The 144,179-nt window shown below is 49.9% G+C and overlaps 2 protein-coding genes across 2 annotated transcripts; one reads left to right on the forward strand and one right to left on the reverse strand.

Moving 5' to 3' along the window:
- The first annotated feature begins 411 nt into the window (after positions 1-411).
- LOC122372280 (peroxidase-like) lies at positions 412-28,024 on the forward strand. The gene is made up of 16 exons (XM_043349270.1): positions 412-460; positions 11,440-11,526; positions 11,970-12,155; positions 12,600-12,773; positions 13,282-13,502; positions 14,052-14,234; positions 20,266-20,439; positions 20,720-20,944; positions 21,221-21,348; positions 21,987-22,097; positions 23,262-23,388; positions 23,915-24,042; positions 25,823-26,025; positions 26,310-26,479; positions 26,696-26,804; positions 27,117-28,024. The coding sequence occupies exons 1-16, from the start codon at positions 453-455 to the stop codon at positions 27,217-27,219; spliced, it is 2,337 nt and encodes a 778-aa protein (XP_043205205.1). The 5' UTR covers positions 412-452; the 3' UTR covers positions 27,220-28,024.
- Positions 28,025-28,858: 834 nt separating this feature from the next.
- On the reverse strand, positions 28,859-65,201 carry LOC122372281 (cytokinesis protein sepA-like). Its single transcript, XM_043349271.1, has 5 exons — positions 65,039-65,201; positions 60,536-60,688; positions 59,800-60,227; positions 59,416-59,449; positions 28,859-29,531 (listed from the first exon to the last, which is right to left on the reverse strand). The coding sequence occupies exons 1-5, from the start codon at positions 65,088-65,090 to the stop codon at positions 29,437-29,439; spliced, it is 762 nt and encodes a 253-aa protein (XP_043205206.1). The 5' UTR covers positions 65,091-65,201; the 3' UTR covers positions 28,859-29,436.
- Positions 65,202-144,179: the final 78,978 nt, after the last annotated feature.

The following is a 144,179-nucleotide window of genomic DNA, read 5'->3' on the forward strand; positions in this document are numbered from 1 at the left end:
CTCTCTCTCTCTCTCTCCCTCTCTCCTCTCCTTCTCTCCTCTCACCTCGCTCTCTCTCCTCTCTCTCCTCTCTCTCTCTCTCTCTCTCTCTCTCTCTCTCGCTCTCTCTCTCTCTCTCTCCCCTCTTTCACACGTTTCAAGTAAGCCTCATCACTGAACAGTTGCAGCACAAACACCTTCCCTTCTCGCTATCTTCAAGCCTATAACATAAGCACGGTGACAATAAATAACAATAAGATGCCGCCGCCGGCGGGGCTGGCTGCTGAGGGCTTCTGCGGGCGGCGGGCCGTGTACCGCTGTGGGCGGGGGCGGGGGCGGCCGACTGCGGGCGGGGGCGGGGGCGGACCAAGAGGCAGAGAGGCGGGTCTGCCGTGTCGCTCGCCGTCAGACCACCTCCATTCGTCGTGTGACGTGCACGGCTCCTGGTCGACGGACTCTCTACCTGTGGAGCCATGACCAGGTGGGTCACCGGCGCGGGGGGCAGTGTGGGGCTGTGGGGTGCTGAGGGCTGCGAACACAGCAGAGCATCAGCCGCACGTGATGACTATAAAGGGTGGTTGAGTTGAGTCCCAGCCACCACTGGAACGGCGGAAGGTCGGCCATCCACAATATACATGGATGCAGGATGTGATATAGTATTCTAAAAACAACCTTTCCGTCGATCCTCAGGATAATCAAATCCTTCTCTTCCATGTCTCCACTCCCTGTTCCGGGCTGGACGAGCAACTTTATTCCTTGGTATTAGCTCCCTAAAGGAGCAAGCCCACAACCTTTCAAGGGTAGCTTTCAGGGGGCTGGGCGGCATGTCCTCGTGATTGGCTCAGCCCCGATGGATCACCAGAGCGACCGCTCAGACCAATTTCACTCCGTAGTTCCTATTATCCTTTCGGCTGTGAAATGGTCTCGTTAGACCGAAAGAGCCTGACCCAACAAAACAAACAAAATGCTCGAAAACATAGGGCAATGGCTCAAGTGCTTTACAGTTTACATCATGCTGGATGCCTCAGCAAAGTCGAGCACTGTCGGTTTCGAGAAATAAAAAAGTTCAAAAGTTCAAAACATCCTTGGGTACAAATATCCTTGTATACAGTCGCGATGGAGCATAATGAGTCAGAGTGGGGTGCCACGCTGGAGAGAGCAGCTCCGTTCATTTTGCTGTCAACTAGGTGTGATTTAAGATCACAAACATAAAACAACGGTTAATTAAAGACGCCTTATCTTGTTAACCGCGACCTGTTGAGGGAGGGGGGGCAAAGTCCTTCTGTGTTTTTTTCACAGATAAATAAAAACAAAACACCGCGATTGTTAGTTTTCCATTTCTATCTCCTCTGCGGTCATGCTTCAATGTCATGCACCTCCTGATGAAATTGGGTCCTATGTAGGTCATCTCAGGTCATGAGTTATAGAGGTCAAAATCAGGTCATATTCGTCCATTTTTGGTCGAAAAAGTTTAAAAGCAGATAGCAGGTGCCAAGCGATCTGCCGCATAATATATCATTTCAGTCATGAATGTGATGTCCAGATGCAAACATATGCTATTTGCCAGGACGTATTTTCATATGTTTTCCTCACATGAAGGGATTTGAAAATGTAAGGATAATAGACGCTGGTATCCGACGAATCTCCGTTCCGGTCAGACTCAGCCTTGAGAAAACATTATGCGTCAAATAATATTTTAGTTTGGTCCATGAACTCCTGAGCGTAGGAGTAAAAATGATAAACACACTGGTACCTACGGGTTACTGATAGTTTTGTTGCTAGCTTTACATGATTTAACTATGTAAAACCATGGTAAAGTCAGAGAGCCCATCCAGATTCCAGACCGCCCTCCATATTGCAGTGCAGGGACACTCAGGAACTTCATTGAGCTCTTTGTCAGCAGAAACATGTGCTGAAAGTACTACCATGGATGAGATAACACCTATTATCTCATCCATGGTACTACCTACCTTTTCTTTACAAACAAAACAGGTTCCAAAATGTAGCTTGAATAGATAACCACAAAAACTGTTGATATATTGCACCAGGCTGTCTGTTTTTTTCTTTACCTCTGCTCTTAAGAAGTGAGATCCCACGCACTATGGTGAGTGTGATTCTCGCTAGCTTCTGGGACGGAATAGAACAACGCTACGTCACCACCTGTTGCCCTGTGTAAAAACAAGACGTGCCCTCCAATGTGACGGAGCAGCCGAGCAGGCGGCATTGACACGACAGTTGACCCGGTTAGCTTGAAGCACTCCGCATCACGCTTAGTCAAAGAGCGGGTTGACCCGCGTGGGATCCTGTTCAAGTAATGCAACCCTTGGTGGCTAACTCGTCCTGGCCCCCTGACCCACTGACCGGACCTGGGACAACTCTACTTATCGCTACCCCAAAGAAACTGGACTCAAATGTCGATGAGGCGACTTGTCTAAAAACATGTATGTCCGGTGCACAGTGGGCCAGGCGCTTCAAAAAAGCGGAATTAAATCATTGAGCACAGCTGCGGTGCCAAAAACGATTCGTTACAGGGTAAAATATCATGCTAAAGCCGAATCCGATATCCATTTTCAAATTTGATTGGTTACGCTAGGTCACTGACCTATGACGTCATTATTTAATTTCTGCGCTGCACATATGCCTGGGACAGGCGGGCACTATGCCGCATTGGCCGCGCGTTTGCAGTCTTTTCGTGGTTTCAAGCGTTCAAACATGTGATATGATGTTGGTCCCATGCATTAGGGTGGGTGTAAAGGTTACCTGAAGGTCAGGTCAGGTCATTGACCTTCGATGACCTCGGTTCACTTTTTCGAGTTTTACATGTTTCTGGGCTAGTTTTGGAGCTGAATTAGAATTTAGGAACCATTTGAACATTTACGAAGTAGTTTTGGTGCCTTCGTAACATGTTACGAAGCTGTCAGAGGCGGGTTGACACCTACTACGAATACCCGGCAGGACCCATACTGGTTGACCTGACCTGAGCTGACCCGACCTGGCCTAAATGCATGAAGACATCATCTGTGATCAAAACTAACATGATATTCGTGATCAGCATCCCGAAAACCCCCTTAGCAGCCACACTATACGACGTTCTAACAGGTCCCGACTTTCGGCCATTGACCTGACCTCAGAGGTCACCATTTGACCTATGACCTTAAAACCGGGTACCGTTAGCTTTGTCTCGTGACGACCTACACGATGTTTTTTTTTCCGCGAGGCTCTAGCTCAATTAGGGGCCAAACGCGAGGAGGGTCGCATCCCCCTGTGCCGTCGAGGGATGCAAAACGGCCTATGCCGGCGAGGGTTAAACCCTTATTTGTCCATTTCGCGCAAAAATGCGCAAAATATTTGCATTGGGCAGCAAGCTATACACCTTGAGGAAAGTCAGGCAGCAAATATCTTCGTGTTGTTCGGTGACGTTTTCTTAATATCCTTATATAAATGCATTGCGTCGCTGCACTACCACGGTTCCGAACAGGCACTGTAAACCCCACCGCTACTAGTAAGCATGAAATAGTTCCCGGGAACTTGAGTACGAGAAACATGCGCAGAAATACCGGCTGTTTTTTTAAAGCTATTTTGTACGGAATAACTTTAATGATTTTACGCTGAGAGCTTTTGAATCGGGGGAACGGAATATGGTACACAGCAGTCATTTCCATCTCCAGTCGGTAAGTCCTACTTTGCGACGTTATAGCATTATCTGCCTTGACATTGGGGAAAGGAAACTTGCTTATTCGGAAACTTTGGACATTTTACAATACTCTATCCCATAATTACAGGAATTTCACCGAAGTTGATTTTCGACTTAATTCCGCTTTTTTGATGCGCCTGGCCCACTGTGCGGTGTAATGAACACTTGCTTTTGATGGTGCATTTTCATATGGGGATAAACGTATTTACTACATAGGTGGAAGTGCAACAAAACAGTTTAGACCTATGCAACACTATTGTCTGTTTAGTGTGACCCCTTCTATTCATCGTATGAAATTGCATAAATTCTATGAAAGCGCCTATTGTTATTATGTCCCATGTGTCTTGCTTAGACATGCAACTTCTGATTTTCCAAAGTGGAGTAGCATCTATTTCCGTCACTAAAGTGTTTCTTACCATTTCCCGCCAGACGTCACCCCTGACCCCCAAAAAAGTTCCCACTGCGAGGGCAGGAGGCTGCAGGAGGCTGCATTGCTTGCTTCGGTTTGACGATGTCGAACGTCACCTGGCAGGTTTTTGTTACTTATTGATCGGGGATTTGAAATTGTCATCATTTTCATCAGTGTTTTGGCTAAAATTAGCTTATGGGAAGCTTCTGTATTAGTGTTTACGGAACGTGCAATGTCACCCAAACCTCACGGCTACAGAAAGTGTTGAATTTTGCTGCACGTGTTATATCGGGGCGACGGAAGTTTGACCATGTGAGTGACGTGTTGCGTGACTTAGAGTGGCTATCGGCGCACAACATGTATACGTACCATGTGCTGACGCTCTTAAAACGCACGCTGGTTACGGCTCAGCCCGAGTTGCTCTCGGAGAATCTTGTGCGAAGAAGGCATGTACACCAAAGAGCTACGAGGCAGGACGACATGTTACATGTTCCCATGATAAAGTCTGAGTCCGGGAGGAGACGATTCCTTTTCGCTGCAGCAACGGCTTTTAATCGACTGCCTCCAAGCATGCGTGATCTGGACATGAGAGCTTTTAAAAGAGAACTTCGTCGGCATTTGCTGCAGCAACAAAGGAACGATCGTTAGCGGCGCCTAGTGACGACACTTATGTGATAGTGTGGTTGTGAGATTGGTGGGGGAACGAGGGCGTATGTATGTATGTATGTATGAATGTTATGTATGTGTGTCATCCCGACAACCACTATTTTATTCTTTGACTCTGGCACTAGAATAGCCACACAAGTGTGGAGTGAGCCAATGACGTGAAATAAATAAACTTCTAGGATAGGCAAGCTATGATGATAAGCTACCGATGATGATAAAGCCAGGATATCAAGGATGACGACATTTACGTCAAGTGTTTATTATTAGAATTCACAGCAAATATATGTAAAAACTAGCCACCATTTCTAAGGCGGAACTAGGCTATTGCATGGCTCACAAGGCCACGGCCTAGTTGTGTAACCTATTCATGTGTTTCAGAATGTGTTAGCATAACAAATTATTGATTGCAGCGTACCAATCAGTTTATACCACTCTTATCGTAATGCGGAAATACTCATCACGGAAACATTCATAACTAAAGATAATTCGTATGTCCGGCCACCAACTCCTCCGTCTTATCTTCACTTACCACCTAAATTCCGCCCAGCCCATCCATCCATTCCACGATCCATCCATCCCACGACCCATCCATCCATTCCACGATCCATCCATCCATTCCACGATCCATCCATCCCACGATCCATCCATCCATTCCACGATCCATCCATCCCACGATCCATCCATCCATTCTACGATCCATCCATCCATTCCACGATTCATCCATCAATTCCGCGATCAATCCATCCATTCCAAGATCCATCCATTCCAAGATCCATCCATCCATTCCACGATCTATCCACGATCCATCCATATGACTTATCATTGACATCCGTATATTCCACGATCCATACACAGAGCAGCAATTATTGATTTTATTTTAGTGCGGTGCAATATGAAACTGTTCATGTGTGACTATGACAACTTTATCTAACACTTTTGAAGTTCATCTTGTGTTAGCCATGATTTCGAGACCAGCTGTCCATTAGCGAGTCGTAAGTTTCCGTCGGCAATCCTCGGCGTGTGTCTCTACACCGATAAGGGGGAGGGGCAGCGCTCAAAATACGATCTGCACTCTGCAGTCGCTGGTCAACCCCGACCTCTGAGGTCGCTTTGGTCTGAGGTCAGTCGAAACCCACCGCTGCGGTCAGCGGTCAGCCGAAATCAGCCACTGCGGCCTCAGCAGCCAGCCGAAATCAGCCACTGTGGCCTCAACAGACAGCCGAAATCAGCCACTGCGACCTCAACAGACAGCCGAAATCAGCCACTGTGGCGCGGACGGCAGAGACCCCCCCCCCCTTCATGAGGGTGTGGCCCGGGTCCGTGTATCCAAACCGGGTCACCAGACCCCCTAGGTCACGGCCCCCCCCCCCCCCTCACGGGTCACGGCGGTCTGGTCGTGACTGGCGCCACCCCCGGAACACCGGCCTCCAGCACGGCGGCTCGGACCGTGAATTGTCGGCTGGCACATAGCACACACGATAAAGTGGTTAGGATACACAGCTGGAATAGCGTATATAGCGTATATGTGCGGCAGTACAGGAAGGGTGCAAGCAAATCTTTGAGAGCGTATCTCAACTCCCCAGTACCTACGCTGCAGTGACAATGCAAAGTACGCGTGTCATTCAGCGTACTCTAGCGAAATAGCATGCCATTTTATTTTGGCAAGAACGGGAGCGGAGCTGATCACTAATATTATGAGCCACTTCACCAACAGCGCACGATTTTCTTATTAATGTCACATCGCAGTTAGGTGTAGCGCAGTAACAATAACATAACAATAAAAGTAATATAACAAAGTGTAGCAGATAATAAAAGGGCTGAATGTTTACCGGTTGAAAGGCTGCTGCCATGGCCGACCAGGCATTGATCTGGGCCAAGGCCGTTAGACGTGGCGATAATCGATAAAGCAGCACGTATGTCGGCCTTAGACGATATATACCGCCGTGGCAATGTGTAGCAGCGTGTTTTCAGAGTTGACGGGGCAACAGGTTTACGAGAAATCCTATTTTAGCGTAATGAAGCGTCTTCGAAGCCTTTGATTCTAAGTTAATTGTTGGTTGCTTTTCTTTTTATGCGATAAAAACGATAACGTTTCGTCAACTTTGAACGTTGCGGGAGGGGCAAAATTTCTTATCCCACGATCCTCCAGTAAAAGATTAGAGAGGTAGCTGGCATGGATAATATTTACCTTCTGTGTATCGGAATGCAGCCGTTTAGCTCATAGCTCGGACTGCAGCCGCGACGTGTTGTCACAACAGAGCGGGAAAACAGCGTCAGCGCGCAGAGGCTGAGTCAGATCAGATACCAGAGCCAACGCGAACTCCGGGCACACTAACGAGTAAACGAATGGCCATTCAGGTTCACAAACAAAACCGTCGCACGACTTTAGCTGCAGGTAGTGAAGCTAGGCCGAGACCTTTGAGGAGGCTAATTGGCCCCGTTCAGATCCGCTACGAATGCGGTTTCGGTCTACCGACCCCAGTCGAAATCAGCAAGGACGATCTTATACACAGTAGTTTCCTAAAAGGCTCAAAGCCTTTCTTCCTGACGAGATTTTAACGGGCATACTGGATACTCTAAAGTCTAAGGCATACTGGAAGATGCAAAACGTATTGTTTATCGATTCATGCCTATACTTTTCTACATGTGCTTACGCTTCAGAAGCATTTTAAGTAAATAATTACATGATATGCTTGTGCTATATAATATGCGGTGCTATAAGAGAAATGCCGCGTTTCTTGAGCCATCCATAGCCATTGGGCTTTACTGTCGGGTTTTAGACATGCTTTGTTTTCCGGGGTGTGGAACGTACCGCGTCACTCTTTGCTGTGTGACAAATCGCGCGGCTATTCTTGGACATTGACACATACCACGTTTCTCTCGAACCGTGTGACGGAGCGTAATGCTCTCAATTACACTTGCAATGCTTTGACCGCGGAACGACATAGCGCCCTACCGCATGCCGAATGTTCAGTCACCGAGGCCGCGACCTTGGTCACACAACACAGATAAATGGGTCGTGACACTCTACATTGTTACGTGCCGAAACAATGTCGGACCTCCAGTGCTGCTTCTCCTCCCACTTCTCTGCCTGCCATACTGCATATCCGACGTCGTTGGTGCAACCATCTTCCAACGTCTTCACAGAAGATAGGACCGCTGATTGCTGGACTTATTGTTTGGCTTATTGTTTGTAAGGCGTAAAAGAAAAGGCTTGGCGCCAATGTTTTCGCCGCCAGCCCTGTATCCACAGCCGTTCCTTTCAGAATTGACCTCACCATCGCCATATCACTGAACTGCGCTTCACACCAGCTAAGTGAGACGTATACTAGCGCGACAAACCTGTTCTCTCGCTACTGACCATCCCGTCCCCACCCATTCAGTGCGCAGACTGACTAGCACCCCTGAGAACCCTGGCATGCCATCCCCACTGGCGGTATCCGCCCGGCGTGCCCGGCGTGCCGGTCACCTGCAGTGGATGGCCAATAAGCGACACATTGTGAAAGCGCGTTGTCAACAGGCGCGGGGAAGAAAGTGAGAAACAAAACCTGGCCCGGCATGCCGGCAAAGGCAGTTGGTCGTACTGTGTGATCCGGATCCCAGTTTTTGCCCTGATGTCAATCCATAAGCATCTCTACTTGATAGGCGTATATACAGTCTCGGCTTAATGGGCATGCTGTTGGATAGATTACAGCTCTGGTTTTTGCTCAAACTAATTAGAATATGTGTGTGGAGTGCAGTTTCTCAATATCATTCGGCCATATCTTCACAGCAATCAAAACAATCCATAGAGTTGACTTTCAGCATTGAAACAGCCAGAATAGATAAAGCATTTTATGACACTTAATCGCGCAAATAAGACATTGGATGCGTTGGAAGCAATAAAAGCCCAGATGTGTGCCTGCTTCCATCATTGTGCTCCGTCAATTACCCTTTTGGTTTATATACGCAGCCACAAGTCATCCATAAGGCACACATACGGATCGGATAACATTAGATTGGAATGCTGAAACATGCACTGAAACATATGACACGTCATGGTACCGGTCAAGCCAAGTTTGAACAACACCCGAACTTCATCGAGGGAGCCAATGTTCTTACATATACTCGCATACCGCACACACCTGTAGCATACCGGTTGTCTAGCCGACTTTAAAAAATAGTTACGTCTCCCCGATCAGTGTTACATGAGCGTTTGCTTTGCTACAAATCCGGTATGTGTTGACAATTGTTCCCTTTCCAGACGCCAGCGTTTTTAGTTTTGTGATGTTGTCGGCTAGCATGTACATTGAACTGTTCGATACTGTATCCAGCATGTCAACACATAACAGTAGCTCTACAAAGTTTTATCGAACACCATAAAGACGTAAGCTTACGACACTAAATAGCAAATCCATTTTTTAGCAGCCCAGAAAAAATGTTGTCGCCTAGGCTCGAATTTTCGTTGCTGGCGATATCGATATCCGGAACCTTGGAACCCCAATTCACTTCTACCTCGCCCGGCCTCACCGACCCCGCAGCGGCCCTCACTGGGTGTGGTCGTTTCCCGTTCCACCCCTCCACCCCCTCTCCTTCCCTCCTTCCCCCTCTCATGGCATGACCTGCAACTGCTAACCGGAGGTCAACCGGAGCCTGCTAATCGCCGACAGTGGACCGGAACAGGGAGTCGATTCTGGAAACAGGGCTGGCCTCTCCGGCAGTACGAGATTTAACGGTTCTGTTCTCCCCTGGTCAGTGGTCAGCACCGGGCCCCTCCTCTTTCTCTGCTGCCTACGAGTATGACATATGACACCAGATACTCCCCTCCCCCCCCCCCCCGTTTGCAGTGCAGTGCAGTGGTGCACGTAGTGCGCACATTGCTGCAGGAAAGTCCAGGATTAGCCATTGTTTCGAATCGGTCGTGAGTTCGGTCTAGATCGGTGTTTACTATGATATAGGCTGGAGCGTAACATTGTGGTAGGTTCTTAGCAAACATAAGACTCGTGTCACGATACGCCGAACGTGAGAGCAATGTTTACAAATAACCTGCACTAGCTTATGGAGAGAATGCACATTGCACAAGCTGAATCCGAATATGTTATGCTTATCCACTGCCGTCTGCGTCTCGGCTAAACCCTTATCCAGAAGACAGGTCCAATGTTGCGCTAGCTACGCAATGTTATTTTGGGACCTTATCGTATCAATTTCGCTATATTGGCGTTGGACTGGGCCCTGAAACGCTTGAGATAGGTAGGTACAGCTCTCGCGAGATTAAGCGGTAGGTTTTGCACTTTTACATTTCCGGTTATATCTCAGAAACTAATCGATCTACGATGAAGCCATTTTACACGGTCATGGCCGGCTTGTTACCCAACAAGTCGATCGCATCTTCAACACTTAAAAGCTTAAGACGACGAAGATGTAGCCTGAAGTACACTAAATTTTCTAGGTGCAAAACCTACCGCTAAAACCCGCGAGACCTGTATGTACGTTATGAGACACACCCTAGTCTACAGTTTATTTAGGTATCATCAACCACTAACGGCTGCAACATCTTTTGACTTTGGGAGCATTTTCCTCATCCCACCTAAGTTGATTCGCTATCGGGCTGTCGCCACGTGTGCACGACTTTATAAATTTGTCGTCTGATCTCAACTATCATAAGATATCTTTTAAAAGAAACTAATTGTAGGTACTTGTTCGAAGATGTTCTTCCACTGAAAAAGTGCTACATTTCTCGGTATCATAACGTCTTTGTTGAAGTGGTTTGGCGTGAATAAATAAAAGAATAAGGTAGGGGGCAGTGAAGTAAAATACTCTATGCCGATTTTTCCGCATCTACATATGGCTTCAGTCTTCAATAATGTTCCAAACATTCAGAACAAAAATGGATGGAATCAATGAAATTAGTGAGAACTAAAAACGAAAAGATTTTCTTTGAGATCATGCAAGTAAATTGTTGAGATTTTGGCAAACTGTTTTTCCCCGTTTCATATAAAGGTAAAGTCGGCTATCATTCCAACTACTGATTTTCACAAGGTGTATTTCGTGTATTTCTCTTTCATGACGATGTGTCGCTTTTTACCGTGCGACTGATGTTTTATACGTTGATGGTACAGTCGGGTACAGGCGTTGATGGTACAGTCGGGTATAGCCTGAACGATAGTGACTCTATCCATCGGTGCCTCAGCGCTCGGGCAGAAGCCACCTGGCGCCCGTATAGACTGTGCCGCTTCACTTCAGTGTCAAGCGGCACAGCCTATCTACGCCTTACGACACCGGGCCGAGTCGCAGGATGAGTTTCACCATCGGTTTCAGGATGTAATTTTTCATTGCGAGAAGAATTGGTATGATTAGGATGCGCCTCGCTCTGTGAGGAATGGGGGAGAGGCTCGAGTCTTCCCGGCCAAAAAGCCGGAGGGGATCAGCCCGCTCGAGCCCCCTGGCTCCCGCGCCTGGTAGAGAGTTCCTATCCATCAAACTGCAAACTGTAACAGACTGTACCTCCTCCATTTCTGAAATCATCCACATGCCTCTACCTAGTATATTGTATTGTATTGTATTTACATCTGAGAGCGATCCACATACAAAGTGCGTGGCGATTACTGCTCATCTGATGTGCATCTGATCATCTCCTCTGATATCTCTGATGTCTCTGATATCTCTGATATCTCTGACGTGTCTGATATCTCTGATGTCTCTGCTGCGCCAGATTACTGATCCTGCTGATTGGCCTGCTGGCTGGCTCGGTCCGCGCCAGTATCGATGGCTTCAGCGGCTTCAGTTCCATCAGCTCAAGGTAAGCAGGCCCGGAAAGGTCACAACATGCAAACGGAACATTAACCACACCGGTAATGGCCTGGGCGGGGCTGGACACAGCTGATCAGTGAAATGAATCGAAGCTGGGTATAGGTAACACTTTTAGGTACACGATGACTTTCCTTTAGTGCTTTCCAACTGATGCGTTCTTGTACGTTTCAGCTGCAATTAACCACTTGTTTCCACTTTTAGCTTGATTTTGTTAACAAATAGTAATGAAAGCTGCCGCCATAAGGTATTTAGGTTCCGTTCGCAGCTAGTTATCATTACCTTCGCTGTTCATATCATTATCAGCCTACTCGCCTACTCGTACAATTCGAGTTAGCCAATAATGAACACTTTTGTTCGTGTGGTAAGCATACACTTAAAGTGTGTCTTTTTTCCAGCTGTAACTTACTTACCCGCTGTTCTCCCCGCCCCCAGTGTCATCCACCCGAGCGGCCCGGGCGGCGCGGTGCTGCCGGCAACCGGTCCAACCCTGGTGCCTCCCGGGCACAGTACTGTGCCCCCACCCGGTGGCACCGGTGCCCACTGTGCCCTGGCGGTAACGGCAGCCGGCGGTCAGTCGTCTCTGGTGGACCACACTCGTAACGTTCTGCTGGGTCAGAGGTAGGTGCAGAGGACGGGGAAGCAGATCAAGATCCCCGGTGTGAGAGAGGGGGTGCAGAAAGACGAAACCGGTGGATACTGGATGGATACAGACACAGTCGTTCTTCCCAACTACCGTCCTCTCGCCATCCCTTTGAGGCCCAGGTTATGCGGTCGTCCACTTCACAGCCAGAATGATTAAAAAATTAAAAGTCGAATAGAATCTTTAAACTGAAAAACTTGTGTTTCATGATGAGATTACTGAGTGTGTTTCGTACGCGTAAGATTAATCACTCAGTCGTATTGCTTTCGGCAATCATTCGAGATGTTTACGAATAAAGTCAAAATATTCAACAATTTTTTAAATTCTGGTGACGGCTTTCGCTCATCCTTCACTTTGCAAACGGTCAATAAAGAATATTTCTAACCCTCCATACTCCTCAATATGAGCCCCCCCCCCCTCAGCGGTCCGAGCCACATCGGCGGTGGCACGTGCATCACCTACGAGGCGGTGAGCGCTGCGTTCGAGCAGGCTGCGGCGCGCTACCAGCTCCAACCCCAGGCCGACTACAGTGACGTGGAACAGCTCGGTCTCCTCGGCGAGGCGCTGACAGAGGTGGCCGCCTCGCTCGCCCACACGTGAGTGTGAAAAAAAAAAAACGGGGACTGAGTTCAGAGTTGACCCGGGAGGGTACCCACGAGAGGTCCAGATTGTTTTTCATGGTGTCCGCACTGAAAACAATTTAACCCAAGGCCGGCGAGTAAACCGGTGTTTCACGGGTACCCCTATCCGCAACCATTTTTAACCACCCTCCCAGGAGTAGTGCTAGGTCCCATTGCGGTGTAGTCGTACATCCTCTGAGCGGATATAACCGTTGTCAGCGAACAAGTCCGCTGAGAGGAGGGATGACTACACTGCAATGGGATCGTACTGTACTCCTCGGAGGGTGGTTAAAAATGGTTGCGGATAGGGGTACCCGCGAAACACCGGTCTACTCGCCGGCCTTGGGTTAAATTGTTTTCAGTGCGACTTCCCATTGTTAGTTGTTATCAGTCCTTTTGGTGTCATTCTTGTTCAGCTGACCTACTAACTATCGATGACTACCTCAACAGTAGCTCCCCGCTGACCGATGCCCCTCCTCCCCAGATATAACCTGCCCCGGGAAGCTATTCTGCACGGCCTACCTTTGATCGACACCTACCAGACGAGTATCGCCGCCTTCTGCCCGTCCCACCTGAGCGCCGGTCTCCAGTGTGAGGTATCCCGGTACCGGACTATTGACGGCACGTGTAACAACCTGGACAACCCCACGTGGGGAGCGGCGCGCACTACCTTCCGACGCCTGCTGGCGCCGCACTATATCGACGGTACGGTGCATGGAGGGGGCAGATGGGGAGAGGGAGGGAAGAGAGGGTGAGGAAAGGGGAAAGGATGGTAGAGAGGAGGGAAAAGATGCATGGAGATACAAAAAGGGAGGAAATGAGAAAAGGGAGAGAGAATGAAGGAGTAAGAGAAGAGAGCGAGAAGAGAGATAGATGAGAGAAAGACAGCGAGAGAGAGAGAGAGAGAGAGAGAGAGAGAGAGAGAGAGAGAGAGAGAGAGAGAGAGAGAGAGAGAGAGAGAGAGAGAGAGAGAGAGAGAGAGAGAGATAGGAAGGCAGAGGAAGGCAGCTGCAGCACAATAGTGCCTACATTCGTTTTTTTATTTTAGAGGAGAGCTTAACTGTTAGTTTCCAATTGAGTATCACATAGTTTTTTGATTTGCTAGTGATCTCTTCCTCCTTTCATCTCTCCTTCCCTCTCTCATTTCTCCGTTAGAGTCTGCTCTCTTATCAACAATCAAATATCTTCCTCCATACCCTTCCCCACAGTTTCTCACCAATCTCTCACCATGCCTCCCCCCCCCCCCCTTGTCAGGTGTTTCGGCTCCGAAGGACGTTTTGGCCGGTCTGCCGCTACCCAGCCCTCGCCGAGTCTCCGGTACGCTGCACAACGACCAGGGTCGCCACGACCACGCCGTCACCGTGATGCTGGTCGCCTGGGGTCAGATGATCGACCACGACATGACCTTCACCGCCGAGGTCAAACCCAAGGAGATAGGTCAGTGACGTGGTGGGACTGGATATGTTGTAGATACAGGTGGGTATCTGTTTCTGCGACCTAGCTCCATTTCTCGTGATCAGATGTGCATAATAATCGACAGAATGAAACCAAATTTGCATTTTCGAAGTTTAGCAGTGATTCAACATCTTCCAAACTCCAATAGATTTGTTTTATTTATATAACTCAATGGTGTTATTATTACGCCTGATTTAGCCATGCAACTGTTAAAAAGTCCCGCAATCATGGAGATTGAGAATCGGATTATATCGTAAAAACGATTGAAAGTCTAATCAATATGCGTTCCTTTTCAAACTATAGAAGACATCCGTCATTACAAGCATTAGCATCACTCCCACGTAGGTAGCTAATTAACCTCTTTCAGCTAAGGTGCTAAGCCCACAAAAGAACACAAATAAGTTCTACGCTCAAAACAAAGGTTCAATTGCAGGAGGGCATGCATGCGCGGACATGCGTGTGTAGTGTGTACCCTGCGCTGCCACGAGCGGACAATGCCCGTTCAGTGACCCGCCCGTGCCACGTGCAGTTAACACAGAGAGGAAAACCCCTCACTTTCCTCTCTCCCTCTCCAAACAGCGGTTTGTCTAACCAGCAACAACCTGGGTACGTGATAAACATGGATATCTGACATTTCTTCCGGATATAATGCTCTTAATCTTGTCACGAATCGGACTAGTTAATTTTTCTCCAGTTGTATTGCTTGTGTGAGCTTTGTGAAGTGCTCGGAGGCAAGGAAAATGACCGTTGGTGGAGGAGGTATCTGGTGTATGAGGTGGTTGCGGATATGACAATTTGTGTAAACAGAGGTGAAACGGTGGTTTGGATCACTGGTAATTGAGCGCGCACAAATTTCCCAGAAATATTGGGACTTATAAGACGTGGCATAACCAATCCCATCGTTGCCGTCATTTAACGCCTACGGCTATTTTGGTCAACATACAGCGTGTATCTCCGCTGTTACAGATAAGGGTCAACGCTGCTCCGAGCTTGTCAATCCCTTTTGCTCACCTCCACCCACCCCCTCCAAAAAAGAAAAGAAAATGATGACGAATTCACCACATATGGTTGACTGGCTTAGTGGGTGACGGAATGATTTGGAATAAAAAACATCGTTAAATGAAAATAGGCATAGGCCCACTATTACCTTGTGATAGTGTTTTATAACTATATGCTCTTCAACTTACCTAGCCTTTCTGCCTTGTTTTTCCAATACATTTACATGAATTATTATCGATTTTGCGGCATTCTTTACCTAAGCGGTCCCATACCATGTCTGTCTTATTTGCATCACAGACATGTAACGCAATTTTTACCTTTCGGGAAAACGGGTGTCTCGTTAATAAAATCAGCGACGCAAGATTCATCACAACGTAAAAAAACTAGCGACTGTATCAACCGTATACATAGCAACAGATTAACATGCTAATCCCTGTAAGACTTCCCGGTAAAGTTGATTTAGTTTCACCATTATCTCATTAAATGTTGCGATTTTGCCGCATGTTTGCGCCCGTAATATGTGGTTTGATAGCATGACGTCATTACGCAAGTCTGCGTATGAATGCAGCATGGACGGATGTTGGTAGAGTGAGCGGCAGCTTAATTAAGCAGAGATTCGAGAATCGACAATTCATTGGACTTCGCCAATCCTTCAATACCTAAGCGCTCTGTCATTAGCATCAAGGGGCTATTTCATCCACGTACATATATGTAGTAGGGTAGGGTGGGGTAATTTGAACATGTGGGGCAATTTGAACATAGCGTGAATAACACAAAATTACGGAAAATCCATAAGTGGCATGCCAATAAGACCAATGAGGGAAATTATCGTAACTAAATGGGCTATCATATGAACGGTGTTTAAAGTTTCAGGAAATGAAGATCTTGACGCACAGTGTAAAAAATCGATTTCGCAAGGAAACACGCCCAACAACACGTCGTTGCAACTTCCTTGCAGCGCAAAATCTTGCATTGCTAGCGCCCAATACGCAACGGCTTTTGTTGTACAATGACCTAATCAGTGCCTTCAATCCCATAAATTTGATTTTGAACCATGTTTTTAAAAATGGCAAAATAGCTTTTAGCGTGGGGATGCGTGGGGTAATCTGAACATAGTGTGAGAATTTCAATGAAGACAGGGATAACTCCGAAAAAACAACACACCCAGTTTTTTTTTGCCAATATTTTCGACCCAAAGCAGTAGCAGATAAGTGCTGCCAGTTTTAGAAAATTTCCGTCTAATATCCGTCTAGTGTCCGGCATTTTCGTTGATTTTCCGTCCAAAAATGTTTAAGTCAACTATTTGTCCAAATATGTCCGAATATTACGCAGCTATCAACACTCAAAACCCGTCATTTAAATTGCTTATCATGTAATTTTACCAGCCGAAAAGTGAGTTCATTATATTGAGAGCTTAACAAGCTTTCCATTCGCCAAGCAATGCTACGCACGATTACTTGATAAAAATGCTTAAGTGTAGCAGGCCATCGTCCAATGTTGTCCAGACTACTATACCTTTGTGCAATCAATTCCGATTGGACATTATAAAGAATCGAAACTCCGAATGTCCAGGTTCCGATTGGCACCACTATAACAGATGAAATAAGGTTTGGGATAGTTTTTATCGAACGGAGATGATAGACGTTCTGTAAATGGAAGAGAGGCGAATTCTGTCAACTGACCGGTGTGCAGCGTGCAGATGTTGATACTCTACAAGTGTTATTTTTGTTGTTGTGTTGATTTTTCAAATGAAGGTGCGTTTATAATTGTTCTGCCTATTCGTTTATGGGTCAAACAGCATCGGTGCTGGCGAGGCTATCGTTTTTATGGCAGGTACAGGCAGTATGTTCAAATTACCCCACGGTGGGGCAATTTGAACACACCGTGACTTGGTGGAGAAGTGATGCTATGCTATTCAAGGTATGCTCGGCTCGTCCAAAAATGAGGCTTGCATGGTGAAAGCAAGTGACACATGCGCTACTGAAACAGTTTTTCTTCATCCAGGGTTGAGCTGGAATTTGATACAACGGAGAAAACGTAAAAATATGTTCAAATTACCCCACACTACCCTATGTACATCAGCCCTTTAACCCTATTCCTGGCGGGGGGGGGGGCCTCAGGACCCCCCCCCTGAGGTTTTTTGGTTATATCTCCCAAACGCTTTGAGCTAGGAAGCTTAAATTTTCTGACTTTTCCTAAAAGGCTTTTACGCAACATTTCTGAAAATTTTGAGTTGATCTGACCTCAGGTCAGGTCACCAGAGGCGGTTTGGTGACCCTACCTCAGAAAAGTTTGCAATAACGCCAGAGCTAGAGTTTTTGACCGATCAATTTCTTCTCTTCAGGCTTTAGTTAGGGTACCAGTATGTGCAATTTGTATATCTCAGAATTTTCATATCTGTGACCTGAGGTCACGCCAGACTCGTGACCTTTACATTGCAAGCCTATGGGAAAATATTGAAACGCCTCCTGCTTCGTGTAAACGAGTCAAAACCACCCAGTTCTTTCAGTATTATGGAAGATTATCTCATCAGTGATGATCCTGGTGCCGCTAATTGACAGGGGCACCGGCAAAGGTCATCTGAGGTCATGTGACGCCATAAATCGTTTTTCTGTCAATAAATCACGCCATGATGGTGCTAAAGACTTGTAAGTTGTAAGTGGTACCAAACTGCTCGCCTGGTCAAGGCGCGTCGTTTGGTATGCAGCATGACCATACCCCACAACCTCATCGATGAATGACCTGACCTTGACCTCAGGTCAAATTTCAAATTGACCTGTGAAGGTCATCACATACTTATTTCGCATCGCCTTGGCGAGAGCAACAAAAATGTATGGGTTTTATGTCTCTATGTTTCTTAGTTTAAAAGTTATATAGGTAACTAATTCCAAAACATTTTATCGTTGATGACCTCTGGTGACCTCAATATTGACCTGACCTGAAAATGTTTTAAGTAAAAGTTGTAGATCTTTAAACGACCTATCAAACGCCGTTCGCCGTTTGTCGCTGCGATGTGTAGTTTTTGAGATCTGAAGGGGGGGGCCGAATCGCCCCCCCCCCCCCGCCAGTTTCTTGTCCCGGCGGAGCCCGCCAGGAATAGGGTTAAATATTTTTTTAGAGTTTAGAGGCTATGAGCTTACATACATCGCTTACCCTTCGCTGCTCGGTTCTGCCTTTCAGCGTCATTATTACAGCGTTGCGGGTCTAATGAGGGACCTTCGCCACTCCGTGACTGACTGAATAGCCGTTACGGGCGGCGGCCGGGTGTGGTCGACGGCGCGGAGAGACACTCACGACTGTCAGGGGGGCTGACAGAGCTCCCTCGGGGCCCCTGTGACCGTGATCGGGGCTACACCCGTCCTTGGACAGGCTTACATACATACATATCCGCTGCTGATCGCCTGCTGATGTGCCGGCTTTTTGTTCTTAACCCTCGCCCGCACATGCCATTTTCCCATCCTAGAACGCACATGGGGGGGGGGGTGCCACCCCCGCGCCATTTCGTTCCTGTTGGAGATAGAGCTTAGCAGTAAACACCAAAAAGATTCTTTGGGAAGAGACGAATCCAATGATACCCAGATTTACCTTCTCAGGTCAGTCATTGACCTTCCAGGTCAGGTCAAACTAAAAAATGTTGCTGTTTTGGGTCACCGTTGGATATCAAGTGCGCTGCTTATCAAATACCGATGACGATGCTGTTTTCTGGTGCCAAGCCAGCTAGAACCTCTTTGTCACACTATCCGACCAGAATTTTGCTGCTGAGGTCATTTCAGGTCAAGTTAGGTCAAGGTCAATTATATGTGTTTGTATGTCTGTGTGTGTCTGTGTGTATACTGATGTGTGCACCGATTGTTTTTGGGGGTCCATATCACATGAAATCATGATCTGAGAAGCTTTTACCAAAAATGCAGTCAAAAAACTTCACAAAAAGTAAATTCAGCTTGCCTAAAACGCAATTATCTTAGATGACCTAGGTTGACCTTGACCCTGACCTTGACCCCTGTACATCGTCGAACAACATGTTCCATGATAGGTGGGAGGTAAGACTGGCAAAAAAGGCCGAAATCAGGGTGTCAAAAGCTCACAAGGCCCATGGCAAACGCAAGATGTTGAGAATTGGCCATTTGGGCCATGACATGACCTGAAAAACAAAGTCATATCTCCGAAACCAACAATCACAGAAACTTGAAATTTTCAGTGGACATCAAGAAAGGATAGACGAGCAGCTATACGAAAAATCAGCCTTCTAGCTCTAAAAATGCTGAGTGCAGAGCAGAAAGACTGCCTGGGGGGTGGCAACCCCCCCCCCCCCATGTGCGGGCGAGGGTTAAGTAACTGAAGACGGAACGCTTTCCGACTTACCTGAATTGTTAACAGGCTATTATTCTATATCACAAAACATGCTTGCAAATGGTTATTTCTTGATACGAATATCATTCTGCACAAAGTATATGTCAGTTTTTGTGCAGCACTAAAAAGGTGCTGTTACTCGTAGGTGTCTGACAGCACTAAAACACAAGGTCCGACGCCATTGACCTGTATCTGTCTGATGGTATTATCTCAGAGTTGCCAGGAGTCTATGACCCTAGCAAGGCCGGAGCTAGATGCTTCCACGCCCGCCCACTGCTTTCCTCATTAGCCGCTATCGCTACCGATTTGAACGGTTCACTTCCTTTTTTATAGCAATACCCCTGTCTCTAAATTACCTATAGAGTATGGATGGTCGGACTGGCTGCTGCAATTTGGCTGGAGTTACCCAGATTGCTATGTAGTATATTTCTTTTAAGCCGATTTCTTCGGCTAACAATTCAATAACGCTTTTCATATGAGGAATAAATCAGCTGACCGCTATATGCAAACGTTTGCAAACTGTTTGAAACGAACTGACGTGTGATGTATCATTGTAATGATAAATACAGTGTGCCGCCATCATGAAAAACATAACCAGTGTGATGTAACACATTGTAACGTAACACCCCGTGACGTAACACCGCCGTGACGGCCGCCTTTTCAGGCCGTAACGGTCGACCCAAGATGCCCGACTGCTGTAACGACCCGCGTCACGCCGACAATCCGCTCTGCTACCCCATTGTCATCCCGGCGGAGGACGAGTTCTACGGCCTCTACGGACAGCGCTGTATGAACCTGATCCGCTCGCTGGCCGGCGTGCATAACCACTGCAAACTAGGTGAGAAAGGCTCCGATGCTATGCAATGTATGTAGGTGATTACTTAGTTGTGATCTAATGGATGGTCTCAAAGTACTATAAAAAAAACATCTGCAAAACTGTTTGCGCAAGAAATGTCACCTTGCTTGACATCCAGTCTTGACTTGCTCAAATGTATGGGTGACGTGTACCTCTCCTTTTGAAGACACCCGTGACCCGACTGCCCGACTTACCACGTGATCTGTGCGCCTCCCCAGGACCCCGTGACCTGACTAACCACGTGACCTGTGCGCCTCCGCAGGCCCCCGTGACCCCATCAACACGGTCACCTCCTACCTGGACGCCTCGTTCGTGTACGGCTCAGACGAGGAAACTGCCCGCCGCATGCGAACCTACCAGGGCGGTCTGCTGAAGACGCTGCCCGTGTTCCGCGAGCTCGGCCTCAAGGACCTGCTGCCGCCCAACCTGCACGCGCCCGACGAGGGCTGCATTCGGCCCTCCAATGACATCTTCTGCTTCGACGCAGGTACAGGGTGCTAGGTCTGGTACTGATATGCTGGTTTTGGCAATGATGAGGATGACATGACATTAGTGCTATTCTACGAGTAAAGGTCAAACATGTTTCAGTGTAAATCAGTAGGTAGTGTAGTTTTTTTTTCTAAATGCAAACTCTTGCCATTTAGCAGCATTGTTTATGTCCAAAGCACGACGGCAGCTGTGTTTGCCCGAATATCAAAGTATGCCAGCTCGTATGCTGGATAAGTATCGCTTAATATTCACCTAACGACATCTTTGCCCCCAGGCGATAACCGAGTAAACGAACAGCTGGTACTGGCCACAATCCAGACGTACTTCGTCAGGGACCACAACCGGATCGCTACCGAGCTGTCGATCATCAACCCGCACTGGGACGACCAGACCCTTTACCAGGTGGGAGAGAGGGGCACAGTGTAATGTTAAACCGTACTGGACGACCAGACCCTTTACCAGGTGGGATGGGACACAGGGTGTTGAACCGTACTGGGACGACCAGACCCTTTACCAGGTGGGATAGAGGGACACAGTGTAGTGTTAAACCGTACTGGACGACCAGACCCTTTACCAGGTGGGAGAGAGGGGCACAGTGTAGTGTTAAACAGAACTGGGACGACCAGACCCTTAACCAGGTGGGATAGAGGGGGCACAGTGTGTTGAACCACACTGGGATGACCAGACCCTGTACCAGGTGGGAGAGAGGGGGCACAGTGTAGTGTTAAACCGTACTGGGACGACCAGACCCTTTACCAGGTGGGATAGAGGGGGTGTTAAACCGTTTTGGGAAGCCTGTATCAGGTCAGAGTGCTGTTATTTGGGGTAGATGATACTGGGTTGTCATTCGATGCTTACACGCTACATCAGATTTGGACCAGGGGGCACAGAGGTCCTTCAGACCTGTGCATTATCCCTCTTTAGCTTAACTGGCCTGGAGCCTGGAACTGCGGCAAGGACCTTTTTCCGATGCGTGGGCCAGGAAAGTGATTTCGGCGTTTTCAGTTCTAATTGCTGACGAAGCGCTGATTTGTTTTCAGGAGACCAAAATGATCATGGCGGCTCTGTGCCAGCACATCACATACAACGAGTTTCTGCCGATGGTGCTGGGCAGGGAGGTCATGGAACGCGAGAGCCTCATCCTAGGAAAGGTAATGGAAATGGGTGAGGGGCCGAATATGACATTTGTGCTCCTATACCTATTCTTTCCATGATACCTGCAATACGGGAAAACTTGTCACAAATAATCAATGATCTAGTAGGGTAGCCTGGGGCATTGGGCAAGACGCCCCAGATAATTTATTTTGCTACATAACTTTTGTCCCACATAACCTGGAAGGCCAAATTTGTGCTCAATGCGTTCTTTGGACATTTTACTTTAAATTCCACCCCTCAAATTCATTCACTTATGGATCGGACTCCCAGCTAGGAAGTGGTTTGTGATTTGTGAAGCAACTGCAAATAGGGCGTTTTGCCCCAACCCCAGGGCAAAACGCCCCACGACCTGGGGCAAGAAGCCACATACTCTAGAGGCATGGCACTGAAGTTAGCACCTTCCATCCTATCAGGTGTTCAGCTACGACACTATTGTATGAGCAGGTTTTTCACCTGCCTCATAAGGCCAAATAATAAATTATTGCAATGCAAATGTTAACAAAATACTTCCTTTGCCATCCAGTTGCTGAGAAAAGTAAAAATAAATGCACAGAAACATACCGTTCGCCAGCTACCGAACATTAGGAAGTGGGTAGTCCGAACAACACATGAGGTAAAACGCCCCATGGGGCTTTTTGCCCCGCGACCTACTGGGGCGTTTTACCCCATCACGTAGTTCGGTCAGAGAGCAACGCCTTGCACTCCAGGAAGACATAATTTAACACGAACCAACCCGGCATTATAAGCGTTAGACAATAGTTGTTCAAAATACATAAAAGTCGTTAACCTGATGTGGACGATAAAAGAACGCCATGATGCATAATCTGACAACAAAACATAAAAATCACTCTAAAAACACATTTTTGGCTATATTTCCCTAAAGAGTCATCACAATTTATTTCCAGTCTGCTCATATAATGATTGTGTAGTGCACGTTTTATAGAAGAGAAGATGTTTCCCCAGAACCTTGCCAGTTCCGAGAAACATCGGTGAGGCGTTTTACCTCGGCGGGGCGACTTGCCCCGGTCTACCCTAAATTTATCTTGGGAACAATATTTCATGGTGACGTGAGTCAGCATTTGCAAGCCACTACCACTATCCACTCCTCTTCCAGTACAACCCTCGTAATGTTACCTTTCCACCCCTCCTCCCCACCACAGGGCTACAAGTACGACCCCACGCTGGAGGGCAGCACGGCTCTATCGTTTGCCACGGCTACATTCCGGTTCGGCCATTCGCTGCTGCCGGCCGTGGTCGAGCGCTGGTCGGTGAGCAGAAAATACATCGGTGAGTCGTGACCGTGACCTCGTGGGACAGTCACGGAAAGTCGGCGCATACCACGGAGGGGGACAACACCCGTGCAGACTGCACAGGACTGGCGTGACATGAGGGAGCGGCGGGGGAGGGGGGCTGCTGGTGATCGGTATTTACTGTTTACCCTCACGGTGCTTATCAACCGCTACTGTTTCAGTAGGTAATTTTATTTTTTATTTATGTTAAAAGTTGTCATCATTGTCTTTCTGTCGTCTCCACATGAACGATGTGTTCCAAAATAAATGCTGAGCTCCCGGCCGTTTGACTTAAAATCTTACACGAAAATTAATAAACCCGTAAAATCTTTCGCTAAGGACAGGCCGACTTTCAAAACGTTGCTCATGTTTTCGCTACAATTTTCGTGCTTCCTTCCGACAGACGCATGTAACTCACAAATCCACCCTTCCCCCTCCGACACTCATCTAACCCCCTAACCCCCACCCCTCCACATCCGATACCCATCTAACCCCCTGACCCCCACCCTCTCCCCCTCCGATAGGCTCCCGTCGACTGAGCGAGCTGCTGCGCCAGCCTTACGACATGTACCGGGGCGGCTTCATCGACCAGTACGTCATGGGGCTCATCAACCAGGTCGCCCAGGCCATGGACAACCTGGTCACACAGGAGGTAAGAACAGCCCACAATATTCGAGGGAGGAAGTGAAGGCAAGAGAACATTCACATTCGTATTGCGATTCATTCCTTCCATGATATGTACTAGGGTTGACTATTAAGTAATGGAAGTGCCCTAAGCAATTAAACGTTATTGCACGTGCACATATTTTTTGGGTGTCATTTCATGCGCCGATGTTTTTTCTATTCAATGGTGAAGACCACATGTCCTTAGCTACTTCTTGCTCCAAGCTATCGTCGTTTTCCCAAGAGACCACCCGAACCTGCGGCGCACCATGAAAAAGGAGTCTGGCAATGGCCAAATTCGCGCGCCAAGCGCCACCGCGAGGTCATCAGAGCTTATTGGCTTATTGTTATGGCTACACAATGGACAATTGCTATATTTTCATCAAAAAATACACATAGGCACGATAAACGACAGCATACACTACTCCACATTATCGCCTTCAAGCATCACACACCGTTCCAGCCTCGTCTTGACCCACTCCTGGAACGCCGCCAGAAGACTGATCGGTGCTTTCTTTCTCAAACCGATGAAACCACCTACATATCGTCTGTGGGGAGGCTGCGTCGCTCCATACACTTACAAAAGAAATTTTCTGATCTTGGTAGGCCGTTTCCCTACGACAAACTGAGCACTAATGACCTTACACTCGGCGCTGGCGCGCGGTTTTGGCCATTGCCAGGTGGTGCGCCACAGGTTCGGGTGGTCTCTTGGGAAAACGACGATAGCTTATAGCAAAAAGTAGCTAAGGACATGTGGTCTTCACCATTGGATAGAAAAAACATCGGCGCATGAAATGACACCCAAAAAATGTGTGCACGTGCAAAAATGTTTAATTGCTTAAGGCACTTCCATTACTTAATAGTCAACCCTAGTACATACATTGTACATAGTTACTTGCAGTAGATATTTTCGCAAAAAAGTAGATGTTTCCGCAACTTATGCTTATAGCAAATGCATAAAAGCAAAATTGGGCACATGTTTGCATAATACTGAAAAAAGCATCTATATTTTTGTCATTTTTATTTTTTGGTGGCTTGCATGATGTCATAGCATATGGCACTCTGCACCGTTTCGTCACCTTCTGCTGGGTCGCCAGTGTCACAGTGTATAAGCTATTGTATGACTGTGCATTGTGCTGCATTGAATCAAGAGAGAGCGACGTGTGTCCCGCCCGGTCACAGTAAAAACTGCCCCCCCCCCCCCCCCCCCGGCCCTGTTTATGACGAGCGTCCATCGCGGACGTTGGTATCAGTGTGGTGGACGGCCAAAAACTAACCGGTTGCGTCCGCAGGCCGGCAAAAACCAAACTTTGCCAGCTGTCGCTTCTGTCGCTTTGCGTAAAACAATAGTATCTGGCCTGATAACTATGTCAGTGATAACAAAAGATGTTCGCTTTTCTTTACCTGCCACGATCTTGTCTTTTAATGACTTGAACGGTAACATGCTGATAATTTTTCGTTATCTGGGGGCGGAGTTATTTGCTTTCTAAACTTTCGTTCTGGCATTTTATATGAGGGAAAACTGATGTGAATGAGGTTCAATAAAGTTTGACGGTTATATGATAGATACATTTTCTTTTTACATATAAGTGATATATAAGCTGTAAGTCAAGAACATGATTTTGCATGCCCTTCGATAATATGTGCTCGCTTTCTTATTACAAGCTGGCTCGGGAATCTCAAACATAGCGGCCATGACCCGCTGACACCGACCCCCCCCCCCCTCCCCCGAAGACGGGACTGTGACCTTGTGACCCCGATACCCTCAGGTGACCAACCACCTGTTCCAAATGCCCGAGAACCGGTTCGGCATGGACCTGGCCGCTATCAACATGCAGCGGGGTCGCGAGCACGGCATCCCCGGCTACAACGACTACCGCGAGTACTGCGGACTGCCGCGCATCACAGACTTCAGTCAGCTGCACGACCTCATGGTCAATGACACGGCTCTGGGCTACCGGGCCATCTACAGGTCAGCGCCGTGAGGCATTCTGGGTAGTTTGTAGCCGCATGTCGCTAGCTGCCGCCTGCCATGTTTGGTGTGATTGAAAAGTTTGAAGATGTATTCTCTATTTCAGTAAGTGTTGATCATGCCACACAGCCTCATATCAAATCGCCATAACAAATGACTTCGGCTGTCAGTGGGAAATGTTCCTGTTAGTTATATAGAGCTGTCCCTGTTGATTTACGCAATTTAACATAAACAAGACACACCCTGTTCTCCTTTTTCGCTGACCGCACCTGCACCTCCGGCAGCCACCCGGACCACATCGACCTATGGTCGGGGGCGATCTCTGAGCGGCCGCTGGCCGGCTCCATGGTCGGTCCCACGCTGGGCTGTTTGATCGGCGAGCAGTTCAGGACACTGCGCTACGGCGACCGGTTCTGGTACGAAAACCATGGCTTCCCCAGCGCCTTCACGCCAGGTGAGGGACAGATGTGATCACTTGTCACTTTGTTGTGATAGAGGTGATGGCTTGTGAGTCGGAGTAAACCCGACTCATTGCGGAATGAGGAAGCTGATGACATGTTTTATCATGTTAAACTCGGCATTTTGTATTTGTATTTATACTTTATTTGTTAACGAAATAGGTCTCATAGCTCGGGTTTGGTATTCGACTGACATAAGAACTTTTTCGCAGAACAAATTGGGGAGATCAAGAAGATGAAGCTGAGCAGCATCATTTGTGACAATTCGGACCACATCGACCACATTCAGCCTTATGTGATGGTCCTGTCTGATCCAGAAATGTGAGTTGACCTCGTAATCAAAACTGTAACGAACATTTGAGAAAAGTTCTTTTCAAGCATAATTACTTAGAAATAAAATTATTCGAAACTGACGATATTACGTCACTTTGCATACCTATGTCATAGATATCCGTTTCTTGAAGCATACTTGTTTGTAATAGCTGCACCAAAAAGTTCGACTGTGTTTATTATTATCAATCCCCTGCGCCATGCAGTTTAATCCCACGGGCTAGTGCGTTACCCGATGCCTGTGAGCGCAACCTCCCTCCCTCCGCCTCTGATCTCTCCCTCTCTCCCCTCTATCTCCGGCAGTAACCCGCTGGTGCCGTGCGCCACTCTGCCCCGGCTTGACCTCAGTCTGTGGAGGGATCTGGGCGCCGCCGGACACGGCGAGTTGCTGCGCAAGAAGAAATAGGATGTCTGAGAGTGTCAATAGATGGCTGTCTCCCTCTCCCTTTCCCCGCTTCTGCTACTGCTGCTGCTGCTGCTGCTGCTGATGCTTCTGTCGCCCCTGCCGACGCGTAGTGTTGTCTTTCTGTGATAAGTCGCTCCGTTGCAGTTTCCGATATGTTTCTAAAGGCGTTGCAGTCTCCACGATACTTTTCTTCATGTCCCGGCATAGTGCCTATTTGACAATGAATTTCGCAGGATTGCGAATCAAATTTTGTTTTTCCGTTGCACTTCAAACGGATCGCCTGTGAATATTGTTCTACTTTTCATCGCATTCTTTGTGAAATGTTTTCTAATGTTAGGTAAGTAATGGTATGTTCTTTACACAGATATTTGCGTGTGTGATCATACCGCCATGGTTTGATATCGGTACCTATACCAGACATTTCATGCTATTTATCTCATGTTCTGAGCGATGCTGTCGCTATCTTTGAGGCACACATGTGTTATTTTCTTTCCTTGCACAATCTGACACGTATGAAAGGGGAGAGGGATCAGACTGGATGATGTGGGCAGGGAGCGTGGGATTATGAGAAAGTCTGGAAATGCGCTGAAAGTCATCGAGGTATGAAGGAACGGTGTCTAGTGACGAGAGATTGATAATGCTCAACCATACAATGAAGTGGGTGACACCAAGGCTGGTACACATCTGTGAATATTAACTTGAGATGCCAACTGACGTGAGATAATTATGACATAATGTATTGCCGCTTGGAATGAGATTGGAACTGGAAGTGACAGTGTGACGGCTAAATACAGTATTCATCGAACGTTTTTGTTCAGAGTGACCGAAATCCTTACAGCATTGTGAAGATATATTGGACAAAGACGACTTCTTATGTAGAGTGGATTATGGTCTATGGTTGTTATCGAATTGTTTGCCTTAAAGGAAATAGTTCACTTTCACGAAATTATTTTTTTTGCAACGGATTTATGATTTTTTATGTTCAAAATAATCAGCAAAGAAAATAAAACCTTTTTTATAACAAAATATTATTTTCTATATTTTGATATAGGAAGAACTTTTCAGTTTCTGTAAGGCACACGCGATCCAGTATGAAAAGAGCATGGGTCCCGAAAATTCTTCAGAAACAGAGAAATTATCGCAGCCACCGGCATTTGGGCGATCTGCTCGATCTGATAATGTTCCCCTGAATGTCCTAATTGATCAGTACGAGAATTTCTTTAGAGTTCTCGTGGATAATTTCTCTAGTTTCTGAAGAATTTTCGGGACCCATGCTCTTTTCATACTGGATGGAAATATATGCAAGGCACACATCCTCAACGCAAGACACCTTTTTCGGGACGAGAAATAGAATATCTTTGCCTAGGGTGATCGTTGGGCTGTAAAAGCTCCTGATTTATGCTCGTCTCAGCCCAAGCTACGGAACTGCTATTCCAGTTCAAAACCCATGTTAAAAAGTGAACTATTTCCTTTAAAGGCCATGCTGCTTCCAGGTAACGCTTGCATGGTGTGTTCTGTAATATGCATTACTTTTTTACAGAACGGCCATGTCGCATGACACAATCCATGATTGACACGTAACTATTCGAGTTGTTGGGAGTTGGGACTTCCTTTCTTATTTCATAAAGGAACACAATTCTTATAAAAACAGGTTTATTAGCCAACAATCTCGTTCGTAGCTATTTCACACTGGCGTTGATTACTGAAATGTCCGGCGAAATGACTGCAACTTATTCACAGAAACTGTAAATAAGGAACCCGGGCAAAAAAGCAACACTTCTTGACGGTAAAATATAAATCATATTGTGCTCAAAATTAACCATTGTTCAGACGTTGCATGCACTATTTGGAATAAATTCAGTGTCTTTATGGAGCATCATGTCTTGTGCCGTCCAATCGTAGCATCGAACGGATCTCGAATCACACACGAATAGCTGCCGGAAATGTTCCGATCACAAGCGTAACAGTCTGCTCAAGAAGAAGCCAAGCCCAACATCTTGTAACAGTACAACAGTTTTCAGATCTCTGGGCACAGGTATCAGCTTCAGTCAGCCCTACCTCTGAGATTGACCGAGGCTCTACCTCACGAGAGCAGTTTTTTAAGCCACAGCTACCCTGCACCAGTCGTCACCCTCTGATGTAGACTTACATCGCTTATAGGCTGGACAAACGACTGGGTATCAGGCGCCGATCCTTCACAGCGCACTTTGGACATTTCTAGTCGCTTTCGTCGGCAGTGATGGCTATGGTGGGTCGAACGGCGGTGGGCGCCGGCTCGGCGGGCCCGCTGTGGACCGCAACAGTCACCGGCTCTGGAACAGGAAGAGACACTGTCAGAGAGTCTGGGATAATACACACACCACCACAGACGCCGGCTCGGCGGGACCGCTGTGGACGGCTACCGTCACCGGCTCTGGAACAGAACAGAGACACTGTCAGAGAGTCTGGGATAGATCATAACTCAGAGACACTGTCAGAGGCTCTGGAACAAGCCATAGGCCCCGCAGTCACCGGCTCTGAAATATATTATAGACAAACCCAACATTAACAGTCGTCAAGCTCAGGATAGATATACAGCGTCCTGGGTACATTTACAGCAGAAAAGCACCCAGAACCGCCCACTGACCTGCGAAACGTTCCGCCACCTGACGACATCCACGTGCCGTTAGTGGCTTCCGAGGCCGACGTTTTGAAGGCGATCAACTCCTTTCCGCCGAGCTCCAGTGCAGGTTTGGATGGGATTCGCCCCGCCCACCTGCGCTCCCTCCTCACTAAACACACCGCCGAGGCTGGAGCTCGCCTACTCACAGCTCTGACAGCGCTCACGAACTTGGCGCTCAGCGGCCGTCTTCCGGAATGCGCAACACCAGCTTTCTTTGGCGCGTCGCTGATTGCTCTTCGAAAGAAGGACGGCGGCCTGCGTCCCATCGCTGTCGGCAGTGTGTATCGCCGAATCGCAGGCAAGGTCGCCGCCACGGCCGTCTCGGCGGCCATCGGAGCTCAGCTGCGACCAGTACAGCTTGGTGTGGCCACGAGGAACGGCTGCGAGGCGGCAGTACACGCCACCAGAGCATACATCGACGAATGCGAAGCGTCCGAAAACAGCAGAGTTATCGTGAAGCTGGACATCTCCAATGCCTTCAACACCGTGCGCAGAGATGCGATGCTGGAAGCTGTGAAAACTCGTGCGCCAGAGATATACCCGTTTGTATGGCAGGGCTACAACAACGCCGCGCCACTTTTCATCGGCGACAGTAAAATCCTTTCTCAGACAGGAGTCCAGCAAGGCGATCCGTTGAGCTCCCTGCTGTTCTCTCTGACAGTGGATTCTGCCACCAGGGCTCCAGACACAGAAATAAACACCTGGTACCTGGATGATGGAACGCTGGCTGGCCCACCATCTGACGTCATCTCCAGTATCAAACAAGTGAAGGCAGAAATGAGCGAAGTGGGGCTCGCCATAAACGCAGGCAAGTGTGAAGTCACCTTCCTGGGAGGCTTCACCGACGATACCAAGCTCAGCGCCCTGCACATGCTGCAAAGTGTTCTTCCCGACATCCGGGAAGTCCCCGTGGATGAGTTAGAGCTGCTTGGTGCGCCTGTACATGACGCTCAAACAAGACGTGCGCTTCTACAAGGCCAGCTCCTGGTAGAGAAGCTTATCAAGCGCCTTCAGGCTCTGGACGAGGCACATCAGGCGTTCTTCCTACTGAAGAACTACGTGTCCCTTCCTCGCCTGTTGTACCTTCTTCGAAGCTCTCCAGCCTACCGCCACCCCGCCCTGCTCAACAGGATTGACGAAGCAGTTCGCCGTGGCATGGAAGTGATCACAAACGTCCAACTGCGTGACATTTCATGGCGACAAGCGACATTGCCAATCAGCCTCGGTGGGCTAGGCGTAAGGAGAGTAACAGACGTTGCCCTTCCTGCTCACCTCGCATCTCAAGTAGCATCCGCTGACACGATCGCATCCATTAACCCGCGCCCTGGTGGGGTCTGTTTATAACGCGACCTGGTGGGGGGGGGGCTATTTTTTGCCCCCCCCCCCCCCTCGTATCTCCGAAACTACTGGACGGATCCGCAAAATTCAAACGGCGTTCGAAAGGCCTGTCAAATTTGTCGAGGGAAACCAAATTTCATTGACCTCGGGGTCACCGATGACGTCACAGGTCAGGTCAAAGATGAAATGTTTCACCGTTCACGGGTCTTCTAGGGAATGCGCTATAACACCGAGGAAAACGCATTTTGTCGAGAATCAGCGATAGGGCGTCAGTTGCCTAGTAGATATGTTGCTATTAGAGGTCACTGACAATACCAGGTCAGGTCACAGGTCAGGTCACCAAGGGTCACAGGTCAGGTCACATGAGCCCAACTTTACTAAGGTTGTGTGATGCATGTTTTATGGCCAATTTTTCATTTCCAACTCAATGGTGTTGGTTATAAGACTATCAGGTACGGCTTAGGTCACTTTCTGGTGAAGGTCAGGTCAAGGTCAGGTCAAGGTCAGGCCAAAAAAGGTCAAATTTTAAAGTTGATAGTTTTGCATAAAATGGGTATTGATTCGATGCAGCTTGTCACGGGGAGTCTAATGGTGGTCTTTGTTTTGCGCTACGGGGTCTAGAATTGCTAAAAAATTGAGTTTGAAAATTTGACGTCATCAATTTTGAACAGTTTTTTCGCTATAACTTCGCCAAAAAAGAGGTATCAATCTCAAATTTGGTATGTGGATGGAAGGCGGTAAGGACTATCACATATATTCCGGTTTTTGCGAAATTCAAAAAACTTTTTGGATTTTTTGATCATTATATCCCAAAAAATTATTTTTTGATTTTTGGGGGTCAAAATCCAAACATTTCAAAAATCCGAGATAGCAGTTTTGTAGCCCTGTCAATTCTACAGCTTTCATGTCCTTATCATTTTTCTGTATTTGCAAAGCTATAGGCCTGACAGCTCTTCCCGCGAAACCCTTTTTTGGGTCGAAAACGGCAGAACATGACGTCACTCTGACGTCATTTCCGGCCAACCTATCATAGCCTTTGGAAAAATTTTTGGTCACCATGTGTAAAATTGATGTCCGGGAGGGTACTGAAAGTTTGGTGACGATCGGCGCAGCGGTTCTGGAGATATATCGAAAAGTCTGGAGGGGGGGCAAAAAATAGCCCCCCCCCCACCAGGTCGCGGGTTAACGGCTCCGCCGCTAATCGCGTCAGTGAGCTAACGAGGTGCTTGATCTCAGAGTGGGAGCGTCGCACAGGCTTGCCTCCACCGGAAGCGCACAGGCGGCGCTACCAAAGAGAATGGGATCGAGCTGAGACAGCAAGAATCAGTGAACGGCTGCTGGAAGACAGCAAAACCGATGTTGACCGAGCCCGACTCCGAGCTGCCGCACAACCACACTCTGGTGCCTGGCTGAACGCCTTCCCAGCCGCCAGCGTGGGCACGCTGCTCGACCCTGACACCCTGCGGACGGCCGTCGCCCTGCGGGTGGGAGCAGATATATGTGCTCCTCACCGCTGCCGCTGTGGAGCCGACATTGACGAGCGAGGCCTGCACTGCCTGTGCTGCCAGATGAGTGCTGGCCGGTTCCCACGCCATGCGGAACTCAACAGCGTCATCAAGCGTGGACTATCAACCGCTGGAATGACGTCTGTTCTCGAGCCGGCCGGCTTAGACCGCGGAGACGGACGTCGCCCTGACGGCATGACGACCTTCCCCTATGCAGAAGGGAAGTGCCTCGTCTGGGACGCTACCTGCGTCGACACGTTCAGCGCTTCGTCAGTCAAGGCATCCGCGGCCCGTGCGAGCTCAGCTGCAACCGTCGCCGAGAGGCGTAAGCGCCATCGCTATGCCGACATAAGTCGACGCTATCTGTTCCGCCCTGTCGCCGTAGAGACATCCGGAGCGCTCGGCCCGGACAGTTACTCCTTCTTGAAGGAGCTCGGCCGCCGTATTGTGAAGACCACAGGAGACCGACGGGACTTTGAACGCCTCATGCAGCGCGTGTCTGTGGCGGTGGTGCGCGGCAACGCCACAGCCGTTCGACTTGCGAGCGTCAATGTAAGGCCGAGTCACAGAGCCAACATTGAGCCAAAATCACTTCCATGGCCACCCACAAACTCAACTGGCACCGAAGCAAAGCTCCCACCGGAGCTACCAACCACCACGTCTCCTACGACCAGACCAGCAGAACAGGAGATACTGGATCCATTGAACATGGGACTTCCCAACAATGGTATAAGCATGTGCCAGCACGTGGGCAAGAGCGTCAGTCTGGCTGACATTAAGCGGCAGCTGAAGTCGAACCGGCGGATCGGCGCCTGCGACAAGAAGGTGCCGACCCCGTGCACGGCACCCGCGGATGGGGAGGAGCGGTCGGTGCCGTCGGGCGCGCAGCTGCCGCACGGCGTCTGGCTGTGCATGCAGTGCGGCCACCAGGGTTGCGCGAGGCACGCCACGCAGCACTTTAACACGCCGCGCTCCGACTCGCACACGCTGGCCGTCAATGCCGCCGCCGACTGGGGCGTCTGGTGTTTCACATGTAACGAGAAAGTGTCACTGAAGAGTAATAAGAAACTTCACGCAGCTGTGCAGTTTGTCAAGAAAAAGCAGGGAACTCTACGTCCCGGGGCCACGCCATCCAAGGAGGACACTCCGCCTCCCAAGTCTTCCAAGGGCGCCTCCGCTAAGGAGAAACAGGCTCAAGCGGACTGTGATAACGAGTCACTTCCGAAGGTCAAGGGTCTGATCAACCTGGGCAACTCGTGTTACCTGAACTCGGTGCTGCAGTGTCTGAGCCAGTGCTACTACCTGATGCACTACCTAGACATCAGCAGCCGCCCAGGACGAAAGGTCACAGTCAGCGCTGACGGCGAGACCATGGAGCTGGTGCTGCCGGAGGGCGGGCCCATCACCGCCTCGCTGTGCGACTTTCTCAAGAAGATGCACATCACGGGCACCGGCTCCACCGTCTCCCCCAGTCATCTGCTCAGAAAGATCGCCCTGAAGGTGCCCCAGTTTGTGGGCTGCGACCAGCAGGACGCACACGAGCTGCTGCGAGCGCTCATGGAGCAGGCGCGGCTTGAGGATCTCCGGCGGCACCAGAAGCAGATCCTGCTCGGTCTGGGGCTGCCGGCCAAGGCCGACCCCAAGGAAGTACCCGACGACATGAAGGCGCGTGCCAAGGCGCTGGGCCACCAGGTATCGCATACGACCATCGACTCCATCTTCAGCGGCCAGCTGGTCAGCCTGGTGGTGTGTCAGGCCTGCATGGCCTGCACACACCGCATGGAGCCCTTCCTCGACCTCTCGCTGCCCGCCGCCGAAGATATCATCTTCAGCCTGCTGTCGGAGCTCGACCCGCCGCCGGCCTCGGTCAGTGGGGATTCGACGGAAGACGAGCTGAACGAACCGCCGGCCTCAGTCAGTCCGGACCCGCCGGCTGACGAGCCGCCCGCCTCGGTCAGCCCCGACCCGCCGGCTGGCGAGCCGCCTGCCTCGGTCAGCCCCGACCCGCCGGCCGACCTGGCCGCGGAGGAGCTCTCGGAGCGGCTCAGCGCGCTGATTGTGGACAGCGCCGGCGCCGCGGCCGCTGCGGACTCGTGTGGGGACGAGCCGTGCCCGCTGACGGTGAACGGCCGGCCGTCGTCACCGGTGGAGGCGGACGCGGCGCCGGCCGGGCTGGTGCCACTGGTCGGGGAGAGTGCTGACAAAGCCCCGAACGGTGCGCCGGGGACGGCGGGAGCGGACCAGGTGGGGGAGAAGCAGAGCTCTGTGCCGGCGGAGAACTGCGGAGAGGCTGTGGAGGCGCGTGAGAACAGTCTGGGCGCTCCGAACGGTCACTGCGGAAGGGCAGCCGAGGAGGCCCCGCGGGAGGGCCAGTCGCCGTCACCCGGTGAGGTGCCGGGCGGTGTGCCGACGGAGGCAGTGGCGAACGGCCAGAGCTCAACGGCAGGGGTGGCGGACGGCGGCGAACTCCAGTCTGCGCCGAACGGCGGGACCTGCGCGCCAACCGAGTCTGCCCCGGCCGAAGGGACGGGGACCCCCTCACCGGCGGCCGATCCCTCGGACGGCCCGCCGCCGCCGCTGAGCCGCTGTGAGTGGCTCAGTCGAGCGCTGACCACCCTGGCGCCGATGGTGTGTCGTTTCGGGAACTAGCGAATGAAGTTTAGTACCGCCGTTCACCGGTGGATGGCGCTAGCTGGTAGTTTCGGCGAAAACTCCGTCTGAGATGTTTGAACGCTTCCCTTAATCCCTTGTTCAAACATGGACCCCGTCAGCCCCGGCAGAGGTATTTGTCCAGTGTACCCACACCGCACCTGAGGACGGGTCAGCTGAGGGAGGGGAGCCTCACTATTGTGGCCCGAGGAATGCCGCGCCGGTCGGGGGACGGGGTCGGGAGGAGGGAGGGGGGGGGGGGTAGCGCCGTTCTTGCGGTGACGGGCTGGCTAGTCGCCTGGCTACGCTCAGTCGGCGAGGCGCTGCGTATGACCCGGGAGCAGCTGAGTTACTTGGTTACTTGCAATATTTTATTTGGTAATAAGTGATAGGAAACATTTATTAGCTCTCCGCATCCGGACCGCATCCGGACCGCATCCGGACCGGATGCGGCCAGCGTGCGGCGACATTCCGGACGGACTCCGGACGGAATTCCGTCGCAGTGGACGGCGGCCTTTGGAATATTGCTGGTGCAGAATTTTAGCATAGGATTAGGGACGATGCTTTTTTTTGCCAAATTTTGTGTAGGCAGGTACATATGTAGGGAATTGATAGAAGTTTATTGTGACAGTTTCGAAAAAAATCAGTACAAATTTCTTTGAGATATCGAGGTTTTAGTGACGTCATGATTTGAGTTTTCGACAAAAAACGACACATGTTGTTAAAAAAAAAAACATAGGTAAAAAATCACAGAATAGACACAAACAGACATGCCGTAAACGTCATTGGACTGCCAATACCTACCATGAACAATCAAATTGCCATCTTCGATTTTTGATTACCTATCGTTCTACGGTTTCCAAAATCTTGAACGGAATCTTGGCAATTTCTTGTGACTACTTCATGACCATGATGCATGCATTTCATAACCCGCACCCCGCTGGGGGTCCTTTAGGTACACGCCCTGCTGGTGGGCGGGGGTGTTTGAACACCCCCTTTTAACTCGGCTCCTGGGCCATGTAGCGATACGGGGAAAGCGACGTTCGAAAAAGCGTAAGGAATGATGCCGAAATTACTTAGGTCACTTTTTCGGGCAGGTCAAAGGTCAGGTCACCAGAAGTGTTTTGGACCCATGCTACTTAAAGCCCAATGTCATGTGTTTGACCTGACCTTGACCCGACCTGTGACCTTGAAATTCAACTTTCAGGTACTCATCGGAAGTGTCTCGTCGCGTTCTTTCGTTTGCCTCCTCGTCCGTTTTGCTGCGTCTATTGGTTCTTGAGTTATCGGCTGGGTAGCTCTATTGGTTCCCGAGTTGTGCGCCGCTTTTTGAAGAAAAAATGTTGACATAGGCAAAATTTGACCTTTGGCGGCCTGACCTTTCACCTGGCTTAAAAAACGATTAACTATTTTCTTCATTATTTTTTAACGCTGTTTTGAATGCCACTTACCACGTGTCACCACGTGGCCCAGGAGCCGAGTTAAACGTGTGAAAACGCCCCTCCCCCTCAGCACGACACGGAAAACTATGACCATCAGCACAGTGCGGGTTAACTTGACAGTTGAGCTTATCAGTTATCCGCCCCCTTCTAGCCAAACGCTCATCCACTGTTTTAGCCTGCGTCAGGGAACTGAGGACGCCGAGACCCCGGACCTGGTGGCTGCCCTGGCCCCCATGAGGCAGATTGATGCCGAGTTGCATGCTATCGAGGACATCAACGATGTACCCGGTCAATTTTATTTCGCCACCGACCTGAATATTATATGGATGGTGTTGGTCTGGCAGGGGGTTTGAGTGACTTTCTCTGTAGCCATACTGTACTGGTCGCCCGAGAGCTACAGTGGCGTCACAGAGGGCAATATTTTTATTATTACCCCTTCCCACACAGTACTCATTTTATTACATGGCCGGTGATGGCCCACTCCAACACGCTGATAAATATATCGTTAAATATGTCGACGCTCAGAAGAAAAATGACAAAAAAATTCAGACGCGCGGATTGCTATTGGCAGTTGTCATGGACTAACAAAAATATTTAATCCCTCAGAATGAATACTATATTGATGAGAAACCGTCAAGTGCCCCAAGGTACGGTTCCGTTTTTGGTGAATAGCTTAGAAAAAACGGCCGCAGAGCCGCGATTTTAGCAGCATCGTGTTCGCCTCGCTCAGGCGCGTCGTCTGGTATACTTTTTGTTTGGGTGAGGTCAACTTAAGGTGTTGACCTCAGGTCACGGTCAGGTCAGCGCCCCCAGGTCACGGCATTGGTCGAAGTAGGTTATATCGCATATCATTCGATTTGGCAGGTCTTCCTGAGTCCATTGGTTGCTTTCCCGACTCGCTAGCTCAAATTGCTCGGGAGTTATTGACGAAAAACTAATATGACCCTAATGACGTCACACAAGGTCAAAATTGCAAAACTGACGCATGTTTCCTTGCAAGGAGTGCATCAAAGCACGATTCTGTGTACTTGAGATAGTTGGAGATCGTTCCCGGCGCCAGAATAGCAGTTTTCATTTTTCCCCATTGACATAATGGTGAGGTCACGAAAACGGCCTGACCTCATATGACCTTTAGGAAATTCCGAGACATACAAGTTATGAGACTCGTAATGGATATTAGATCATGCAAGTTTCATTTCCCTGCGTGAAAGCTACTCTGGGCTCCGGCAGTGAGGGCGTTGCGAAGTTGCGACATCTGACGACCGTGCAGAAGTTTCCTTATGACGTCATAGTTCAGTGACCTGACCTGAAAATGCGGTTGGTGTCAAAAGATCCGGCTTGAATCAAAGGTCAGGTATGCCAAGTTAAAGCTCTTTATCGCCAGTGTGTTTGGAGTTATCGCGAAAAACCTTATGGGGGGTCCCCCTCGGCCGGCGAGGTTTAAACGTATAGGTACTATGGTAGGAAAGAATGGGGATATTTTGCCGTTTTTTTTTAATGATGTAACTTAAAATTGAAGATATATTTCGGCATTTCCTCAACGCTGGCAGGTGTCGCATTCATTTTGTTTTACTGGACAGTAAACTTGAAATGATAGGGTAACTTTTATATTGAAGTTGTGGCGTATAGGTATTACAAATGTCTACAAAGCGGCTAAATTGCCCCACCAGCAGGGTTATTTGGCCAGGGTGTGGGGCATTTTGGCCGGTGTTACTTTGAGGTCGGGATTTCTTGTTATAGGCGAGTCAGCTTCAGATTAAGCAATGACGTGTGTCCTATGACGCAGTTGACGCATTTTGGAAGTTGACTCAGCGGTCATAGTTTCCAAAAAAATCAGTCATAAATAGTCCAAGGGGTTGACCTCAGGTCACGTTACCTTAGGTCGCTTGACCTCAAGGTCACGTGTCTTCAAGGTCATCATGTATATCGTTCGATGCGCCTTGACGAGCTGAACACAATAATACCATTTGCGCGGCTGTATCTTTTTCTGTACGGAGTTATTAGCAAAACAAAACGTTTAATAACATTTGATGACGTCACATGCCCTTACAGTTGCCCAATAGGAAATAAGGCATGAATGGTCCATGTAGTTAAAGTTGGTCATGAATTATGTCATTTATGGTATAATTGACCATGACAACTCGGCTGTCCCAGCATAGTGACCTTGGGCGCACCGGCCAAGTTGGCCCGCTAGTCCCGGCCAAATAACCCCACATTGCCATTCTGAAAATTGTTGTCTAAGTAAAGTAGTCATGGCTGTACGGAACTAGATAATATTGCTCTTGGAACCGCTGATCACCCCCAGGAATGGCGCTATAACGTCGGAATTCGTTTACAGCCCAAATACTACATGAAATAGGGGAAGTTGGGGGAACGCCGAAGACTTTTTTTCTGACGCCCGTAGCACGCAAGGTAGACAACATAAGCTATTCTTGTTGGCGTCATTCGAGAGGCCAGTCTTTTGCCTTTCAAACATACCAGGCGCATTTGATGAATTCGCATACCCTTAACCCGCGCGGGGCTGGGGGGGTAAATTTTAACCCCCTCGCGAATTTTTGCGATATCTCAAAAACGGCGGCGCGCAGCGCCGCCAAAATTTCAGTACCTTTTCTTACATCAATTTGACACGTTCCCTGAAAATTTGAGCGAAATCCGTCGGAAAATTTTTGAGAAATTGACGTTTTAGTAACGTCATGTTCGCCATTTTCGCCTCAAAAACGGCAAAAGTTCAAACGCTGCTAACATCTTCATTTTTAAAGGAATCAAGACGTAACAAAAAAGGTTATACGTAATTTTACTTTGTCTATCAAATGGCTATCTCGGTTTTTTGAAAATTTTGGATTTTGGCCTAAATTTTTAAAAAAAACTGACTTTTTTGGGAAAATCATTATAAAATCCAAAATTTTAAGTCTATCGAAAAAACCGGAATATATGTCAGAGAAGTGGTCTATGTGCACCTACATACCATATTTTAGAAGAATCGGTTCAAAAATGTGGGAGTTATTCAAAATTTTATGACGTCACGACACACAAATTTTTTGAAAAATGACTTTTTTGGAAGTTCTAGACCTCGTACGGAAACAAAAATAGCACCATTCGATTCGCCGTGAAAAACTGCATCAGATAGACACCTTTTTAGGCCTTAACAACCAATTTCAAAATTTGACCTCACTTGACCTGACCTTGACCTGACCTCGACCTGAAATTCATCCAGAGGTGGTCCATATCACTTATTGAGTGTGCCTATTGAATTCTATGAGTAAAATGACCCATAAAACATGTGTCGCACATGCCGTTTTCTATATTTTGTTTTTTGGTGACCTGACCTGACCTGACCTGACCTGACCTTGACCTTGACCTCTGAATGATATTGTATGCAACGAATATTGTCTTGGTAGCCTATGAACACGTTTTGGGCGATCAGTCTCAGTCCATGACTCCATTCTTCGGCCACTACGGTGCAAGGCCGATACTGTAGAAACTTGCAATTTGTACCCTTGACCTGACCTTGACCTTGACCTCAAACTTTAAATCAAGTACATGTTTTTAATAGTTCGTGATGAGAGCTTTCGATTGGCGTTTGAATTTTCCAAATCGGACCATTAGTTCGGGAGATAACAGGGGGGGGGGGTAAAATTTACCCCCCCCCCAGCCCCGCGCGTTCGGCTGGAGACCCCAGCCCCGCGCGGGTTAAGCGCACAAACTAAAAATATCAAAGAAGTGACTTTTTCGGCGTTGCCCCGGACTGCGGGAAAGCCGAAAATGGGAGAAATGATCTACGGGGAATGCCGACATTGATGTTTTGCCAGTTTATCTCAAACTTTATCCAGAATTCATCAAAGCTGACACGCGTTTTAAGAGCTTGAGGACGCGGTGCACACTGGAAGTTATACCTAATTGTGTGATATAATAAGAAAATGCCGGGTAAGTTATTCCTTATAGGTAACAGGCCGTTGTGTCGGTTGAAAGTGTAATTTGTGTGACTAAAAATACGCGTTGCTATTCTACAGCAGTAAAGTCCACGTAGCGTGCTTTTAACACGTGCGTAATCGCACGTTTTCGGCATTACCCCAGCCAGCCATACTTTCATTTGCAGGCCCATAACTTTTCAACGTGCTGTATTAATTTCAAATAAGCAGCACACTTATGCAAAGACATGCTAAAGATTACTTGACCGAATTGGCCAGACAAACGGTAGCATAATGAGTAAGAAATGCAGCTTCAAAGGCGCATGTAGTACAAGGGAAACGTACCTTGAAAACGCTCTTGGCGCCCTCACAGTCGAAGTATTCCCAATGACGACTCGTAACAAACATGCGATAATGGTAGTCACTTAAGCTTCAGAGCATCACTGACAGGTGGCATCCATGTCTTACGGTTTTCGAAATATCTCGAATATCGGCTTTGCCCCAACTCCGGCATTGCCCCAACTTCCCCTACAACTTTTTAAACGGAAGTAAAGCTTCGTAGAAGAATAACCTTATGCTCACTATCTTTAAACAAACCAAAAAATTAGCCTAAAATCAATGAATATATTTCGGAAACGTTCCTTCTTCAGTTCAAAAAGTTAACTATCATAGTTAACTTTTTGAACTGAAGAAGGAAGTAAAGCTTACCATTTTCTAAAGAAATTCACGCTTTATAATATGTATTATCCTTCGCCCGAGTGGCGGGGGTGGAGGGAGGCAGGCGCGGATACAAGGGGGGGGCCATGGGGGCCATGGCCCCCCCCCCCTTGGCCGATTTTTTTTTCAAAAATAAAATAAAAAGTTAAAAAGTTAAAAAGCTGAAAAGGGGGCCTCCTGAAAATAAAGTGGCCGAAATCCGATGAGTTTTTTTTTTTAACCTACCCACTTAATTATTTCTTAGAAGACTAGCTGAGAAGACTTCTTTGTTAGAAGATTGGTAAAGCTTTTCATAACTTGGAGGTCTCTTATACTCACAGAGATGACCACTTTTACAGGGCCTGCTAACCTGCACAGAGGGCCTCCAAGCCTGCACAGATGTTGAGATGTTGCCTGAACAGCTAGATAAGCTCAATAGACGCAGTTTTTTTTTTGGGGGGGGCCCAACAAGTGGGAAGATGGGGCCTCCAACAGGTGGGATTATGGGGGGGGGGCCTCCTGGTTTCTAATGGCCCCTCCCTTGGAGATTTTCTGGATCCGCCCCTGGAAGGAGGGGGCGTTTTGGCCACACCTGCCAGTTTTTTGCGCGTGCAACGAAACTTTGTATAGCTTATCATACATCAATTTCGCATGGTGTGTGAAAATTTTGATCCCAGGTCACGTAAGGTCAGGTCACCAGGTTAACTTAAGTAACCATACCTCTAAAAAACTTTATGGTTCTGTCATTCCTACAGTGTACATCCCAGAAGTTTGAAACTCGTTTCAAACTTTCAAACTTTTGCATGAGGAAATCAGTATATATCTCGGAAGTTTCATATCGGTGACCAACTAAATTTTACGACCTCTCCATTATAAGTCAATGGGGGAAAGTTAAAATGCTCTTTGTTTGGCCGTAAACAACCTCAAACACCGTGACATAGGTAAGCATGACACACTGAACCGGAAAATTGTACCTGTGACCACTTCAATTATGCCCGTGAGGTCATCCCAGATCATGAAACGTTACTAACAGCTTTTTGACAATAACTTTAGAAAGAAACATGCTAGAGCGCTGAAAACACCATAAATGTGTTCAGTTCAGCAAAAGAAGTCGAATGACATGCAGCATGACCTTTTCAGTGATTTGACCTGAGGTCAAATTTTCAAGTTGACCTTTTCAGGTCAAGATATAGTTCATTCGACGCATCCCGACGAGAAAAACGCGATGCCGGTAAAATCAACGTCATGCAAGCTTGGAGTTAAAAGTTATGACACAGAAACTTTTCCGAAAAACGTCCTATTTTGATAGTTTTTGCTCTCTGGAGGCAAAACCGTTGACCTTAGGTCAAATCCGAAACATTTTTTTCAGAAAGGCTTTTGAAAGAGCTATCGAATGCGTTCTTTCCGCAATGCTGTAGCCCTATTGGTTCCCGACTTATGCGCCGATTTGTGAGAAGTTGTCAAAATCGGGTACAACAATCGTGAAAATTTTTATCTTTGGTGACCTCTAGTGACCTCAGCGATAACCTGATCAAAAATGACCTATATGATTCTGAAAGATCTTTCAGCGAGCTATCTATAGCTTTTACTGTGTCTTTCTAGCTTGCTTTCTTTCTGAGGTAATCTGATGTGGCCAAACAAGCCCCCCACCATGGCGAAGTTGCCCACCCGGGCGCGGGTTAATTGTGAACAAAGCTACGAGGGGAAAATTTTGACATTTGTCCTCGAGTTAGTTCTACCCATGACGAATGAATAGGGACTAGAGTTAATTCATTCACTTTTATCAGACGTCGTACAGGTGGGGGCGGTCAATTTACACCATCGGCCAAATTACCCCATTTTCCCCTACTCAGTATTTTATTTTATGTTACGCTGTTTTTTTTCTTCATTTAACTGATTTTAAGCCTGACTTCGCCTGCAAGTGGAGATAGCTCTGTTAGCGATTATGCAAATAAATAAGTAAACAAGTAAATAAATGAATAAAAAAATAAAACAGATTGTAGTTATCAATGTAGATTGGTGCAAAAGCATAAATTCGGGACCTGTTAGAAATTCATAAAGTGAAGCTGTTATGGAGTTTTTGGGGTGCCGATCACGTATTTTATGTCAGTTTTGATCACAGATTATGAGTTCATGCATTTAGGCTAGCTCGGGTCAGTTCAGGTCAGGTCAACCAGTAGGCGTCCTGCCGGCTATCCATAGTAGGTGTCAACTACCACTGACGGCTTCGTAACATGTTACGAAGGCACTAAAACTACTAAGTAAATGATCAAACGGATGCTAGGAACATGTAAAACTCAAAAAAGTGAATCAAGGTCCTCAAAGGTCAATGACCTTGACCTGACCCTTACGTGACCTTGGCACCCACCGTAATGCATGGGACGAACAACATTTGACATGCTGGACGTTTACAACACAAAAAAAAAGACTGGAAACGCGTTGATAATATGATCTGAAATACGCTGAATCGCGATTTCGGTCAAACATGGTCTCGAGAAAAAGGTCAGGGGTCAAAGGTCATTGGGGTCAAGGTCATAAAAGAAAAAGAGTTAGGTATGTGTAAAATCTATCAACTCTGGGGTAGGTACTGAAAGTTTCGTCGCGATCGTCCGCTTTTTGAGTGAGATTATTCGCGAAAAACCGAAGGGGCGGGTCCTGTCCAACTACCCCTACACATGCGTGACATGCGAGGGTTAAAACACTAAAATAAAGTCATGATATGAAGTATGAACATATTTGCTGTAAAAGAGATTTTTTGTAGATTTAGTCCATATATTATATAAGTCCACTAGCCAGAAAGCCCGTCGTGAAAACGGATATTTTTCGGCATACTGGCTTCCGCTTCGGAGTCATACCTATAGATATGACTTTGAACCATTCAGTTAGCGATGTCGAATCTACTCCGGAGTCGGAGTTGGTAAGATTTTGGTGACTCTGGGTCCAACTCCGATTCTACTGTCCTGGCTCAGACCCATTTTAATCTTGCTCCACCCCATCATTCAGATCGCAAATTCTAAGATCGATGGAGATCCTATATCGATAAAAACACGCATCGATCTAATGCGAAAAGGCTCCAGACCGGTCACACGTGGAAGAAATTATACCATGGAGCAGAATGTTTTTCCCTTGCGGCGTTTCAAGCTAACAGTCCGGTTACCTGTGTTCGCGCAAGTACCTATCTCTAGGGGACGGATTGTTGACGACACGTGCGAAACGTCAGAAATTAGTGAAAAGCCTGTGTGAATACCACCGTTACTTATTTTCCTTCTCAGTAGCAGTAACCTTGGCAGTAACAGCGGGAGGTCTTGGAGAGGGTCAAAGCGTCCAACCCTTCCGACGCCCGAGCCTTCGCTATCGCTTCCAGGAACACGCGCGCGGCCGCGTATTGTGCGCCCGTCAAACCCAAGCCCGCCCTTTGACAGCGGGCGGATCATCAGCGGTCCGCCCGCGTCCCTTCCTGTGACGTCACTACGGTCCTGGAACGCAAGCGAAGCGTAGCCCAGCGCCAGCGGTGCATTGTTGTCATTGTTGTGGGTACATAGGCATTAAAAACAATCAGTTCTGCTAGCATCATGTCTCTCTCGTCCAATGGTGTAGAATGGTGTGTAATTTGACCTCCAAAGATGAACATTTTTTAAGGTCGAGCTCATGACCTGACCGGTAAAACTCATGTTGCATCCCAATCGATTGCCTATTGTAAAACTGGACGCATTGCAGCTGTTTTAACTGCTCTTCCATGTCTCAATAACATGTCAATTGTCCAAAAGTGCTTTTTCGTAAGGCATAACTTACTGCTTAACTCTCGCCGGCACAGGGGGGGGGGGGTATGCAACCATCCCCGGAGGTTTTTTTTTCGCGAATAAACAACTCGCGTAAAAAGCGGCCGATCGTGACGAAACTTTCAGTCCCTCGCATTGATCAATTTTACACCTACCCTGAACATTTCATGAGATGGACCCAAATGACCTTTGACCTGTGACCTACTTTCCGAGACCATGTTTGGCTGGAATCGCGATTCGGCGTATGTCGGCTCGCATTAGCCGCGCGTTTGCAAGCTTTTCGTGGTTTCAAACGTTCAAACATGTGATTTGATGTTGCTCCCATGCATTAGAGTGGGTGTCAAGGTCACCTGAAGGTCAGGTCAGGTCATTGACCTTTGGTGACCTCGGTTCACTTTTTCGAGTTTTACATGTTTCTAGGCTAGTTTTTGGAGCTGAATTCGAATTTAGCAACCATTTGAACATTTACGAAGTAGTGTTGGTGCCTTCGTAACATGTTACAAAGCTCTCAGAGGCGGTTGACACGTATTACGAATACCCGTCACGACCTCTACTGGTTGACCTGACCTGACCTGACCGGACCTGGTCTAAATGCCCAATGATATCATCTGTGATTTTTTTTTTATAAATTTAGTCCGAACCTTTTGATAGGAAGGATTCACAAGGACAGAACCACCGCTAAGCGAAGCTTGTTGCGGTGACACTGCCCTCTACCCTCCGATCGCGCAATTCCAATTCTATGGCAGAATTTAGAATCCAAAGTTTAACGTGCGCACATAGCCGCGCACGGCCGGTCCCCTCACTGACTTCGCCTGGCCACGGCCTGCCACCAACCGCAACCAACCTGTCAGGAGGCTCATAAATGTCAAGCGCCCGTCGCGCTTCGAACCCGGACTGTTATAACCGGGAACGCGTGCTCTCACCACGCGGAGTCCAACGCTCTACCAACTGAGCTACGGGACCGGCTACTAGAAAGTTTTAGGTCTTTCAAAAGTGCTACTTCAACAAAACAGCTTTCGCGTGACACGTGCCACCATAGGTGGAGCTTTTCCGGGGAAGTTGGTGGGGCGAAAAGGCATCAAACCTTCACTGTCCGACTGTCAAGTTGAATAAAATGAACACTGAATCAATTCCAGATTCCTGTCGTGGCAAAGTAACATTTTGCATAACACAGACATTCCAAAGCTCCTCAATGATTGATTTGAAAAGCAACAAAGTCCTGCAAATCAGCTTAAAATGGTGGGGCAAAACACTTATTGGTGGAGCAAAATGGCAAGTTGGTGGGACCGCCGCCCCACCAACTGTACAGGAAGCTCCTCCCCTGCGTGCCACGACGATCACCGGGAGACCCGGGAGGTATGGGCCCCCTGGAGGTATGGGCCATCGCAGTTTTGAAGAAGTGTTGCGTATTTTTACACATTTGGCCGCGTAAAAGGGTAGCAGCCATTCCGTTATACAACCCACGCGATTTCTAAAATTTGCCTCAGTCTTCTTTGGCAATGAGCGGTGATAAAGCGTTTTTGCCCTCTTCGAGTAAAATACGGTACATACAGAAAATTCGTGATAAATTTGAACCAGGCTCGTTTTATGATGTCAGAACATCGGTAATATAAAGTTTAAAGCATGCAAATTAAGACTGGATAGACAATTTGAAGCTTTCTTGCAAGATTAGGGGAAGTTGGGGCAATGCCGGAGTTGGGGCAAAGCCGAAATTCGAGATATTTCGAAAACCGTAAGACATGGATGCCACCTGTCAGTGATGCTCTGAAGCTTAAGTGACTACAATTATCGCATGTTTGTTACGAGTCGTCATTCGGAATACTTCGGCTGTGAGGGCGCCAAGAGCGTTTTCAAGGTACGCGTTCCTTGTACTACATGCGCCTTTGAAGCTGCATTTCTTACTCATTATGCTACCGTTTGTCTGGCCAATTCGCTCAAGTAATCTTCAGCATGTCTTTGCATAAGTGTGCTGCCTATTTGAAATTTATACGGCACGTTGAAAAGTTATGGGCCTGCAAATGAAAGTATGGCTGGCTGGGGTAATGCCGAAAACGTGCAATTACGCACGTTAAAGCACGCTACGTGGACTTTACTGCTGTAGAATTGCAACGCGAATTTTTAGTCACTCAAATTACACTTTCAACCGACACAACGGCCTGTTACCTATAAGGAATTATTTACCTGGCATTTTCTTATTATATCACACAATTATAACTTCCAGTGTGCACCAAGCGTCCTCAAGCTCTTAAAACGCGTGTCAGCTTTGATAAATTCTGGATAAAGTTTGAGATGAAGTGGCAAAACATCAATGTCGGCATTCCCGTAGATCATTTCTCCCATTTTCGGCTTTCCCCGCAGTCCGGGGCAACGCCGAAAAAGTCACTTCTTTGATATTTTTAGTTTGTGCGCTTAACGGTATGCGAATTCATCAAATGCGCCTGGTATGTTTGAAAGGCAAAAGACTGGCCTCTCGAATGACGCCAACAAGAATAGCTTATGTTGTCTACCTTGCGTGCTACGGGCGTCAGAAAAAAAGTATTCGGCGTTCCCCCAACTTCCCCTATGAGCCCAGATGCTACGCACATTCTGACGTCCTAACCGGGAGGTTCGGGCCAACCACCCCCGTTGATCCTAAATCAATAAAATTTTAATGTCCTCTTCAATAAGTTTTATTTTTGTCGCGCAAGGTCGAACATTTAACTACAAATTTCATTCGAACAAAAAATATTAGTTATCTTATTTAATGGAGAATCATTGCGTTTACCGAAATGCATATCAGTGCCCACGTGACCCCCATGAAGTAAGCTGTTGGCCGCTTATGCGGTTCATTGGCTCTAAGAGAGATCAAGGTAGATACCAGCTACGAGTATTGTTCTCAGTATCGAGAAAAGAATATGAAAAAGGGCACCGGCCCATACCTCCCGGGCCATGGCCCATATCTCCCGGTGTATTTTGATGGATCGAAAAAGCGCATGATTTAAAATTCGTGATAGTTTTGAACCAGGCTCGTTTTATGATGTCAGACTATCGGTAATATAAAGTTTAAAGCATGCAAATTAAGACTGGATAGACAATTTGAAGCTTTCTTGCAAGATTATGAGCCCAGGTGCTATGCACATTCTGGCTTCCTAACCGGGAGGTTCGGGCCACCCACCCTCGTTGATCCTAAATCAATAAAATGATGCTTTCATTTAAAGGAAGGGTGCCACCTTCCGAAATTTTTGTTCTATGAATCTATTTTACTTATTTGAATTTTTAGACGTGGTTAGCGCGTCCACAATATACAAAAAACCGAAACATTGCATTTAATACATTGGCCAAAAAAAAGATCGTTGTTTATATCACCACTACAACTCAAGGTCGTTTGATGTGGCAGCTAGGACGGCTGGCATATCCTGTTGTCATGGCAACATATCATTCTGCCATTTGCATTGATGGCGCAACTGAGACAAAAAGATGAACAAATAAAAAGGAAGAAGATAACATGATTTGAACTAAGTTGTAGGTAACCAAGTAGGTAACTGTTGGCCATATTTGCCAACAGTTAAAGAACATCAAATAAGTCGAGTAAAGGTTTTTCCTTTACAATGCTTAAGAGATCTATGGAACCCTTCACCCTTCATGCAACTTACTAGAAAAACTTCCCAATTAAAATTTTAAAACTTAAGTGTATACCATAAAGAAAAAATATACCCTTTCAAAATGATAAAACATGCTTCAAAAGTATAACTTTTATACATACCTTTGCTGATTTCATGTTTTATAAAATACCCTTAACACGACGAGGTAATAGTGCTGAAGATTTTTGCCTGCCCGAATGCTGGCAGCAAAACTCGCAAATGATAACTTCACGTGCGGATTCAATGCTGACCGTCTCGAGCATAGGTAAGTGAAGCCGGTTTTTAGGTTCATGTGAGGCTAATCTTGTAAAAACTGCGTTGTGTCCAAAAGGTGGCACCCTTCCTTTAATGTCCTCTTCAATAAGTTTTATTTTTTCGCGCAAGGTCGAAAATTTAACTACAAATTTCATTCGAAAAAAAATATTATTTATCTTATTTAATGGAGAATCATTGAGTTTACCGAAATACATATCAGTGCCCACGTGACCCCCATGAAGTAAGCTGTTGGCCGCTTATGCGGTTCATTGGCTCTAACCCTCGCCCGCACATGCCATTTTCCCATCCTAGAACGCACATGGGGGGGGGGGTGGTTGCCACCCCCCGCGCCATTTCGTTCCTGTTGGAGATAGAGCTTAGCAGTAAAGACCAAAAAGATTCTTTGGGAAGAGACAAATCCAATGATACCCAGTTTTACCTTCTCAGGTCAGTCATTGACCTTCCAGGTCAGGTCAAACTAAAAAATGTTGCTGTTTTGGGTCACCGTTGGATATCAAGTGCGCTGCTTATCAAATACCGATAACGATGCTGTTTTCTGGTGCCAAGCCAGCTAGAACCTCTTTGTCACACTATCCGACCAGAATTTTGCTGCTGAGGTCATTTCAGGTCAAGTTAGGTCAAGGTCAATTATATGTGTTTGTATGTCTGTGTGTGTCTGTGTGTATACTGATGTGTGCACCGATTGTTTTTGGGTCCATATCACATGAAATCATGATCTGAGAAGCTTTTACCAAAAATGCAGTCAAAAAACTTCACAAAAAGTAAATTCAGCTTGCCTAAAACGCAATTATCTTAGATGACCTAGGTTGACCTTGACCCTGACCTTGACCCCTGTACATCGTCGAACAACATGTTCCATGATAGGTGGGAGGTAATACTGGCAAAAAAGGCCGAAATCAGGGTGTCAAAAGCTCACAAGGCCCATGGCAAACGCAAGATGTTGAGAATTGGCCATTTGGGTCATGACATGACCTGAAAAACAAGGTCATATCTCCGAAACCAAAAATCACAGAAACTTGAAATTTTCAGTGGACATCAAGAAAGGATAGACGAGCAGCTATACGAAAAATCAGCCTTCTAGCTCTACAAATGTTGAGTGCAGAGCAGAAAGACTGCCTGGGGGGGTGGCAACCACCCCCCCCCCCCCATGTGCGGGCGAGGGCTAAGAGAGATCAAGGTAGATACCAGCTACGAGTATTGTTCTCAGTTCGAGAAAAGAATATGAAAAAGGGCACCGGCCCATAGCTCCCGGGCCATGGCCCATATCTCCCGGTGCATTTTGATGGATCGAAAAAGCGCATGATTTAATGAAAGTTATCTCGAGACAAAATAGTTGATCCCAGATGCCTAATATCAGGCACACTTTGCAGGCGAAAGGTAATTTCTCGTACACAGAGTGAAAAACCGGGTCTAGCCACTTCCCACTGGAAGAAAATTGCCTTTTCACAAAACCGGCCCATACCTCCCGGGTCTCCCCTATGTAGATGTATTAACCCTCGCCGGCACAGGGGGGGGGGGGGGGTTGATGCACCACTAAGGTTTTTCGCGAGTAACTCGCGTAAAAGCGGTCGATCGCCACGAAACTTTCAGTACCCTCGCATTGATTAATTTTACACCTACCCTGAAAATTTCATGACCCTGACCCAAATGACCTTTGACCTGAGACCTCTTTTCCGAGACCATGTTTGGCCGGAATCGCGATTCGGCGTATGTCGGCTCGCATTAGCCGCGCCTTTGCAAGCTTTTCGTGGTTTCAAACGTTCAAACATGTGATTTGATGTTGCTCCCATGCATTAGGGTGGGTGTCAAAGTCACCTGAAGGTCAGGTCAGGTCATTGACCTTTGGTGACCTCGGTTCACTTTTTCGAGTTTTACATGTTTCTAGGCTAGTTTTTGGAGCTGAATTCGAATTTAGCAACCCTTTGAACATTTACAAAGTAGTTTTGGTGCCTTCGTAACATGTTACGAAGCTGTCAGAGGCGGATGACAGGTACTACGAATACCCGTCACGACCCCTACCGGTTGACCTGACATGATCTGACCCGACCATGGTCTAAACGCTTAACGACATCAGATCTGTATTCAAAACTAACACAATATTCGTGATCAGCACCCCGGAAGAGCGCTTAGCAGCCACACTTAAAGGGACCCTCCCACCTTAACATTAGATTTGAGTTGAGATAGCCAAAATGGGGTCCCTGACTCACAATTACCGGTTTCGGCACTCACAACATCGAGAAATGCCTTAAATCGGAAATATTGAATTTCAAAATTGCAGCATTTTGATTCAGAGGGGCTAATGCTTAGGAATACCCCTCTGAATGTGTGACGTCAGCACAAATATCTAACGATTTTTAAATGTTTGACTAAAACGTTTTGTAGCACGCGGTGGTATATGCTATTTGCGCGCAACATCTGCCGCAAACGCCGCACTTCTAAAATAAAGTCGCTAGAAACAGCGGAGATCCCAAAAAAGTAAACAAAAGTAAAAGTCTAATATCTTGAAAACCGGTGAATATTTTTCGGTGAAATTTGGTAGATATTCGTTTTCGCTCTTTCTGAACCGAGCGACATCACTTTCATGCCAATTCATAAACTTTTTTGAAGGTGGGAGGGTCGCTTTAACGACTTTCTAACAGGTGCCGATATTTCCGATTTTTGGGTCATTGACCTGACCTGGAAGGTCAACCGCTGACCCAGGACCTCAAAATTGGGTATCATTGGCTTTCTCTCGTGACGGGCAACACGCTCGTTTTTTTCGCGAAGCTCTAGCTCCATCAGGGGCCAAACGCGAGGGGGGTCGTACCAACCCCCCCCCCCCCCTTGTGCCGTCGAAGGACTCAAAATGGCCTGTGCCGGCGAGGGTTAAGAGCAATTAATTACAGGCTAGAGGAAATAGGCTTTCCACAAAAAGGGCGGCAGGTCGATCAGCCCAACCACTGCAACGGTTACTGAGGCATGACATATATGCCTCTTAAAAGCGTTACAGGCTGGGCCGGGCCGTTATAATATGTAAATGCTGATATCCTTCCGTTATCTTAAAAAGATTTCGCTTGGCTTGCGCGGTCCGTTCGCTCGTAATAATATTTTTCCTTCGTTTTAACCCTCGCCCGTATTCGTGTTTGCCAGCGTCTAACGTATAGGGGAGGGGGGTCCGTTGAACCCTCCTTACCGTTTGGCCTCTGATGGAGCTAGGGCTTCGCAGAAAAACGAGCGTGTTGCCCGCGGCGAGAGTAAGCCGATGATACCCAATTTTATGTTCTTATTTATGTCATTGGTTGGCCTTCCAGGTCAGGTCAATGACCAAAAAATCGGGAAAATCGGGACTTGCTGAAAGTTCGTAAAGTGAGGTTGAAAAAGGAATTTTGCGGGGTGCTGAACACGTAGTTCATGTTAGTTTTGATCACATACCTATGATGTCTTAATGTATTTAGGCCAGGTCGGGTCAGGTCAGGTCAGGTCAACCAGTAGGAGACCTGCCAGCCATCCATAGCAGGTGTTGACCACCATTGACAGCTGACAGCATGTTACGAGGTCACCAAAACTACTTCATAAATCTTCAAATGGGAATTCGAAATCAGCTCCAGAAACTACCCTAGAAACATGTAAAACTCGAAAAAGTGAAGCAAGGTCATCAAAGGTCAATGACCTTGACCTGACCTTCACGTGACCTTGAAACCCACACCACAAAAAGATTGGAAATGGGGTTGGGAACTCGATTTTTTAAGAATGTATAGAAATGATCAAACTATTTTCGCAGAATTTATGGTGCATACAATTTCCTCATAAAGTCATTATGCTGAGAGAAATGGGGAAGACAGATAGAAAACATATTTTTTAACGTTCTTGAAAAAGACGCTCTTGATGCTGTTACGTCACATGTCACCTTCTGCGGTTGACAAATAACGGCGCATCTGGCGCACCACCGGTTACATGTTATTTCTATAGGTGAAAGAGGCTGTTTGTTTCACTCTGCCATTCGCGCTGTTTTTAGCTTTAAATTATGCTAAATCATTCACGGATGCAGGTTCAGTGTCAAAAATTGATGCTCTGCCGTGTACTGTTCCCATTTAACATTGAGCGCGTGGTAAACATTTTGTGTACCTCGAATTTTCAAATGCAAAACATGGTGAATCGGAAGATGCTGAAGAGCGAAAGCTCTTTCTAATACGTATTTGGCATAATTTACAATTAAACTGTTAACCTTTCTCTTATCTTATTAATAATTTCTTTGTTCTTTTTCATAAAAATAACTGAAGGCGTTGAGTGCCGAGGTAATTTCTATCTACCGTGCCCTAACTTACCAGCAACAGCACTTCAACTACGGTGGCAAGGGAGACTGTGAAAGAAGCGTAAGATGGATTTTAAACAATTCTTTTGTGATATACTGAAGGGCAAAGTGCAGGGAAAAGCGTACAAGTCCTGTTTTATGCCAGGCTGTTGCAGTAGCACTCATGAAACTCCGAAAAAGATCTTCGTTCATGTCCCGAGCAACATTACCCTGAGGAGATGATCGTCTGCAATAGCAAGAAGAGCTGATGCAAGTACTTTGAAATCCACTATCAAGTCGGTGATATTGTTGTAATGATCACTGTGAGGTGAGATATTTTGTGCAAGGGCTGAGTGTAATGCCCAGGAGATGACCTCCATTCGCCCCCTTACCGGTCAGGGTTATAAAATTTGAGTGGATGGCGGTCCGTTTGGGGTTCAGATGTCAATTATATTTTGTTACTGTCAAATAATACATGTTATGCTGGCAGCGAATGTGTGTAACGTTGGTTTTCGAAACCGAAGTTAGAACTGTAACGGCAGAGTGTCTCATCGTAAGTATTGTAACAGTATTGTAAGCATTGCCTATAAGTATTGTGAGCATTGATTACGGAGCGAGCGAAGCGAGCGGAGTCTTTCCTTAGATTAACGGAAATTTCTGAGTATGAGCGGCCGGCCGGCCGGCCGGCCGGCCGTGCGGACGCTTTTGCGAGGCTTATATCTCAGCAACCACTTGACCGATTTACACGCGGTAATTTTTGTAGGGTAGCTTCATTCCTTCTACCAAGTATTGGACTATTCCCGATGCATGTGGGTGACCCCTTATGCACGTGCCACGTGCAAAACGAAGAGGTGTCAGTTTTGTAATTGTTGCAATATCTCGGTAACTACTTGGCCGATTGCGCTGAAAGTTGGCATGTAGGTAGGCACCCACTAGGCACTGCATATCCATGTGCCAGAGTTGGGGTGCTGCTGCACGTGCGCACGTGCAGGGGTCGTTTCCAGATCTCGAGAACGGCTGGACCGATGACGCTCAAATTTGGTACACGGTTGGGGACCAGTTAGTAGGGTGCCGTGCACAAGTCAGTTGGGACCCATTTTGCACGTGCGCACGTGCAGGGTGCCGCTCCCAGATCTCGAGAACGGCTGGGCCGATTGTGCTCAAATTTGGCACATCGCTAAAAACCGGTCAGTAGGGTGCCGTGCACAAGTCAGTTGGAGGTACCCCCCTCGAAATTTCGCGCGTGCAAGACTCACCCCCTCGCTCGCTCCGTTAGTCGCCCCAAAAGGCGCTATACTGGTGTATGGTAGATATCACCTCACATGATCCCGCCCTCAGATAACCCTCTCCGGTGCCCCTGTCAGTAAATGGCACCTGGATCATTACAGATAAGATAATTTGTCATAATTCTTAAAGAATTGGGTAGTTTTGACTGGCTTACTCGTAACTCGAGGCAGGTCGCATTTCAATATTTTTCCATAGGCTTGCAATGTAAAGGTCACGACTCTGACCTAACCTCAGGTCACAGATGAAAAATTCTGAGATATACAAACGACACATACTGCAGGTACTGTTTTGAAGACTTGATAAGAGGAAATAACTTCGTGAAAAACTCAAGCTCTGACGTGATTGCAAACTTTTCTGAGGTGAGGTCAACAAACCCGCTCTGGTTACCTGACCTGACCTGACCCGGCATTTTTTTTTTTTTTTGCTGAGATGTGCGCAATGAGCATTTAGGAAAAGTCACCAAATATGAGCTGAATGCCTCGCGGCGTTTGACAATTTTACAAGAAAATCCTGAAAGGCCTCCCCGTCCGAAATAGGGTTAATGTGTGTATGAAGAGTTGCAGATGCCAAACATACCCAGATCTAAGACTGCAGTTCCCAGCGCCGCTGCAACGTTTTTAAAACAAACATACATAGGACATACAAACATGTTTATTTGCATCTGTTTTGGATAAAAGCAACTCATGGCGCCATCACCCGCGATAACTGTTAGGATTTGAGATATATTTTTATTTAGGCCATTGGTTTGGCTGTAATGTTTATTAATATTAGTTGGGCGGAGTTTGGTAGTTTTTTATTTAACTTGTGGTATGTTGTGCTGATTGCGGGCTGTTCAAACCTTTCAAATGTAAGGACCTTATTGAACTCAACCCTACCCCTACACTACTCTACATACGACTGGACGCTTTCCAAGCCCACAAGCATCACGACGCCGAGATGGAATGTAGCCGGGAAATCACCCTCGCCATCTGCTCTAGAGCTAATCGGTGTGGGGCGGCGTGTGGGGCGCCGCTTAGCCTATGGAGGTGCACTTTTAGTAGATGGGGGACGGGGGTGCACCTGCACCCCTTTCATATGAAAAGTTACTTCCCTGATTACAGCTCCCCGTATTGCACCTAATCAGGGAACGGCCAGCAAACGAAGGAACTATTTCTGGATGACAGGCGAATAGCCGCTGGCGCAAGGAGCGGAACTCCGCCCCGTCCAAAGTGGCCAACAAAGCAGAGACAGAGGCAGCATCACATCTTCCATCAAAGAACTGGTTTCTGGCTTGGAAGATGAGCTCCATGTTTGCATCAGAGTCGGTGCTGTCAGAAATCAGCTGGTCTAATGGAGTGAGACGACTAACCATCGTATCAGAGCTGCCTGGTCCTCGTAGCATTTGCACCGATTCTTCTCGATCCGACTCTGGATTCTGTCCCTCCTGCGTATTACTTGAGGCATTGCTATGTAGCTAAGTCTTTGGCACAGTTTCATTATCCATGCTTTGCAAACAGTGCCATAACAACACAGTTAATTAATCACCAAGCTTCTTTGTAAGTTCCAATACAGTTGAATCGCACGCGATTTGAGTGCAAAAATCAAGAGAAGTGCCAACTTGTTCCCGTAAAATATTTTGAATATTGACCTAAAAAATGAGTAATTTCCAGATAAAATAACAGCGAAATCAGTTTTCGCTTGCCAATTAAACTCACAGATATTGAAGCTCCATTATTTAAGGAACATTTTAGTATATGTCATTCTTGATAAAGCTTCTTAGCCACGCAATACCAGCGCAAAATAAAGAGACACTGAAAACACGACCAATCACTCCGATTTACCATAGGAAAATACATAGAAAATGTATGTCTCAACTGCGCCAAATATACAGACAGTTATATACCTACATGTGACGTCATGATTAGCCCGACCAATCAGAAGCAAGTTGTTTTCAGTCACAAATAATTAATTTCTGAGCTAACTAGGCATTTTTTTAACAAAGTGATTTTAAATTAAATCATTAAAAATTCTGAGCTTTCTTATTTTACCAAAACATACAGACCATGCAGATAGGTCCCAACCCTATTGCGCGGATAATGTCAGCCGACATACGCCAATTCGCGATTCCGGTCGCATGGTCTCGAGAATCAGACCACAGGTCAAAGGTCATTGGGGTCAGGGTCATTAAATTTTAACAGTATGTGTAAAATTGGTTAACTCGAGGCCCGAGGGTAGTAAAAGTTTTGTCGCGATCGGCAGCTTTTTGCGCGAATTATTTGCGAAAACCGGGAGGGGGTCCGTTCGACCCCGCTGTAAGTGCGAATGTGAAGTCACTAAAACTCTGTCTTTTAAGTAAAAAAGGTTATTCCTCGAGCTGAGAGGGCAAAGTTGTACAGTTGGAGTACTTTAACACATCATGTAGGTATGTACTTACATGCATACATTCTCGAATTAAACATCAATAATACCTACTATAGGTAGGCATATTGCTCTTTGGAACGTCGCTTTCGGTATGGAGATATCATGGGTCTGAGCCAGCTGACACGGGTGACACCCCTTCAGTGGGGTTCTGACTTCTGGCATGGTCTGCGTTGGATCATCCACCACCACAATGGGCGGTTCCTCAAAACCAGCGTAATTGACCGGTGTGAGGCGGCGACGTGAGGCACGCGAGTGCGGGACCGTCCCCACGCCGCGGCGGTCCGGGTCAGGGGAGCAGCCCCCTGATCCCCGCGCGGCGGGCGGTCGCCCATTCATCCGCGACCCCAGCCCCATGACTGAGGGGTTGACAGAGGGCAAACATCACGTATTTAAACTGGGTAAACAGACGGTGTTCTACGCTAGGGACATCTCGCGGCTGTGATTCACGATACTGCTTCGCCAAACTGCCTTTAGATGGTGGGTTAGTCGGTGTCCGTCTGCTGCTGTGCGCCGAGAATTAGCCCTATAAATTACGATGAATTACACGTTCTAGTGTGACGATACCGTCACATTATCATATAGGTCGCGTTTAGATGCAAATGAAGAAACGACTGCGTTGAAAAAATATGTCATTTCATCGAACGCTGAAATGCTCGAAGTGCTCGCTAAAAAATAAACTCGCTAACTGAGCCCTAAAGGTCGGCTGCCGTGTTGCATTGCATTTAAGCCAAAAACGCGGGCTGAGTGTAAGTCGTCGAGAAACAATTTTTGGCCTGAAGTGTTCTCTAAAGTATTGTCTACATAGATCCAGGGAACATATTTGCTATCTATGATGGTTTAGGAGATATTGAATCTTAAGTCCTCCGGTGTACCCTGTTTTGCGGCGGCCCACGTGTTAAAAGCTGCTGAACATTTTTACTTTGACCAAAAAACGCGGGCACAGTTTTGTCTGTGCGAAAATGACTCTGGTCCTATCGCATTCCACGTGGGCTGAAAATTCAGAAACCAGGGAACATATTTGCTACGACCAATACTTTTCACGATTCAGACCGAAACGTGAAAAAATAGCCCCAAAACCCTATGGCGGGCACCTCTCCGTGGCGCCCGGCCGCGGGTCGCTAGTTCCCGAAACGACACACCATTGAGGCGGCCGCTGGCGAGTGCAGCCTGCTCACCTGCCTTAACCAGTACACGGCGCCCGAGCTGCTCACCGGCAACAACAAGCTCGGTTGCGACAACTGCACCGAGCTGCGCAACAAACGGCTCACGGCGGCTGAAAAAGCAGCTGAGAAGAAACTCGGCACAGTATACAGCAACGCCAGCAAGCAGCTGCTCATCTACAGTCCGCCGCCGGTGCTGACCATCCACCTGAAGCGGTTCGAGGTGTGCAGCTTCAGCCTGCGGAAGGTGAACCGGCACGTGCATCGGCGAGCGGCTCGATCTGGCCCCCTTCTGTTCCTCCATCAGCCAGGACCTGCCTCAGATGCGGGCCGGCCAGCGGCGGGTGCTCTACTCGCTGTCTGGTGTCGTTGAGCACAGCGGTCGACTGACCAGCGGCCACTACACAGCCTACGTGCGCGTGCGCCGCCGTCACGACCAGCTCACCGTCAACCCTGCGCGACTCACCACACTCGTCACCGACGCGTTCGCCGTGGCGTGTGAGCGGGCGAGGCAGCGCGCCGAGCAGACCCGACCGGAGACCACGGACGGACCGTCCCCGGTCAGGCCCGCAGAGGAGGGTCGGGAAGACGGGGAGGGCGAGGACCCCGCCGCCGCGCCACAGGAGTCACAGACGGATCAAAAACAGCCCGCCCCGGAGCCCGAGACGGAGCCGGAGCCGCAGCCGGAGGCCGGGCGGTGGTTTTACGTGAGTGACACGCACGTCACAGAGGTGACTCTGGACAAGGTGCTCAAGGCGCAAGCTTACATGCTGTTCTACGAGCGAATTGTGTAAGCGACTGCGGTAGCTTGGGATGGTGCTCTGTGCACTGGGCTGTGACGGCGCGCGAATCGTGTCCCTCAGTCTGACCGAGGTGTGATTTCGGAAAGGTCGTTTTTGAATTTGCTTTAATGTGTGTTCATATGCTAATTTACAGCATAAATAAATATACAGCATACAGCATTTGGAATACAGTACAGTCACAAAGGCAAAAGCGAAGTCTCACCAGAGCAATCCATACTATACCACATTGCATCGATATTTCATACTCAGAGAGGATTATATAGTCGTAAGCAACGTAGTTAATGGCGGAAGATTCACAACTAAATAACACATCCAAGTCAGAAACGAAACGCCACAATAACCGGTCATATGGTCTCGGATTACTGTAAAAACACACTGAACTTGACGGTTCGTTTGCTCACCTTTACCGAGATCGTCATAGCCCTCATCTCCCGGCTGAAACAGGCGAAAACGGAGGGTGAAGTACGTACAAGGCGACCATAACATTTTAATCAAGTTCTTATTTAGGGAGTAACATCAAAACAAATTTCAAAACCCGTATGAAAGCCGACAACTCATTGTAAGTACAATAACTCCTACGAATGTATATCTGCTCTTACACCCTTAACCCGAAAATTGGTTTGTTGTAGTGACCCAGGAACTGAACAGAGCTTAACTAGGCCTCGGTCGATCAAAAGCTAAAAGCTATGCCATCCATCACCACCTCAGAACAGCCCATCCCCTGCAGCTTTCCCTCTCTCCACACATCCACATTCCCCACCGACGCGTCGATTACGACGTCTCACCTGAAGAAGCTCCTCAGACACCACCTCCTCTGTAATGCTCCCGTCCGCGTGTGTGTGGATGCGCAGCATCTGGCGGACCCGCACCTCCTTGCGGACCGGCTGTTCCAGCTGCGCATCCAGCGGCACCTCCTCCGATCCCTCCAGCCGCACTTCACCCGACTCCTGGCCAGGGGGCGGCGGCGGCGGCGGCGCTCCACCCGGTCCCGCCGTGTGCTCACCCGACGGTGGCGACCCCTTTTCGTCGCCCGGTGGCGCCACCTGCGCCGGGTCGTCGGCGGTGACCGACTCGGTGGTGGCAGCGAGGACGGTGTCCTCGCCTCCCTCTCCGCCATGCGGCTGCGGCGGCTGGGAGCTGTCCAAAGGCTCCGAGCGGTCCACCACCACCTCTGCAGGGCGGGCCGGCGGTGGCTGAGGCGCCGGGGGGCCTCCTGGTGACACCAGAGGGCAGACGTCATCAGAGGTCATCAGAGGTCATCAGAGGTCACCGGGGTCTGGGTCACGGGGTCAGAGCGCACAGAGCTCCACACAGCCCTCTGATAGTGTGTGTGGGCTTCTAAACCCACAACATAAGCAACTTGCGCGGTATTGTCGCAAACATGAAAATGAAAAGCACCCATCGTTTCAGGATTGGGTAGGTACGGTACTCATCCTATTCCATTTAGGAAACCACTGAAGGTCGATTTATTCCGGACGTATCCTATCCAAACCATTGATCACAGTTCAATGGATAACTCACCGTAGGAGACGGCTCCGCTCTGAATGTAGACCAGCGTCCCCAAGACGCCGACGCCCGCTACGAGAAGCAGTACTACCACGGCCGAGGCGCATGTGCCGCCCCCTGCGGGCGAGTCTTCCAGCTCCTCATCACCCGAGTGGTCACTGCCGACGTCTGAAACGACAGGAAGCCATGAGACGGCTGAAGGAGACATTCTGGAGCGTTATTCGGTTTGCTTGGTTATTGATGAGCTATCTCGATTAGCTCGATTAACTAGTTCGGTTGAGTTACTTAAAGGTAGTGTGCCAGCTTTCTTGGACCGTATGGAGTTAATGGCCCAGATAAGGAGAACCGGATTTTTAGAACTTATCCATACCTTCAAAACTCATGGAAACGTCTTAAATTCTTCAAATTTTGAGTACCCCAGTGCGAAATTCGCCCCGACGGGTTGTCGGTCGTACCCCAACCACATTTCACACCACTATGAACAACAAATGCACACACTGAAATCGCTATTACCGATATGCTCATCCAATCAAGTTTCGATAAACCCGTTCATCATCATCTCCTGCGGTTTCGAACACGCCTGTTAGGTGGCTTCTGATGCTCGTCGAGGTCGGAATTTCCAAATACGCGTGGTGCGTCGGGCCGCGCGCTCTGACTTCGGTCAAGAAAAATGCGTCAGCTGATCATTGTCATTTCTGCCACTTGCGTGTGGTGAAATGGGGTCATAACTTATAAGACGGCTTTTTCATATCAATTATTTTACATAAAATCATATTTCAAACCATAAATAATGTTCGACAGCCAAATAAAAGAAACAATACCAATACGGGATTACAGTTTAAGGCTCAACATTGTGTTGTCTACGATTAGACAGCTGATAACTCATTCCCGTACGTCGTATGGTCGTAACACTATAATGACCTTTGCTTATTGTCACAAGTGCGCCGCATTCGCGATTGTTGCCCGACGCCTGTTTGCAGGTGAGCCCACTACAGTTGTTATACATATCTAAAAACCGAAAAACTTTTAGGCGAAAAAGGCACTATTCCAGGCCCATTTTTGATTTTTTTGCGATATTAGGTAAAAACAGAAGCTTCTTATCCTAGGAAAAATAAAATGGGAAATCTTTCAAAGGTGGCACACTACCTTTAATCGATTAAAAGGACCCTCCCACCTTCAAAAAAGTTAATGAATTAGCATAAAAGTGATGTCCCTTGGTTTGGAAAGATGAAAAATGAATATCTGCTAAATTTCACCGAAAAAAATCACTGGTTTTCAAAATACTAAGCTTTCACTTTTGCTTACTTTTTGGGATCTCCGCTGTTCCTAGCTCGACTTTATTTGAAAGTGCGGCACTTGTTGCGCGCAAAACAGCATATACCTACCGCCGCGTGCTACCAACAGTTTTAGTAAAACATTTCAAATCGTTAGATCTCCGCTGACGTCACAAATTCCAAGGGGGCATTCCAATGCGTTAGCCCCTTAGAATCCGAAAACTGCAAGTATGAAATTCCATATCTGCAAATTAAAGCATTTTCCGATGTTGTGAGTGCCCAAACCGGTATTTGCAGGCCATGGCCACCAATTTGGCTATCTCAACTCAAAACTAATGTTAAGGTGGGATGGTCACTTTAACTCGATTACTGTATAGGTGCGAATGGCACAACTTTATTCGGTAGGTAGTGTACCACAGTACACCATCAAGAAAAATAAAATGGACGTCCTCGATTGATTCGCCTCTTCCCTCTCCCTCCCGTTAAGCTGCGAAACACCCTGAAAACTGCAAAACGTCAAAACATTTACGAACACCAGAATCGGAATGGGTTTCAATAAAACTTATGATACCATATTCCTGTTTCTGTTTTTTTTTTCATTTCTCGTATAACTTGCAATTTATTTGCTCAGACACCGGACCAGAAACGGTCCATCCCAGCCCAACCGAACAGCGGTGATAGAAGGAAGTAGAGGAGAGGGGGAGGGGAAGGGAGGGGAGGGGGAGGCTCCGTCACGGTCTGTGCACCTCCTCCCTCGCCAGCATGGGACACGGTTCGCGTAGCATCACCGTCTGGCATCACTTGGTAGCCAGCAGCCGGTCCGTCCGACACATACAGTAGCCGAACCGGCAGCCCGCGCCGCCCTGAGTTATGCAAGTTATGATATGACCAGGAGGCAATTCACAGTTTGCCGGCCGACGGGAATTCGTAACAAACTCCGCTTGTTGTTGAATTAAACATGCTGCGGCCGTGAATGTGGCTAGTAAAAATACTTAGGACATTTGATTCTATAGCAAATGCCTAGCATTTTCTACATTAGCCCGGCCGAGGAAGTGGTAGACCTCAGTCGCCCTATCATCCGCCTAATTCAGGTAGTGCCTCGCAGAAAAAAAAAACGAGTGAGAGCGCTAATACGAGACGCAGCGACTGGTAAGTGATATCTGATGTTAGGGTTTCAAGTAAACTGAATACCTATGAGGTCACTGTCAAGTGGGTGCTCTACAATAGGGGTTCGTTTTTTTATTACTTTTCCAAAAAAAAGGTCGCAGAGTTACAATTTTTGGAACCAATTCGCTCACCATGGCTAGGCTCGCAGCATGAATACTTTTGTTTGGGCGAGGTCAACTTAGGGTGCTTATATCAGGTAAGGTCAGGTCAAAGTCACTAAGGTCACAATCTTGGTTGAATGAAGTCATATTGGACACCAATCGATTGGCCAGGTCTTGCCGACTTAAATGGTGGCTTTCTCGACGCACTAGCTCAAGTTAATCGATAGTTATTCACGAAAAATTAATCCGATGGGCGATGACCTTGCTCGTGTTGATACAGTCATACCGATATGACGTCATCAAGTTCAACAATGCAAGCACCGGACCGTGCAAGAAGCGTATGAAATCAAAATTTCATTGCCTGAGGTTGGGATAGGAAGTATAAGCTCTTTTCCACCGCCAAAATAGCAACTTCATATTTCCTTCATTGACCTATACTTGTGACGTCAAGTGACAAACCTGACCTCCGGTGACCCATTTAAAAAGTCAGACATAAATGTTGTGGGGACTCGAAAACTCTAGAGTTCCTGTAAATTTCATTTCAGCACTGAAAGCGTTGCGAAGTTGCGACAATTTTTCGACCTAGTGTAGAAGAACTATGACATTATGACTCATAAGCCAGTGACCCGACCTGACACTGCGGTTGAAGCCACAAGACCCTCTAAGCTAGAGGTGGCAAAAGATGAAAATTTTGGGAACCAGACTCGAACCAGACCCGGCTGGACATTTCTGAAACCAGTCGGACCCGGTCTTAGTTGGAACCGGAACCAGTTGGACCCGTTCCTCAAAAGTCAATTAATTCAAACTACTTGTAGGTATCATTAGTTGCATCATTTAAAACAGCCTATTTCTCACTGGGAATTCTCAAGAGCTACTGTGTGCCAAGAAACATTCACTTCATTCACTTCATATTTTGCAATAATGTGTAGTGTGCAAGATGTATAGTTCATGGTAGGACCCGGTTGGACCCGTCAGAAAATTTCCAGGAACCGGTCTGGACCCATATGGGTCCAGACTGGTTCTTTGGACCGGGTCCCCGGGTCCACATTTTGCCACCTCTACTCTAAGCCCTCTAGATTTTTCCGTTAGAATTTTTGAAGGGTCTCGTTTCGAGCTCAGCCTCATACCTAATTATCCAGAGAGCTGACGCTATACCTAGGTAAGGTACGCAAACTTGTGTTACAGCGCCAAAAATACCTATAAGGGCATGCCACAGCAATCAATTAATGAAAAAGTAGGTACAGCGAGCTTCTAGCTGACCGACCATCATGACCGTCACTCTCCATTGCAGCTGTTGCAGGCGCCTTTCATGACAATTACCTATACTGCAGAGGCTGCCACTCAACTGACAAAATACATTTACAGGGACATGGAACACATGTGAGCACGAAAACACCTGAACTACCACAGTCCTGCCGAGTTCTGCAGCTGTTCAAATCGAAAGCCCGCTGCTATTACAACTGAGCATCACGTGTTTATGGTGTTCAGGTGAACGTTAAAAACATTTTACAAAACGTAACATTGCACAAATTGTGCGACAGTCAAAAGTGCACCACATCGGTGATACGCTGGGTAACCGGGACCGGAGACTTCATCTCGTGGACAAAAAGGTAACACTGGCTCGGCGGGTTGGTTAGGCGGCCATCGAGCTGTGCTGTCTACAGGCGGAGCGTGTCAATTATGTACGAAGTAATTAACCATATAGGGAGGCGAGAGCTGATTGGCGTTCGCATCGAGTTGCTAAAGAGGCGTTATAAAAATCACATCGAAAAGCAAAACACAACATGGAACATATAAAATCACGTAGAAATCGATGTCACGTTCAATACATCATCATTCGAATACTTACAATGCAACCGCCACATATCAGACAACTAAGCCCGACACAAGACCCCGAAAGTTGCAACCCGTTCGTAACCCTCAACGTTTCCTTTCGTCGCCCTCCCCCTCCCCCAAAGCCACGCCCCCGGACTCACCTTTTCCTTTCTCCCTGATCTTCCTCTTCCTGGGCTGGGTCTCTCCGGCCATCCCTCTCACAGGCCCTCTGCTCACGCTGCTCTCACACCCTTCTCACAGACCTCACACCTCTCACACTCGGCGCCGCACGCAGACGACTGCTCACCCGCCCCCCAGCCGGCGGGTCGAGAAGCGCCTGACCTTGAGACCGGTCGGACGGGCGGCCAACCGACTCGGCCGCACCGCCACGTCTGCTGGCCACGTCACTCTGTGACGTCATCCTCCAGTCACGGAGAGCGCAGAGTGGCTGGAGCGGGCGGGGTGACGTTATAATGGCGTCAGAGGTGCACGGAGAGCTGCGGAGACGGGCGACTTTCTATTACGGCCGTCTGGTAGGCCCCGGCGCGGGATCTCCCGATTTCAGTGAAGACGGTTTGGGAGAAACTAGCCCGAAGTTACGAGGAAGTCAGCCCTAATGACCCCGGAACTTAATCGAAGGAGCCTATAGTACCTACCTACACCACTGATCGCACCAGTGCCGCATGCGTAATGAAACCCTGTCGTCTGCTTACCAGCTACACGAGCACTTTCTGATGTTCCACTTTCTGGCACCTAAAAGTTAGCAATGGTCCCACACTAAGTAGCCAAATGATATTGGTATAAACAAAACTCCAATGCTTTATGGGTCCTTTCGCACCTTCTCGCAATGCCAAAACAGTGGAAGTTGGAGCTCGGACCCAATACTAGTTTTTAATCTCTCGATTTTCCGGTCGGACCTGTTTAATGCAACTGATCTGATAGTGCCTACTTTGAAACAATAAAATGGTGACTTACAGGCTGGGGTTAATTTTGAAATCACGCGATGGTTAGGAATTCTACTTCCAAGCTGGTAATACCTACAAAAAAAGCGAGAAAGGAAGCAGGCAACGAAAGACATAATATGATAATTTTGTTATTACAGAGCTCCCAGACTTCAGGTCAATGTCCATTCATCAGGTCATAAAAAATATTTTTTTAACTGGAATCGCGGTAAGAACATTACAATATTGTGAACGCAAATCAGACGAGTAAATAAGTCCGAGCATCATGTTCATGTATTGACATCCATGACGACAAACACGTCACAAAAGTATCCACTCAACAGTCAAGACAGGCGTGCCCATCAACGTAGCCTTCGGCCATCGTCAAATTCACATACAAGGCAGCGAAAACCACACATCACAATGCAGTTAACATACGGCGGGCATCATCCGAGGAGGAACTAGGACGTCCTACAGATGACCTCGGCTAAGCAGCAGCTCTGACCACGGTCAGCCCCCTGCGGGGCAATACAAGAAAATGCTTAACATAAATAGCCCATTAGACAACTAATAACCTGACATCCAGCTTGTAGCCTATAGACAATGGGTGCAGTGCTGTATGTTTGTATCATTGGATGGGGGTCATGAACGCCTTATTTGACCGACTTTCTTGGGCGATGGGTCAGCTGATTCAGGCGTTCTGTGTCGAATATGTAATTAATCAGAATATCGACTACGTTGCTCTAGTCACCATGGTACAAAACCAAGCTGATGTGACTGGAACCTGTATGTACGGTTCTCCAGTAAAAGTCTTGTTGGTTTTGCTTTTTTGTATATATCTGGTCCTATATTATGTTCAAATGCATAAGTATGAACCCGAATTGTGTGTATGCACATTTACCACTAGATTGTAAAATTGCATCCTTGTATGCCAAATACTTTCCGAGATATTGACCAAAAACCTCATTTTCTGCCGTTTGGGGTATTCTGGCCGCAATCTGCCTGGGATCGCCTATGACATCAGTAGAGCCATCTAACGAGAGGAACGCGGAAACACAGAATCATGAATGAATCGAGCGCGTAGTAAACGGTGTATGAAAGGGAGACTCAGCAGAGGCTATCCGGGTGGCCGGCGGGCGGCGCGCCCTTAGGCAACGGCTGACCCTTCGGACCGCGTGGGGTCAGAGGTGCGTAATTCTTTTTTCCACCCAAAGGAAGGCGCTATACGGAGAATATCCCATTGCGTCATTCAAAAGTGACTTACACCTCGAGACATTCAGCTGGCTGAGTGGTGTAGTGGTTAGCGTACTCGCCTCATGGTTTGATAACTAGGGTTCGAATCCCGCTGCCGGTCGAAATTTTTGGCGCGTTGTAGGTTAGGTTGTAGGGGAGAGTGGGGTAAGATGCCCAGGGTGGGAAAGACGCCCCACCCCCTCTAGCGGGGAAACAAAGAATCGAACCTGGAAATTAATGTTCTTAGCGTAAAGCGGAAGCCTGCCTTGTTAACTGCACAAAAATTTGCGAAGCTCAGTTGGGCAACGGCTGGCTGGCGATTGCATGTTTTTTATTTGCTGCTTTCAAAAAATATTTTGGCGTCAAAACATTGCAAATATCAAAGAAGGTAGATAATTTTTGCGTCCCTTGCTATAGTTGTGATACATTAACATGCGTGTACTGTGTCCCAAACAGTTTGTTTCAGGGTGTAGTTTTATGGCTAACAAATTGTGCTGATTTAATGTTACTTCGGTACCTTGGGGTAAGATGCCCCCTGTCCTGATGGGGAAAGACGCCCCCCTAAATCCGTAGGCTGTCCTTCAAGCAGCCCGTCAAATCATTTATTACATACTTGTGATGAGAGACAAAAGCCGATCTGGGACTATTGAGAGTCCAGTACGGTCGGGTGCTCCCCATGCCGGTCTCTCGGCCCACACAGCGACTTTTTGGGCGGCATCTAACTCTGAGAGCCCTCACGACGGCCTCTGTGGGCCCCATTATTGGTTCCAGGGCCCCTCACGACATCCTTTGAGGGCTCCCACGTTGGCTCCACGGGCCGCGCTGGCATCTGAGGTCCCCACGATGGGCTTGAGGGCCCTCAAGCATCATGAAGACCTATAAGGGCCACACAGTGGTCTCCGAACGCCACCACGGAGGCTTGTTTGGCCACGCTGGACTATGATGGCCCTAACGATGACCTCTGAAGCCCCTTACGACTACTTTTGAGGGCCCTTACGATGACGTTTGGTGTCTACTGCAGGCTCGAAGGGACTACTGATTCGTTCAGGCGATTCACGCGCCTATTTTTGTCACTTATAGTGCAGGGGGCATCTTACCCAACGCCAGGGGGCGTCTTTTCCACCCTGTGGGGTAAGATGCCCCCTTTCACTTCTTCAGGAAAATGCTTGATAGCAAAAAAAGTTATCATGTTTCAGGCACGAAAGTGTGATATTTTTGGAGAAAAATGATGTCAGCTTCCGTTGAAACTCCAAGTTTTGGCTTTCCGATCGTCATTTTCGAATAATATATGACATAGTCAAACCCTGGGCATCTTTCCCCACTCTCCCCTAGGTTTGTAGGTTGTAGGTTGTAGGTTTGTAGGTTAGGTTGTAGGTTTGTAGGTTGTAGGTTAGGTTGTAGGTTTGTAGGTTGTAGGTTAGGTCAGGTTAGGTTAGGTTATGTTAGTTTTTGTTTGGTTTGGTTACAAAGAAGCATCTTCGGGTACAGCGCCTTCCTTTGGTTGGAAAAAAGAAACACGCATCAGAGGTCGCACTCGGGAGTCGGGAAATCTCGGCTCTAGGTTTCAGCCCTGTGCAGTCAGGAAGGGAGGGGAGGATAGCGCTAGCCCGACTGACTAGTATCTCGGCTGATTCGTGTGGGGTGGAAGGGAGCACAGAACGGGATGGTGGATAGTGATGGATGGTGAGATGGTGGTTAGGTTAGTGCGTACTGCGTAGAACGTAGCTGAACATGCATTGTTTTTCATGACAAACAACATGCAGCATAATGTGCGGGATTATGCCAGAACTGATACAAAAAGGGAACTATATTGCGGGCGAGGGAGTGGGTAGGTGCCGTGACACAGCATGACGAAGACGATGCTGCCAAAATCGGGATGCTTTTTTGCCCCCATTCTTTTACCCCTAACATAGAGCGCTTGACCCGAACTTAGAGGTCCCCGACTGACCTTAGACCTTAAAATCGCACCCGTCAAGTGCGCCACCTTTTCTTCAGGGGCGCTCTTCTTGGTTGCCTCTGTTCTTACCAATAACTAAAGCAAATCGAATGTATAATTAAAAAGGCAGGCACCTCAAATATAATTTTATTCACACCCGCTCGTGTGCATACTTGTTTTGACCTATATCTTCTCATATCATAATATATCACTTCAGTGCTTAACCCTCAACAGACTTTTGGGTTTTCTGCATATACCCAGGCCGAGGGGGGGGGGGCGATTACGACCCCTCTCCGTCTTTTCGCCCCTAATTGAGCTAGCGCCTTCCGGATAAAACTGAGCGCGTGTGTCGTATGAGATGCAGCAGCTGGTGCCCGAGTTGAATGTCTCAGGTCAAACGATAAACTCTGAGGTCAGAATAAGTGCTCCAAGTCGCGGGATCGGTTTTTGGTAAACAACTTCACCATAGTGGACACAGAGCCAAGGTAATGGCACCATCGAGTTTTGCATGCTCAAGCGCGTCGAATAGTATACGCTTTGTTTTTGTTGAGGTCAATTTAAGGTGTTCACCTCAGGTCATGATCAGGGCAGAACCACTCAGTCCACGAAGCTGGCCCAAGGAGGTCGTATCGCTTATTTGATTCGGTAGGTCCTCACAAGTCCTTTGGTGGCTTCCCGACTCGCTAGCTCAATTTGATCGGGACTTTTTTGGTGAAAACTCCTGTGACCTTAGTGACGTCATACATGAAGTCGCCTAAGATCAAGAATGCAAAAGTAAATGCTGGGGCTCGTAAAGATTGTACATATAATATCACGAATTAATGCGCTTGAGATAGCTTTAGACGGCTCCCGGCGCCAAAATAACAGTTTTCATATTTCCCCATTGATTAATAATCGTGAACTTGCATGACCGACCTGACTTCAGGTGACTCTTAAGAAAAATACGAGATAACTACATTCAAGTTGTGAGGCCTCTAGGAGATAGTATTGTGTAGATCATATAAGCTTCATTACCCAGTGAAAGGTCCCCTGGCACGAAGGGTGTTGCGACGTCGCAACATTTGGGGACCTTACAGAGGTTCACTTTTGACGTCATTGGTCAACGGCCTGACCTTAACCCGCGCACCGACGGGGGTCTGCGCCAACTTAGTACCGACGGGGGGGGGGGGGCGGATGACCGCCCCCCCCTGAGATCTCGAGAACGAAGCAAGATAGCGACAAGCGGTAAACGGCATCGGATACGCACGGTCAAGATCTACAATTTTTACTAAGGTCATTTTCAGGTCAGGTCAAAGATGACGTCACAGGGGTCGAAAAAGTCAAAATGGCGGCGCTAAATATGGAGAGAGTTTTTCTCGAATAACTTTCGAATTAGTCAAGATAGGAACAAACTAAGGGCATCATCGTGATCCTCTCGTCAATCCGCATCGAATGATATATATGTTGACCTCGAAAGGTCAAGGTCAAAGGTTGACCTCAGGTCACGTGACCTCGAGGTCATCATGTATATCATTCGATGCGTCTTGACGAGCTGAACACAATGAGACCATCCACGCGTCTGTATCTTGTTCCTGTACGGAGTTATTGGCCAAAAACCTTTGGTGACCTTTGATGACGTCACACAGTGTCCCAAAATTGAGTTTTGTCTTGGGTGTCAGAGGGGAAAATTACCCACCAAAAGGAGGGGAGAGAGTGAAAAACTGCTGATTCGATTAGTCCAAAAAGAGTGAAAAACGACAAAAAGCATGCACTTTATTCTAAGGTGTAGGATGCTTGATGCTAATTCCGGGCATCCACACAATTGCTCTTTCTATAGGTAAAAAATCTAGGTTTTCTTGACTGGGAGTGAAAAATTGTTCTTAAAAATTGGTGGTGAGAGTGGAAAATGAATTTCATTTGGATGTCGTTTCCCACCCAAATCGACAAATTTTGGAACACTGACGTCACATGACCTCACAGCTGCCCAACAGCAAAACAGACCTCAAGGTAGTGAAGGTTGATCGTATATGAAGTCATGTATGGTATATGGGGCCATTCCGACCCGTTTTAGTGGTAAAAACAGGGAGTTGATTTTTCCCCCATTGACTTATAATGGGGAGGTCGCGAAATTGACCTGACCTTAGGTCACCGATATCAAAATTCCGAGATATACAAATTGTAGCTACTAATGACCTAATAACATCCTGCGATTTTCAAAGGCCTCCGACATCTACTGTAGCTCTGGCACGGTGACAAAGTTGCAAAAAAGTGACTTAAGGTTGGGTCATTCAAAGTGACCTGGTGACCTGACCTTGAAAGGTAGGAGGTTCAAACTTGCACACCATGTGTAATATTGATAAGGGAATAGTCATACCAAATTTCGCGGCGCTACGCGCCGCGGTTTTCCCGCTATTCGCGAAAAACCTCAGGGGGGGGGGGCGGATATCCGCCCCCCGTCGGTGCGCGGGTTAACCTTCGCACTTGTAAGAGGGTGTCGAACAGACGCCCCACTCTCAGTTTTTCGCAAATAACTCGCGCAAAAAGCGGCTGTTCGCGACGAAACTTTCAGTACCCTCAAGTTAATCAATATTACCTACGCCTACCCTTAAAATTATTATGACCCTGACTCAAAAGACCTTTGACTTGTGACCTGTTTTCCGAGACCATGCTTGGCCAGAATCGCGATTTGGCGTATTTCGGCTCACATTATGAGCGCGTTTATTGTCTTTTTGTGGCTTTAAGCGATCAAACATGTGAAAGGATGTTGATCCCATGGATTCTAGTGGGTATCAAGGTCACGTGAAGGTCAGTCAGGTCACTGACCTTTGATGACCTTAGTTCACTGCTTCGAGTTCTACATGTTTCTAGGGTAGGTTTTGGAGTTGATTTCGCATTTAGAAACCGTTTGAGCATTTACGAAGTAGTTTTGGTTCCTCGTAACATGTGACCTGACCTGACCTGACCCGACCTGGACTAGATGCACGAAAACATCATCTGTGATAAAAGTTAACTTGAAATTCGTGATCAGCACCCCCGCAAAACCTTATAACAGCCTCACTTTAAGAAGCTCTAACAGGTCCCGATTTTCCCGACTTTTGAGTATATATTGACTTATCAACAAATGACCTAGGACCTTAAAATTGTGTATCAACGGCCTCCTCTCGTCACGGGCAACACGCTCTTTTTCCGCGAAGCTCTAGCTCGATCAGGGTCTGAACGGCAAAGGGGTCCAACGGACCCCCTCCCCTTTATGCTAGACGCTGGCAAAACACCAATATGAGCGAGGGTTAAAATACAGCTGCTGTCATACAAATTCGGCTGGAATCAAAGGTCAGGTTTGCAAAATTTCAGCTCTCGCAGCAAATAGACATGTGGAGGCGGCACCCGTCTCCCCGCCCCCTCTTCTTCTCTCGGCCACTGCCAGCGAGGTTTTAAACGTATCATACACATTACAAAGCATCATATCAGATGACGCACCCGAGCAGCCATTTGCACTGAACAAAAGCTTATTACCCACCCTAGTCTATCGGCACTAGAGATGTCAATCGGATACAAACTTTTTGGTATACCGATGCCAAACCGATACCAACTCGGTATTTGGTATTTCAATGCTAATGTGTTTGGTATTTTGTTGGTATCATGAACCCTTGCTAATGTTTAGGAGGCTAAGAAATCGGTAAAAAGTTGGTATTTTCCTCATGTTCCCAAGTTGGTTTGGTTTCGGTTTTTCTCCACGGTTTTGGTTGGTATTTGGTTTGGTATCGGTATTCCGATTTTCCGTAATTGACATCACTAATCGGCACCATAGCACATGGTCGAGACTGTCGTCAGCCACGGACGCGCACTCGACCAGCCCTCCGAGCCCGTTGACTGCGGGTGACCTTGACATGTCAAGCCTGATCGGCCGCCGGCCGCTGTCGTGCGGCCGTTACACGCGGAGGGGAGGGAGACACAAAGCTCTACGTTATAGCTGACCTCTGACCTTTCCCTGCGCCCTGGTCACTGACCCCGCTCCATGTCGCTGGGCGGTGGCATGGCGGTGGAAACCGGTTCTAGCCTCTACACATGCCACCATTCTAACGCTCTCCTCCCCACGCTACTACGCGGCGTGGAGTACGCTCGTGCGTAACTGGGCGGAGCAAGGGGGCACGCGATACAGGGGCGGAACTGGTTGCCCTCCCGCTCGCCGAGCGACCAACGACTAATACCCTGGAGAACCGTACGTTGAATTTTCGCATGGGAGGCAAAACTTGTTACTGGTGTTGGCGGACTTTCTCTGGACGAACTCTGTGTGTAGGTATGCATGCTACTGTATTTCTTGTATTTGTAGAAGTGCATGGGTTGCAAGTACTGTGACATTGCAGCTTACACTTTTTGTTTTATTTTCAGGTATGGACAGATTTCGACATGATAACAGAAAAAGGTGCAACACCACAAGAGCACATTGAGACGATGCGCGAACTGCTGGACAAACTGAGATCCGATACCGGAGGTGAGGTGGCCCATCTCTTACTAAGGATGATAACCCTATGTATGCCCTATAACCCTATCCCTAACCCTATCTTGACCTCGGCCCAGCTATTCGTTACCGCATTTGTAATCTGATGTTCATGGTTTTCTATTAAAAAAATATTCAGATTAATGATAGTAAAACTTGGCCCTAAGATATTAACCCCTGTCTGAGTGGGTTCATTTTCCCGTCTTCTCGGGTAATTTCGTTTTTTTTTATGCCACTGCATCTTTCTGCAGTATGGGAAAGTGCTTGCGAGGTGTGGCGATATTTCACCAGGCCATGAGTGACGTCAGCTAGTCAAACGGGCCCGGCTGTACACACTGACTGCTTTTAAATGTTCACTGATTACTTAACCCGTGCCGGACCGGGGGTGCTAGGATATCCCGTAACCATTCAGATGTTGTTCATTCCCGTATGGTTTGGGCTGTTGTTCATGTGTGTTCTCTCTGTTCCCAGGGGATCCGCTGGACAAACTGTTATCCGCTCTGGATTCTTCGTGGGGCCTTTTGTCGGCGGCCTACGGTCCCATCTCCATCGAAGAGGACGGCGGCAGTTTCATGCTAAGTGTAGAGTGTTATGTTTTGGTTCGTTTGAGTGAAAGAGCACACAATCAATGAAAAACGCGATTTATTTACTGCGATACGCTCAGGCCGAAAGAGTGTCCAAAAAGATAACAAGTATGGCGAGCGCCGCGCCTAGTCGCCCGCGCCAGTCATGCCGCTCGGCGCCCACAGTCAGCTGGCGGCGGCAGAGGCGCTCACAGGCACGGAGCCGGGGCGGCCAGCGGTGGCGGCGGCAGGGGCGCGCGCAGGCGCGGCCAGCAGCCGTGCGGGGGTTGGACCATAATACAACATAGAGGGAGTCCGCTGTGCGGTGGTCACCAGCCGACTGGAGGTCGTCCTCGTTATGGCGGCGGCGCTCTATGTGTTCGCGCAGAAGCGGCCGGCGGCTTTGAAGAACATCACGATCTTCATAGACCTCATGGTGTTGGGCATCACCAAGACGGGGCCTGTTCCAGCGCGAGTTCAGAAGGTCATATCGGAGGTATCCTCTATGTAGATGAGTCATGGCAGAGCCTATTTTAAGGGAATTTGACTGGGGGGCAACCTGGAAAATTGTCTTTAATAATCCATTAACCCGCGCCCCACTAAGGTCTGTGTATAACACGCCCTACTGGGGGGGGGGGGGGGCTATTCATAGCCCCCCCCTCCTAACTCCGAAACTACTGGGCCGATCGTCAAAATTCAAACGGCGTCTGATAGCCCCGGAAAAACTGTCGAGCGAAACCTAATTTCATTGACCTCGAGGTCACCGATGACGTCACAGGTCAGGTCAAAGTAAAAATTATTAGCACTTTGGCTTGTTCACATTTTGGGTTCTGGCCGCCGTCTTACAAGTCAGATCAGGTTCATTTTTGATTTCCACACTCGTGAACAGATGCTCTAGATACCTTGAGGGTACCAAACTTGTACTTTGATTTTCAGGTCAGGGTCAGGTCATCACAGGTCACGAAAATATTATATCATGCGTCGGTCACGTGACACATGTTTTATGGTCCATTTAGGCCATAGATTTCGAATTTGATGTCGTCTGTGTCATTCGAGGTCATTTTGAGTCGAATCTAGCTTAGATCAGGTCACTTTCAGGTAAAAAAAGGTCAAATTTTGAAGTTAAAATTTTTCAACAAAAAAGGTGTCTATTGGATGCAGTTTGAGCTCAGGAACACGATGGTGCCATTTATATTGGTGTACGATGTCAAATACGTACTGAAAAAGTGATTTGAAAAATTAATAATTGTGAATTTTTTTGCAATAATGCGTATAACTTGGCCATTTTTGAAGGTATTTAGCTAAAACTTGCTAGAGTTAGTCATAATCATGCGTTCTGTCACATATATTCCGGTTTTTTCGAAAAGTCAAAAACTTTTTGAAAAAAATATAAAAATATAAATTTTGAATATTATTAAATAAAATTTTCGAAATTTTCAAAATTTTGAAAATTCGAGATAGCAGTTTGATAGCGCGGTCAATTCTGAGTCCTTTCATGCAAAGAAATTGGATCTAGCTTAAAAACTGAGCTCTTGGGAGCGATTGCCGTGGTTCAATGTTTTGCGTCGAAATCGGACGAACATGACGTCACTCTGACGTCATTTCCGGCCGACCTATGGTAGCTACGAAGTTCAAATTTTGACACAAGGTGTCAAATTGATGCAGCCGAAGGTACTGAAAGTTTGGCGTCGATACGTCAAGCGGTTTGGAAGTTATTGCAGAAAAACGGGAGGGGGCTATAAATAGCCCCCCCCCCCAGTGGGGCGCGGGTTAACCCTCGCCCGTATTGGTGTTTCCAGTAGCGAGCGTATAGGGGGGGGGGGGTCCGTTGAACCCTCCCCCTTGCCGTTTCGCCCCTGATCGAGCTAGAGCTTCGCGGAAAAAACGACCGTGTTGCCCGTGATGAAAGGAAGCCGATTATACCCAATTTTAAGGTCCTAGGTCATCGGTTGACCTTCCAGGTCAGGTCATTGACCCAAAAGTCGGGAAAATCGGGACCTGTTAGAGCGTGATGATGATTTGGAGTGACAGGGCGCACCAGCTGCGAGGCTATATCGCGCCCATTTCTTATTTAACTTCCTCAGTGTCGGGCGTTAAAAATCACCTGAAGGCCGGAGGCCGCAATAAACGAAAAGAGACGAGAAGAGTCTAGCAAAGAGGACTCGTCACCTAAGACTGCTCTCAAAGAAAGCTGGGCTCCGCGCAGGCCCAGAAACTTCAGCCGCTCAGCTTCCAGTCTCGGACACTCCAGAAAAACGTGTCGGACGGAAAGTCTGTCGCCACATCTCGCACAAACAGGTCTTGGGCCGACGCCAATAAGGTGTCCATGGGTACCGAAAGTGTGCCCTGTGCGAAGCCGACAGAGGATAACCTCCTCTCGACGCGACTTGCGCGACGCAGACAACCAGGTTGCCAAACCCGGTTTGATGCGTAGCAGCTTGTTTGTCTGACATTTGCTCCAATCCTCCTGCCACTTTCCGCGGAAGAATGAGCTCACCGCAGGGAAAAAGTCCCTGGCCGGTAGAGGGAACCGGCGGGAGCAGGGCTGCCGCGCCGCATGGTTCGCAGCACGGTCCGCCCGCTCATTGCCAGCTATACCAACATGGCTAGGAATCCAGCAAAAAGTCACTGAGGTACCCTCTCGGTCGAGAGCCGTCAAACGGAGAAGAATCTCCTGTACGAGGGGGTCAAGTGGATAGAATTGTGTCAAGGACTGGAGTCCGCTCAATGAGTCGGAGAGGACAAGATATGACCGAGCGGGATGAATCTGGATAAAACACAAAAGTTTGAGGACGGCGACCAATTCGCAGGTAAAAACGGATGCATGTTTAGGTAAAGTAAAACATCGCACAGCGTCGCCGCAGACGAAGGCACAGCCAGCACCGAGGTCCGACTTGGACCCATCGGTGTATGCCACGGCATGGCCTGAATATGATTCAATATGTTCCAATGCCTTCGCCTTGAAGGCCAGCGGCAGAATTTGGTCTTTCCGTGTGCCTGATAGGGTTAGGTCCACAGAGGGGACAGATAACCTCCAAGGCGGTTCAGGCAGGATAACAACTCGCATGATGTCCCGAGTGCTTAGGCCACAATCTCGGAGGAGATCGGCCGTTCGGGTGCAGAAAACTCGAGAGCGGCTCCTCTCGTCGCCATCAAAGACTGCTAAGAGCGACCTGGAGAAAGCCGGTCCGTGAGCAGGATGGGAAGGGAACTGACGAAGTTTGATGGCGTATCGCATGCCCAACATCTGCCTTCGTAAGGCCAGAGGGGGCTCGTTCGCCTCAGCTAACAAGCTGACGACAGGAGTAGTTCGGAAAGCACCAGTCGCAATGCGAATCGCTGCGTGGTGGACAGTGTCAAGGATAAGCTTGGATGAGGATGCAGCGTTGTCATAGATAAAAGATCCATAGTCCAGACGGGACCGCACCAGAGACCGATAAAGAAGGAGTAGCGTACTACGGTCAGCGCCGTAGGACATGCGAGCGACACACTTCAGAATGTCAAGAGCTTTAAGACATCTGTCACGGAGACACTTTATGTGACTTCGGTATGTGAGTCGGCAGTCAAGAGTCATGCCAAGGAACTTGGCCTGTTAGAGCGTCGTAAAGAGTGGCTGCTATGGTTTTTCGGGGTGCTGATCACGAATATCATGTTAGTTATGATCATAGATGATGTCTTCATGCATTTAGGCCAGGTCAGGTCAGGTCAGGTCAACCAGTAAGGGTTTTGCCGGGTATTCGTAGTAGGTGGCAACCGCCTCTGACAGCTTCGTAACATGTTACGAAGGCACCAAAACTACTTCGTAAATGGTCAAATGGTTGCTTAATTCGAATTCAGCTCCAAAAACTAGCCTAGAAACATATAAAACTCGAAAATGTGAACCGAGGTCATCAAAGGTAAATGATCTGACCTGACCTTCCGGTGATCTTGACACCCACCCTAATGCATGGGAGCAACATCATATCCCATGTTTGAACGTTTGAAACCACGAAAAGACTGCAAACGCGCGGCTAATGCGAGGCGACATACGCCGAATCGCGACCTCGGCCAAACATGGTGCCATGGTGCTAGGCCGCCGGTGCATCTGAAAGAACTGTGGTGCCCCTGACAAGCCTGAAGTTCCAACGACAGGCCCGTGGTGCCCCTGACAGGCCCATGATGCCTTTGCGAGGCCGGTGGTGTCCACGTGAGGCCGGTGGTGCCCCTGGGCCCTGAAAGGACTGTGGTGCTCCTGACAAGCCTGGAGTGTCCCCGACAGGCACGTGGTGCCACTAACAGGCCCAAGGTGTCCCAGTCCCTGCGAGGCCGGTGGTGTCCCTGCCAGGCATGTGGTGTCCATACTAGGCCTCTGGTGCCCCTGACAGGTCCGTGGCGCCCTTGCTAGGCCTATGGTGCCTCTGGCAGGCCTATGGTGCCCCTGGCGGGCCTGTGGTGGTACCCCTGACAGGCCCAAGGTGGTGCCCGTGCGAGGCCGGTGGGGTCCCTGGCAGGTCTGTGGTGCCCCTGGCAGACCTATGGTGCTCTTGCTAGGTTGATGGTGCTCCCAACAGGCCTGTGGTGCCCCTGACAGGCCGGTGGTGCCCCTGGCAGGCCTGTGGTGTCCCCGGGCCCCAAGACGGTGAGGGGTCATGACCCATATGACCCACCCTTAGATACACCACTGGTCATTACTTACAGACTGACTCATTTGACATCCATTGCAAAACAAGTCACAGTAGTTACGTAGTATGTTTGTCACCCTGTTCCTTTATGCCCATTTTTATAGTGGGCAAATCTCGACGACTAGGGGGGCAATTCTGTTGAGTGCGGGGGCATTTGCCCCCCCAGTTAACATGTTAAAATAGGCCCTGAGTCATGGGGTATGACTAGCGTGTTATAAGGCAGCGATTCGTCCGAAAACTTCTTTTGATGGAGGTGGAGCTTGATGGAGGTGGGGCGATTCGTCTGACACTTGTGGTTTTTGAGAGCCCAGATTGTGCCCACCGGCGACAGTAACATTGCTACAAGCAGGCATTTTGTGAAAGTTTTGGTTTGTGTCTCGTGTGATGGTCAGTATACTGGGCGTATGCTGTGCACCGTGATGAATATATGTCGCCGTGAATCAGTTCTGTGCCGGTGATTTTTAGTCGTGCAACCAGCAGTCACCGATGGTCGTAACGGCGACGTATAGCGTTTTCTCTGGCAAGGGTCTTATCATTTTTCATGTCTGGTTCCATTCTTAAAACTACGTTCCAGTATTAGTGCACCCTATAATTATGTTCATTTGTGTGTTTCGCCAGGCTGGATTGAAATGCAATTTGATAGCAGTTGTGAGCTCCGATGACCATTGGCGTCCGGGCGTCTGAAAACCCCAAAACATAACCATGGCGGTTGTTTCCTTCAACCGAAGTTTTGAGGTTAATTTCATAGTTAAATTATCCGCGTAAACATGTGAAGAAACTCCCATTGGGTGGCGGGTGTCATGCTGTGAAACCCCCGTGGAGTGTAAGATGGGTGTCAACACCCAATGGTGAGGCGACACCATTGGGTATGCAGTTTAACACACACCCGAGCATTATTCCCGATGGGTGTCATTAAGTTACACCACTGAAAGTGTAACTAGGGTGTCATACGAGTGTATAAATACACCCATAGTGGGATATGCGACACCCTCAGGCGATTCCATTACTCCATAAGGGTGTCGTTTAACGGTGTAAACAGACACCCTTATGGGTGAATTTAGACACCAACTCCCTTGGGTATGCAGAAAAACCACTTACCCAGTTAACGGTGTTCAATTTTTTTTCAGTGTATTTTCCAGTGCCCTGTCTGAAAAAAGAATGAATTGAAAGCATCTTCCCTGCTCCTCTGGCTCGGGTTTTTCGGTATTGGCCTTGCGCATACGTTTGAGATGATTGCAAGCTGACTGTGGTGGTATAATTTGGCTGCGGTGATCGGAGATGTGACTGGCGCAGCGGAGGCATACAGCCAATGCGGCGGAACTACGCCACATTGTGAAGTCATTTAGCACTGCTTTTTCAAAACTGGCAACGATCAGGCCATTCTGAAATGACAAAAATAACAAAGTGAGGACAAAGCAAGTACGTTATAGGAGGCAACAACAGACCGAAGCTCAAAAAGGAACAATCACAAACACAAAAACAAGCACGAGTCACACACTACTGTACAGATGGCGGCAGATGGGAGCGGACGTGGCCTTATTGGACCTGAAGAAGGCCTACTTTCAAATCCATGTCGACAAGAACTCTGGCCTTAGCCCTTACCAAACAGTGATCTACAGAGGAAAGAGGCATTGTCTGACGAGAACGCACTCCTGACCCATATTCCTCGCAACGTCACTTGGAGATTTATACCGGAAGCGACACCCTGGTGGGGAGGATTTTGGGAGCGGATGGTTGGTATGACAGAAAAGTGTCTTAAAAACAAACTTTACCTGTGGAGCCTTTCATACGACGAGCTGGTAGCAACGCTGTAGAGTTGGCATTTCATTTGAACCTGAGGCCTCTGACTTCAGTAGATGAGGAATTCTTGACGCCCGCACACTTTCTATTCGGTGTCACCTCGATCCGTGGGGTGTTGTATCATACGGAAAACTACTGTGGCAGTTTGGCTCGGTCGTGGCGTCATCAACGCCGGGTTAGCGAACATTTCATAAAACGATGGACTGCGGAGTACATCTCCGCTCTGTCTGAGATCTTGTTTGGTATCACCCAGAGGTGGCCAAATCGATATACCCAGGGTAGGAGATGTACTCTTGGTAAACGGCGACGGTCCTCGGGGTCGCTGGCCCTTGGCCCGGGTTACAAAATTAATTTTGGGTACAGATACTGACCCCAGAACAGCTTATGTTGAAATGCGAGGAAGAAGGACTCGTCGCCCTCTTAACAAACTTTATCATTTGGAGGCAAGGATCTCTGATACATAGTTGAGGTCAGAGGAATGGCCTTGGTAAGAATACCCAGGCTCATGCGAGTATGAATGCCTGTATGGTTCCTCACGTGACTTTTATTTTGTTGTGTATATGCTTGTAATTGTAGCCATATGTTTATCAATTTGTTTCTTTGATCAATAGATCACGGATGTCCTGCACATCAACGACCCGTCGGCTCGCACCTGAAACCGGCGGCAGCAGATGGCCGTCCACCTGGTCCTGCCGGCGATTCGAGCGCCCGGGACTCAGGACTGGCCTCGCGTCTGTCGGACGAGGACCTGCTCAACCTGACAAAAGGGGGCGCGATCCGGCAGTCTCTGTCGCGAGATCTGCCAGGTCTGCTGCAGCAGTAAAGAGACCACGTCCACGGGGGACGCTAGGAGTGCGGAACCTGTCTGGTGTGGCTCACAGGTAACGGCATTCATAGTCGGCTGACGGCGTTGGCGAACTTCGAGAAGACTGTCGGGTCGGTGGTAGAGCACGCCAAACATGTGATCGCGGAGCTGAAAACCCACGCGAAGAGAGTCATGTTGCTGGAATCGCTCTTTCGACTCAGCGGCGAAGCGATCCCGATCAAGTGGAAACAAACAGCGACTTTTCATTTCGAGCGAAGTCTCAAACACGCTCTGTCTGGGACTGTGCAGTTTGTCCCGCTGGGCCGCGAAAGTTGCAGAACGTGCGCTCCCTTAACTTTAACTAACTTAACTAAACTAACTAACTCCCTCCCTTGACTTATTATTTCAACATTTTCAGACAAAGTAGTAGACCAACTACTTTATATGATGGGAGAGCACCCCGCCGTGTTCGGACCTCCCCACAGACCCCACGGACCGCCAGGCATCAATGGCGACAAGCTCTTCGTGGAGGGACCAGCGATCCTGACGTTCAGCACATCGGGTGATGCGCCGTCGAAACTCCTCACGTGGGGTGCATGCTTCGCAGTGTTCGGGCAGGAAGTGAGCTTTGCCAGATGCCGTAACTCCGCAGCGCTCCTCACGAATCGGGTGATAAAAAAGTGACGTTGGCTTCAAGATTCCACCAAAGGTGGCGATGCTGAAAACCCGGGGAGACAAGTAGTAACTTGGTGACCTTCAGTCTTCATGAGTTGTGGTTGACTTTCTCTAAGCCTTCGGGCAAAAAGGCAGCGTAAGCATACGCAGCGTGAGGCACCGTGGTGAAACCGTGGTATCCAGATTCACACTGGGCCGGCGTCCCATTACTGTTCGGCATTTGGTTCCTTGTGGCCTTCAACGTTTTGTTTTTTATTATAAATAAATACTGCTTTGTCGCAGTTGGAATGGTTTCGGGTGTCAAATGGCGAGCTGGGTGGGGCATCATGTTCCTGGCGGGAGGGTCTGCTAATTGCGTAAATGATATGCAACAAGTTTCACAATTGAGATGTCGCTTTCGAAACAAGGTGAAGGTTGCATTGTGAACTTTTCTCTCAACAATGTGATGTAGCAGACCCCGTGGTCTTTGTCGTCGTTCATGGTTGTGCTCTGCCGGTGATACTGGTGCCCATGACCCGCAAGACGCGGCGCCTCTACAGGGCAGTTCTTGCACAAGTGGCCCAGCTCCTGAACTTCATCCCTAAGGCATTCATGTCCGATTGGGAGGCGGCGCTCCAAGGAGCGGCACAGGAAACATGGCCAGCAACGCCGCAGCACGGATGCTGGTTTCACTATGCCCAGGCTGTGATCCGTCAGATCCGCCGTCTGGGTATCGATAGGTACGCTCCGCCGGCTTGTTTATTTGTTTACTTGTTCTCAAGGTGACTCAACAGACATGTGCCCAATTACGGCCCCGGTCAATTCACTTAGGCTCGATAAACAATACATGAAACAACAAAATATACTTATCACAAACAGCAGGGATATATAAGCGAGTACAAACACACCTAACAACATACCTGCCAAACGCAGCGCTGAAGATTTCTTTTTCAGGTTCCTACAGCACTGGGACGTCCGACACGAGATTTGCTCATCACATTACCCACAGGCTACCGGGCACGCAAAGTCTGTGTAAAGACGATGAAGGCGTCTGAAGGCGGTCCTGGCGGCGTCATCATAGGGACGACTGGACAAAGACCATTTAGACAGTAGTCTGCTTGAGCTGCGGAACACGCGCCGTGCAGACGGACGGTCGCCAGCACAGGTGCTCGGGTGGTTCGAGTGGTATGTCCGCCGCCGTGACTCAGGGGCGTGGTCTAGTGGACAGACAAATCGAGACGACGGAACTCGCAGAGAGGTTCAGTGAATGAAAATGAACAGTTTGGTGGAAGTGGGCCAACCGCAAATACTGTGCCGCAATATCCCGTGCCGGCAGAGACGCAGGAACGGTTCGATGCAGAGTTACGGCTGTGGATTGAGGAAGAGTGCTTGCAGCCGTATGATGAACAGGAGCACGGACCGGTGCATGGCCTAAACCCGCTCATGGTGGCTACTCAGGAAGCAAAAGACAGGGTCAGACCGGTGTTCAAATAACGGGAGTTAAATGAGCACCTGGTGGCTCACACGGCTTAAGCCAATGTGTGCCGCGACGAGCTCCACAAGCGGCGGCGACGCGGCGACGATGTCGCTGTTATCAATCTGAAGAAGGCGTTCCTGAAGCTGCACGTGGCCCATGAACTGTGGCCGTTTCAGAGGATTTTTGGCCTCAACGTTGCTGGTGGAACCATGCGGGCAGTAGTACGGGAAGCTTTGAACCAGAATCCAGAGATTGCAAAGACAGTACTACTGTACGCTGACGACGTACTTTTCAACGAGACGCTCGTCTCTGTTGAGCGGGTGGTCGAACATTTTGCCGCGTATGGGCTCTCGTATAAGACACCAGAGCGGGCAGCGGACGAGGCCGGAGCCCGGATGCTGGGGCTCTGCGTGAGACGGGGCTCTAACAGCGAAAGCACACTGCGATGGTCTCGCAAGGCGTGACACCAGCCAAGCCGCCTGTGGTTCCAGAGTCCCTGTCCTCTCCATTTCCTTTTAAATATATTTTTAATCCTCATCCCTATCCCCCAGTCATAATAGTTTCAAATTGCATTGCAATAAAATGTTTTGAATTCTTCACATAGGTACCTAACATTGACATGCCACGTCCAGAGTCGTGGACCACTAAATACTTCAAACCTCTTCTTTCCCAATCTGACAACATCCCACGTCTCAAATGCACATTGTGTGGAAAGAGGGGTGCTTTATCTTTTCAACTTGAGCGGTGGCCCCTGCAAGTGTGGCCGGGTGGACCGCACGTTCATACATTTGAAGCAGGGTTACAAGGACAGTGTGGTTTTCTCCTTGACAGATCCATTGACAGCCAGGGTAAGGGCACTGGATTGGTTCTGTGCTTGACATGGTGTGATCATAACTAGACTTGAAGTCATTTAGCACTGCTTTTTCAAAACTGGCAACGATCAGGCCATTCTGAAATGACAAAAACAACAAAGTGAGGACAAGGCAAGTACGTTATAGGAGGCAACGACAGAACGAAGCTCAAAAGGAAACAATCACAAACACAAAAACAAACACGAGTCACACACTACTGTACAGATGGCGGCAGATGGGAGCGGACGTGGCCTTATTGGACCTGAAGAAGGCATACCTTCAAATCCATGTCGACAAGAAACTCTGGCCTTACCAAACAATGAACTACCGAGGAAAGAGGCATTGTCTGACGAGATTAGGTATGAACCTGTCGCCCTCCGTGATGAAGGTCGTGCTGGAGACTGTGCTATCGCAAGACGCGAGAGTGGAAGCGGCCGTGTCATCATATGTGGACGACATTCTGGTGAATGAGGCAGTGCTTCCGGCCCAAGACGTGGCCGAGTATCTCAGGAACTTTGGTCTGGAGAGCAAGGAGCCCGTGAGGGCAGACGGCGGCGCTCGCGTCCTGGGTCAACGTGTCTCTAAGGGGGGGGGGGGGGGGGGGCGTGATGGGCACCTCCGGTGGCGCCGGGACAGCGAAGTGTGCGTGGACATGCTGGCGACACCAGTGACAAAGCGAAACGCGTTCTCACTTATCGCTGAATACTAGGAGTCGGAGTCGGTCGGATTCGACATTTTTGTCCCGAGTCGGTTTGGAAGCTGGAGTCGGGGTCTGATCCGCCGAAAATCCACCGACTCCGCAGCCCTGCCCAAGACCCTATCCTACTATTAATTCGCAGGTTTTGAAAGCAACCCATTCCCCTAATCCTTCGATCTTATTTTTAAAAGGGCAAAGAGTGAAACGCTTGTGCTTCCTTTTCAGAGCGAGCACTCTGGTGCCTATTTTTTTTTTCGTGGCCGGAGAGGACGTCGAGGAACTGCTGAACGGAGGTGCCTCCGGTCATGCATGGCCCCACGTCGGACGCCGGCATCTGTATCACCACAGAGGGTGTTACCGTTTCCGGTCGCATGATTTTTGACACTACTGAAACGGTGCACAAACTAATAATTTGGGCAGTGGCGCACGCGGTATTTGACATGAAGCTCCCGAAAGAGTTCGCAACAACTGGAACAATCATCTTCAACAAAGTTGGACTGGATTTTGTCGGGCCCCTGATCACTAGCGCTGGCGCGAAATCCTGGGTTCTCCTTATCACGTGCGCCAGCTCCAGGGCAGTGCATCTGGAGCTAGTCAAACCACAACACACTGATGACGTAAAACTGGCTCAGCGACGTTTCTTTGCCATTCGAGGAACCCCTGAGGTGATCTGTAGTGATAACGCCAAAGCATTTCACGTACTCCTGACCCATATTCCTCGCAACGTCACTTGGAGATCTAAAACGGAAGCGGCACCCTGGTGCGGATAATTTTGGGGGCAGATGGTTGGTGTGACAAAATTGTCCTAAAATCACACTTTACCGGATCAGCCTTTTATACGATGATCTGGTGGCCAAACTGTACGAGTTAGCATTTCATTTGAACCTGAGGCCTCTGACTTCAGCAGATGGGGAGCTCTCGACGCCCGCACACTTGCTATTCGGAGTCACCTCGATCCGCGGGGTGTTGTACCCTACAGAAAACTACTGCAACATTTTGGCTCGATCGTGGGGTCATCAACGCCAAGCTAGCGAACATTTAATAAAACGATGGACTGCGGAGCATATCTCCGCTCTGAGATCTTGTTTGATATCAACCAGAGGTGGCGCAACTGATATACCCAGGGTAGGAGATGTACTCTTGGTACACGGCGACGGTCCTCGGGGTCGCTGGCCCTTGGCTCGGTTACATAATTAAGTCTGGGTAAAGACGGTCACCCCAGAACAGCTTATGTTAAAATGCGAGGAAGAAAGACTCGTCTCCCTCTTAACAAACTTTATCATTTGGAGGCAAGGATCTCTGATACCTAGTTGAGGTCAGAGGAATGGCCTTGGTATGAATACCCAGGCTCATGCGGGCATGAATGCCTGTATGGTTCCTCACGTGACTTTTATTTTGTTGTGTATATGCATGTAGCGATATGTTTAACAATTTGTTTCTTTGATTAATAGATCATGGACGTCCTGCACATTAACGACCCGTCGGCTCACAACTGGTACCGGCGGCAGCAGATGGCCGTCCACCTGGTCCTGCCGGCGATTCGAGCACCCGGGACTCAGGACTGGCCTCGCGTCTGCCGGACGAGGACCTGCTCAGCCTGGCAAAAGGAGGCGCGATCCGGCAGTCTCTGTCGCGAGATCTGCCTAGTCTGCTGCAACAGTGGAGCGACCGCGTCCACGAGGGACGCCAGGAGTGCGGAGCCTGTCTGGTGTGGCTCACAGGCAACGACATTCATAGTCGGCTGACGGAGTTGGCGAACTTCGAGGAGAGGACTGTCGGACCGGCGGTAGAGCACGCCAAACATGTGATCGCGAAGCTGAAAACCCACGCGAAGACCGTCATACTCCTGGAACCGATCCTTCGACTCAGCGGCGAAGTGATCCCGATCAAGTGGAAACAAACAGCAGCGACTTTTCATTTCCAGCGAAGTCTCAAACACGTTCTGTCTGGGACTGTGCAGTTTGTCCCGCTGGGCCGCGAAAGTTGCAGAACGTGCGCTCCCTTAACTTTAACTAACTTAACTAAACTAACTCCCTCCCTTAACTTATTATTTCAACATTTTCAGACGAAGTAGTGTAGTGACGAAGTCTACTGTACCTATATGTTGGGAGAGTACCACGCCGTGTTCCGACCTCCCCACGGACCACACGGACCGCCAGTTATCAGTGGCGACAAGCTCTTCGTGGAGGGACCAGCGATCCTGACGTTCAGCACATCGGGTGATGCACCGTCGAAACTCCTCACGTGGGGTGCATGCTTCGCAGTGTTCGCGCAGAAAGTGAGCTTCGCCAGATGCCGTAACTCCTCAGCGCTCCTCATGAATCGGGTGATAAAAAAGTGACGTTGGCTTCAAGATTCCACCAAAGGTGGCGATGCTGAAAACCCGGGGAGACAAGTAGTAACTTGGTGACCTTCAGTCTTCATGAGTCGTGGTTGACTTTCTCTGAGCCTTCGGGCAAAAAGGCAGCGTAAGCATACGCAGCGTGAGGCACCGTGGTGAAATCGTGGTGATCCAGATTCACACTGGGTCGGCGTCCCATTACTGTTCGGCATTTGGTTCCTTGTGGCCTTCAACGTTTTGTGTGTTTTTTATTATTATAAATAAATGCTGCTTTGTCGCAATTGGAATGGTTTCGGGTGTCAAATGGCGAGCTGGGTGGGGCATTATGTTCCTGGCGGGAGGGTCTGCTAATTGCGTAAATGTTTGCAACAAGTTTCACAATTGAGATGTCGCTTTCGGAACAAGGTGAAGGTTGCATTGTGAACTTTTGCACAGGATCTCAACAATGTGATGTAACAGACCCCCGTGGTCTTTGTCGTCGTTCATGGTTGTGCTCTGCCGGTGATACTGGTGCCCATGACCCGCAAGACGCGACGCCTCTACAGGGCAGTTCTTGCACAAGTGGCCCAGCTCCTGAACTTCATCCCTAAGGCATTGATGTCCGATTGGGAGGCGGGGCTCCAAGGAGCGGCACGGGAGACGTGGCCAGAAACGCCACAGCACGGATGCTGGTTTTGCTAGACCCCTTCTTTGTGAAGGAGCGTCGAAGTGAGGTGAAACGGCGGGGACTTATCTTCACCTGCCTGAGTTCTAGAGCGGTGCATCTGGAGACGCTCAACTCTATGTCAACGGACTCATTTCTCAATGCGTACAGGAGATTTGTTTTGTAGAAAGATCTCCGAGAAAGGCAAGAGGCTCGTTCGGAACTGGACGCGGTGATTAGCGAGGCGACCGAGCCGCCGACTTTTACTGCGGAGGACCTGGACGAAGCGATCCGGCGGCTCTCCGACACGGCGTGCGGCCCCGACCGACTGCGCGCCGGCGACTTCAGAGCGCTGACCGAGGTACATCGACGACCGCTACTCGCCGAGATCAACACCTCTGTTGCCTGTGGAACCATACCAGCTCACTGGACTGACAGTTTCTTGGTGCCCATCCCCAAACCGGGCAAGGACCACCGGAGCCTCGGAGGGTACCGAGTTATAACTGTCCAGAATATAGGCGGGAAGTTGGTAGAGAGCATGATCGCCCGGAAGCTGTCAGCAGCGCTCGAGGCCTTCCTCCCGCCGACACTCGGCGCCTATCGCTCCGGGCGCGCCACCTGGTTGAACGTTGGACAAGTTGTCCACAAGGCCACCGAGGCATTCGAAGCCAGGGAACATGCCTTGATCGTCGGCTTGGACCTTCAGGACGCCTACAATCTCGTGTCGGTGCCCATCCTGGTCAGACGTCTGAGGAGTTTAGGTATCGACCCCTTCTTCGTCCGGTGGATCCTTCAAGCGCTCCAGGCCAGACGATGCGCGCTGAGGAGTGGCAGATGGCTCTCTGATTGGACGACCGTGACGATGGCGCTGCCGCAGGGCTCCCCGCTCTCCCCGGTGTGTTTCAACGCCTACACGCTCCCACTGGCCACCTTGCCGGTCCCTCCGAACTTCACAGTCTACACCTTCGCCGACGACATACTGCTGTGCGGAACCGGAGGATGTCTGCCAACAGTCGCGAATCAGATGCAGGAGGTCCTCGACGATGTGCGCGTAGCCTGCTGCGAAGCTAACATGGAGATAAACCCAGCGAAGGCGGCAGCATGCGTCTTGTCCCTCAGCAGAACGCCGCTGCCGGTCCCGGTCCTCCGATATGACGGTCAGCCCATTCGTGTTGACGCGACGATAACCCATTTGGGCATCACACTGGACAGGCGTTTAACCTTCAGCAAACATGTCGAGGAAACCACGGCCCGTTGCTTGCGATCACTCGGCGCCCTGAAAACCGCACAGAGGAAAGGTTTAAACCAGCAGCGCATGTTCACATTGTATCGATCCCTTATCTTCAGTCGGCTCTCATACGGCGGAGAGGTTGTGGCCGCCTGTCCCACCACATTGGAAAAGTTGGATCGCGTCCAGACGTCGGCCCTGCGCATCATCACCGGATGCACCCGCGACACGTCACGCACGGCTTTGCGCTAGATGCTAGGCGTCTCTTCGGTTCCTGAGCAGCTCCAGGTCCAGCGCGTCTACGCCGTTGCAAGAGCCGGCGAAGAGACATCTCATCCTCTCTGCGCCACCGTCAGGTCGCTGACTCGCAGGGCCCCTCTGCGCCGACTCGCCAGACCGGGGTGGGTGAGGCAGGCCTGCGACACCGTGCGAGAACTGCGCGGCAGGAACCAGCTCCGTGACCGGCCTCAATTCATGCGGACACCTTCTGACGTCGCCAGCCGATGGACTGTCATCTGCAAGCACTCATTGAGTCGATCATGTCGTGACTGGGCTCCAGGCGTGGCGAACGCGGAATTCGAATCTCTGTTGGAATCGCTCGTCGATCAGCATCAGACACAGCTAATTCTGGCTACCGATGGCTCTGTGACCAGCGAACCGGCCCGAACAGGCTGGGGATCCTTCCTGCGCTCTGATGAGCACACCCGTTGCTCATCCGGTGCCTGCGGACTCGTCCTCTCAAGCATGCGTGCCGAACTGGAGGCTGTGACTCTCGGTTTGACCGAGTCCCAGGAGTTCCTACGCGACGCGGACCTGTTAGTCATCGCTACCGACTCACAGTCGCTACTGAGTAGACTGGAAGCCGGCTGGTCTCCTCCTGAATGGTGGGTCATGGCTGGGGGCGAGACGGTCTGGGTTTACTGCCCCGGCCACGCCGGCATCGACCTGAACGAAACGGCTGATCGACTGGCAGCGCGCGCAAGCAGAATGAGTAGTCGAATCACTCTCTCAGCTTCTGACGTCAGACACCTGCTAATGCAAAGACACAGAGAGGTCAATCAACTCGAGAGCCACGGAAGCACAGAGGTCGAAAGGATGCATGGAAGAGGGCTGGAGCGAGGATGGGCGCGAGGCTCTCGCCGCTCAGGAGCGACTGGAAGGCTGGCGTGTCAGCTGGCTTGTGGGACCATCTCCAGGAGGACGCTGGCTGACATCAGCGGGACGGGGGATGCTGAGACGACATGGGCGCGGTGCTTCGGGTCCCGTTCGTCCACGAAGCTGCCGCCGAGGAAGTAAGTAAGTAAGAAGGGGACCTGTACAGCGACTATACTGCGACAACGGCAGCAACTTTGTCGGTGGACAGAGCGCTTTGAAAGCTGCACTGAAGGAGATGAAATCAGAGGTCACAGAAGCTTTGCTGAAGGACCAGTGTGATTAGATCGAGTTCTCATTCAATCCCCCTCATGCAAGTTATATGGGCGGGATATGGGAGAGAATGATCCGCTGTGCCAGATCAGCACTGACCAGTCTTCTGGTCACCAACGGACAGCAGCTGGACGACGAGCTGCTTCGGACCATGATGTGTGAGGTAGAGGACATAGTCAATAGCCGTCCCATCTCTGTAGTTGATATGTCTGACACTAACAAACTCGAACCTCTCAGCCCCAGCCTCCTCCTTACACAGAAAAGTAGAATAGTTCTTCCCTTTCCTGGTAGGTTCTCTTCGCCGGACCTGTACGCCCGCCAGCGGTGGAGGCGCATCCAACACCTGGCGAACGACTTCTGGGCCCGCTGGAGAAGGGAGATCGTCTACGCTGCACAAGAGAGACGCAAATGGACGAGGGTTGTGCAGAACATCGAGGTCGACGACATCGTTCTCGTCGTGGACGACGAACGCCCGCGCTCGGAGTGGCCGTTGGCGCGTGTCGTCGCCACGCACCCGAGCGGCGACCACCTGGTGCGGAATGTTCGCGTGCTCCTGGGCGGCTCCGAGTACGAGAGGCCGGTGCACCGCCTTGTGCTTCTCCTGCGGAGGGACTGTACGTGATTCCCCGTCGAGGAAGCCTGATGTGGATTGGTCAGGTCGACCAATCGAAGCACAAAGTGCTCAGTGATCTGCTACGGACAATTTTGATCAGTGAGTGGGATGATCAGTGAGCGATCAGTGAGTGCGCGTGCAAAACTGAACTCGCCAGAGGAGCGTGACGATGTGTTGGGTGTTAGGGTGTTACGATGTGATCTCGCGTCGAGATTTAGAGGAAGTGCAAATTTTGTTCAAATTTGGGGGAACCATGTTCCCGCATTACAATTTGCTTGCGGCTTTCCCCAGGAATAGCGCGGCGAACGCGGCCCTTGATTTGTTTGCGTGGCGTACTGCGCGTCGTGGCCAGTGATTCGGCGCTGAGATATCTGACACGTGGGCTATGCCAAAGGAAGGAGAGAGTATAGGTGACAGAATAGATGATATTTATGATTATGTTATTATCCAAATGATTTGCCAATATGTTACTGACGTGTTACGTTACTGATTTAACCATTTATTTGCTTTATTTCTCATAATTTTGGCTGTGATATTCAGTGCTTTATGTGAATGAGCGTCATATTCGTATCAATTATCGTTTTTATGGACTGATTGTTATTTATGTGTATTTTTCAGTTGTTACGTACACCAAAGAGGCGACAATAGATAAATCCTATCAAACGAATCTTTTGCCTGCCGTAACAGGGTGGGGCATTATGTTCCTGGCGGAAGGGTCTGCTAATTGCGTAAATGATATGCAACAAGTTTCACAATTGAGATGTCGCCTTCGGAACAAGGTGAAGCTTGCATTGTGAACTTTTGCACAGGATCTCAACAATGTGATGTAGCAGACCCCCGTGGTCTTTGCGTCGTTCATGGTAGTGCTCTGCCGGTGATACTGGTGCCCATGACCCGCAAGACGCGACGCCTCTACAGGGCAGTTCTTGCACAAGTGGCCCAGCTCCTGAACTTCATCCCTAAGGCAATGATGTCCGATTGGGAGGCGGGGCTTCAAGGAGCGGCACAGGAAACATGGCCAGCAACGCCGCAGCACGGATGCTGGTTCCACTATGCCCAGGCTGTGATCCGTCAGATCCGCCGTCTGGGCCTCATTGGGTACGCTCCACCGGCTTGTTTATTTGTTTACTTGTTCTCAAGGTGACTCAACAGACATGAGCCCAATTACGGCCCCGGTCAATTCACTTAAGCTCGATAAATAATACAAGAAACTACAAAATATACTTATCACAAACAGCAGGAAAATAGAAGCGAATACAAAAACACCTAACAACATACCTGCCTAACGCAGCGCTGAAGTTTTTTTTCTCAAAGTTCCTACAGCACTGGGACGTCCGACACAAGATGTGCTCATCACATTACCCACAGGCACGCACGCAGAGGCCTGTGTAAAGACGATGAAGAATATGGTCCTGGCAGCGTCATCATAGGGACACCTGGACAAAGACCATTTAGACAGTAGTCTGCTTGAGCTGCGGAACACGCCCCGTGCAGACGGACGGTCGCCAGCACAGGTGCTCGGGTGGTTCGAGTGGTATGTCCGCCGCCGTGACTCAGGGGCGTGGTCTAGTGGACAGACAAATCGAGACGACGGAACTCGCAGAGAGGTTCAGTGAATGAAAATGAACAGTTTGGTGGAAGTGGGCCAACCGCAAATACTGTGCCGCAATATCCCGTGCCGGCAGAGACGCAGGAACGGTTCGATGCAGAGTTACGGCTGTGGATTGAGGAAGGGTGCTTGCAGCCGTATGATGAACAGGAGCACGGACCGGTGCATGGCCTAAACCCGCTCATGGTGGCCACTCAGGAAGCAAAAGACAGGGTCAGACCGGTGTTCAAATAACGGGAGCTAAATGAGCACCTGGTGGCTCACACGGCTTAAGCCAATGTGTGCCGCGACGAGCTCCACAAGCGGCGGCGACGCGGCGACGATGTCGCTGTTATCAATCTGAAGAAGGCGTTCCTGAAGCTGCACGTGGCCCATGAACTGTGGCCGTTTCAGAGGATAATCGTGGATGACCAACGATACTGTATGACCCGGGTCGGTTTTGGCCCCAACGTTGCTGGTGGAACCATGCGGGCAGTAGTACGGGAAGCTTTGAACCAGAATCCAGAGATTGCAAAGACAGTACTACTGTACGCTGACGACGTACTTTTCAACGAGACGCTCGTCTCTGTTGAGCGGGTGGTCGAACATTTTGCCGCGTATGGGCTGTCGTATAAGCCACCGGAGCGGGCAGCGGACGAGGCCGGAGCCCAGATGCTGGGGCTCTGCGTGAGACGGGGCTCTAACAGCGAAAGCACACTGCGATTGTCTCGCAAGGCGTGACACCAGCCAAGCCGCCTGTGGTTCCAGAGTCCCTGTCCTCTCCATTTCCTTTTAAATATATTTTTAATCCTCATCCCTATCCCCCAGTCATAACAGTTTCAAATTGCATTGCAATAAAATGTTTTGAATTCTTCACATAGGTACCTAACATTGACATGCCACGTCCAGAGTCGTGGACCACTAAATACTTCAAACCTCTTCTTTCCCAATCTGACAACATCCCACGTCTCAAATGCACATTGTGTGGAAAGAGGGGTGCTTTATCTTTTCAACTTGAGCGGTGGCCCCTGCAAGTGTGGCCGGGTGGACCGCACGTTCATACATTTGAAGCAGGGTTACAAGGACAGTGTGGTTTTCTCCTTGACAGATCCATTGACAGCCAGGGTAAGGGCACTGGATTGGTTCTGTGCTTGACATGGTGTGATCATAACTAGACTTGAAGTCATTTAGCACTGCTTTTTCAAAACTGGCAACGATCAGGCCATTCTGAAATGACAAAAACAACAAAGTGAGGACAAAGCAAGTACGTTATAGGAGGCAACGACAGAACGAAGCTCAAAAGGAAACAATCACAAACACAAAAACAAACACGAGTCACACACTACTGTACAGATGGCGGCAGATGGGAGCGGACGTGGCCTTGTTGGGACCTGAAGAAGGCCTACCTTCAAATCCATGTCGACAAGAAACTCTGGCCTTAGCCCTTACCAAACAGTGATCTACAGAGGAAAGAGGCAATGTCTGACGATAACGCACTCCTGACCCATATTCCTCGCAACGTCACTTGGAGATTTATACCGGAAGCGACACCCTGGTGGGGAGGATTTTGGGAGCGGATGGTTGGTATGACAAAAAGTGTCTTAAAAACAAACTTTACCTGTGGAGCCTTTCATACGACGAGCTGGTAGCAACGCTGTAGAGTTGGCATTTCATTTGAACCTGAGGCCTCTGACTTCAGTAGATGAGGAATTCTTGACGCCCGCACACTTTCTATTCGGTGTCACCTCGATCCGTGGGGTGTTGTATCATACGGAAAACTACTGTGGCAGTTTGGCTCGGTCGTGGCGTCATCAACGCCGGGTTAGCGAACATTTCATAAAACGATGGACTGCGGAGTACATCTCCGCTCTGTCTGAGATCTTGTTTGGTATCACCCAGAGGTGGCCAAACCGATATACCCAGGGTAGGAGATGTACCTACTCTTGTACACGGCGACGGTCCTCGGGGTCGCTGGACCTTGGCCCGGGTTACAAAATTAATTTTGGGTACAGATACTCACCCCAGGACAGCTTATGTTGAAATGCGAGGAAGAAGGATTCGTCGCCCTCTTAACAAACTTTATCATTTGGAGGCAAGGATCTTTGATACCTAGTTGAGGTCAGAGGAATGGCCTTGGTAAGAATACCCAGGCTCATGCGGGTATGAATGCCTGTATGGTTCCTCACGTGACTTTTATTTTGTTGTGTATATGCATGTAATTGTAGCCATATGTTTATCAATTTGTTTCTTTCATTAATAGATCATGGACGTCCTGCACATCAACGACCCGTCGGATCGCACCTGAAACCGGCAGTAGCAGAGGGCCGTTCACCTGGTCCTGCCGGCGATTCGAGCGCCCTGGACTCAGGACTGGCCTCGCGTCTGTCGGACGAGGACCTGCTCAACCTGGCAAAAGGGGGCGCGATCCGGCAGTCTCTGTCGCGAGATCTGCCTAGTCTGCTGCAGCAGTAAAGAGACCACGTCCACGGGGGACGCTAGGAGTGCGGAACCTGTCTGGTCTGGCTCACAGGTAACGACATTCATAGTCGGCTGACGGAGTTGGCGAACTTCGAGGAGCGGACTGTCGGGCCGGTGGTAGAGCACGCCAAACATGTGATCGCGGAGCTGAAAACCCACGCGAAGACCGTCATACTCCTGGAACCGCTCCTTCGACTCAGCGGCGAAGTGATCCCGATCAAGTGAAAACAAGCAGCAGCGACTTCTCACAGGAACAGGATATGCAACTCTTAACTCACACCGCAATGTATCATGGCGTGGTGATAGAACGGCAAGTTACAAGGCGAGAACAATAGATTAAGAATGACATTTTCCCCAGTTACAGGTATGGAGAAACGTCTGAGAGACCTGGAGGAGAAATTATCGGAACTCTCAACGGTGTCCTCGCGATCATGCAGCGGCTGCATGGCACTAACTCTAAGAGTGGAGGAATTGGAGCGCCGTCTGGGCCCAGAACCAGAAGCACAACCGGAGCTCAGCATCACCATCACGGGCAACCCGACCGGTGCAGCGGCGGGTGACACTTTCGACGAACAGGATCCGGTTGATCTTCTCCTGCGGGAGGCGCAGCAGCTGGTCGCCGACGGAGATCTGGAGGATCTGTTCCAGCTGGAGACGTTGACCACAGGATCATCTACGACACTGACACCAACGGGAGATGCCGACCAGCTCGAGGGAGACACCAACCAGCCCACGGGGGACGCTGACCAGCCCACGGGGGACGCTGACAAGCCCGCGGGAGACGCCGACCAGCCCATGGGAGACGCCGACCAACCAGCCCGGGCACCGGTGAGTCGCTGCCACCTGATCCTAGGCGACTCCATCGCTAAGTACTTTAGCCCGTCTGTGGCCTCCCAGGACAGCGTCCTCAACCTAGCGGAGGGAGGTAACACGTGGGAGAGGGAGGACAGAAACCTAAGGGAACACTTAAGGGAGTGGAAGGTAGAAACCGAAAAACGAGGGGCCACTCGTGGGACAACATTTATCTGGATGGGCGGGAACGAAGTATACGGGCGACCAGGAACACGACCCAGGGGACTCAACAAGAGGGTCGTGGTCAAGGTGCTCCAGCACCTGACGAAGGAGGGGAGGGTAACCCTGGCGGGCCCAACCATCCGGTTGTGGATGGACGACGGTGTGTTCTGGGAAGACACGCCGGCGTTCGAGGTGGACCGGATCCTGGGAGAGGTAGCCGAACAATACCCCGAGGTCCGGTTCCTCCCATACATCGGCAGGGCCATGACAGTCACCCGACGTAACGGTCGAAGCAAACGCCACGTCGTCGATGGGACGCTCCTTGAGAGTTATTTCAGTGACCGCCTCGGGGTTCACCTCAGCAATACAGGATATGATCGCATGATGGGCAAACTGAGTGACGGATTCTTTTGAAAGGGACCCAAACCGAGGGATAAAACAGCGGTCGTTTAGCCGCTTCTGGACATCTGTGCTGCCGCAAATGTTTTTGTGCCGACAGCGTCTAGCCGCGGCGTCTAGCCAGACGCCAACGGAGCGCTGAAACCGCTGTCGCTGGCTGAGGATTGCGGGAAACGACAAGCATCTTCGGCCGACGCAATGCCCGGACCTGGAGACGTATCGCCCGTTCACGGACGCGGGCGCCTTCACAGTGATGTATCGCGGCAACAGGACCGGTTTCGGCCTGCCACACGGTGTAGTGTTTATTTCATGTACCGTAAAGTGGGGCTATTTGAGACAGTGGGGCTATTTGAGACAGTATTTAAAATCGCTATAAAATGAAGATCGTTTGATTTTTGTGTGATATTTTTGCTCAGGGAGGTGTGGAATCGAGCAGTAAATGGCCTGAGCAAAAAATGCAGCATAAATTTTAAGTGGTTTTTATTTTATAGCAATTTTAAATACTGTCTCAAATAGCCCCACTGTCTCAAATAGCCCCACCTTACGGAATGTGTTTATTTTATTTTGGAAGTGTTCCTTTTTTGTTGGGGGGAGGTGTGTGGGGGCGGGTATGACCCCGCTCCCCCCTTCGGCTCGAGTCCGCACGGCGGACGGCGCGTGCTGTGTGTGGGGGCGGGTATGACCCCGCCCCCCCTCGGCTCGGGTCCGCACGGCGGGCGGTGCGTGTGGTGTCCGCGGTGTCCGCCGGCGTCCCCTCGGCTCAGGTCTGCGCGGCGGACGGCGCATGCGCGGCGACCGGGCGGCGGTCAGCGCGCCGAGGCCGGGCCAGACGTGAGGGGACAGGCGGTACGAGAGGTGCACGCTGTGTAAGACGAATAGGCGATAAGTGTGCATTGTGCAAGAATACATACGACAAGAAGACACTGTATCTGCACCCAACAATTTCGAGCGAAGTCTCAAACACGCTCTGTCTGGGACTGTGCAGTTTGTCCCGCTGGGCCGCCAGCTCACGCGAAAGCTGCAGAACGTGCGTTCCCTTACCTTTAACTAACTTAACTAAACTAGCTCTCTCCCTAACTCTCTCCTCGTCCCATGTCATCCGGCTGGGCGATTTCAAGGAAAATGTGGACGAGGTTCTCAGCTTTCTATGGGTGGCGGCACGAAACATCCTGTTACTGGGGCCGCTGCCTCGATACCGCCATGATGCTGGAAAATGCTGGGTCAACTGCCCAGCATTCGCGGCTCAGCAGGCCGCCAAGCGGGTATGTGAGGAGTACCTGGGGTGGAGTTCCTGCCACTTGGGCAGGGGCGCGGGAACTACTTTCCGACTGGGGGGGCACACCATAATAGAGATCAACCTAGGGTACCCCCAAATCTAGTTTTCTCACCGGTTTTAGGCCACTTATTTTTCACCCCTCGGCTTTTTCAACAAAAAAGAAAACATTTGCAAAAAAAAGTGTGGTATTCCGTCTCAAAGCTGTGGGGGCACCGCCCCCACGGCCCCAGAGTTGGGGGGGGGGCAAGCTGCCCCCACTGCCCCCCCCGGCTCCCGCGCCTATGCACTTGGGAGGACCTTCACCAAGAACTACAAGAAGTGGCATCTGGTGGGAGAGGACAGCCGGCGATTCTTCGCCACTGACGGCGTACACCTGTCCGCAGCCGAGGACCCCACGGACCGCCAGGTATCAATGGCGACAAGCTCTTCGTGGAGGGACCAGCGATCCTGACGTTCAGCACATCGGATGATGCGCCGTCGAAACTCCTCACGTGGGGTGCATGCTTCGCAGTGTTCGCGCAGAAAGTAAGCTTCGCCAGATGCCGTAGCTCCGCAGCACTCCTCAAAAATCGGGTAATAAAAAGTGACATTGGCTTCAAGATTCCACCAAAGGTGGCGATGCTGAAAACCCGGGGAGACAAGTAGTAACTTGGTGACCTTCAGTCTTTATGAGTTGTGGTCGACTTTCTCTGAGCCTTCGGGCAAAAAGGCAGCGTAAGCATACGCAGCGTGAGGCACCGTGGTGAAGCCGTGGTGATCCAGATTCACGCTGGGCCGGCGTCCCATTACCGTTCGGCATTTGGTTCCTTGTGGCCTTCAACGTTTTGTGTTTTTTTATTATAAATAAATGTTGCTTTGTCGCAATTGGAATGGTTTCGGGTGCCAAATGGCGAGCTGGGTGGGGCATTATGTTCCTGGCGGGAGGGTCTGCTAATTGCGTAAATGATATGCAACAAGTTTCACAATTGAGATGTCGCTTTCGGAACAAGGTGAAGGTTGCATTGTGAACTTTTGCACAGGATCCCAACAATGTGATGTAGCAGACCCCCGTGGTGTTTGTCGTCGTTCATGGTTGTGCTCTGCCGGTGATACTGGTGCCCATGACCCACAAGACGCGACGCCTCTACAGGGCAGTTCTGGCACAAGTGGCCCAGCTCCTGGGCTTCATCCCTGGGACATTCATGTCCGATTGGGAGGCGGCGCTCCAAGGAGCGGCACAGGAAACATGGCCAGCAACGCCGCAGCACGGATGCTGGTTTCACTATGCGCAGGCTGTGATCCGTCAGATCCGCCGTCTGGGTATCCATAGGTACGCTCCGCCGGCTTGTTTATTTGTTTACTTGTTCTCAAGGTGACTCAACAGACATGTGCCCAACTACGGCCCCGGCCAAATCACTTAGGCTCGATAAATAATACAAGAACCTACAAAATATACTTATCACAAACAGCAGGAAAATATAAGCGAATACAAACACACCTAACAACATACCTGCCTAACGCAGCGCTGAAGTTTTTTTTTTCTCAAAGTTCCTACAGCACTGGGACGTCCGACACGAGATGTGCTCATCACATTACCCACAGGCTACCGGGCACGCAGAGGCCTGTGTAAAGACGATGAAGAAGATGGTCTGGCGGCGTCATCATAGGGACGACTGGACAAAGACCATTTAGAAAGTAGTCTGCTTGAGCTGCATAACACGCCCCGTGCAGACGGACGGTCGCCAGCACAGGTGCTCGGGTGGTTCGAGATGCATATCCGCCGCGGTGACTCAGGGGCGAGGTCTAGTGGACAGACAAATCGAGACGACGGAATTCGCAGCGAGGTTAGGTGAATAAAAATGGACAGTTTGGTGGAAATGAGACGACGGAAAAAAGACCCTGCAACTCGCAAATACCGTGCCGCAATATCCCGTGCCTGCAGAGACGCAGGAACGTTTCGATGCAGAGTTACGGCTGTGGATTGAGGAAGGGTGCTTGCAGCCGTATGATGAACAGAGCACGGGCCAGTGCGTGGCCTAAGCCCGCTCATGGTGGCCACTCAGGAAGCAAAAGACAGGGTCAGACCGGTGTTCGAATAACGGGAGCTAAATGAGCACCTGGTGACTCACACGGCTGAAGCTGATGTTTGCCGCGACGAGCTCCACAAGCGGCGGCGACGATGTGGCTGTTATCAATCTGAAGAAGGCGTTCCTGCAGCTGCACGTGGCCCAGGAACTGGGGCCGTTTCAGACGGTAATCGTGGATGGCCAACGATACTGAATGACCCGGGTCGGTTTTGGCCTAAGCGTTGCCGGTGGCATCATGCGAGCGGTAGTACGGAAAGCTTTGGACCAAAATCCAGAGATTGCAGAGACATTACTACCGTACGCCGACGACGTAATTGTCAACGAGAAGCTCGTCTCTGTTGAGCGGGTGGCCGAGCGTTTTGCCGCGTATGGGCTCTCGTGTAAGACACAGGAGCGGGCAGCGGACGAGGCCAGAGCCCGGATGCTGGGGCTCTGTATGAGCCGGGGCTCTAACGGCGAAAGCACACTGCGATGGTCTCGCGAGGTGTGACACCAGCCAAGCCGCTTGAGGTTCCGACCAGGCGGCCAATCTTCGCCTGGGCGAGCCAACTGACCTCTCGTGTGCCCGTCGCCGCGTGACTCCGGCCTGCCACCGCCTGGCTCAAAAGGGCGGCGAATAGGGCCATCCAAGATTGCGCAAACAAGTCGGTGATAAGGTCTGGCAGAGTATGACCCGGCACGAGAACAGAAGTGCGTCTCGGGAGACGCGGTGACAGTGAAGACTGATGCCAGCTCCATCGCCCGAGGCGTAGTGTTGATTGACCCCACCACGGGCGATTATAAATACATGCTGCTTTGTCGCAATTGGAATGGTTTCGGGAGTCAAATAGCGAGCTGGGTGGGGCAATATGTTCCTGGCGGGAGGGTCTGCTAATTGCGTAAACGATATGCAACAAGTTTCACAATTGAGATGTCGCTTTCGGAACAAGGTGAAGGTTGCATTGTGAACTATTGCAAAGGATCTCAGCAATGTGATGTAACAGACCCCCGTGGTCTTTGTCTGTCGTCGTTCATGGTTGTGCTCTGCCGGTGATACTGGTGCCCATGACCCGCAAGACGCGACGCCTCTACAGGGCAGTTCTGGCACAAGTGGCCCAGCTCCTGAACTTCATCCCTAGGGCAATGATGTCCGATTGGGAGGCGGGGCTCCAAGGAGCGGAACGGGAGACGTGGCCAGAAACGCCACAGCACAGATGCTGGTTCCACTATGCCCAGGCTGTGGTCCGCCAGATCCGCAATCTGGGCCTCACTGGGTACGCTCCGCCAGTTTGTTTATTTGTTCATTTGTTCTCAAGGTAGCCACAGACACGTGCCCAATTACGGCCCCGGCCAATTCACATAGGCTCGATCTACAAAATATACTTATCACAAACAGCAGGGAAATATAAGCGAGTACAAACACACCTAACAATATACCTGCCAAACGCAGCGCTGAAGAATTTTTTTTTTTTTTTTAAGGTTCCTACAGCACTGGGACGTGCGACACGAGGCAACATTACCCACAGGCTACCGGGCACGCAGAGGCATGTGTAAAGGCGGTGAAGAAGATGGTCCTGGCGGCGTCATCATAGGGACGACTGGACAAAGACCATTTAGACAGTAGTCTGCTTGGGCATTGCGTGTCCCTGGGTGTGTATGGAGATGGGCCGGGATGGAGATGGAGATGTGTGAAATACAGACATACGTTCAGACAAGCTTTTCCGGCGCTAGAGGGAACGCGACAGTGGAGACAATATTTTCAAACTCGCGTTACTTCCATCATGGAGGGAGTTTTTAGCATGGCCACTGCGCCATTTCTTCCGTCGGCAGGAAAGCCGGCAATTCCGTGGGCGAGCATGTTCCAGAATTTCTTGACGGCTGTAGGGAGCGAGACTTTCTCCCCAGCCCGTCAGCAGGCCACGCTCCTCACCTGCCTGGGGACGGAAGATCAGCGGGTGTATCAGAACCTTCCCCCGGCCGTGAAAGGGGACGAGGAAGACGATCTCCGATTCGCCATTCGCCGGCTGGGCGCGTTCTTCGAGCCCAAACGCAACGTGGTCAGCGAGAGGTACAAGTTTCGTAGCAGAGGTCAGGTGCCTGGCAAGACCACAACCGAGTGGGTCTCGGCACTGAGGCAGCTCGCTGCTACCTGCGAGTACCGGGACCGCACAGACGAGCTCGTACGGGACCAGGTGGTGGAGCACACAGCCTCCACACGACTCCGTCGAAGACTGCAGATGGAGCCAGACCTGACGCTGGAAAAGTGCCTCACCATCGCCGAGACAGTCGAGAGTGCCGAACGAGAAGCTCAAGCAATGGAGGTAGCTTCATTATCCAACCAGCGTGGCCCTTCAAGTTCCAGCGTTCAAGCAGTGCACTAGCGCCAGAGAGCAGCTCCACTTCCCGTGCGGCCTGCAGCTTCAGGGCACCAGGCACGTGCAGCCCCGGCCGGTCGGCCGGGCCAGGCAGCTTCAGCAGTAACTGCAGGTGCAGTGGGACACGACGGAGCCATCACAACGCTCAACGCTCTGCACAACGTATACACAACGTATACAACGCTCTGCCGTCCGACCTGATTGACCTTCCTGTGCCGTCATATTGTCGCCGCCTCAGGCGACACCTGTTGGCTCGTTCGGCCGCGTCGGATTTACGCCCACTCGCCGTTGTGTGTCTGTGACGTGATCTTATTGCGAATCAATTGTGGTGCGTGCTTTTAACTGTGACATTGACGGCATTCCGACGCCTGTGTCCCTCAACTTTTATCTCTTGACGAAGAATGGCAAAAACCACAGCCAATTGTGGATGTGAATGCGCCTGTCCCTCTCCTCCCATCGAGGTGTTGTGATCAGACCATCGCGTCTTAATGCACTGGTTTAGAAGTATTTCTTAGGTAAGTTGAAGCGTAGACTAGGGATCAATTCCTATATCCTCGTTTTCAGGGCGCTACGTCCAGTGGTCCGAGTCAGGCGTGGCGAGACTGCGGGAACGCTCACGGTGGGCGTGTGCCGGGTATGGACGTTTTGCGAACTTTGTGCAAGAGAGAGCCGTTCGTGGGCCACACGGTCGCCAAAATACGGTGCAAGATGTACCAGCTCCGACGAAAGACAGTAAGTATTGATCAGTCAAATAACAACGCGAATCAAACAGTGTACGTTCTCGGACTGGAACTCGCTGGTACTGGTTCATATGTCATGAACCTTACCGCTAGGCGACAAGAAGAACCAATGATTTTAAGCGTTTTGGATATTAAAAGGCAAGCCGGCGGTCGCCCGGGCCGTCCTCATCATCGACCGCTGGTTCGATGTGTTGAACAGTCGGTGCTGCAGCGATCCCAAGCTCGAGCGACAAGCGTACGGAAGCTCAGAAGACACGAAAACAGCACAGGACTCCACGCTGCGAGACATGGAGCACCTCATCGCCACGCCCGGAAAACCGGAGCCAGACGTCTGCTCGGCCCGGCCTCCGCTGTCGGGCTGCTGCCGTTCCAGCGGGGCATCCTGCGGAGCACGGCGTCAGTGCGTGGTCTTTACGAGGACCTCACAAGGGCGTATCCTGGGCAGCTGAGGTTCATCCTAACCTCCAGGTTGAACCAAGAATGCCTGGAGAATACGTTCAGCCAGCTTCGCGGGATGGGTGGACAGAGCACCAATCCTGATGTGGCGTAGTTTAGTGATAGCAGCGTGGCGGTAGCTTTGTGGCGCAGGCCCGACCGCGGGCGTAGGAACCGCGGCGTCCCCGGTTTGTGGCGCGGCCCCGAAGGTCAGGGGGGCGCTGGGTCGCAGCCGAGAGAGGCGGGCAGTGCGTTCGACGCGGTGACCGGAGACGGACCCAATAAAGGAGCGTGCAAGTTTGAGGACTGTTGGCAAGCGGGAGCGACAACACAACATATCTCCACCACCAGCAGCAGCAGCAGCAGCAGCAGCAGCGTAGCAGCGGTGGTAATGATGGATATATGTTTGCTGTTCGGTGACTGCTCAGCGCGGCGAGAGTGTTGAAATGATCGGTGGTTGCAGTATTTTGTTTTGGAAGTTCACCGTTATGTTACTCAGGAGGGTCACCCTGAGGTAGGGGCCATTTCTCTAGGGGGGAGGAGTGTGGCGTAGTTTAGTGATAGCAGCGTGGCGGTGGCTTTGTGGCGCAGGCCCGACCGCGGGCGTAGGAACCGCGGCGTCCCCGGTTTGTGGCGCGGCCCCGAAGGTCAGGGGGGCGTGGCCGTGCGCGGCCGGCGCTGGGTCGCAACCGAGAGAGGCGGGCAGTGCGTTTGACGCGGTGACCGGAGACGGACCCAATAAAGGAGCGTGCAAGTTTGAGGACTGTTGGCAAGCGGGAGCGACAGCACAACACTGACGCGGTCGAAGTGCACCAGAGATCTTGCACCGGAGACTGAGGGCGATGCTGATGGCTCTGTCAGCTCTGAGAGCTATCGCGTGCCCGGAGCGAGCAGTCGAGGCGGAATCCGGTCCAACCGACCACCTCAGCACAGGCCGGCCTCCGGTGCCCTCAGTCATCGCTTACCCCCGCGCACCGAGCATGGCTGAACTGGAGGGACTGACTATTGAGGTGAGGTCAAGATAATAAACTCGGCCAATTCTGGGACTCAATATTTTCGCCTCGTTATTTCTGACATGTGTGACTGCTTGGTGAATTGCGTGAAAAAAAAAACGGATTTAAAACAGATTGAACACATGTACGGTGTGAGTACCACATAGGTTTGACATGTAAGGCTTTAGCAAAGATAAATCACAATAGATCGCAAGAAGGTGCCCAAACGGTCGGGAGACCGCGTCAGCGCCTGCGCCGTCTCCCAGTCAGTAGCGCACGCATTTCCTGTCGTGTGGCTCAGCGTGGACGGGCGTATGTGCCGCACTCTAGCGGACACGGGCTGCACGGACACGTTCGTTTATGCTGAAGCATGTTCAAACTGGTTGCCGCGTCCGATCAACATAGTGACCGTGAATGGCGGGACGCTGCGCTGTTCGGGCATCGTAAAAATCACGGTTCAGCACCAGAGGAACCGGACGAGACTGGCGGCCCTAGTTGTGCCCGATCAGCTGCTAGGTATGGACGTAGTGCTTGGTATGTCTGGCATTATGACACTGGGCAGAGTGTTGTAACGTCTAGCCGGTTTAAAATTTTTATTTTATCACACCTGTAAGCCTATCCGCTCCTCCGACGTGACCCAACCTGACCGGGTCCGGAGCCTGTGTAGTGTTGAGCGGCGCTCGGCCGCGCTGTGTGACAGTGTATAAGAGCGCAAACACTATCCAGACCATCGGCATGCGTCACCAGTGCTGAGCGCCGCCGCTTAACCCGCGCCCCGTAGGGGGGGGGGGCCGAAACGGCCCCCCCCTGTCCTTTTCGGTCGATATCTCCTAAACGGCTGGAGATATCGCCACCAAACTTTCAGGACCCCTCCGGGCATCAATTTTACACATTGTGACCAAAAATTTTTCCAGAGGCTGTGATAGGTTGGCCACAAATGACGTCAGAGTGACGTCATGTTCTGTCATTTTCGACCGAAAAAAGACCTTCGCGAGAAGACCTGTCAGGCCTACAGCTTTGAAGATACAGAAAAATGATCAAGACATAAAAGGTGTAGAATTGACAGGGCTACAAAACTGCTATCTCGGATTTTTGAAATTTTTGAGTTTTGATCCCCAAAAATCAAAAAAGCATTTTTTTGGATATATTAGCCAAAAAATCCAAAAAGTTTTTTGAGTTTCGAAAAAACCGGAATATATGTGATAGTACCTACCGTCTTCTATCTACATACCAAATTTCAGATCGATACCTCGTTTTTTGGCCAAGTTATAGCGAAAAAACTGTTCAAAAATGATGACGTCAAATTTTCAAACTCAATTTTTGGCAATTCTAGAACTCGTAGAGCAAAACAAAGACCACCATTAGACTCCCCGTGACGAGCTGCATCGAATGGATACCCATTTTATGCAAAAATATCAACTTTGAAATTTGACCTAATTTGACCTGACCTTGACCTGACCTTCACCAAAACGTGACCTAGGCTGGCCCCAAAGGCTGCCTAACCCACATAATCGCATTTGTCATGTAAAATGGACCATAAAACATGTATCACACGACACATTCATATTGTGACCCCGGTGACCTGACCTCGCTGTGACCTGACCTGGTATCAGTGACCTCAGATAGTAAAGTATGTGTTTGACGAACAATATACCATCGATGGTTTTCAATAAATTACCAATTTACTCGATTTCACAGCACATTTCTTGAATTGCCTGTGAACGGTGAAAATCTGACCTTTGACCTAACCTGTGACGTCATCGGTTTGACCTAGGTCAATGAAATTTGGTCATAAGGTAGTTCCCGGGTAGGGCTATCAAACGCCGTTTGAATTTTGAAAATCGGCCGGTAACTTTCCGAGATCTTAGGGGGGGGGCCGAAACGGCCCCCCCCTACGGGTGGTAGGGTCCGCCGGTAGCCCTACGGGGCGCGGGTTAACTGTTGATGTCCAATAAATGAAAGGGGACGGTGTCCGCCGCTCACTCAGATGACACGCACGGCGGAAACGAGCTGACTGTGCATATCACTGGGCGGGAGCTGCTCCATACTGATTCGAAGCGGTAACGATAGTGGTTCAAACCAGTAATGGGTGGGCTCTCGTTTGGATATATACACTTGCAGTCCTGGAACGCGGGCAGTTCACCTCAGGGCTCTGGAGCGCGCGCACCTCTTCTCAAAGACACACTGTGTCTGAGGGAAAGAAGGGGTAGAAGTCCGAGAACCGACGAACGACAACCACAACCAAACGGCGTTGCCACATTGGTGCCTCAGCCCCGGATCGGACTTCAACTTCTCCTGAACACCTCCGCCGCCCAAAACCAGGTCAGTCTCACCAACTCGACTGAAATCAACTGGAAGTGAACTCCTCCTCATTTCCATCAGAGGTCAGTTCCAACTCTATCGGGATTCTGCCTCATCTCCATCAGAGGTCAGACACGACTACGCCTCAACGCCATCGGAGGCCAAATCAGACTGAGCCTGGACACAACTCAGCAGTAACTCGATCGTGCACAGCGGCCTCACAAATCAGCCAGTGCACCTGATGCCAATCAGCCAACGTGTCCGACTACAGCATCGATCCGGTTAAACGGTAACGCTGGTTACACAATACACACGACTACCTTCCGGTGTCCGACTACAGCATCGGTCCGGTTAAACGGTAACACTGGTTGCCCACGACTACCTTCCGGTGGCGCCGGTGGCTCACAGCCACCTTCCAACGTGTAACGACAACGACATCGGCGCTAAAGGCAAGAGGCTCAAGAGGTGCCGAGCGCGTGCGACGACAACGACATCAGCGCTAAAGACAAGAGGTTCAAGAGGTGCCGAGCGCGTGGCCGACAACACTGGCGTCAGCGGGCCGACCTATCGGTCCGCCATCTGATCATCCCGGCAGGCCTCCTGCCCCTCGCACGGTAGCAGCTGATACTCGACTACTCGGAGGAGGGCGATCGTTGAACAAAACGTCGATACGCCGACCGAAATCGAGTGAGTACCTCACACCAGAAACCAAAGGAAAACCGCAAAATTTTCTTTCAAATATTTAATAAGTAAATCCGAGTAAGTCTAACTCTAAAGTCAACATGGACCCCAGCGTTCTAGCAAAAATTGCAAGATCAGTATGTAACTAGGAAAGAGGACAGAAAAAAAGCTCGTCTAATAGACACCAGGAAAGTGTTTGACGGACCAAGCACCAACGCCATTCAACAAACAAACACTGACAAATGCATTCATCAACGGCCTCAGAGACAGACGACTACAAGAAAACGTGGCGCACAAAATGCCCAGCACGCTGGCTGAGGCGTACAAGTGGAGGGCGGGAGCTGGCTACGGCCGGAGACGAAAGCAGCCATGCACATCAACATGGCTGAGCTGGACGCGGCGCTCAGCGGCGTCAACATGGCGATCGCGTGGGGCATCAGAGTAATTGACCTCCGTACGGACTCAGCGACTGTGCATAAGTGGGTCAGTGACGCACTGAGCGACCGGTCGCGCCTCCGGGCAAAAGCTCACACCGAGATGCTGATCCGCCGGCGGGTGGATATCATCCGCGAGCTGGTGACTGAGTTTCAGTTGACAATCACGACCGGGCCCGTCAAAACGGATGAAAACCCGGCGGACGTGATGACTCGCGTGCCAAAAGAATGGTTGCAAACCTGCAGGGTAGGGGAGGAAGCAGGAATATGACAGGCGCGGTGTCGGTGGCGGCCGCAGTTGTGCCGGACGGGGAGCACACAAACCGTAACGCGGCCGCAACAATTCGAGCAGTGCACGAAAATACTGGGCAACGATGTGTCAGACGCACGCTCTGGTATCTGCGGGAGACGATGAGCAGTGAGCCACGAAGCCAGCGGTTCGCTCAGTGATCCAGATCTTCAATGCTCGGTTAGCTCACTGTGCTAAGAGGACCATCAACAAACTCTGGTGCAAAGTGAGACGGCTGACTGTGACTCAGAAGAAGTTGGTTGCAAAACCTCCTCAATCTATCCAGCTTTTTATTGATTCCACCCTCGAGGCTACACTGTATTCCCAATTTGACACTCGCGCTATCGCTTCACACTTGATGACCGTGCGTGCTCGCCGCACACCGCATCATTTTACCGAACGAGCCGTGTGAGCCTGTTTTCTCACAGGTTTCTCGTTTCATTTTCTGAGTGCTTTTAGATGTACGACTTGACTGTTCTTTGAGCCCGCGGCGGCTTCTCGAGTCGCTGCGGGCAGCAGTGTCCTGCAGTGAATTGCCCACCTGCCAGGGCCTACTCAAGGCGCTGTGGGCTGCACGAGATGAAAGACCACTCCTCAGAGACTACATTGACCTCATAAAGCGACTGTGGCTGATATGTCCTGTGGAAAGTATAGTGGAAAGCATGTCGAGTGTTCTCAAATCGGTGTTCGGGACACACCGGATGTTAAAACATGAGAATGCTTCGAAGGAACTTGTGATCCGGTGGAATAGTCCGCAGGAGGGCAACGCGAAGCCATTCTTAGCGGCGGTGCAGGCTCGGTATGAGTTCGATTTTAGAACTCAGGCGGAGAGCCGACGTCTGGGGGCGATGCTGAGGAATCGCGAACGAAATAGGGTTCAGTGGGACATCTTCCAGCTGAGATGTAGATATAGAGTAAGCCGTAGAATCTGAAAATGGATATTTTTAAGTAACACGTTAACAAAAACTTTACTTCGCAGGTAGTCGTTCGGGTCAGAGCTTTCTAATCGTATTTACAAAACTTCATCGGCGTGTCGAAATAGAGTTTGGGGGTATCGGTCGCAAAATTGATCTCAACGGAATCATCCTTTCAACTATTTGCAACTGTTATTCTCCGTTCTCCCCCTCCCCCTCCCCGCGAACACGATCACAACACACTGACGAAGCTTTGTAAATTTTATTTGAAGGTTCTGACTTATCAATTTCATATAAAGTGAATTCCTCATTAGCTTGTTACTTGAAAAAAAAACTCCACATCGTGTCCTGTAGAGTAGTTTCTTCATTATGCTGAAATGTCCTGCGTCAATTTAACGTCGATTCCAGCAGTGAACAAGACAATGGTGGCGGGTTATGTAAGTATGATTTGATGTGCGTTATGATAACTTAAATCTGTTTGTGATTCTGTTGCTCTAAAAGTTGTGAAAAATGACTTTTTAGTCGGTTGAGCATTAGGTATTGCTTTTGTCTTTTGGTCGTACGTAACGTCCTTCAAATATCTGATTGATTTCCAAACTCTTTCCCGAAGGGAAAAGCGGCCCAAGTGAATGTGGCTTGAAGATCATCTGTGAATTGCGAAGCTGTTTTAAAGGAAGGGTGCCACCTTTTGGACACAACGCAGTTTTTACAAGATTAGCCTCACATGAACCTAAAAACCGGCTTCACTTACCTATGCTCGAGACGGTCAGCATTGAATCCGCACGTGAAGTTATCATTTGCGAGTTTTGCTGCCAGCATTCGGGCAGGCAAAAATCTTCAGCACTATTTCCTCGTCGTGTTAGGGGTATTTTATAAAACATGAAATCAGCAAAGGTATGTATAAAAGTTATACTTTTGAAGCATGTTTTATCATTTTGAAAGGGTATATTTTTTCTTTATGGTATACACTTAAGTTTTAAAATTTTAATTGGGAAGTTTTTCTAGTAAGTTGCATGAAGGGTGAAGGGTTCCATAGATCTCTTAAGCATTGTAAAGGAAAAACCTTTACTCGACTTATTTGATGTTCTTTAACTGTTGGCAAATATGGCCAACAGTTACCTACTTGGTTACCTACAACTTAGTTCAAATCATGTTATCTTCTTCCTTTTTATTTGTTCATCTTTTTGTCTCAGTTGCGCCATCAATGCAAATGGCAGAATGATATGTTGCCATGACAACAGGATATGCCAGCCGTCCTAGCTGCCACATCAAACGACCTTGAGTTGTAGTGGTGATATAAACAACGATCTTTTTTTTGGCCAATGTATTAAATGCAATGTTTCGGTTTTTTGTATATTGTGGACGCGCTAACCACGTCTAAAAATTCAAATAAGTAAAATAGATTCATAGAACAAAAATTTCGGAAGGTGGCACCCTTCCTTTAAGTTTGAGCACGTGTGATACGTTGCTTAAGATGTGGCTGAGGTAATTGCTGATCCGGTCCGATAACATGGGGGTGGTGGGGGTCTGGGGGAGGGGATGGTCGGGTTCGCCACTGATTGTGGCGCTGCTGCGTCAGCTCCTGTTCTGGACGGCGTTACATGAGTTCGCTGTATCCGTCGAGTACGTGGCAACGAAAGAGAACGGCGCGGCCGACGCGCTCAGTCGGCATGACTTGGCGCGGTTCCGGCGGCTGCGGCCACAGGCGGCCCAGTGTCCGGTCACAAACGAAAGGGTATCTGACTTTGCAGAAAGAATTAGGACCTTAGGCAGACAGGCATATGAGGACCAGATGGAGGAGAAAAGAGGCAATCGAGACACTGACAAATGCATTCATCAACGGTCTCAGAGACAGACGACTATACGACTTTAGGAAAACGTGACGGACAAAATGCCCAGCACGCTGGCTGAGGCGTACAAGTGGAGGGCGGGAGCTGGCTACGGCCGGAGACGAAAGTGTAGCACGCTACATCTTGAACATTTAACGTAGTATCTTTTCGGCACGGCTCGGTCCGGCAGTCCCTCTCCCTCGCAGTCCGGCCACACGCCTAGCCTCGCTTTCCCACACCCAATTCCCCCCCCCCCCAGTTCCCCTAATCTATCACTGTCCGCACAGAATGGGCAGCCGTTAAACTCCCATTAAGACGCGCGCTTTTGGAGACAGCTACCGCAGGATGAACGATTCGAACCCCAACAAGTAACAGCTGGATCAGTAACATTGTCAACAGCTCATGGACCCACGCCGAGGACAGATAACGGCTGGGAGCGCTGGATCAGTAAGATATGTCAACAGATCATGGAGCAGTGTCAAGGATGGATGCCGGCTGGAGCACACAGCCTCCTTTGTCGGGTACAGCAGCCCAGGGTGAGTGACCCTGGCAAAACAACCGGGTGACCGACCTCACAATGGCCTCATGAGGTAGTTCCAGAGATCTCCGCAGAGGAAGAAGGCGCTGACTTACGGCCACACCCGGGCCAGTGGGCGGAGCAAGAGTGACGTCACAAGGGGCGTTGCCGGCAGACGAAACGGAAGGAAACCAAAAGTTTGAATAAAATGAAATTGAAGAATCAAAATTAAAACTCGAAAATCACAAACCTTTCGGGGATTGTTTTATGCCAGCGATTACTAAAATGATAAAGCACTCAACACGAAGACGATTCGACGGCCAAAAATTGCAGGCACAGAGGAGCAAGGCGACTAAACAGGACAGAGGGCGCCATCTTACGGCCCCACCCACCAGAAGAAGGCAGAGGAAGATGACGTCGCAAGGGCGTGGCAGTCACCCCTCCCCCCAACTATAAAAGGGTGCGCCACCCAACCAGAGAGGGAATCACAGTCGAGCAGCCGAGAATCACAGTCTGCAGCCGGAGCCGGAGACGCCATCTGGAGGCCGCCGTCGGTCCGGGGTCACCCGCGAGAAGCCTCTTCAGTTCGACCGACCACAGCCGGAGGACAACCGCCGACGCTTGAGACCACACTGAGAAGCGGAAGCGCAGAGAACTCCAGAATGTGAGTGTTGTTGAAAAGTCTGCTCAATCCCAATCCTTGAACCCCCCCCCCCCCTCTGCCCGGTTGCCGTGCCGTGACGACTGCCAAACATTTTCGGTTGCCATAAAATGCACTCTCAATTGGAATTGGAAAACTTAAATTACTTTGAACTTATTGGTCCAGACACCCTAGTAGCATATTAGGATCTGAATTTCGAAGTCATGTCAGAGTCGCCAGCAAACCGTTATTGTCAGTTGGAGTTCACGATTAGGCCGAGAGCGAGAGGCTAAAATTTGAATAAGCAGCTCATGGTCACGAACGTTGAGATTGATGACAGGATGCGTGACAGCGTTGAAATGTCTTTGTCTTCGGTCAAGCTGGTTCGTTCGATTTATTATGGCCGATGGCCAGGTGCGTTTTGAGGTTGGAACGTTTGTGAAATTAAGGGTTTAGATTCGTGATGTACTCACTAAAAGTTGCATTGCGAAATCATTGGTAATATTGCTGTAGGAATTAATTGCGAAGTCGAAATCAATTATAGAACAGGTAAATACGGTTGAAAAGGAATGTAATGTTTTAAGGTGGCGACTGATCATGCGATCGATCTATTAATATGGCTATGAGTTATGATTTTCGACAGATACGAATCTTGAGCTTACGGCGGAATTTCTTCTGTTACTTAGGTGCAGAGTTGCGAGCAGTGGTTTGAGGTTGACGGTTTGACACTTAGCGACTTTAGATGGTCACTTTGCGTCATTGAAATTGCGAAATGTCGAGTAACAGGTAGATGTAGAATTGTTTGTGGTTAGAACTAATATGCGACTAATATAGGTGCCGATCGTTGTGCTTTTGTAGAATAAATACTAGAAAGGACCACCTTTGTTGGGGAACGATTCAATGGGACAGGAATTTAATTTAAAAAAAAACTTACGTTGAATGGAGCTGATGAGATGTCGAACAGGGAGATATTGCAGCGATATTTTACCAGATTCACACTCACTGACACATCCGGTGAATCCACCCGGCCAGAAGAGACAACACGCACGAGCTGCACTGCACCGCGAGTGATGACGCGCCCATCGCGGCGTGGCCTTGACTAACTGTCGACGCGACGCCAGCCGGCGGCCAGTATCGTCGCTCTCGACGCGGGCGTTGAGCCGCCAGAGGGCGTAAAAAGCAGCCACAACAGGGGCAGTGGGTTAGCCGTAATTGGGGCGCGTGCGGTAGGTGAAGGTCACGTATAGGAGCCTAGTTAGTTGCGGAAAGTTGCAACGGGATAAGAACGTAGACAGTTAAATATGACATGCTATATGATATCTAGGACTGCAACTTCGTTTGATGCGCATTGTTTACTGCTAATAGGATGATTTAAATTAGATTCCCTATGAAAGGCTTAGGGACCCTATGACAATATTCTGGCACTCTATAAAGATAATTTGTTTAGGTAACTAGTAGCCCATCAGAAGTTATCGAACGAGTTTCAAGGAGGCATTTCCGTTGAGCATTCAGTAATTCACTATGATACGGTGGATCACAACCAGACGACAGATCGGTGCGAACTCATTGGTTCTAGATCATCTGATTAAATCAAGAACGGTTCAAGGTTTGTTAGGATTGTATACGAGAACTGATGATTAGGTTCACGCGTGCAGCAGCAATTAGGACTTGAGATTACGATTTGGTTTGGATAAATAATGCGTTTTTGTTCTTCGCGTTCTTGCGAGTTAGCGCCAATAATTATTCCATCAATATTGGTACAGGGCATTGTGAGGCACAGACGGCTTGTTTGCCCGTCTTCTATGGCGTAACGTTTACCAGCATGACTGTATGAGACACAGATGCACTTCTCTAAACCCACGTCCAGACCGGAATGATAAGAGGGACACACCGTCACGTACGCAGGGCATATGCACGTTTTCCGCCAGTGGTACCGGCCACTGTTAGTTTTCCCGCTTAGGTAACACTGGGTGAGAAGGCAGTGAGAGGTTTCTACGGCAGGGGGGAAGGGGAAGATTGGCACAGTATGCAGTGGAGAGTAAGTTATGCCAAAGGCAAGAAGCCGAAGGTCAGGGGTGAGTCACCCAAAGGGCGGATAAGGCGAGCCGTAGTGTCCCGGATAAGTCCTCATACTTATTTCGTAAAGGTACTCTAATCGGTACTGGACAGCCTCAGGGGAGGGAAGAATGTACTCCAGGACACGTAAGGCCTTGAAGAGTAAATCCCACGGTTTAAGGAGAGTTCCTGAGGAGAGTTCCAGGATATGAACGGTGGTCCCTGGGTCGTGAACGGAGGTGTTACACGCGGACCGGAAGAGGGCATAGGTAATCTCTCCCGGATAGAGAGATAAGTCGGATATAAATCGTGTATGTGTGTACCATAAGTCTATCGGACGTGTAGTGAATCCCATAAATTAGTAGGATGGATATTTGTGCAATTATTCTGGACAGCCCTGCGATAAGTATCTTTGTCGCCGGTTAGCGGAGCATGCATATGGATTTCGGAAAGAGACATTTATCTCGCCGGGGAGACCATGGTTTGTAAGACGCCTAACACTATCGGAGGGAATTTCGGGGGCTACCAATTAAATTTGGGTGAATACATGAAATGCGAACGTAATGCGAGCAAGGGTGTGAGAATGATGACGCATGAATCTTAGAGTAAGGCCGATAGGAAGTTGGTAGAATTCGGTTACGGCAGTCGAACAAATGATTCTCGAGGGCAACTGAAAACTAGCAACGCTAATACGAATTAAGTGGGCAATTTTCTTAATGGGGAGGCCAGTGATATAGGAATGGGTGACTGGACGAATGATCACATTCAATTTATCAATGTAATTACCACCCATATGTTTGGCAGTGGTCATCGGGACTTCGAATGCCCTGTCCTTCACCTGCCCAACTGTGCCGCAAACCCAGCTGATCGGATCCCTCTATCCCTAATCCGAGCAGTGAAGAAGCATCTCGTGCATCATGGTCTATACAATGAACAGAATCATCAAGCCTCTAAATTAAAAGCATCCTCCATCAGATGTATTTGTATGCAAGGTGGATCTAGACTTACATCTTCCTCAGCTGGAGATCTACATCTCTCCCAGGTGGACGTCATCTCAAGATCTCTATCTGGATACCCAGATCTCTATCAGGTGGATCTACACATCTATCTCTCATCCTCATCACCATCTGGATCTCTCTCTATAGCTATCTCAGGATCTCTTCAACGACTCTCAAGTTCACCTGTATCACCACCTCTACTTCCCAGCACGTCTCTTTCTTTCCTTACCTTGCTACAAATGGCGCCCAAAACGTGGGGATTTGATAATTCTCAAATTGTGAAGGTGGTAGACTGGCACAAGCCGCCGAACCCGAAGTTGATGAATTGAAAGTCAACCGTATGGAGAAGAGGAAGAAGTTGAAGAATAGAGCAGGCGTTCGAAATACTGGCAGCAGTGGAAATGAGCGTGCTGCAGGGGTCGATATGAAGAAAGAGGATGAGCTAAAGAAAGCTGTGTGAAGATGATGAAGCTTATGATGATGGCTGATGACAGGAAGTTGAAGAATTGAGCAGGTGTTCGAAATACTGACAGCAGTGGAAATGAACGTGCTGCAGGGGTCGACGTGAAGGAACTGATAAGAGGAAGCGGTCTTACGAATACTGAAAAGGACATAGAAGAAGTTGTTGAAGATAAGATAAGGAAATGAAGCTGTCTCATGAACAAAGGATCAGACTAATACAGAAGACAGGCCGAAAATGAAACTTGACAATTGTTTGCATCAGCATATCAATTCTTCTACGTTCTGCTGTACAACAAGTCCAAGTCACGGTCAGCTGCTGTATTGCAAAGGAGAGCTCGAACTTTCTAGAGTATTGAGGATAAAAGGACAGCAATATCAAAAGCAGAAGAGGCAGAAGAACAGGCGGAAGGCTCGTGTTGTACTGAATCAAAATCAAACACGGTCGTCTTCACAACACAGCCAAGGCGATGATCAAGTTGGTGAACGAGGAGAGGGTGCCAGGATGCTGCAAGACCAACTGCCAAACGATCCATTCAGATGTGCTGCCTCGGGGGGTCACCCACTTGAGCTGCCGCGGAAGTCGCATACCTGAGCTGCCACGGGGGTCACCTGGGCTGCCATGGAGGTCGCTCACCTGAGCTGCCACGGAGCCTGCCACCCGGGCGGCCACGGAGGTCGCGGCAGGGCCTGCCATGGAGGTCACCTACCTGGGCTGCCATGGACGTCGCCCACCTGAGCTACCACGGAGCCTGTCACCGGGTCTGCCACGAAGGTCACCTACCTGGGCTGCCATGGAGGTCGCTCACCTGAGCTGCCGCGGAGTCTGCCACCCGGGCGGCCACGGAGGTCGCGGCAGGGCCGGCCACGGAGGTCGCGGCAGGGCCTGCCATGGAGGTCACCTACCTGGGCTGCCATGGAGGTCGCCCACCTGAGCTACCACGGAGCCTGTCACCGGGTCTGCCACGAAGGTCACCTACCTGGGCTGCCATGGAGGTCGCTCACCTGAGCTGCCACGGAGTCTGCCACCCGGGCGGCCACGGAGGTCGCGGCAGGGCCGGCCATGGAGGTCGCCTACCCGGACTGCCAAGGAGGTCATCCATCTGGGCTGTCACGTAGGCTGCCAACACGGGCCGCCGTGCAAGCTGCCCACCCGGGCTGCCACGGAGCCCGCCGTCCGGGCTGCTGTGGAATCTTCCCACCCTGGCTGCCGTGGAGGCCGCCCCACCCAGGCTGCCACCCGGACTGCCGTGAAGGCTGCCCACCCGTGCTGCCATGGAGGCCGCCACCCGAACTGCTGTTGAGGCCGCCCACCTGGGCTGCCATGGCGGCCTTCACCCTCCTGAGAAGCCACTTACCGAACGGCCACCGACGACATCGGGCTAACCAAAGTGGTTGGTGCCCGTGACCCGGATCTGGTGAACGACAAACTGAGGTGGGGACGAGGAACAACAGGTGCGTGTGTGTACTGTACTAGGTATACGATGTCATGTTGTAGGCGTTGCTGAAGATCAGATGATTGTGTAGATTTAGATGAGTAAGGGGTATGACTTTTTTTTCGTATGAGTTGCGAGGACGCAACTAGGGTTGTTTGGACTGAAGATGTAGCACGCTACATCTTGAACATTTAACGTAGTATCTTTTCGGCACGGCTCGGTCCGGCAGTCCCTCTCCCTCGCAGTCCGGCCACACGCCTAGCCTCGCTTTCCCACACCCAATTCCCCCCCCCCCCCAGTTCCCCTAATCTATCACTGTCCGCACAGAATGGGCAGCCGTTAAACTCCCATTAAGACGCGCGCTTTTGGAGACAGCTACCGCAGGATGAACGATTCGAACCCCAACAAGTAACAGCTGGATCAGTAACATTGTCAACAGCTCATGGACCCACGCCGAGGACAGATAACGGCTGGGAGCGCTGGATCAGTAAGATATGTCAACAGATCATGGAGCAGTGTCAAGGATGGATGCCGGCTGGAGCACACAGCCTCCTTTGTCGGGTACAGCAGCCCAGGGTGAGTGACCCTGGCAAAACAACCGGGTGACCGACCTCACAATGGCCTCATGAGGTAGTTCCAGAGATCTCCGCAGAGGAAGAAGGCGCTGACTTACGGCCACACCCGGGCCAGTGGGCGGAGCAAGAGTGACGTCACAAGGGGCGCTGCCGGCAGACGAAACGGAAGGAAACCAAAAGTTTGAATAAAATGAAATTGAAGAATCAAAATTAAAACTCGAAAATCACAAACCTTTCGGGGATTGTTTTATGCCAGCGATTACTAAAATGATAAAGCACTCAACACGAAGACGATTCGACGGCCAAAAATTGCAGGCACAGAGGAGCAAGGCGACTAAACAGGACAGAGGGCGCCATCTTACGGCCCCACCCACCAGAAGAAGGCAGAGGAAGATGACGTCGCAAGGGCGTGGCAGTCACCCCTCCCCCCAACTATAAAAGGGTGCGCCACCCAACCAGAGAGGGAATCACAGTCGAGCAGCCGAGAATCACAGTCTGCAGCCGGAGCCGGAGACGCCATCTGGAGGCCGCCGTCGGTCCGGGGTCACCCGCGAGAAGCCTCTTCAGTTCGACCGACCACAGCCGGAGGACAACCGCCGACGCTTGAGACCACACTGAGAAGCGGAAGCGCAGAGAACTCCAGAATGTGAGTGTTGTTGAAAAGTCTGCTCAATCCCAATCCTTGAACCCCCCCCCCCTCTGCCCGGTTGCCGTGCCGTGACGACTGCCAAACATTTTCGGTTGCCATAAAATGCACTCTCAATTGGAATTGGAAAACTTAAATTACTTTGAACTTATTGGTCCAGACACCCTAGTAGCATATTAGGATCTGAATTTCGAAGTCATGTCAGAGTCGCCAGCAAACCGTTATTGTCAGTTGGAGTTCACGATTAGGCCGAGAGCGAGAGGCTAAAATTTGAATAAGCAGCTCATGGTCACGAACGTTGAGATTGATGACAGGATGCGTGACAGCGTTGAAATGTCTTTGTCTTCGGTCAAGCTGGTTCGTTCGATTTATTATGGCCGATGGCCAGGTGCGTTTTGAGGTTGGAACGTTTGTGAAATTAAGGGTTTAGATTCGTGATGTACTCACTAAAAGTTGCATTGCGAAATCATTGGTAATATTGCTGTAGGAATTAATTGCGAAGTCGAAATCAATTATAGAACAGGTAAATACGGTTGAAAAGGAATGTAGGGGAGAGTGGGGTGGGTTGTATCAGTTTTTACTCCGAGACCCATAACCTCGTAACTATCCGTGATAAACTCATTATTTCCATACTGTCTCCTTCCTTGATTCTTCTGCTTTTTTGTGCGAAGTAACTTTTCCGCTACCTCTACCAGTTTTTCTTCTACGGTCTGCCGAATAGAACAATGTTTTTGATACAACTTGCCCCATGGCTTGGGTGAGTTGTATCACATGGTGGGGTAATTTGTATCACTATTTCACGTTTCAGGGAGTGTGCTTGCTACTGGTTTTGAACATACCAACAACATGAAATGGGGTTAATACAATGTGCATGCTCAACGGCTTCACTTTTATTAGACCAAACTTAGGTCAATCCGAACAAAACATCGAAACGAACGAAACATCAACAGACTAGACGCAAAAGTGGCCCGTTAAGAGCAAAGAAGCCAACACATTGTGCCGAAATGGAACGAGTATTGACTAGCTACCTACAAACGCGAGCCAGGGCTTAGCTTTCGCGATCAGAAGCAACACACCCATACATACATACATACATACATACATACATACATGTTACAACATACCCCACCCGGCTCTGATACAACATGTACCTAGCCGCCATCTTGGAAAAAAACATCCTCGTGCTCAAAAACAGCGGACAGCTGGAGAAATCCATTTTCACTCACGCAGCCTTAGAACCTACCCTCACCACCGCTACGGAGATCTTTCAAATTCGTGCACATCTAAATGCCCAAAACACACATTTTCTTGCAACTTGTTTTTTTAGAATGACATTAAAAAAACATAAAATCGGCTCTCACCTCGAGACGCGTCCACCCAGCCACACGACAGAACAGGGAAAGATGGCGCCCGGAAAACCTCGTCGGCTGGTCGTGTCACGAGCGCCATCCATTGGATAAGTTTGGCACAATTAGCCCTGATACAACTTGGACATGATACAACTCTCCCCGCTCTCCCCTAATGTTTTAAGGTGGCGACTGATCATGCGATCGATCTATTAATATGGCTATGAGTTATGATTTTCGACAGATACGAATCTTGAGCTTACGGCGGAATTTCTTCTGTTACTTAGGTGCAGAGTTGCGAGCAGTGGTTTGAGGTTGACGGTTTGACACTTAGCGACTTTAGATGGTCACTTTGCGTCATTGAAATTGCGAAATGTCGAGTAACAGGTAGATGTAGAATTGTTTGTGGTTAGAACTAATATGCGACTAATATAGGTGCCGATCGTTGTGCTTTTGTAGAATAAATACTAGAAAGGACCACCTTTGTTGGGGAACGATTCAATGGGACAGGAATTTAATTTTTAAAAAAAACTTACGTTGAATGGAGCTGATGAGATGTCGAACAGGGAGATATTGCAGCGATATTTTACCAGATTCACACTCACTGACACATCCGGTGAATCCACCCGGCCAGAAGAGACAACACGCACGAGCTGCACTGCACCGCGAGTGATGACGCGCCCATCGCGGCGTGGCCTTGACTAACTGTCGACGCGACGCCAGCCGGCGGCCAGTATCGTCGCTCTCGACGCGGGCGTTGAGCCGCCAGAGGGCGTAAAAAGCAGCCACAACAGGGGCAGTGGGTTAGCCGTAATTGGGGCGCGTGCGGTAGGTGAAGGTCACGTATAGGAGCCTAGTTAGTTGCGGAAAGTTGCAACGGGATAAGAACGTAGACAGTTAAATATGACATGCTATATGATATCTAGGACTGCAACTTCGTTTGATGCGCATTGTTTACTGCTAATAGGATGATTTAAATTAGATTCCCTATGAAAGGCTTAGGGACCCTATGACAATATTCTGGCACTCTATAAAGATAATTTGTTTAGGTAACTAGTAGCCCATCAGAAGTTATCGAACGAGTTTCAAGGAGGCATTTCCGTTGAGCATTCAGTAATTCACTATGATACGGTGGATCACAACCAGACGACAGATCGGTGCGAACTCATTGGTTCTAGATCATCTGATTAAATCAAGAACGGTTCAAGGTTTGTTAGGATTGTATACGAGAACTGATGATTAGGTTCACGCGTGCAGCAGCAATTAGGACTTGAGATTACGATTTGGTTTGGATAAATAATGCGTTTTTGTTCTTCGCGTTCTTGCGAGTTAGCGCCAATAATTATTCCATCAATATTGGTACAGGGCATTGTGAGGCACAGACGGCTTGTTTGCCCGTCTTCTATGGCGTAACGTTTACCAGCATGACTGTATGAGACACAGATGCACTTCTCTAAACCCACGTCCAGACCGGAATGATAAGAGGGACACACCGTCACGTACGCAGGGCATATGCACGTTTTCCGCCAGTGGTACCGGCCACTGTTAGTTTTCCCGCTTAGGTAACACTGGGTGAGAAGGCAGTGAGAGGTTTCTACGGCAGGGGGGAAGGGGAAGATTGGCACAGTATGCAGTGGAGAGTAAGTTATGCCAAAGGCAAGAAGCCGAAGGTCAGGGGTGAGTCACCCAAAGGGCGGATAAGGCGAGCCGTAGTGTCCCGGATAAGTCCTCATACTTATTTCGTAAAGGTACTCTAATCGGTACTGGACAGCCTCAGGGGAGGGAAGAATGTACTCCAGGACACGTAAGGCCTTGAAGAGTAAATCCCACGGTTTAAGGAGAGTTCCTGAGGAGAGTTCCAGGATATGAACGGTGGTCCCTGGGTCGTGAACGGAGGTGTTACACGCGGACCGGAAGAGGGCATAGGTAATCTCTCCCGGATAGAGAGATAAGTCGGATATAAATCGTGTATGTGTGTACCATAAGTCTATCGGACGTGTAGTGAATCCCATAAATTAGTAGGATGGATATTTGTGCAATTATTCTGGACAGCCCTGCGATAAGTATCTTTGTCGCCGGTTAGCGGAGCATGCATATGGATTTCGGAAAGAGACATTTATCTCGCCGGGGAGACCATGGTTTGTAAGACGCCTAACACTATCGGAGGGAATTTCGGGGGCTACCAATTAAATTTGGGTGAATACATGAAATGCGAACGTAATGCGAGCAAGGGTGTGAGAATGATGACGCATGAATCTTAGAGTAAGGCCGATAGGAAGTTGGTAGAATTCGGTTACGGCAGTCGAACAAATGATTCTCGAGGGCAACTGAAAACTAGCAACGCTAATACGAATTAAGTGGGCAATTTTCTTAATGGGGAGGCCAGTGATATAGGAATGGGTGACTGGACGAATGATCACATTCAATTTATCAATGTAATTACCACCCATATGTTTGGCAGTGGTCATCGGGACTTCGAATGCCCTGTCCTTCACCTGCCCAACTGTGCCGCAAACCCAGCTGATCGGATCCCTCTATCCCTAATCCGAGCAGTGAAGAAGCATCTCGTGCATCATGGTCTATACAATGAACAGAATCATCAAGCCTCTAAATTAAAAGCATCCTCCATCAGATGTATTTGTATGCAAGGTGGATCTAGACTTACATCTTCCTCAGCTGGAGATCTACATCTCTCCCAGGTGGACGTCATCTCAAGATCTCTATCTGGATACCCAGATCTCTATCAGGTGGATCTACACATCTATCTCTCATCCTCATCACCATCTGGATCTCTCTCTATAGCTATCTCAGGATCTCTTCAACGACTCTCAAGTTCACCTGTATCACCACCTCTACTTCCCAGCACGTCTCTTTCTTTCCTTACCTTGCTACAAAAGCAGCCATGCACATCAACATGGCTGAGCTGGACGCGGCGCTCAGCGGCGTCAACATGGCGATCGCGTGGGGGATCAAAGAGATTGACCTCCGTACGGACTCAGCGACTGTACATAAGTGGGTCAGTGACGCGCTGAGCGACCGGTCGCGCCTCCGGGCAAGAGTCCACGCCGAGATGTTGATCCACCGGCGGGTGGACATCATTCGGGAGCTGGTGACTGAGTTCCAGTTGACAATCACGATCGGGCTCGTCAAAACTGATGAAAACCCGGCGGACGTGATGACTCGCGTGCCAAAGGAATAGCTGCAAGCCTGCAGGGTAGGAGAGGAAGCAGGAACGATGACAGGCGCGGTGCCGGTGGCGGCCGCAGTGGTGCCGGACGGAGAGCCCACACACCCCGACGCGGACGCAAAGATTCGAGCAGTGCACGAAAATATTGGGCAACGATGTGTCAGACGCACGCTCTGGTATCTGCGGCGAAACGGTGAGCATTGAGCCACGAAGCCAGCGGTGCGCCTAGTGATCCAGAGCTTCAATGCTCGGTAAGCTTACTGTGCTAAGAGGACCATCAACAAACTCGGGTGCAAAGTGAGACGACTGACTGTGACTCAGAAGAGGCTGGTTGCAAAACCTCCTCAATCTATCCAGCTTTTTATTGATTCCACCCTCCAGGCTACACTGTTTCCCCAATTTGTCACTCGCGCTATCGCTTCACACTTGACGGCAGTGCGTGCTCGCCGCACACCGCATCATATTACCGAACGAGCCGTGTGAGCCTGTTTTCTCACATGTGTCTCGTTTCATTTTCTGAGTACTTTTAGATGTACGACCTGACTGTTCTTTGAGCCCGCGGCGGCTTCTCGAGTCGCTGCGGGCAGCAGTGTCCTGCAGTGAATTGCCCACCTGCCAGGACCTACTCAAGGCGCTGTGGGCTGAAAGACCACTCCTCAGAGACTACATTGACCTCATAAAGCGACTGTGGCTGATATGTCCTTTGGAAAGAATAGTGGAAAGCATGTCGAGTGTTCTCAAGTCGGTGTTCGGGACACACCGGATGTTAAAACATGAGAATGCTTCGAAGGAACTTGTGATCCGGTGGAATGGTCCGCAGGAGGGCAACGCGAAGCCATTCTTAGCGGCGGTGCAGGCTCGGTATGAGTTCGATTTTAGAACTCAGGCGGAGAGCCAACGTCTGGGGGCGATGCTGAGGAATCGCGAACGAACGAGGAATCGCGAACGGGTTCAGTGGGACATCTTCCAGCTATGAGATGTAGATATGGAGTAAGCCGTAAAATCTGAAAATGGATATTTTTTAAGTAATACGTTAACAAAGACTTTACTTCGCAGGTAGTCGTTCGGGTCAGAGCTTTCTAATCGTATTTACAAAACTTCATCGGCGTGTCGAAATCGAGTTTGGGGGTATCGGTCGCAAAATTGATCTCAATGGAATCATCCTTTCAACTATTTGCAACTGTTATCCTCCCTCCCCCCCCCAGCGAACACGATCACAACACACTGACGAAGCTTTGTAAATTTTATTTGAAGGTTCTGACTTATCAATTTCCTATAAAGTGAATTCCTCATTAGCTTGTTACTTGAAAAAAAAACTCCACATCGTGTCCTGTAGAGTAGTTTCTTCATTATGCTGAAATGTCCTGCGTCAAGTTAACGTCGATTCCAGCAGTGAACAAGACAATGGTGGTAGGTTATGTAAGTAAGATTTGATGTGCGTTGTGAGAACTTAAATCTGTTTGTGATTCTGTTGCTCTAAAAGTTGTGAAAAAAATGACTTTTTAGTCGGTTGAGCATTAGGTATTGCTTTTGTCTTTTGGTCGTACGTAACGTCCTTCAAATATCTGATTGATTTCCAAACACTTTCCCGAAGGGAAAAGCGGCCAGGCCCATGTCACTCCACTTTTGATGACATCATAAGGGGGCCTCAAGACAATGATGGCGTGGTGCGCCACAATCGCTTCCAAGCTACTTGCCAACACTTGCCATTTTTGAAAATATAATTTTGAATTAAAGTTACAAATAGTAAAAAATATTGTAATAAAATTATTATTCCCAGCCACGTTATCTAAAAACATACTGAAAAATGATTTACTTATAGTAAAAATATAAGCTCGATGCGTTTTTACGTTGCTTTTCTGCTACTGCAGAGGGTTTTTAAATCGCCTATATCTTCAAAACCGGCCATTTCTTAGCATATTGCTGCTTTTTTTTTGTCGCTAGGAAATTAGTTGGGCTTTCGATTGACATCAACGGTTGAGGAATATGTGAAAACTACCATCAATAATTTTCAAATGAAGTTTGTCATTTTTACGTTGTTAAGGAATGGAGCACCCCTTGCGAGCATCAGGGATGACGTCGCTCAGGATCTGTCTCTGATTGGTCGGCGGGGGAGTGACTGTACCTTCTATATATGGCCTTGAAAGCGGCCCAAGTGAATGTGGCTTGAAGATCATCTGTGATTTGCGAAGCTGTTATAAGTTTGAGCACGTGTGATACATTGCTTAAGATGTGGCTGAGGTAATTGCTGGTCCGGTCCGATAACATGGGGGGGGGGTGGGGGTCTGGGGGAGGGGATGGTCGGGGTCGCCACTGATTATGGCGCTGCTGCGTCAGCTCCTCTTCTGGACGGCGTTAAATGAGTTCGCTGTATCTGTCGAGTACGTGGCAACGAAAGAGAACGGCGCGGCCGACGCGCTCAGTCGGCACGACTTGGCGCGGTTCCGGCGGCTGCGGCCAAAGGCGCCCGTGTCCGGTCCGGCTCCCATCCTGTCAATCTCACCAACTCGACTGAAATCAACTGGAAGTGAACTCTACCTAATTTACATCAGAGGTCAGTTCCAACTCTATAGAGATTCTGCCTCATCTCCATCAGAGGTCAGACACGACTACGCCGCAACGCCATCAGAGGCCAAATCGGACTGAGCCTGACACAACTCAGCAGTAACTCGATCGTGCACAGCGGCCTCACAAATCAGCCAGTGCACCTGATGTCAATCAGCCAACGTGTCCGACTACAGCATCGATCCGGTTAAACGGTAACACTGGTTACCCACGACTACCTTCCGGTGTCCGACTACAGCATCAGTCCGGCTAAACGGTAACATCGACCGCCCACGAGTACCATCCGGTGGCGCCGGTGACTCACAGCCACTTTCCAACGTGTGACGACAACGACATCAGCGCTAAAGGCAAGAGGTTCAAGAGGTGCCGAGCGCGTGTGACGACAACGACATCGGCGTTAAAGGTAAGAGGCTGAAGAGGTACCGAGCGCGTGTAACGACAACGACAGCGGCGCTAAAAACAAGAGGCTCAAGAGGTGCCGAGCACGTGGCCGACAACACTGGCGTCAGCGGGCCGACCTATCGGTCCGCCAACAGATCATCCCGGCGGCAGGTCTGCTGCCTCTAGCACTGCCGCAGCCGATACTCGACTACTCGGAGGAGGGCGATCGTTGAACAAAACATCTTTGTTTGTTTATTGGGGCTTTAGGGCGCGTCGACAGCAAAGGTCATTTTGCGCCCATAACGTCGAACTAGTAAAACAAGTGTTTCAAAAGAAGAGACCTTCTAGATACCAAGACTAGAAGGTAAAAGACTTGATAAAAACGACAAGGTATGATAGAACAACGCAAGAGCGTCGTAACAGTCAACTGACTAGACAAGTAGACTAGAGAGGATTTGGGTCAGGTCGAGTAAATCACTTGGAAGTTGACCGAACGGATAAAGGAGAAAATATTGCCGGATAAAACCCAGGGTGACTCATCACCCAGTAGGTGGCGGATAGTGGTACCAGGAGCAATGTAGCCAAGGTTGCGTGTCCGGTTCCGTTCAAAGAGTGGGCAAGATAAAAGAACATGAGCGACGGTTAGAGGCACGGAACATGTGTTGCACAAAGGCTGCTCACCTCCTGAAAGGAGATGAGTCTGCACAGGACCACTTCCTGGAAACGATTGCCTTGCAGGCAAGACTGCCAAGGCTCTAGAGTTGGTTTCAACTCTCTCAGCTTGTTCCTTACACACAAATCCCACTCTGCTTGCCACTTTGAAAGCATGAAGGGTCGCACCAGCGGATAAAAATCCCGGGCAGGCAAAGGCAAGCGCCGAGTGCAGGGTGCCGCGGCGGCGCGTCTGGCAGCAGCATCAGTAAGCTCATTGCCTTCAATGCCGACGTGACTGGGAATCCAGCAGAAACGGACTGATTTTCCAGATTGCTCCACCGACGTAAGCCGAGTTAAAATGTCCCGCACGATGGGGTCAACCGAGTTTAAAGTACGTAAGGCCAATAAGCTGCTAAGAGAATCAGATAAAATCAAGTAAAAGGGACTGCCAGAAACCTCGATGAAACACAAAACCTTCTCTATAGCGACTAGCTCTGAAGAAAACACCGAGGCGGAAGGTGGCAGAGAAAACGAGCGGGTGTCACGACCAGCGACAAAAGAGCAGCCCGCTCCCTCGGTTGTCTTCGAGCCGTCTGTATAAACCGTGATAAAACCATCATAAGCGGCAATGTGCTCTAGGGCTCTGGCTCGCGCCTCAGCAGGCAACAAGTTGTCCTTCTTAACAGTCGATAGCGAGAGGTCCACTTGCGGATTGGCGTTTTTCCAGGGTGGAGGGGGCGTGTCCCAGGTGCGCCGAACGCCACGCAAGGATATGTTAGCAGATGAAAAAAGACCTCCCATGCGTACTCCAAACGACGGTCGTACCCTCCCGTCAGATCGAGTAGCGTGACGTGAAAAGACGTACGGGTACGTCGGATGCGTTGGGTATTGGCGAAGTTTCAAAGTGTAACGCATCCCCAGCATCTGGCGACGAAGAGCTAGAGGTGGCTCATTCGTTTCAGCCAGAAGGCTGCTCTTTGGAGAAGTGCGGAAAGCCCCGGTGGCAACGCGGAGCGCAGCGTGATGTACTGCGTCCAGGGACTTCTTGCTGGACTCACTGGCGAACAAAACATCGATACGCCGACCGAAATCAAGTGAGTACCTCGCATTAGAAACCAAAGAAAATCCGCAAAGTTCTCTTTCAAATATTAAACTAGTAAATCCGAGTAACTCTAACTCTAAAGTCAACATGGACCCCAACGTTCTAGCAAAAATTGCGAGATAAGTACGTAACTAGGAAAGAAGACAGAAAAAAGCTCGTCTAACAGACACCAGGAAAGTGTTTGACGGATCGAGCACCAACGCCATTCAACAAACAAACACTGACAAATGCATTCATTAACGGTCTCAGAGACAAACGACTAAAGGAAAACGTGTCGCGCAAAATGCCCAGCACGCTGGATGAGGCGTGCAAGTGGAGGGCGGGAGCTGGCTACGGCCGGAGACGAAAGCAGCCATGCACATCAATATGGCTGAGCTGGACGCGGCGTTCAGCGGCGTCAACATGGCGATCGGGTGGGGGATCAAAGTGACTGACCTCCGTACGGACTCAGCGACCGTGCATAAGTGGGTCAGTGACGCGCTGAGCGACCGGTCGCGCCTCCGGGCAAAAGCTCACACCGAGATGCTGATTCGCCGGCGGGTGGACATCATCCGTGAGCCGGTGGCGAAATTCCAACTGAAAATGGCAATCTAGGTGGTCAAATCGGGTGAAAACCCGGCGGACGTGATGACTCGCGTGCCAAAGGAATGGCTGCAAAGGCAGGCAGGGCAGGGGAGGAAGCAGGAACGATGACGTGTGCAGCGCCGGTGGCGGCCGCAATGGTGCCGGACGGAGAGCCCACAAACCGTGACGCGGCCGCAAAGATTCCAGCAGTGCACGAAAATACTGGGCAACGATGTGTCAGACGCACGCTCTGGTATCTGCGGCGAGACGGTGAGCAGTGAGCCACGAAGCCAGCGGTGCGCTCAGTGGTCCAGAGCTGCAATGCTCGGTTAGCTCACTGTGCTAAGAGGACCATCAACAAACTCGGGTGCAAAGTGAGACGGCTGACTGTGACTCAGAAGAGGCTGGTTGCAAAACGTCCTCAATCTATCCAGCCTTTTACTGATCCACCTGTGAATTAGTGGTCGAGAGACGAGAGTTTCCGAATGTCGGACACATTCGTGGCGCGGAACCTACAACGGGCGTTGCCCGTCCCGTCCGAGCAGCCTCTGTGCGTCTCTCGCTCTGCTGCCGCCGCTGCCCTCGATCCCCTGCCTGCCTTCGGACAATACAGCTACACTGAAGCTGGAGTGATACTTCTGAGGTCTGAGGATCTAGATAGGTACAAGACGTAGCCATCTACACCACCCTCGAGGCTACACTGCTTTCCCAATTTGTCACTCGCGCTATCGCTTCACACTTGATGACCGTGCGTGCTCGCCGCACACCGCATCATATTACCGAACGAGCCGTGTGAGCCTGTTTTCTCACAGGTTTCTCGTTTCATTTTCTGAGTACTTTTAGATGTACGACCTGACTGTTCTTTGAGCCCGCGGCGGCTTCTCGAGTCGCTGCGGGCAGCAGTGTCCTGCAGTGAATTACCCAGGTCTGCCAGGAACTACTCAAGGCGCTGTGGGCTGAAAGACCACTCCTCAGAGACTACATTGACCTCATAAAGCGACTGTGGCTGATATGTCCTGTGGAAAGTATAGTGGAAAGCATGTCGAGTGTTCTCAAATCGGTGTTCGGGACACACCAGATGTTAAAACATGAGAATGCTTCGAAGGAACTTGTGATCCGGTGGAATGGTCTGCAGGAGGGCAACGCGAAGCCATTCTTGGCGGCGGCGCAGGCTCGGTATGAGTTCGATTTTAGAACTCAGGCGGAGAGCCAACGTCTGGGGGCGATGCTGAGGAATCGCGAACGAAATAGGGTTCAGTGGGACATCTTCCAGCTATGAGATGTAGATATGGAGTAAGCCGTAGAATATGAAAATGGATATTTTTAAGTAACACGTTAACAAAGACTTTACTTCGCAGGGAGTCGTTCGGGTCAGAGCTTTCTAATCGTATTTACAAAACTTCATCGGCGTGTCGAAATCGAGTTTGGGGGTATCGGTCGCAAAATTGATCTCAATGGAATCATCCTTTCAACTATTTGCAACTGTATTCTCCCTTCTCCCCCCCCCCCCTCCCCGCGAACACGATCACAACACACTGACGAAGCTTTGTAAATTTTATTTGAAGGTTCTGACTTATCAATTTCCTATAAAGTGAATTTCTCATTAGCTTGTTACTTGAAAAAAAAAACTCCACATCGTGTCCTGTAGAGTAGTTTCTTCATTATACTGAAATGTCCTGCGTCAATTTAACGTCGATTCCAGCAGTGAACAAGACAATGGTGGTAGGTTATGCAAGTATGATTTGATGTTCGTTATGAGAACTCAAATCTGTTTGTGATTCTGTTGCTCTAAAAGTTGTGAAAAAATGACTTTTAGTCGGTTGAGCATTAGGTATTGCTTTTGTCTTTTGGTCGTACGCAACGTCCTTCAAATATCTGATTGATTTCCAAACTCTTTCCCGAAGGGAAAAGCGGCCCAAGTGAATGTGGCTTGAAGATCATCTGTGAATTGCGAAGCTGTTATAAGTTTGAGCACGTGTGATACATTGCTTAAGATGTGGCTGAGGTAATTGCTGATCCGGTCCGATAACATGGGGGTGGTGAGGGTCTGGGGGAGGGGATCGTCGGGGTCGCCACTGATTATGGCGCTGCTGCGTCAGTCAGCTCCTGTTCTGGACGGCGTTACATGAGTTCGCTGTATCCGTCGAGTACGTGGCAACGAAAGAGAACGGCGCGGCCAACGCGTTCAGTCGGCACGACTTGGCGCGGTTCCGGCGGCTGCGGCCACAGGCGGCCCAGTGTCCGGTCCGGCTCCCATCGTGTCAGTCTCACCAACTCGACTGAAATCAACTGGAAGTGAACTCTACCTCATTTCCATCAGAGGTCAGTTCCAACTCTATCGGGATTCTGCCTCATCTCCATCAGAGGTCAGACACGACTACGCCTCAACGCCATCAGAGGCCAAATCGGACGCAGCCTGGACACAACTCAGCAGTAACTCGATCGTGCACAGTGGCTTCACAAATCAGCCAGTGCACCTGCTGCCAATCAGCCAACGTGTCCGACTACAGCATCAGAACGGTAACATCGGTTGCCCACGACCACGTTCCGGTGGCGCAGGTGGCTCACAGCCACTTTCCGACGTGTGACGACAACGACATCGGCGCTAAAGGCAAGAGGCTCAAGAGGTGCCGAGCACGTGGCCGACAACACTGGCGTCAGCGGGCCGACCTATCGGTCCGCCAACAGATCATCCCGGCGGCAGGTCTGCTGCCTCTAGCACTGCCGCAGCCGATACTCGACTACTCGGAGGAGGGCGATCGTTGAACAAAACATCGATACGCCGACCGAAATCAAGTGAGTACCTCGCATCAGAAACTAAAGAAAATCCGCAAAGTTCTCTTTCAAATATTTAACTAGTAAATCCGAGTAGCTCTAACTCTAAAGCCAACATGGACCCCAGCGTTCTAGCAAAAATCGCGAGATCAGTACGTAACTAGGAAAGAGGACAGAAAAAAGCTCGTATAATAGACACCAGGAAAGTGTTTGACGGATCGAGCACCAACGCCATTCAACAAACAAACACTGACAAATGCATTCATCAACGGTCTCGGAGACAGACGACTACAGGAAAACGTGGCGCGCAAAATGCCCAGCACGCTGGCTGAGGCGTACAAGTGGAGGGCGGGAGCTGGCTACGGCCGGAGACGAAAGCAGCCATGCACATCAACATGGCTGAGCTGGACGCGGCGCTCAGCGGCATCAGCATGGCGATCGCGTGGGGTATCAGAGTGATTGATCTCCGTACGAACTCAGCGACTGTGCATAAGTGGGTCAGTGACGCACTGAGCGACCGGTCGCGCCTCCGGGCAAAAGCTCACACCGAGATGCTGATTCGCCGGCGGGTGACTGGACATCCTTCGGGAGCTGGTGGCGAAGTTCCAACTGAAAATGGCAATCTAGGTGGTCAAATCGGGTGAAAACCCGGCGGACGTGATGACTCGCATGCCAAAGGAATGGCTGCAAAGGCAGGCAGGGCAGGGGAGGAAGCAGGAACGATGACGTGTGCAGCGCCGGTGGCGGCCGCAGTGGTGCCGGACGGAGAGCCCACAAACCGTGACGCGGCCGCAAAGATTCCAGCAGTGCACGAAAATACTGGGCACCAATGTGTCAGACGCCCGCTCTGGTATCTGCGGCGAGACGGTGAGCAGTGAGCCACGAAGCCAGCGGTGCGCTCAGTGATCCAGAGCTGCAATGCTTGGTTAGCTCACTGTGCTAAGAGGACCATCAACAAACTCGGGTGCAAAGTGAGACGGCTGACTGTGACTCAGAAGAGGCTGGTTGCAAAACGTCCTCAATCTATCCAGCCTTTTACTGATTCCACCTGTGAATTAGTGGTCGAGAGACGAGAGTTTCCGAATGTCGGACACATTCGTGGCGCGGAACCTACAACGGGCGTTGCCCGTCCCGTCCGAGCGGTCTTTGTGCGTCTCTCGCTCTGCTGCCGCTGCTGCCCTCGATCCCCTGCCTGCCTTCGGACAATACAGCTACACTGAAGCTGGAGTGATACTTCTGAGGTCTGAGGATCTAGATAGGTACAAGACGTAGCCATCTACACCACCCTCGAGGCTACACTGCTTTCCCAATTTGTCACTCGCGCTGTCGCTTCACACTTGATGACCGTGCGTGCTCGCCGCACACCGCATCATATTACCGAACGAGCCGTGTGAGCCTGTTTTCTCACAGGTTTCTCGTTTCATTTTCTGAGTACTTTTAGATGTACGACCTGACTGTTCTTTGAGCCCGCGGCAGCTTCTCGAGTCGCTGCGGGCAGCAGTGTCCTGCAGTGAATTGCCCACCTGCCAGGACCTACTCAAGGCGCTGTGGGCTGCACGAGATGAAAGACAACTCCTCAGAGACTACATTGACCTCATAAAGCGACTGTGGCTGATATGTCCTGTGGAAAGTATAGTGGAAAGCATGTCGAGTGTTCTCAAATCGGTGTTCGGGAAACACCGGATGTTAAAACATGAGAATGCTTCGAAGGAACTTGTGATCCGGTGGAATGGTCTGCAGGAGGGCAACGCGAAGCCATTCTTGGCGGCGGCGCAGGCTCGGTATGAGTTCGATTTTAGAACTCAGGCGGAGAGCCAACGTCTGGGGGCGATGCTGAGGAATCGCGAACGAAATAGGGTTCAGTGGGACATCTTCCAGCTATGAGATGTAGATATGGAGTAAGCCGTAGAATCTGAAAATGGATATTTTTCAAGTAACACGTTAACAAAGACTTTACTTCGCAGGTAGTCCAGGTGCGCCGGTGTTGTGAACCAGTGACGGAATCCTGCCAGCGCGAACGATTCCGACGGCACCCCCCGTTCGCGTGCCTAAAGAACGCCAATGAGCCCAGCGCTAAGGGGCAGTGCGCGATTTCGCTGGCGTCCCGACTTGCGCCGGCATATTGCAGTGGCGACACAAGAGTCTGACGGCGCCCCCGTACGCGGCGGCGCCCGTGTGTACACCTCGACAGTGCTAAGTGTGCTTTTCTGGTCTAGGCCTGTCTGCTCTGAGTTCTTCAAATTCGTCTACGTCTACCGTTCGTCATCATCTACCGTCCGGATTTCTTAAATACATTCTTCAAAATTCATCTAAGTTTTCTCCTTAGAAAAAAAAAACAGAAAACGCTCAGTGAAGGCGCTGTCGACGGAGTGCATGTGACGAAAGAAAAAATACAAAAGCATGGCTACTTCGATGCTGCAGCAGCCGCGCCCTGACTCGAGGCGAAGTCACGGCTCAGCCCGGTGCGTGGCCTCCCAGGTCAGCTGCAGTTCGTCAGCCTCCCGCGCCGCTGCTGAGGTTCAGCTCACAACGCGCATGGAAACTCTGCGCGTGAAACATTTGGAACGGATGTTGGAAAAATGAGAAGACAGCGTTGTGGGAAATAAGTGGCTCGCTTTGAAGATGATTACCTGCGGGGTGAACATTATGGTGTGCTCGGCTCGCCTCGCACACCTTATTGTTTCAGTGTGCTGCATGTGCAATTGCATGTCTATGTACACTTGCATCGTGCCGTGTGCGTGGATGTCCGAGGCTTACATGGTTTCATTCTTCGGTTCGTCTGACGGACGGGCGCATGCTGTTCGCTGTGGTTTTCGGTGGCCTAGACTTTCGCTGTGAAGTTGGAGCAGCTTAGTCTGAGTTTGACTGTGTATATGTATGTGAATTCGTTATATGCTTCTGTGCTGTGCTAAATACTAAATACTGTGCTGTGCTAAGTGTTATACCAAATTTATTCACGGCGTATCGATATTGCATACTCGTGGTGTATGTGATCTTTGCCTTTGGAGAACCAATGGCTAATTTGTATGTTACTGTCTTCACAGTAACGGGATTTACCAGGGAGATGTGGCCAAATGGGGTCACGTATACGGAATAAAGCTACCCAGTAAACGAAAGCAATGTCTTGACGATCCGCCGCGCTGGGGCGACGACTGGAGGTGGCGGCTTCACTGACGTTCCGCCTCTCCTTGCAGGAACGAGTGCCCATGTGAATAAACAAATTTGAACGACAAAACAAGCGTGAGCTACATATTGCAAAGCACGAAGTTGAACAAGCTACGTTGGAGTCACAATTTCGGCGTCAGATCGAAATTGATCAGGTAAACGCCGACAGAAGGGACAACCTCTTGGGAGAAAAGGTCTATTCACAGAATATGACAGATGAACGGGAGAGATGTGGTGCGCCTGTGTTATTCGTTGTCTCGTCCCTTGAGATGATGCAATAACCACGTGTGTCGCCGGCCGGCGCGGACCGATTCGCGCACCGACTTCTTGTGACGTCGCTACCCCGCCCCGGTGATGGGGGGGGGGGGGCGGCACAGGGCACGCCTCTGAAGTGAACTTTGTCCCCTAGCACGATGCGACCGCGTCTCGGCAGCCTGCAGTGCGGTTCCCGCTGACCGCGTCCGTTGCGCTGTGACGTTTCTGCGGTTATATAGCCTTGGTTTCTGCTCACCCCCTGCGCTGGGGGCCCGGCCGCTGCGTCGGCCGCGCGTTCCCACAGATTCGAGGCCGAGTTCTTGACCCGAGCGACGCGTCACGTCTGGCTCCGTTAGGCCCGTTCTGTTCGGGACTTAGAACTTTTTGATTAGGCAGGGCATACTTGGCAAAATTGGACTATTCTTCTCGTCTTTTCGTCTCTCCATTGCATGATTCGTTGTTTCGGTTTTTGACTTCGTTTTTGGAACTTGAAAATATAACAACCCACTCTTGTAATTAATTCCTTTACATGGGGCCGTTTTGGATCAAACTTATCTAATTTTTGGTACACGCACCAGGTTAATATTCCCCATTTAACGTAAAACCTAGTCACCGATATGTGGTGAACAGCCCCACAGCACCACAGAGACAGCAAACAGTGACTGCAAGACTCCCACAACCTAGGATGTCATTCCACCGCCCCATCCCAGCTAGTCCCCAGCGGAGCAGGACATCTTGGATCGATGATCGAAAGATCAGACACTAGCGCAATCAGTAACGGGGTACTGGGCGCACGCAGCTGCGTTTGTGAGAAGCATCCTGAAACTGTAACTGCCGGTGTACACAGGAAACTCATCAGAATGGCCACAATGGATCGGGCTGTTCTGCGCGCTGGTTTACGATCAGCCATCTCTTAGAGATGCGGAACGAATGGCCCATTTATAGGTAGCTGTGACAGAAAAGGCGCGACAGACGATCGCAGGCATACTGTATAACGGAGCCTAGTACATCCAAGCCCTCAGGACTTTACAAGACCGCTATGGACAGAGTAGTGAGGTTGTCAATAATGACCATGTCGATGCCATCTTCAGCGCAGATGAACCATCAGAAGACAATTCATCATCACTGGAGAGCTTCCAAGCCACTGTACACTGCGCCGTGCAGACACTCATGACTATGAAGCAGAGGCCAGTTTTACCAACAGAAAATGAGCCTCAGTGATAGCTTGTTGAGAGCACATCCGAACATCACCTCACGCCCTGTCGCCGACGTGTTGGATGCCATGCGTGCTGTTGCTGTCGTCCCCGTCGCCACATGTGTGCTACGTGCTGGACTTCTAGGACTGCGACAGCAGCGTGATGAGACGTTTCGGACTTTTGCAGCGCGTGTGCGCGGTAAAGCCGAAACCTGTGAGTTTCGAGCCAGGTGCGGTTGTGGGCAGGGTGTGGACTACACAGACCATGTGATTATCGATGTCCTCCTCAGCGGTATCCATGACCCCGACATTGCACGCGATGTGTTAGGGTCCGACTCACTCCTGTCCAAACCTGTGAACGATGTGATCGCCCTTGTTGAAGGGAAAGAGATGGCCAGGAACGCTCTGCCAAACGCGTCATTTTCTGCTGTGTCCTCGTTCCGCCGCCAAACTCACCCCACGCCAGCATCGCCAGGTTCTGTCCGGATTTCACCTATCATCCGGATTTCTTCAAAGCATTTTTCACGCTCAATACAATAACGGCGCGCAAAAGACAATACGCTTTATGTGTCGGGGTATGTAGTGTACGCGATCGTAACGGTTTTGAATTAGTAACACCGACCCTCCAGCCTTTGTAGCAATCGCGTCACTATTGTAACTCAGCGTGTCGACGCCATGTTTTTAGTAAACAATACACTCTCCTGCGGCTCTTCATCCGTTGTGTAGTTCTGAGATGCTCGCGCTTGAACGAACACTATACTAAGCAGCATGAGCGCCAGGTGGTCATATCATTCGATGAGAAGCAGGTGCGATACAGACTCGCCTATCTCCCAGGGCAAGACTGTTTTGAGAGGCTCGAGGACCTGAGGGAGCTTTGCCGTCCTATCGGGCAAGAGAACAAGCTCCACCCACTGGGTGACGCAGCAGATGGCCGTAAGCAGCACCGTGTTTTCTCTGTCCGTGAAGGGTAGGCCAGTCATAAAATCGACCTACTTTTTGAAAGGCGCTGCAACTGTAGGTGGCGCTGCAACTGAAGATGGCACCGACGCATGGCTATCACGCGGCCTGGTGATAGCACCCCAGCGCTGGCGACAAACGCGGTCGACATTGCGAAAGGGCAGAAGGACAATCGGACAATCGAGCTGATGGCCGAAATGAATTCAGTGATTGGAGACCGAGTCATTGTCAATAAAATGACACTTCATATAAGGTACAGAAATGTTAAGGCCTGGCTACACTATGCGTTTTCTGCGTGCGTTTTTGCAGGTTTGCGTGTTTTGCGTAATATCGTTCTAGGAAAAAAGTTATAAACAATATAATTTTTACTTTGGTTATATACAAAAGCTAATATAACTCTTATGTAACTAAAATTTAAGGTGAACCACATCACAAAAACGTAATACCTATCGTTCTTTTTTTAGAACGATATCACGCAAAACACGCAAACACGCAAAAAACGCACGAAGAAAACGCATAGTGTAGCCAGGCCTTTAGAGGCAACATTACTTTATGCAATCGTTTGATCAGGCAAACTGTTGAAATATGCACGATTGCCGATATCACTTCAAGCATATCACTTATAAAGCAGCACGTTCAGATTAGACACGATGGGTTCCGAAATAGGCTCAAGTACCGATCAATGTTCGTATTGTCAAAAGTAGGAATGTGAATATAACCATGTACGTGGCGTGGCAGGATCGATCCCGAAATGGACACCGTTCCCGATGAATGTTCGTGTTAATGTAGGGTGCATCCGACTCTTACTGGGAGAGCTGCCGACGGAATATAACCGTGTGTGTATGCGCTTATTTAGCGTAGCATTAGAGCGAGACTTAGGTACTATTAGGTACTTAGGTACGATGGCAGCACCTCCCGGGTCCTGCTATAGACTCACAGCCGACCGAGGCTCACGGCCGACCGAAGAAAGGAGCGGGCTTAAAACTGGAGCGAGGAGAGAACTCGGGGGCTTTCTCACCCGCTCTGTCTCGGTCTGGCGACGACTGCTGGCGGCCGCTCGGTCAGGCGACGGCTGATCGGGTTACCGACACACCACCTTCAACTCGTCACCATGTGAGTGTTCTTCGACTGCATACTCTCACCTCCACTCCCTCTCCGCTTTCACAGCCACACTCAAGATCTACCTGACACATCTCCGCGCACACACAGTCTCGCCGTTATCATGGCATCGGCTCTTCCCGCTGTAACTGTACTCAGATCAGTCGTCTCACACCATTAGACTTTATTATTTCTACTTGCTGTTAGCTACTCGCGGATCAGTCTTCGGTATTCCTACCTAGGTATATAGAAGTGTTTGCTGACGGCCTGAGTCCGCGCTGCTTACTTTTGCTTACTTTTGTGAACAATTTGTTTGTGAAAAGTTCATTGAAGGATGCTCGTCCGTCAAGCTCCGTGAGAGGTTGTGTGCTGACTCGAGTCTCACCCTCAGCAAAGCGCTTGAGACGGCTCGCTTGCCGGAGAGCGTCACCGAGTGCCAGCGTGTGCTGACGGGGGCCGGGGGCAGCGGTTCGGTGGTATCACCGGCAACACCGCTGATGGCATCAGCAGCGACTGACGTTGAAGTGGCTGCAGTGACTCGGAGCACCAACCGACGGAGCGGTAAAACCAGCGGACGGCAGCGATGCACGGCCAGCTCTGCTCAGCGACAGAAGGTATCGTGCTTTAGCTGTGGAGGACCTCACAAGGCCCGATCACCTGCGTGTCCGGCACGTGGTAGACGTTGCCGTAAATGTAACGAGCTGGGGCACTACGCCAAGTACTGTCCAGGCACTAGAGCTCGTGAGGTCTAAGCTGTGCAGGTGTTAAGTGTAATCACGTCTCACAAGGATGCACTGTGGACAACTGTGACGATGTGTGGAAAGTCGGTGAGAATGCTGGCTGACACAGGCTCTGCCATCAATATCTTGCCGTTCTACATGTATCAGAAGATGTTCCCTGACGTGACTCTCACCAGAACGACTACGAGGCTCGAAGGATACGGTGGCCATCGTCTTCCGGTTCGAGGAGCTCTTCAGGTTGAGGTCAGTGCCTGCAATGGTAGGACCTGCACCGCCCGTGTGTATGTGGTAGACGCAGAGACTCCACTGTTGGGCAGAGATCTGCAGATGAAGCTGAAACTGTCTATCAGGAACGGGGAGGCTGTGTGTGCTGTTCAAGAGGCTGATGGGATCTTGCCTGCGATAACAGGGTTCGTTCACCGGTTTCGTGTGAAGCCTGATGCTGTCCCTGTGCAGCAGAAGCTACGGCCACTCCCGTTCGCCCTGAGGCAAGAGTTGAAGGAGCATCTGACAGAACTGCAGGAGGCGGGAATCATCGAGAAGGTGGACAGCTCGCCCTGGATATCACCGATCGTGGTGTCACGGAGGAAAAACGGTAAGCTGAGAATGTGTGTCGATCTCAAAGCCGTTAACAAGGCTATCGAAGCCAGTGGTCATCTGTTGCCAGCCATGCAGGACATGCTCGAGAAGGTGCAGGGTGCCAAAGTGTTCTCGTGTTTGGACTTGAAGTCGGCATATCATCAGCTAGAGCTGCACCCAGACTCGAGGCCACTACCACGTTTGTATGCCACGAAGGTCTGTTCACCTACAGACGCTGTCCGTACGGTGCCAAGAGCCTGCCGATGGCGTTCCAGGTGATGGAGGCGATGCTGAAGGACCCAGCCACGTCACCCGCGTCTTCTGAGGTGGATCCGGCTGCCTTCGCGGGCTCTGGACCGGCCGTCGGTGTTCACGGGTCGGAGCAGGTATCATTAATAATTTCGTAGCGTTACGTCACCATACAACCACCCCCTTTCGGACAACCTGACACAAGAGCCCACTGTACTTTATGACGGCAACACTTCCAAAAAACATTTTTAAAAGTGTGACATATATCATTAGTAATCTTTTAGTCTATAAGCAAACGACGGCCACCGCCAGAGCCAAAAGAGACAGTTTTCACGGTCAGAGCCTCACGGTCAGAGCTAGGACTCTACTGCTATAGATTAATAAACAGTGTCGCCGGTTCCACCGCCTCAATTCTCGGAGGCGCTACAGCAAGAAATCACACAAAACCTCCCTCCCCAAAAAAGTGCATAAGCAAGAGACGGACACCACCAGACAGTTCACGGTCAGAGCCAGCTCTCGACTGCTATAGTTGAGTAAACAATGTCGCCTGTTCCACCGCCTCAATTGCCGGAGGCGCGCTTATACAGCAAGAAATCACAAAAAAAGCGATCAGGGCCAACCCATTAACCACCGTGTGCCGCTCCGCTGATGATAACCATCTGCCCTCAGAGTGACAGAAGCGAGTGATTTGCATCTGACTCTCCAGTCTCCAGGGAGCGGTAAACGACCGGCAGCCGCAGCCAGACACCGCCAATCGCCATGGCAACAAAGGGAAGGAGGAGCAATCATGCACCGAGATCGTCCAAGAGCGAGCAACCACCGACGCATGGCTATCACGCGGCCTGGTGATAGCAGCCCAGCGCTGGCGACAAACGCGGTCGACATTGCGAAAGGGCAGAAGGACAATCGGACAATCGAGTGATAGTGGGGCTGATGGCCGAAATGAATTCAGTGATTGGAGACCGAGTCATTGTCAATAAAATGACACTTCATATAAGGTACAGAAATGTTAGAGGCAACATTACTTTATGCAATCGTTTGATCAGGCAAACTGTTGAAATATGCACGATTGCCGATATCACTTCAAGCATATCACTTATAACCCAGCACGTTCAGATTAGACACGATGGGTTCCGAAATAGGCTCAAGTACCGATCAATGTTCGTATTGTCAAAAGTAGGAATGTGAATATAACCATGTACGTGGCGTGGCAGGATCGACCCCGAAATGGACACCGTTCCCGATGAATGTTCGTGTTAATGTAGGGCGCATCCGACTCTAACTGGGAGAGCTGCCGACGGAATATAACCGTGTGTGTATGCGCTTATTTAGCGTAGCATTAGAGCGAGACTTAGGTACTATGCCGGTGCCATGATACGAAGCGAACGGGATAAATTTATAAACCTCACTTACAAGGAACAACACACGGGAATGATCAGCGGGTTTACTCTGCACTGACGAGGGCGACACCTACCGGACACACTTATCAACACCTCAGATGGCAGCACCTCCCGGGTCCTGCTAGACTCACGGCCGACCGAGGCTCACGGCCGACCGTAGAAGGAAGCGGGTATAAAACTGGAGCGAGGAGAGAACTCGGGGGCTTTTTTTCACCCGCTCTCGGTCTGGCGACGACTGCTGGCGGCCGCTCGGTCAGGCGACGGCTGATCGGGTTACCGACACACCACCTTCAACTCGTCACCATGTGAGTGTTCTTCGACTGCATATACTCTCACCTCCACTCCCTCTCCGCTTTCACAGCCACACTCAAGATCTACCTGTACCTGACACATCTCCGCGCACACACAGTCTCGCCGTTATCATGGCATCGGCTCTTCCCGCTGTAACTGTACTCAGATCAGTCGTCTCGCACCATTAGACTTTATTATTTCTACTTGCTGTTAGCTACTCGCGGATCAGTCTTCGGTATTCCTACCTAGGTATATAGAAGTGTTTGCTGACGGCCTGAGTCCGCGCTGTTTACTTCTGCTATTCCCCTTGTAGTATATGATGAATACATTACAGGTCGGGAGAAGATTCTTTACGAGAGGTTGGGATAGCGGGGAAGGAAATGAGTACACGTCGGGGTATGGAGAGGAAAATGCGTGGACCTCAAGCCGAACGCGTCACTCACAGACAACACCACGCAAGACATAAATTACACGGTTCCAGCGTCGGCGACCATATCTCGCAAAGCCTCCTGACATTCGACCCGGCCTGGGGCGAATAGAAAAACGCAAATCACACAGGCGCCGAAGCAACATGGACTGCGTGACAGCGAGACGGACCCAGCTGCGTCACCCGCGTCTTCTGATGTGTATTCGGCTGCCTTCGCGGGCTCTGGACCGGCCGTCGGTGTTGATGGGTCGGCGCAGGCGCCGAAGAAACATGGACTGCATACTGTGGACGTCGGCCAAAACCCGAGGCAGCAGTTCGACTCGAGAGAGCTGAGGCGGCGAGTGGCGGGGCGACAACGTCGCCAGAAGGACTACACCGACCACAGGAGGCGCGCAAAGACGCCAGAGTTCAACATCGGCGACTGGGTCCGTGTCCAGCTCAGACCCAGGCCGAGGAAGGGACGACTGAGGTACTCGGGACCGCTCCAGATCGTCGGACGGAGGGGGCCGAATAGCTTGTGGGGCCCAGCCCGTCATGAGCGATGTTTATGTGTTATGATTTGTAATTTATCGATATGATTTGCTTGTCACTGTTTCGTTTAGCGCGGCATATGTTTGTGGCCCTCCGCCCTGCGCGGCGTACGGGCCGGGCGGCCGGCCCGAGCGAGCGGCGACGCCCGTGTATTGCGGGCCGGTCGGCGGCAGGGGCGCCCCGGGGGCGGGCCGAGCCGACCTGGGGTCCGGGCGCGGGGCGGCCGGCAGTAGTTCGTGGGCGCTGCACCGGTATGTGGTTAGAGGACCACTGGCTAATGTGGTGCTCGCGGGCTGCTGCCTGCATCCTTTGAGCCGGACTCTGCGCGGACGCGGTTAAAAGACTGCTCGCTAGCGCGGTGCCCGGGCTCCGTCCCCATTCAGGATATCTTTGTTTTGTTTGTTCAGTGGTCCGGTCTCAAGACCGACCATTGCACAGCGACATTGCCTTAGACATTAAGTGCCTGTTGGCTGTGATTGTTACAGTAGCGGTGTTGAACGGAGCGGCGGAGGTTACAGGATCGCTCCTCCCTCCCATTAGTGATCGTGCTTGAGCGGGTACAGGCCCGACCAACCGTTAAAATGTTTATTTTGCTTCACAAATATATATGTGATTTGTATACTTAACAACTTTGACTTGGGAAAAATCAAAGGGGACCCGACTGCCCAACAGTAATTGTCATCTCCACACAAATGAGCTCCATTTAGACTGCACAACCCATCACACATAGGACCGGCCGGGCCGATCAGCAAGCGGGTGTGCAGGGCGACACGCAACACCGGGTTGGAGCTTCCTTCTTCAACATAGCTTCCTGCTAGCTGATGGAGCGCTGGTCCACGCCGAGCGGCTCACCGGGTGGACGGCGACTCCACCGGATGCGTCACTGGAGCTGCCGGCATCACCACCGGAGCCGCGGGCTTCACCGGATCCGCCGGAAGCACTGGATCAAACACCAGAGCCGCCAGAGTCACCGGAGGCGCCGGGGTCACCGGGGCCGTCGGGGCTGCCGCGGCTGCCCGTGTTACCGGAGCCGAAGCGCCAGACAATGCAGGGGTCCAGTGGACTGTCTGAGACGTCTGGTACGGTGCCGACCGGACTGAACAATGCGATCGTACTGCCGAGTGGGCGCGTTGTGAGCGGATCGCAGTAAACGTAGTCATGTGTTTCGAAACTTGTAGTGTTCGTCGGTACTCGGTTGTAGGACGATTGCATTTAAGGAGGGAGAAATGTAGTGTATCCCACCCGGTATGAGTACGCCCCGGGTGCCGTATCAGGTGGCGGGTGCCGCCGGGCGGGCGGCTGGGCCGGCCGGCCGGAGGGCAGTCGGGTCTGGAGCCGCGGCCAGGGACAACGTGCGCCTGAGTAGCTGCCACCATATTCCACTTAACTACTATCGTGATATGTAAGACGCAAATATAGACACTACAGAGGTGCAGCGACTGATGGTGGCGCTGCGACCGAAAGTGGCGCTGAAGGAGGCGCTGCGACTGAAGTTGGCGCTGTGTCTACGGAAGGAGGCGCAGCGACTGACGGTGGTGCTGAAGGAGGTGCAGCGACTAAATATGTTGTAACATCTAGCTCTAGCCAGACATAGATTCTATTTTTATGCAATTTTGTAGAATAGCATTTTCATTTTTATCAGCAAGCTGAAACGCACTCGCTCTCCTCCCCACGCGCCAGTTCAGGCCTGCACGGTGCTGGGCCCAGTCGAGTGTGAGTCATCTGTTAGTATAATGCAGCGGTCACCGCCGGCCGCCGGCCACCGTCCGCCGGCGCGCTGCCGCTCGGGTGTGTCGCCGACACGCCCTAGACAAATATACAATTCACGCGCCTGCGGCCGCCGGAGGTGTCCGAAATGTTATTTTACTATTAAGCAGTGTCGGTCCCTGCGCGGACTAGAGAGCTCTGGTGGCTATCGGACCCGAGACTGCCGGATGGAAAAGAACTGGAGTGGGCGTAACCGGGCAGAGGGCACTCTGTACTGGTTTGAACTGGCAACGAGTAGCTCGGCCCGGGTGCGTGCACCCTCTCTTCCGTACCGGGGAGGGCAGTCTGAGGCGGGGCTCCAAAGCACGCACTTGTACTCCGGGAGAAGGTTAGCCGCTGTTCGCTCTCATCTGATTGCCTTCGCCAACCCGAAGCGCCAATACATCAACGGGCCGACTTCACTCTGACTCTGTTCGGGGAGGTGGGCGAGGTGCAACATCAACAACATCAGAAGGGAGAGAAACCAGCCTTGTCACATTGGTGCCGTGACCCGGATCAGGACTTTATCGACATCTGATGTCCTCGCCACCTCGGAGCCCCAGACTCAGCATCACCATACCAATTCTGCCGCATCAACCCCAAGATCGGAACCAACGACCGACCTTCGGGGCCA

This window comes from Amphibalanus amphitrite, unplaced genomic scaffold, assembly GCF_019059575.1.
Source record: "Amphibalanus amphitrite isolate SeventyFive unplaced genomic scaffold, NRLGWU_Aamphi_draft 001339F_arrow, whole genome shotgun sequence".
NCBI classification, from domain to species: Eukaryota; Metazoa; Arthropoda; class Thecostraca; order Balanomorpha; family Balanidae; genus Amphibalanus; species Amphibalanus amphitrite.

Bases quoted from the DNA above. Each gene is read 5' to 3' on its own strand.
- LOC122372280 (XM_043349270.1), top strand. The intron at 14,235-20,265 runs GTCAGTGACGTG...CCGCCTTTTCAG, and splicing joins GGTCAAACCCAAGGAGATAG to GCCGTAACGGTCGACCCAAG. The intron at 20,440-20,719 runs GTGAGAAAGGCT...GCGCCTCCGCAG, and splicing joins GCATAACCACTGCAAACTAG to GCCCCCGTGACCCCATCAAC.
- LOC122372281 (XM_043349271.1), bottom strand. From the start codon at position 65,090: ATGGCCGGAGAGACCCAGCCCAGGAAGAGGAAGATCAGGGAGAAAGGA. The intron at 60,228-60,535 runs GTGAGTTATCCA...TGGTGTCACCAG, and splicing joins GAGCGGAGCCGTCTCCTACG to GAGGCCCCCCGGCGCCTCAG. The intron at 29,532-59,415 runs GTGAGCAAACGA...TTCCTGTTCCAG, and splicing joins CTATGACGATCTCGGTAAAG to AGCCGGTGACTGTTGCGGTC.